The 127484-nt window shown below is 35.1% G+C and overlaps 2 protein-coding genes across 2 annotated transcripts in view; both read left to right on the forward strand.

Annotated features, from left to right (window-relative positions):
* Nucleotides 1-12419, forward strand: part of LOC136037101 (glycerophosphocholine phosphodiesterase GPCPD1-like) — a 93199-nt gene extending 80780 nt beyond the window's left edge. The window contains exons 10-13 of the mRNA XM_065719557.1: nt 1906-2036; nt 3211-3346; nt 7518-7678; nt 11701-12419. Of these exons, the coding sequence (XP_065575629.1) occupies nt 1906-2036; nt 3211-3346; nt 7518-7678; nt 11701-11755 (483 nt within the window). The 3' untranslated portion in view covers nt 11756-12419. The remainder of the gene's footprint in view (nt 1-1905; nt 2037-3210; nt 3347-7517; nt 7679-11700) is intronic.
* Nucleotides 12420-24695: 12276 nt separating this feature from the next.
* Nucleotides 24696-117754, forward strand: LOC136037102 (endoplasmic reticulum transmembrane helix translocase-like). Its single transcript, XM_065719558.1, has 21 exons — nt 24696-25023; nt 27562-27651; nt 34653-34840; nt 38064-38292; nt 41505-41661; nt 54475-54630; nt 58409-58591; nt 62377-62514; nt 66371-66494; nt 73939-74093; nt 77481-77656; nt 79452-79688; nt 81447-81656; nt 82289-82478; nt 87956-88143; nt 92191-92329; nt 98127-98323; nt 101722-101864; nt 107749-107860; nt 113504-113647; nt 117566-117754. Exons 1-21 carry the CDS (start codon nt 24781-24783, stop codon nt 117668-117670), a joined length of 3504 nt encoding a protein of 1167 aa, XP_065575630.1. The 5' UTR covers nt 24696-24780; the 3' UTR covers nt 117671-117754.
* The last annotated feature ends 9730 nt before the right edge of the window (nt 117755-127484 follow it).

Raw genomic sequence — 127484 nt, forward strand, 5'->3', positions numbered from 1 at the left:
AAACCTGGAGCACTTCGCCTATTGAGACGGTAAAATAGTTCCGTTGGCTCAAGAGGGACGCAAAAGCTCGTGAGAGCTCGCTATCACTTTCGGTTGTTAGTTGGGCATGTTTGATCCCAAAAACTTCACTATAGTGTTTTACCCACTGCTCCTCAGGTATGTTACTAGCAGGGTTTGTCACTGGTTTAGACTGTCTAAAAGACTTCCACATAGATACAGGATTATTTGCTGCTTCTTGGGAAGCAAGTTCGGCTTCGGCAGCTTTAAGATCACTTACAGACTTATTATAAGTTTTTTTCGTGTTGCGGAACTGCTCAAACACTACACCTGACCTAGGCCTCTCGCAATCGCGCCATAATCTCAGCCAAAACTTAGCACGAGCCTTGGCTTGCCTTACTTTAGGAGAGCGACTCCAGCCAGGCTTGCTGATTCCAGGTTTAAAACGGCGAGTGGGTACAGAAGCCTGCTCAGCCGTTTTCATTGCATGTATAATCTCAGTACAATAAATGTCTAGTGCTACCAAATCACTCGAGCCATGCATCAAGAGCTGAAAGGGAACTTTTATCTTTCCGAGAATCTCATCACATGTCTGTTTATACTGGTCGGCGTTTATTTTATTCCACTCAGTCTTGGTAGCATAAATTTGGGGCTTATTCGGCCTACACGGGAAGAAGTTAGCCTTAAAGCACAAGCCAAGGTGATCACTTACTGTGTCGCGCCGACGCAGGAACCTTAGTAGTCAAGAAGCGTCGTTAATTCGTAAATAAATAATAAATAATTTTTCAGCGAAAAGTAAAGAGCTACATTAAAACAAAGATGACAGAAATCAAGTTAAATACTTTTCAAGGGTAAAACTACCATAAATAACTACCTACACTATAACCTACACTATATACCTACTATAAATAAATAAAAAAATACTAACTACCATAAATAACCATCAATATATAAATGTAACCAAAACTAATAGAAATTACAATAAATAACCGGCCAAAAATAACATGAGTAGGGCTGATAACCCCCATACCAAACTCAAAAGGAGTAGAAACTAAGAGGAGTAGGGCTGACGCCTTCATCACTTCTAAAGACTCAAATAATTTGCAATTTACTAAAAACAAAATATATTTAAAATGTTATCTGGATTTAACAAATAAAAACATTGAGCTGGAAATAAGGATTGTTTTCAGTAAAGTGCAAAATACTTTTGAGTCTGTTCAAGGCAGGGGAGTGTCAGCACTACTCCTACCTTCTCCTCGTTTTGAGTTTGATTTGGTTATTCATTGTAATATATGTTCGTTTTGGGTTTCATTTATTTATTGATGGTGACTTATGGTATTTTTAGGCTTGAAATATTATTTGACTTTAATTCTCCTCATCTTTGGTTTAATATTGTTATTTACTTTTTGTTGAAAAATTTGTTTTGTGGGAAAACTTTTTTAAATTAATCTGTAAATAGACCGTGTGAAATTTGTTTAGTATAGAATCAACTTTTATGATTACTGGCTTGAAAACTTTTTCTGCAACAATCTTATCCAGAGTTTACGGTCGCTACACCCAAATATTTAGTACGTTTTTTCTTTGTTTTGTCTTGTTCTTATACTGTCTATTCCACTATCAAAGAGAGCTTATTTGACCAAAAAATGTTTGACCAAATTTGAACAAAGACAGTACTCTAACGATGGTGCTCTACGATATGTTCCTATTTAAGATTTCTTTACATGTTATTTCTTCTGCTGAATTACATCTTTAGTTTTTTGCATTTGTTCCGCTTTCCGAAACAAAGTTTTTGGTTCGACAGATTCATGGAGTCAAAACAGGTCTAGAGATCTTCCATATCTGCGCTTTCAGTTAATAAGAAAAAAATTTTTTTGTTTAACATTAACAGAAAAATTATTTAAATTTCAGGACGGAACATACGAATTAGAACATCCTTTTGATCCAAATCTTTACGTCGATCAAGTTGTCATGACTGTTCTTCGCCATGCCGGCAAAAGAAAAATTGTTTTCTCATGCTTTCATCCTGACATATGTGTCATGTAAGTTCGTATATGTAGATTAGTTATTGTTTCAAAAAATACGTCCTTATTTTTGCTTGGGGTTTGATTCAAAAACGAATTAAAGCTTTTACAGAAAGATTTTTTAATGGGAAATCCGGATGCACTGGCTCTAAATTATGTAATTTACTCATTACTCACATATATTCTAGTCGAAAAAATGGGCATGTTTGGTCTTGGTTGTTCGAACAGCTAGGAGCTCTTTAAAATCGCTCGCTAGGCCAAGACTCCCCAAATTTGCAAATTTATATTCTTTAAGTTGCCATTGGGGAAAGGAAGGTCAATGTGGGGCGGGTGGATTTCATTTTGTGTTTTGGCGTAAGGGACTAGACGATTTTTGTCAAAGTTCTGCCAAAATATATTTGTGCTATAAGCTTCGGTGGGACTTTTAATCTATACACGGTTAAGTAGCAAGGTAAATAAAAAAAGAATAAAAAAAAAAAGAATATGTGTTGTCAGAATATTGAAAATGACGCACTTGCTTCCTCTGGAACAGCTTGGGGTATAAAGCTAGAACTCTCAGGGACTCTTTGGAGGTAAGTGAAAGATGAAGGGCTTAGGGGAGGGGAGAGACAAATCAAAATACACTAGATAAATTTGGGTTATCAAAATACCATTTATACAACTTCTCTGGGAAAACTCGAGGGATTGAGTTGGAGCCTTCAGGTTATGTTGGAGAAGGAAGAGGGGGGGAGGGCAGGGAGCTTGATTTTCTAGGATTCAATTTTGTTGTTGGTGGAAGAGGCTACTAAATTTTGTCTGGTTAACATAAGCGTTTTTGCACTATTAGCTGTTATGAAACTGAAAACATATTCACGGCAAAGTAGCAAAGTAAATCGAAGGTGCGAATGTTTTGCCATATCGTTAAATTACCATATCTGAATTCTCTTGGGAACTGCACGGAATATGAAATTTTAACTTGAATGAGGGTACATAGACAAGGTAAATACGTTGTCTTTAATCTGCTTGAAAGTTTTAGTAATTTAGGTTCTACTGGGATTAAATGAAATGAAAACGGGGCTACTGAGTTTTATGGATGCAACGCAAATATTAACTAAAATTAACTTATATTAAAGGTTATCGAGCATTGTCTCTGATACCTTCACTTTTGCTTATTTTTTCGTCCTTTCACATTTTTATTTTCTCTGTCTTTCAGGCTGAGGACTAAGCAAAACAAGTATCCTGTCCTGTTTTTGACCATAGGTGTTAGCCAGAGAATGGAGCCATACAAAGATCCAAGAACTAATTGTATCCCTGTCTCTACATACTTTGCTTTGAGTTGTGACATACTGGTATGGTCAGAAAATATATCTAGAATTTATAAAGAAGCTGGGCCAGGGACGGGTGAAATTCCTTTTAAACTTGATAGAAACATTGTTTTCTTAATTTTTGAAAGGAAAATTTTAGACTTTTGATTCTTGGGTTTCTTCTGTATCGGTTGTCGACATTTGCAATAGAGTTGTTATATGAATTTTTTTTTTAAGTCCCTTTTTACTATCAATTTTCGGGCAACCTCTTCATTTTAAACACAAATTGCTTATAGTTTTTCTAAGTAATATGGTAATTCATAATGGTAACTCTGTTGACCACTATGTACAACTATATGCATCTGATGGTGGAAAATCCTGTTGGTGGTGCAATACTATATATGCTGCAATATCCTGTACGATCTACAAAATAAATTTTAATTACAAGCAGTCATTCCTCAGTTGATGGATTTCATTATTCTGTATTCACGGCTCACTTTTCGTGTTCATTTCCCTTGAGATATTGTTTTTCAACTGAAATGTTTGCTGTCGTACCTGAACAGTTTCTTGGGCACATTTGTCAAGGGTGATTTCTTGAATAAACTTTGAGCAATATTGCTTGGGCATAGCACAGCTAAAAGCTGTTGGTGGTAAAGATAAGTGGAAAATAAAGAATAGTTAGTTAATTTTCTACCTGAGCTCGATTAGTTCGATCTTTGTGTGAACTTTTAACAGCCTGTTTTATTTCTAATTATATTTTTCTCCTTTTTTTCTTTTGTTCTTTAGTAGTAATCTACCAAGATGCAATACGGTACTTTTAAGACTGGTAATGAAATCTTTTTTAATGAAATTGTGTTTGCAAATTAACAAACAAACAAAAGATTTGTTCAGCCCAGGGGCAAAGATCCTAAATTGTGTAAATAACCCTCTTTACGGATATGTTTTTATAATAGAAACAAGGCGCTTATGTTTGACCTTAGCTCTAAATGTGGTTGGAATTTTTAAGGATCGCTCCTTGGGTCAAAATCCTTTTGCTCCTGGTCGGTTTGAATTTGTATCCATAGGTCTGTGAGCCAAAGGAGCTTAATTTAAAAAAAAAAGGGATAAAAACTGATTTTATAGGATTGACTCGAAACTTATATCATAAAGTCTCTTGGTGAAGAGGGCCCTAATGCAAAAGAAAAAATAATATTACTTCCTCCAAAAAAAGGGCCCAAAAAGGCCCAGAAAAAAATAAAATGAATAATCAGATCCAGCTTAAAATGAGTTGATATTACCGAAAATGAAAATGTTCCTAGGTCAAAATATTAATTCAGTAAACTAAACAACATGGTCAGCTTGCTTCAAAAACTACCAATGCTCTTTTCAAAAGTTTTGCTCAGGCATTATTTTTATATATTTTTGAAATTCGGCTTTAGAAAATAAGTTTATGATAAATTAATGGTTTGATTATATATTTGATTTTTTGGCTACATATTTGGTTTGATTTTATAGCTGTCCTGGCTGAGTGGTTGGCGCGCTGGCGTGGGAATTCTGTGTCCAAGGGGCACGGGCTCAATCCCAGTTGTGACCAGTTATTTAGTTTGTGACGGGGGGTCAGTGGCGCGACTCTGTAAGCTCAGCCAGAGTCGACGCAGTTCTAAATGGGTACCTGGAGAAATCTGGGGCAGGTAAGCAGGAAGGGTGTGTGAAAGCACAGGATGGTTGGCCCCCAACCCCCCATTGCACTTCCTGGCTGGAGGGCCATGAAACGGAGATCAGCACCGCCGGTTTGGACCTTAAGGGTCTAGTGCCGTCTTACTTTACTTGGTTACATATTTGAATTTTTTTTATATTTAATTTTGATTAGATATTTTTGATGGTTGCAAACTCAACAACACATACGTTTTTATGGATACATTTTACACCCCAAGTGCGGCTCTTAAATGAATTTTTTACAGTCTTGAAAAGACTATAAGCCAATTGAACTAAAAAGGTTGCCGATCACTGAACTCAATTTTTTGCTCGTTGTTACTAAAAAGTGGAGAGATCATTTGAACGATACTGATCACCTATACTAAACGACACAGAACTGGAAGAAAACTAAGGAGAAAATATATATAGATTATAGACCTTACGCTAGCAGCAGGGGTAGAGATATTGACTAACAAAAACAAATGATGGTATTGCAAGCTTAAATTATTTGTTACGTATTTTACCTGCCAGATATCATAAAGATTGTTGTACAGAAATGAAAAATCGCTAGCTGAATATATAGCATGTTGATGTTCCTAACATTTAATATATTCCGCCTTCTAGTCGTCTTTCTTTGGTTAAATTGAGCTTCAGACAATAGGATTGATTAATACTATCGAAAATATTGCACAAAGTTAACAGTTCTGATTGAAAATGATAAGTTTTGTCCAGCAAAAGTGACCAAGCGAAGCTGATATTTGAATTGCAGGTGTTATGTCTGATTAAAAACGAAATTTTCTAAAGTACAGTTAGGAAAAAGAATACTTTATTGAATGAGTATCTGAAAAAGAATACTAACTGTACTGGTTTTCCGCAACTTTAAGCACAATTTTGTCGGCGTGGACAAAAAAAAATGAATTCTGATTTGAAGCAGAAGTAAACTAAAAATTTGTCCTCGTGAAGAATGACGCCAGTTCAAAGAATATGGAAAAGAGGAGGGTGGTTAAATTTTTTTTATAAAAAAACCATATATGTAAAAGTGTTTTCAAAATCTTGGGATGTATAATTTATTCGATTTTTTTTACGAAAATTTGAAATAAAAGCATTTTTTCAATTATATAGGAAGTGGAAGGGGTGTACTGTCCTCCTCAGTTGGTGGCCTTGAAAAAAAGCCACATTTTTTCGTTGGGTGACATTGCATGGGTTTGTGGCACTACAATTCAAGGTCTGTCAGAACTTAGCCCTACCCTCACTAGAGATAATAAACAAATGACCAAACTCTCATGTTGGTTAAGGATGAGCCAGAAGTAAGTCGAATTAAAGACTGTTAAAATCGTTAAAATGATTTTTTCTTTTTATATCAATTAAGAAAAAACAGTGGTTCCCATCATTTTGGTATATTTTAGGAGGCTTAGAAGTGTTATTTATCTTGACAAAATGATTCAAGTAGAATCTGAATAAGTATTATATTATTTTATGAATCATAAATTATGTGAAAATGAGCATAGAGAGAAAGGTGGCGCTTGTAAATACAAGAGGAGGAAAATTCTCATTGGGATGCTTGTGCTTTTTTCTGCAAGAATAACAGTTATATAATTTTTTGCGCTTAGTACTAGCCTTACAATTGTAAGTTATTGTGTGTTTTTTTGGAGGGGGTACAAGGGGGCTATGATTTTGTGCTTGGGAGAAGAGAGTAAACTACTTTTTCTGTGGTCCTTGACATACTGCACATATTCTTTTTTATATCCGTCCTCCGACAGGCACTTAGGCTAGTTAATTCACAATGGACTTCAGTCAGCATTTGTTATGGCGAGTTCTTTACACTTTCTTCTCAATGATGCCTGCAAAGGTTTCCTATGGTGTTTGAAGTAGGCGAAATCGCCTATTTAAGTCTGATTGTCTATTATTACCACTGATTGCCACTATTCTTGTCATATGTCTGGTGGCTGTTCTCAAGACAAAATGTCTCTCGTCTGAGTAAAGCTTAGGAGGACCCTAAGTAATAGAGATGAGCTTTGCTGATCGGGAAGAAAGTGCGAAGCACTTGGTAGGCGCTCATAATTTTGTAAATGCGTAAATTTTGAATGGCTTGTAGACTACTCTTATTCTAAGTAATGTAATTGAAAAAAAAATGGCTATTGGTTATGAACGGATTATTTGAAAGAGAAAAGCAGTAATGATTGTAACAGTAAGGTATCAGAAGGGATAAAATTACCGTACCTACAATTGGTCCGGATTGCTTTTAAGCAAGGCTTACAGAACAGGGGACTATTCCTTGAGAGTTTATGTGTTCTTTTGATAAACGCTTTAGTATCTAGCCTAATTCACGTGTTCATTTGTTTTTTCCTGTTATAAAATGCAGAAAATAAATTTAGTCGTGTGAAAAATCAAAGAATTATTTTTCAGTTACTTTTTTTCTTTTTTAACGGTAAAAGTGAAGTAATCTTACGTTCAGCTTTTCTTTTGTCTGTTGAATTGTTTTTTGCCAAACCCCACTTTAAGTATGTCAGTTTAACTTATCTTCCTTTTTTTTCCGCTTTAGGGTATAAATGTGCATGCGGAGGATATTCTTCGCGATCCTAGTCAAGTCCGATTTGTCAAGAATTTCGGACTTACTCTTTTCTGTTGGGGCGAAGACAACAACGACCAAGCCATTATTAGACAAATGAAAAAATTAGGTGTCGACGGAATTATTTATGATAAGTAAGCCCTTTTAAATTATGTTTCCCGTCATCATTTGTCTCTGCTAACGGTCAATTTTCTCATTGTTTTTTTTTTTTTCTTATTTTTTCTCCTCTGTATGCATACTCTTCCTTTCTCTGGTAACTCTTTCATTTCCGTATACCGGACAATTTAGTCCTCAGTTTTTTTTCTCCCTCTGTCCTGTCCCCCTCTCTTTCTCTCTTTCTCTCTCTCTCTCTCTCTCTCTCTCTCTCTCTCTCTCTCTCTCTCTCTCTCTCTCTCTCTCTCTCTCTCTCTCTCTCTTTCTCTCTCTCTCTGTTGTTCAGTTGTTCAGGATTGAGTGGCCCATGGTTTTCAAAATACGCAGTCAACAGCTTTTGCTGAATCTCTTCATTTTTTCAATATTTTTTTTCTTTTATTCTTTTTTATTTGTTCTGTATATGTTTGTTTTTTATTTCTCTTTCTGGGCTTTCTGGAAGTGCTACCTCTATAGATCGCCTTCACGAATAGACCACCGATCACCTTAGATCACTTGTTTATCACTGATGTGACATCTGATATGCCATAAAGCAATTTTTTCCCAAGCAGAAAGAAAGCTGACTCGAGCAGGATACACAAAAGTCTTATCAAAACTTACTCAGAGACTTAGTTTGCTAAAATGAAAATGAAAGGTGAAATGTGTCAAAATATAATTGAAAATAACTCCTGTCAGTATTTTAAGGAATATTCGTTCGCAATAGAATTTATTTTCAATGGATCAGTTTTCATCTATTTTAGTTCAGTTAACTTTTTACCTTTGATGTAAGAGTGTAGTTCTCTATATTTTCGTTTTTATGATCCTCGTGTTTACGTTTAAATTACTATTTAACTTTCTGGTATTTTTATCTATAGGTTTTTATGGAACTTGGTATTAACCAAGTGACATATAGCAATCGCAAATTCTGTCGGTGTGTCTGTCGATCCCGGTTTTGCTACTTTAGGCACTTCCAGGTAAGCTAGGACGATGAAATTTGGCAAGCGTATTAGGGACCGGACCAAATTAAATTGGAAATAGTCGTTTTCCCGATTTGACCATCTGGGGGGGGAGTGGGGGGCCGGTTAATTCGGAAAAAATAGAAAAAATGAAGTATTTTTAACTTATGAGCGGGTGATGGGATCTTAATGAAATTTGATATTTGGAATGATATTGTGTCTCAGAGCTCTTATTTTAAATCCCGACCAGATTTGATGATATTGGGGGGAGTTGGAAGGGGGAAACCTAAAACTTGGAAAACACTTAGAGTGGAGCGATCGGGATGAAACTTGATGGGAAAAATAAGCACAAGTTCCAGATACATGATTGACATAATCGGAACGGATCCGCCCTCTTTGGGGTAGTTGGGGGGGGGTAATTCTGGAAAATTAGAAAAAATGAGGTATTTTTAACTTACGAACGGGTGATCGGATCTCAATGAAATTTGATGTTTAGAAGGATATCGTGTCTTAGAGCTCTTATTTTAGATTCCGACCGGATCTGGTGACATTGGGGGGGGGGATTTGGGAGTGGTAAACCTAAACCTTGGAAAAAACTCAGAGTGGAGGGATCGGGATGAAACTTGGTGGGAAAAATAAACACAAGTCCTAGATACATGATTGACATAAACGGAACGGATCCGCTCTCTTTGGGGTAGTTGGGGGGGGGGTTATTTCTGAAAAATTAGAAAAAAGGAGGTATTTTTAACTTACGACGGGTGATCGGATCTCAATGAAGTTTGATATTTAGAAGGATATCGTGTCTCAGAGCTCTTATTTTAAATCCCGACCGGATCTGGTGACATTGGGGGGAGTTGGGAGGGGGAAACCTAAAACTTGGAAAACACTTAGAGTGGAGGGATCGGGATTAAACTTGGTGGGAAAAATAAGCACAAGTCCTAGATACATGATTGACATAACCGGAACGGATCCACTCTGTTTGAGGTAGTTGGGGGAGGGGTTAAGTCTGAAAAATTTGAAAAAAATGAGGTATTTCTAACTTACGAACGGGTGATCGGATCTCAATGAAATTTGATATTTAGAAGGATATCGTGTCTCAAAGCTCTTATTTTAAATCCTGACCGGATCTGGTGACATTGGGGGAAGTTTGAGGTGGGGGAACCTAAAATCATGGAAAACGCTTAGATTGGAGGGATCGGGATGAAACTTGGTGGGAAAAATAAGCAGAAGTCTTACATACGTGATTTACATAATTGTAACGGATCCGCTCTATTGGGGGGGGGGGGGTTAATTCTGAAAAATAAGAAAAATTACGTATTTCTAACTTACGAAGGATTGATCGGATCTTCATAAAACTTTATATTTAGAAGGACCTCGTAACTCAGATCTCTTATTTTAAATCTCAACCGGATCAAGCGTAATTGGGGGGGGGGGGGCAGTTGGGGGGACCGAAAATCTTAGAAAGTACTTAAAGCGGTGAGATCAGGATGAAACTGGATGGGTAGAATAGAAACCTGTCTAAGGTACGTGACTGACATAAAAGGACCGGATCTGCTCTCTTTGGTGGAATTGGGGGGGGGGGATAACTATGAAAATTGAGGTATTTGTAACTTACAAAAGGGTGACCAGATCTTAATAAAATTTGATATTTAGAAAGATCTTGTGCTTTAAAGTTCTAATTTTAAATTCCGACCAGATGGCATTGAGGGGAGTTGGAGGGGGAAACCAGAATTCTTGGAAAACGTGAAAATTGGGGTATTTTTATCTTACAAATAGATGATCGGATCTTAATGAAATTTGATTTTTAGAAGGAATTCATGTCCCAGAGCTCTTATTTCAAATCCCAACCAGATCTTTTGACATTGGGGGGAGTCTGAGGGGGAAATCTTGGAAAAACACTTGGAGTGGAGAAATCGGGATGAAGCTTGGTGGATAGAATAAACAAATGTCCTTGATACGTGATTGACGGACAGAATCGTACTGGATTCGCTCTCTTTGGAGGAGTTGGGGGAGGGGTTCAGTGATTTGGCGAGTTTGGTGCTTCTGGACGTGCTAGGACGATGAAAATTAGTAGGCGTGTCAGGGAGCTGCACAATTTGACTTGATAAAGTTGTTTTCCTAGATTCGACCATCTGGGGGGCTAAAGGGAGAGGAAAAATTAGGTATTTATAACTTACGAGTTGGTGATCGGATCTTAATGAATTTTGATATTTAGAAGGACATCGTGACTCAGAGCTCTTATTTTAAATCCTGACCGGCATTAAGCTTCTTATTTTCCTTTTTAAATCAATCTATTGATTCATAGAATTTTGTTAGATGTCATACCATATGATCTCTTGGCTCTTAGCTCTTCTCGCTTCGTCACAAGTGCCAAATGAGCTCTTAGCTCTTGTTTTTTCATTCAGCTGGATTTTTTATAGTAGTTTACAGGAGTCCCAACGACAGGGGGGGGGGGGGCTAGAGGAACGGGACAATGTTCCCTCCCCCATATCTTGCAAATGACTTTTTTAGATTTTTTTTTTATTCCGAAGAATTGTAAAAAATACCCCCCCCCCCTCTATTTGGCAGAAAAACGCTATCGTTCTATATTCATACAGAAAAATCTAAAAAAATACCACCAAAGCCACTCCCTATACAATATTTTTGATTGGTGGCCCTGGTGGTTTAATTTCCTTCATTTCTTACGACTATCATACCTTAGTTCTTTATTCCTCTTCTCTCTGTATCTTTTCAGATGAAGATAGCTTGACCTTGTTGGATATTTTTCATAGTGATATTCGTTCATTTTTGATTGCTGAAAAGTTTTCCTGGTTTATGTTCTCTTCGCTTTTGTTTCCTCTTTCTTTCTTTTTTAATGATGCAATGAAAAAAAAATGCAAAAGCACAGACTGTCCCTTGTTTAACAAAAACCTGCATCGTTGTTTCGTTTCTTGTGTAGAAATTGCGGTTGTTTATTATCGCTTGTCTATTTTTATTATAGGAATTTTATTGGGAAGAGAACATTAAATCTTGTTATAAAATATCAAAAGGATTTTAAAAAATCATATAATTTTAATTTTTTCTTCTTTTAGGATTTATGAATACCATGTTAAGGAAAAGGAAAATGAAACCACGTTCCTCGCCTAAGCAAAAATTAGAATTTTGGAAATGCTTTAAACCGCAAAGCCTTCAGTCTACATGAAATTATTATTTACTTGTAACTATGTTTTGTGTGTGGATGTCCCAACTTGAGAGTTTTCTCTAAAGTAGCTGGCAGATTTGCAGAGTATGATCGAAATGAATTTTAATTCGTTTCTTTTAAAGTCTTTTGTCTAAATCATGCGATTTTAGCTACGTGAGGCTCTTTTTAAATAACCAACAAAAGCTTGTTGAATATGACAAGTTTCTAAACATTTGAAGAGGCTCTTTTTTCAACCTGTACTTTTTTCTATAACTATGAATACGTCCAGTAAAAAAAAAGAACAACACTTTCATGTACGTAACAACAGGAAAAATGAAGAAAGTTATATACTCATTTTTTTTTTAATATGAATTTTTTTTTTATGGTGAATAAGGAACTGTTTGCTTTCTCAGGCCTGCTTAAAAAACTTGTCCCATCTTTTTGTCTTGTTTTGGTTAATCTTCTCCCCAGCCTTTCCCTTTTTTTTCGAATGGACTGCATTCGAAAGTGTCTATTTTGTGAAAATTTTTGTTTTGGTCATATTTTTCTGTTTAGCCTATAGTTTCTTTTAAGAAATTGTATTTGGGTGTTTTATTTAGTTGTTTTGTTTTATACAATGGTCTTGCTGTATTCTGTTTTTTGTCTTTTTTATGCCTAAAAAACTACAATTGAAAGCTTGTTTAGGTTTATCATCAACAATGATCATGATCAATTCTTAATGACCTGTTCATCCCACCAGTTTAACCCTCCCAGTTCAACCAGTTCTTCCAGACAACAACCAGTTCAACCCTTCAGATGATCATAAGAGGATAATATTCAATCTCCTCCTTTTTATTAAAGTGAGAAAGAATCCGTTCTTGTCTTTCCCCGGTTTTCTGAACGAAACTTGTAATAAATAATTAAGGATAATTGGCTTTGAGATTGCGCTCATTATTAACCATATTCGAATGAAGAGAAAACATAAAAATAGAAAAGGAATTTTAAATCTTTAACAGCCTACTTAGGCTACTTTTCCTATTTTTCTTTCTTGTTTTCTCTTCTTTTTTTTTTCTTGTCTTCATTTACGTCTATAACGGCAAAATTTTTAAATCTTGAGACCTGACTATAAAATATGGTCCTGTGGTGGCGCAGTGGATTTGACCTTAGCTTGGTAATACGGGACCCAGAGATCGAATCACGCTGCAGGAATGCACTGCAGGGCCGACGCAGGGACCATAGTAGTCAAGAAGCGTCGTTAATTCTTAAATAATAATAATAATAATTCTCAATATGTCCTCCTTTGGGAGGACACTATTCCTTGTCGTGGCCGAGTGGATAAAGCGGTGCCTGCAAATCGTGGGTGTTGCGGTTCGATTCTTGGCCGTGGCTAGGGAAATATGATGTAAAAGGTAAGCTCTTCAAATAACGTCTCATAACGATATGCAATTTTCAATACAAATATTTTTAGGGAGGCATTCGACTACACGCTTTTTCTAGTGTTATTGTCAAAGAGGTAAAAGAAATTGTATTTAGTCAATAATGTATGCATATATTTTTCAGAATTGAAGCCTCAACATGGCATGGAGGGCTCAGTAATAAAGAGAGGGAAAAAAGCGAATAAGTTATTCCCTTTTTCTTTTGAAACTTCCATGGATGGAAGGCTCAAAAGGACATGGAATAACTTTTTTTTTACTTATGAGACTTTTATATCATGCGTGGGAATAGGTACGTCAATTAGGGAAGGGTGCAATTCCCTCCCCTAGATTTTGAAAAGTACCTTCTTTTGTATTTTCATCGAAACAAATCCGTTTTTGGTATTTTACTTGGAAAAAACGATAAAACAACAAAATTCCCCCCTTGATTTTGAAGACACATTTTGCCTCCCCTATATTTTTGTGAATTGACGTCCCTGGAATAGAGAGGGGGAGCAAATAGTTTAAGATATACCTGACTGGTCCATATTTTTCGAAAAATTAAATTTTTTCCCTGTTGTTAGAGACCAATTATCTCTTGCCACAGCCGGAATTGAATCCGCAAAACTCTGATAAAGAGGCAAACTTTCACCCACCGTACTGTGAGAAGGTATTAAATAATCTGATTTTTCAACAAAACTGTGTATGTACGTTGATTACATGAAAGAGCGAACTATAGCCCATAGTAACTGAAGTATTATGCATTACTAGCAATCCAACTTACTTAGCTTCCTGATTCTCTGAGGTTCGTCTCTTACTTTTACTATTACTATTAAAACTAAGAAACATCCTTGGGATTTTTCCTGCCTGTAAATTGATGGGTCGCTGGCAACCTCGTAAGAGACGATCACATTTTATGTTAAGAAAAACAATAGCCTAAAACTCCTCAAATTGGCGTCAGATGGAATTTCGCAAAATTATAATAAAGAACGAACTCTTGCTTAGACTAAATTCTATTGGCAATTTAACTAATATAAGGCTTGTACAGTTATATTCAAAGTCAATATGTTAAAAATTCCCTCCAGCGGGGAATTGAGCCCCTCCCCCCGGTCACCCGCGTGACAAGTAGGTATTCTTATCATTGTACCATCAGATACCTATGAAAAAATAATTTACATATAAGACATGATAATAAATTCGCTAATACGCAAAAAAATTATGTTAAAGAACGAACTATAGCCTATAGTAATTGAACTACAGGCTTACCATTAGACTAATATCGTAAATTACAACCGTAATTAACGCAAAAACTACTATTTAATTATAGAAAAGAAGGAGCTCTATCGGATAGTAAAGTAAATACCGAACTCTAACCATCAGTATTGAAATGACGTCATGTACCAACTTAATTTTGAATTGAACTTAGCAGTATCTTAAAAATTTTCTTTTAAATATCCGGGTTGCAGTGGTAACTAGCAACCTTACATAAAGGATTGATTTAGTTCATCATATATGCTGATGTGAACTGTTACATTAATGTGAATAGTGCAGTTTTGGGGTGAATGGTAAAATGAAGATCCAAAATACCTATACAGGTCTTTCCAGATACGCTTAATTACCTACTTTGCCTATACCAGTTCGATTTAGACACAGCAAGTACAGGAAAATGGTAAAGTTTACTGTCAACAAATATTCACAAGCCTCTACTGTATTAAATCAAAGAGGAGAAGTCCTACTTCCCAAAACTCCGAGCCTGATGCTCTCCCAGAAATTACAGTGTCACTTGTAAATTGCTTATTTTTATGCAAGTAAGATAAGGACTAGAAACTTCAAAAACCAACTTGTATTATCTGTGAGTGCCAAGCAGTGAGTTTAGGTAATACACTATTTTTTCTTGATTTTAATGTATGGTATTGATTTTCTGGTGCTATTTCTACTATTTTTTTATCGTAGTACTACCTAGTTGGTGGGGGCGCTTCGCGCCCCCCAAGCCCCCCCGCGCGCGTAAGTCGTTACGCGCCATTGTAGTTGTGTCCCTGTGTCCCTCGTTATATATATATATATATATATATATATATATATATATATATATATATATATATATATATATATATATATATATATATGTTTTTAACTACCTAAAACTTGCGAATATACAACATTCTTCGCTGTCCCATTGTCTGTGCATATAAATAGATTGTCAGGTTTACCAACTCTTGAACATGCAACATAAAATTGTCCATGGGAAAAACAATCCGTATTCAGATCTATACCTCATTATTCTAATGATTGCCCTTGAGCTTTGTTGATGGTGATTGCTAATCGAACATTCCCTGTGTCCCGGTCGTCATTTATATTCCCAGTATCCTGGTCGTCATTTGTGTCCCAGTGTCCCAGTCTGTAATTTCTCTTTGAGCGTCCCGTTCGTCATTTATATTCCGTGTGTCCCGGTCGTCATTTGTGTCCCGGTGTCCCGGTCTGTAATTTATCTTTGAGTGTCCCGGTCGTCATTTATATCTCCCGGTCGTTATTTGTGTCCCAGTCTGTAATTTCTCTTTGAGTGTCCCAGTCGTCATTTATACTCCCTGTGTCCCGGCTTTTAGTTTTCTTTTTCTCCTTTTTTTTTCCTTTTTTTAGCTTTTTTTTCTTTTCCAGTTTTAGTTTTTTTATTAGTTTTTAGTTTTTTCTTTTTAGTTTTTTTGTAGTTTTTACCTTTTTTTGTTTTTTTTTAGTTTTTTAGCTTTTTTAGTTTTTTTAGTATTTTCTTTTTAGTTTTTTTGTAGTTTTTACCTTTTTTAGTTTTTTCTTCTTTTGTATTGATGCTAAAGCCAAGGTTCAAACCTGGAGCCTCTCGGGCCTAGAACCTGAAACATAACGCTTTACCAACTCAGCTACTTCGGCTTGAATACATTCGTTTTGAGCAGCTTCCTCGGGTGTTGCCATTGTAGGTTCTTCAGTCATTTTACAATTAGAAATTTCTCTTTCAACGATCTTCTTACAATTAAAAATTTGTCTTTGAACGATATTCTTAAATACCTGTGTCCTGGTCGTCATTTATATTCCCTGTGTCCCGGTCGTCATTTGTGTCCCGGTATCCCAGTCTGTAATTTCTCTTTGAGTGTCCCGGTCGTCATTTATATTCCCTCTGTCCCGGTCGTCATTTGTGTCCCGGTCTGTAATTTCTCTTTGAGTGTTTTTTCTTTTTAGTTTTTTACCTTTTTTCAGTTTTCTTTTTCTTCTTTATTTTTCAGCGCCACTATGAAATACATATCGCCGAACCTTTGTTTTTTTTTAACTAAAATCTGGTAGGCATTGATGACCTTATCCAAGTCAAAATCCCAAACCCAATCATCATCGCTATCATTTTCAGTTTTGATATGTTTTGACTCTCGCTGTCCAGGTGGATTTTCATCTAACTGCGCGGTTTTGCGTTCTTTAGCCGCAAGCCTGTTTTCTTGCTGCTCTTGTGATTCCTTGGCACGCTTTCTTTTCTTACTTTCTCTATCAGCCGCAAGTTTTTTGGCATAGACTCTTTGAGCAGCTTCCTCGGCTGTTGAAATTTAAAAATTAAACATTTTTCCGTCCACGATCTTCTTACAATTAAAAATTTGTCTTTGAACGATTTTCTTAAATACTTTTAATGACGTCATCGTCATAACAAACATGACGACAACTAACTTCATGACGACATGATGACATTACGTCACTCGACAGACCCACAGACAAACAACTTATTTTTATATCTATCTATATAAAAATAATCTATATATATAAAAATAAGTTGTCTGTGTGTGGATCTGTGGATCAGGTGACGTCATGTTTGTTCGCATATGACGTCTGAATTATTTCACACTAATACAAAAGAAGAAAAAAACTAAAAAAGGTAAAAACTACAAAAAAAAACTAAAAAGAAAAAAAAACTAAAAAACTAAAAAAAGGTAAAAATCTAATAACTAAAAAAAAACTAAAAAAAATAAAAAAAGGCAAAAACTACAAAAAAAATAAAAACTAATAAAAAAACTAAAAAAGCTAAAAAACTAAAAAAACTAAAAAAACTAAAAAAAGGTAAAAAACTAAAAAAAAAACTAAAAACTAAAAAAGAAAAAAACTAAAAAAAAGGAAAAAACTGAAAAATAAAAGAGAAAAAAAAATATGAATAAATATATATAAAAATAAGTTGTTTGTGGGTTATGTCTGTCTGTCTGTCTGTCGAGTGACGTCGTGTTTGTCCGCATATGACGTCTGAATTATTTCACACTAATACAAAAGAAGAAAAAAAACTAAAAAAGGTAAAAACTACAAAAAAAACTAAAAAGGCTAAAAAACTAAAAAAAACTAAAAAAGGTAAAAAACTAAAAAAAACTGAAAAAACTAAAAAAAGGCAAAAACTAAAAAAAAACTAAAAACTAATAAAAAAACTAAAAAAGCTAAAAAACTAAAAAAACTAAAAAAAGCTAAAAAACAAAAGAAAACTAAAAACTAAAAAAGAAAAAACTAAAAAAAAGGAAAAAACTGAAAAATAAGAGAAAAAGAAAACTAAAAAAATATTAATAAATATAAAAAATATAAATATAATATAAATTAGCAATCAACAAAGCACCGAGACACAAATGACGACCGGGACACAGGGAGTATAAATGACGACCAGGACATAAGTAAAAAAAAAACTAAAAAAATGGTAAAAACTACAAAAAAACTAAAAACTAATAAAAAAAACTAAAAAATCTAAATAAACTAAAAAAGAAAAAAAATAAAGGAGAAAAACAAAACTAAAAAACGAATGTATATACAGAACGGGACACCGGGATACAAATAACGACCGGGACACAGGGAATATAAATGACGACCGGGACACAGGGACACAACTACAATGGGGACGCCGGGGGGCACAGGGGGATATAAATGACGACCGGGACACAAGGAATATAAATGACGCCCGGGACACTCAAAGAGAAATCACAGACTGGAACACCGGGACACAAATGACGACCGGGACACAGGGAATATAAATGACGAAACCTGACAATCTATTTATATGCACAGACAATGGGACAGCAAAGAATGTTGTATATTCGCAAGTTTTACGTAGTTAAAAACATATATATATATATATATATACATATATATATATATATATATATATATATATATATATATATATATATATATATATATATATATATATATCTATATTCACAGGTGGGACATAGGGACACAACTACAATGGCGCGTAACTAATATGGCACGTAACGACTTACGCGCGCGGGGGAGCTTGGGGGGGGCGAAGCGCCCCCACCAACTAGGTGTTGGGGTGGCGCGAAGCGCCACCCCAACAGCTAGTATATATATAAAAATAAGTTGTCTGTGTGTGTGTCGAGTGACGTCTCTGTCCGCCTATGACGTCTGAATTATTTCTTCATATACCAATTCAACAACGAATGTATTCAAGCCGAAGTAGCTCAGTTGATAAAGCGTTATGTTCCAGGTTCTAGGTCCGAGAGGTTCCATGTTCGAACCATGGCTTTAGCAAAATAAAAAGAAAAAAAACTAATAACTAAAAACTGAACAAACTAAAAAAACTAAAAAAAAATATGTGTGTCTGTCGAGTGACGTCACTGTCCGCATATAACGTCTGAATTATTTAATCATATACCAATTCAAAAACGAATGTATTCAAGCGGAAGTAGCTCAGTTGGTAAAGCGTTATGTTCCAGGTTCTAGGTCCGAGAGGTTCCAGGTTCGAACCTTGGCTTTAGCAAAAATAAAGGAGAAAAAGAAAACTAAAAAAATTAAAAAAATAAAAAAGGTAAATGTATTCAAGCCGAAGTAGCTGAGTTGGTAAAGCGTTATGTTCCAGGTTCTAGGTCAGAGAGGTTCCAGGTTCGAACCTTGGCTTTAGCATTAATACAAACGAAGAAAAAAACTAAAAAAGAAAAAAAACAAAAAAAAAAGGTTAAAAAAAACTAAAATGAAAAAGAAAAAAAGGGAAAAACCAAAAAAAAAAAGCAAAAAAACAAAAAATTTAATAAAGGAGAAAAAGAAAACTGAAAAAATAAAAATAAAAAAGGTAAAAACTACAAAAAAAACTGAAAAGGAAAAAGAAAAAAAACTAAAGAAGCTAAAAAAAAAGGTAAAAACCAAAAAAAAAAAATTTAAATAAAAAAAGGAAAAAAACAAAAAAAATATTTCATCATAAACCAATTCAAAAACGAATGTATATACAGGCCGGGACACCGGGATACAAATGACGACCGGCACACAGGGAATATAATTGACGACCGGGAAAATCAAAGAGATATTACAGACTGGGTCACAAATGACGACCGGGACACAGGGAATATAATTTTTATAATGACGACCGGGACACGGAATATAAATGACGACCGGAACACTAAAAGAGAAATTACAGACTGGGACACAAATCACGACCGAGACACAGGGAATATAAATTACGACCGGGACACAACTACAATGGCGCGTAACTAATATGGCACATAACGACTTACGACACAGGGAATATAAATGACGACCGGGACACTCAAAGAGAAATTACAGACTGGGACACCAGGACACAAATCACGACCGAGACACAGGGAATATAAATGACGACCGGGACACAAGGACACAACTACAATGGCGCGTAACTAATATGGCGCATAACGACTTACGCGCGCGGGGGGGGCTTGGGGGGGGTGGTGAAGCGCCCCTACCAACTAGGTGTTGGGGTGGCGCGAAGCGCCACCCCAACAGCTAGTATATAGATAGATTTCTGAGTGTCTGTGAGATGCAGTAAATGAGTTTAGGCAATGCAATCTTTCGTCTTTATTTCAACGTATAGTCTTGATTTTTTGGTGTTATTCCTACTTGAATAAAAATGGTAAAACGCCTATTTGAGGTTAGGCTGAGTGTTAATGTTCAAGCTGGTTCTGAAATAATATAAAATTTAGGAACATGGACCTAGTGTGATTATGATATGATTTGCTTCCCTAAAATGAAACATGGGAAGGCAATTGATGATGATTTTACAACCTCTGTATGATCTAACTTAATAGTTTGTCTGTCTGTGGTTACTCAACTAATAGATGATAAAAGATGCTAATCAAGCTATGTAAATTCTAAAAGCATTGCTTCTGCAATAGAAGGGTATTAATGATTCTTCTCTACATTACAGATATATTCTCTAAAAAAAAACCGTCTAAGAAATCATGAGACAGTTTTGCTTGAAAACAACGATCTTTTTGGTGGTTCTGCAGTGGTAATGTCAGGAAGAAGCAAGTAGAGACCTGTTTTTCTACACCCAGTGTGCTGACGTCTGTTAGGCAGAAAGACATTGATGTAACCAATGCAGAAATCTGCTTGTCAGCATGGTTTGCTTCAGAAGACACCTTTCATTAAAGCCGATACACTTATCCTTGTTTTGAAAGTATGTATACCGGAATCTTCAGTGCTTAAGAGTGTCCAGATGAAATGGATGAAGATCATAGAGATCGTGAAGAATGTTCTTGCCTCATATGAACAGATCAGACTTTCTTGTAACTTTAGAAAAACCTTTTACTCTTTGGTCGTTGATGAAACAACAGATAGAGGAACTGTCAAATTTTTAGTGATTATTGTGAAGTACAAAAACCCCCGATGTAAGCAGTCAAAAAAGAATGTTTAGGTATTCTGGAGGTTGAAGATGCAAGCAACCCTGGACAGAAAACTTTAATCATGAACTATTTAGAAAAGCTTGGAATACCACTGAATCGGATGATCGGTATGGTCTTTGACAATTCTTTTGTCATCACGGGAGCTCGAGCTGGACTAAGGGCACTACTTAATGCTGGAAGTCCGGGGGGTGGTTTATGATGCTCTACCTGAGCTGTTTGTTCTTGGATGTACCAGTCATTCTCTTACCTAATTGCTAGTCATGCATGTAAGCGACTGCCAGAAGGTCTTGAGCCTATGCTGAGAGATTGGATCCACTATGTTCCTAACAGCCCCAAATGTATTATTGAGCTGATGGAAATTCAATAATTCGCAGAACTGAAGGTACAAATAGCAAATACTCGGTGGCTTTCGATGGAACAAGCAATTTCTCGTTTTCTTCAGCAATAGAATGCCCTTGTAATGTTTTTCACCAATCACGGTCTTTGAGATGCAGCTGGGGACAAGAGTTCACGAGATAAAGCTGCCAAAATCTTGTCTCACATGAAGGAGCCCTTGATTAAGGGATGTTTTCATTTCCTTGCATTTACGCTGAACAAGATGAATTGGTTGAATTTAGAGTTCCAGAGTACTGACACTCGTATTCAAAAACTCCTTTCCAGCTCAAGGGCAACCATGAAGTCTTTTGTCAAAACTGACATCTTAGAGAATGATGGTGCTTTTGTCATACTCATGATCTCAGGCTGTTTCAAGGAAATCTCCGAGATTTCTTGTGGTCCAAATACCAAAGTACACTTCATGATATACAAGGATGTGATACCCTCGAATGATCTTAAACAGTTTCGGTCGAACTGCCTGAACTTCCTTGTAGAAGTCATCACACAAACGAGGAAAAGAATCGATCATTCTGATCTGACTTTAAGAGCTCTGGCTTGTTTAGACTCAGTGACTGCTTTGAGCGGAAGAGTTGACACACTAGTAGTGGGACTGACTGGTCGGTTCAGCATATTACTTGGGAAACATAAAAGTGAAGTGGAAAGATCAAGGAATGTAATGGAGACTCAATGGATCTTGGTGAGCGAGCACAGGGACGACATTATCAGAGCCATGGGAACTGAAATGTCTCCTTCGGAGTTTTGGAAGACGTTATTGAATATGAAAGATGCTCAAGGCAAGCCACAGTTCGAAGAGCTGTCCTTTTTCATGCTAAATCTGTCTGCTCTCCTGCATTCCAGTGTAGCTGCAGAACGTTAATTTTCAGTTTTCAAACGAAACACAGGAACAGTCTACTTCTCGGCACGAATGACTCTCTGATGCATGCAAAGCAGCTGGTCTCTCGTACCTCAGGAACCGTGCATGACTTGGAAATCCCTTCCGATATACGGAAAAATTTTCTGACCTGGTATAAGGAGAAAGAAGAAGAGACAATGAGCCCCAGATATAACGAGGGTCGAACATAATTGAAGTTTTGGGAAGGGGGGTCTGTGTGTAAGAGGCTACCAAGTTGTTCAGTACTTATATATCTGATATTCATCTATTGTTTTTAGTACAAACTAGCTGTTGAGGTGGCGCTTCGCGCCATGCCCAACAACAGCCCCCCGCGCGCGTAAGTCGTTACGCGCCATATTAGTTACGCGCCATTGTAGTTGTGTCCCTGTGTCCCACCTGTGAATATAGATAGATATATAGATATATATGTTTTTAACTACGTAAAACTTGCGAATATACAGCATTCTTCGCTGTCCCATTGTCTGTCCATATAAATAGATTGTCAGGTTTACTGACTCTTGAACATGCAACATATAATTGTCCATGGGAAAAACAATCCGTATTCAGATCTATACCTCATTATTCTAATGATTGCCCTTGAGCTTTGTTGATGGTGATTGCTAATCGAACATTCCCTGTGTCCCCGTCGTCATTTATATATCCCCCCTGTGCCCCCCGGCGTCCCCGTTGTAGTTGTGTCCCGGTCGTCATTTATATTCCCTGTGTCCCGGTCGTTATTTGTGCTCTGGTGTCCCAGTCTATAATTTCTCTTTGAGTGTCCCGGTCGTCATTTATATTCCCTGTGTCCCGGAGTCCCGGCCGTCATTTGTGTCCCGGTTTCCCGGTCTGTAATTTCTCTTTGAGTGTCCCGGTCGTCATTTATATTCCCTGTGTCCTGGTCGTCATTTGTGCCCCGGTTGTCCATGGGAAAAACAATCCGTATTCTTATCTATACCTCATTATTCTAAAGATTGTCCTTGAGCTTTGTTGATGGTAATTGCTAATCGAACATTCCCTGTGTCTCGGTCGTCATTTATATATCCCCCGTGCCCCCCGGCGTCTCCGTTGTAGTTGTGTCCCTGTGTCCCGGTCATGATTTATATTCCCTGTGTCCCGGTCGTCATTTGTGTCCCTGTCTGTAATTTCGTCAGTCGACAAACAACTTCATGACGGCATGATGCTCAATTCTTATAATGATGTCAGTCGACAAACATGCATGACGTCAGTCAAAACACAAACAACTTATTTTTATATATATAGATGCGATCGATTTTGGTTTAGATCTTTCCTTTGCCTCTAGGTCCATTATCAGTACGATTGTAACCATTAAGACAGGAAGACGGCTCAGTAGTATAGTTGGTTCAAGCAAAGTTTCGATGAGGCACAGCTTAGATACCAATACAGCTATGAAAAACTCCTGTCTTGCCCATGAGAAGCTTCTGGCACAGAGCTCTGAAGTTTCATAACTGTATTGGTATCTAAGCTGTGCAATGAGGGTACAATGAACTCCGGACAAGATGCTTAGAACTGTTTTGTCTGGGAACTATGTTCCGATTTTTGAATCGGAAGTGACATACTGTACAAGAGAAGAAAAGTAGGCCTAAATCATGTTAAAACGAAAAGAAGCGTGTTCAGGCGTTATACTTCATTTTTACGAATTTCTTCTCGACTGAATCCAAGTTTCGAACAAGTCATTTACTCGCAAACGAAAAAGCTCAAATGAACCTACTGTGGTCTTGTATTTTTCCGTTTTTGAAGGTGTCAACTAAAGCTTAGCCGATTAAGTAAATTCATGACATCAAACGAGAAGTCTATTTTTAATTTACTGTGGGAATTGATTGTTCTTAAAACTTATATAAATGTAAACTTGTCTCATTGGCAACCCAGACACAAATTCAGAGTGTTTAACATTAATTTAATCGAGTGTTCCTATTTCTTGCATGACCTCATAAAAACATCACGATCCCAAGATAATAGGATAAGGTTAAGTTTACTCCTTTTTGAATGACAAATGACACTGATTTGTTTTATTAACAATTTTTGATAATATATCCATTCTTGAAATGGCTAGGCGTTGAAATGGCTTGGACACTTTCTGTGAATGAAAGGTGACAGATTGCCATGGATCGTCCTTGTCAGTAAACCATCTAGAACAAAACGAATAGCAGGTTGATGATGTCACAAGGAAAGATTCAAGGGAAGTGTAAACTTCATGGGAGAAGGATGGAGGAGGAGCTGTGTTGGCCTCAGGTAGCTTGGCAATGCAGTGAATTGTGAGAGTAGCTGTTGTATCCTTTCTCGTGAAGTTTTTTAGTTTCCTGCTTAAATATCTCATTATACTTTTAGCGCTTCAACCGTTCCAAGTAAATATTTTTGCGATTTTGCTGCATCCGTCATGCGTGACCCTTTTTCGTTAAAAAGAATTGCATCAGTGGGAGCCAAGGGTTAAAGGATTTCCTTTCACCCTTCAAAGGAAATCCTATCTTGTCTGGGCCTAGCATAAGGAAGGTAGGGGAAGGGGTTAGACGGCTTATTAATCCAGACTTGGTGATAGTTCAGGACCATTCAACAGTTCGATTTCTTTGAAAACGCACCCCTAGGTCCTATTGGCAAATTATTTGAATGATTCCTGTATTACAATATTTGGAAGTCGTGGAAGCTCAATTTAATAGTGAAATCGGCTTATGAAAATGGACTATTTAGTTAAATCTGCATCATTGTACACTCTTAGGCCTGTTAGTAATCAGCTGCACTTATGGGTCTTTGTTCTGGCCTATGGTGTCTTTTTTTACTCTTGGCTAATTAGTGGAGCCATTGATGATGAAGTTGGGCTCATTGGATCTTTCACTATTGGAATACTTCAGATCATAATCTCGCTATTTTGCTTTTGGTCTGTTGATATAAAATGCTTTTTAATGTGTAAGAAGGTAGGTTCTTTTGAAAATTGTTTTTTGGCTGACTGTAGAATCAGGTTAAATTGATTAGGTTAGTTATACCCTTATTCATCAATTTGACAGTCCAACCCAAATGGGATTATGTCTGGGTAGCAGAACATATGAGGGATGATTGGTGGCTTTCTGGACACCCTGGGTACCTCTGGTGGCACAGGAGGAACTAAGGTCTAAGGGTTAAGATATACTGTCATAGTAGGCTAGTAACTGTAACTTCAAACATATATCAGATTCATATATAGCATAGGCTAGCAGATATTTAGAAAGAAGCATCTTAATGAAAGAAGTTTGCTAGTAATTCTGTGACCCTTTTCAACATGATAGTTGTTATTCTAACAATAAACCCTAATCCACTCCTCTGATGTACTCATATATAGTCTTAATAATATATTTCTTTGCTGTGCTTTTTATGGTTTGATCCATTCTGTTATATGCTACACTTTAGAAAGTAAGAATATCATTTTTTTTTATGTAATAAATATCATATCATATTACTATTGATGAATTGTCATTAACACAACATTAACCATGAAAAAGCATAAAATTAGTAATCTAAAACTAATTCTCTTATTGTGTTAGCATGTCTTCTTCTGGACAACTGCTGCTCTACACCTTAGTACATTTTTTATTATTATTATTTTAATTTTTTTTTCACTTTGCTATGGATAATGAAAACATGCTACTCAATGTAGGCTACTTGCAGTGTTTATGAATCAATCAGTTTATTTACCCAGGCATCTGTTATAAAAGAGCATAATATAATAAGCATCATAACAAGAAAGCATCAAGCAACATAATAATCAACCATCATACCAAGCAAGCACAATATTACATCTTCTTTCATCCATTTTTGAATTCAGCAACATACACTATTTTTGGCATGTCATGGCTTTACAGCATTCCAACTTTTAACTAAAATACTATTATTCCTTAGCACATCTGTCAGAAGGTACTAAAACTTGCTTCTCTATAAGCTAAGGTACCCTATGTATTTGAGTACCTTGGCTTTGTTTCAATGGCTGTTCACTTCTTTCTGGAAGACAACTTCATTGCCTGTGTGGGGTATGTTGTGAGGCATATCATGTTTATTAAATTAGTATTTTTAACTTTTAAAAATGAGTTCTCCCAGACAAAAAAAAGAAAAACTTTATTTTTAAAAAGAACCATGAAAAATAATCATCACCTAATGTCTCTAAGCAATATACTTGCTAAGGTACCCTATGTATTTGAGTACCTTGGCTTTGTTTCAATGGCTGTTCACTTCTTTCTGGAAGACAACTTCATTGCCTGTGTGGGGTTTGTTGTGAGGCATATCATGCTTATTAAATTAGTATTTTAACTTTTAAAAATGAGTTCTCCCAGACAAAAAAAAAGAAAAACTTTATTTTTAAAAAGAACCATGAAAAATAATCATCACCTAATGTCTCTAAGCAATATACTTGCTAAGGTACCCTATGTATTTGAGTACCTTGGCTTTGTTTCAATGGCTGTTCACTTCTTTCTGGAAGACAACTTCATTGCCTGTGTGGGGTTTGTTGTGAGGCATATCATGTTTATTAAATTAGTATTTTTAACTTTTAAAAATGAGTTCTCCCAGACAAAAAAAAAGAAAAACTTTATTTTTAAAAAGAACCATGAAAAATAATCATCACCTAATGTCTCTAAGCAATATACTTATCATCTTCATAACTTGTATAACATTCTGATTCCTTTTATTCTAACTTGTAAGGCAAGATTTTATTCCTTTCACTACATATCATATTTTATTAGGCACCCTACTTTGTTAGCTTTAAAATACATGTCTGATGCAAAACTGTAAAAAAGATTCTGTGTGTGATATTTTTGCTATGCTAATCACATTGCTGTTTTATTGATATTTTTATTCAGTATAGTTGTTCTGAGTTTAAATTTAGATAGGTTTGTCACCCTGGTATAGTTCTCAGCCTTTAATTCTTCTCTTTTAGTTAGATGATATTTTTTTCTGATACTAGATGCTAGAGCAACATTGTTCTTTTCTTCCTCCCTTCTCTACTTTTATCTTTGTTCTTATGTAATCAGTTAATTCCAAGTTATATTTTTGGTGTTTACAGGCTTTTTAGCTTATAAGTAATGCTACAAATATGTATTTTGCTTGATTCATTGTTTATCAACGAGGGTACCAATTCATAAAAATTTAGGGGTAGAAAGCATGGATTTTTTCAATTTCTTTAAAATTCAGATATGAAAAAAGGATTTCAAAATATTGTGTGTGTGTGGGGGGGGGGCTAATTATTGTCTTATATTGCTTTTTTCAATGAAGGTACCAAAAAGGTTATTTTTCAAAATCTAAAGGTGGGCAATAGCTTCCTTTTCTTTCCCCTAAATCAGTACCCTTGCTTATACACAAACTACTTGATTATAAAACTGCAGCCAAAAGAAGGTATTGTTATTGTTGTATAGTCAATTGTATTTTCATATTGGGTGTACTATATATCTATGGTTTATCTCATTTTTGTCAATATTAATTTCTTCCAGGAAAAATCAGTTCTCGTGGCATCCCATGTGAAAGTAGTTCCCACTGCAAACAATGGCTCAAAAGAGCTTGTCAAGTTATACAAAGAAAAGGTATTTTTCATCTTTCCTTTACAGGGCTTAGAAATTTGGATGAAAGTTGAATATGCTGAAATTGCTCTGTTATATCATATGATGTGGCATCATATCTTTCTTTATATAAGCTACTAGCTGTTGGTGTGGCACTTTGCGCCACACTAACACCTAGTTGGTGGGGGAGCTTTGCCCCCCCAAGCCCCCCACGCGCGTAAGTAATTACGTGCCATATTAGTTACGCACTATTGTAGTTGTGTCCCTGTGTCCCACCTGTGCATATAGATAGATATATATATATATGTTTTTAACTACATAAAACTGGCAAATATACAATATTCTTTGCTGTCCCATTGTCTGTGCATATAAATAGATTGTCAGGTTTACCAACTCTTGAACATGCAACATATAATTGTCCATGGGAAAACAATCCGTATTCAGATCTATACTGCATTTTTCTAATGATTGCCCTTGGGCTTTGTTGATGGTGATTGCTAATCAAATATTCTCTGTGTCCCCATTGTCATTTATATATCCCCCATGTGCCCTTCCCGCATCCCCATTGTAGTTGTGTCCCTGTGTCCCAGTCGTCATTTACTTCCCTGTGTCCCAGTCATCATTTGTGTCCTGGTGTCTCAGTCTGTAATTTCTCTTTGAATGTCCCGGTCATCATTTATATTCCCTGTGTCCTGCTTGTCATTTGTGTCCAGTGTCCTGGTCTGTAATTTCTCTTTGAGTGTCCTGGTTGTCATTTATATTCCTTGTGTCCCAGTGTCCCAGTATGTAACATACAACAATATCTCAATTGTTTTGTAACTTTGTTCATGATCCCATTCTACACATGTAGAAATAGAAGCAGTACAATTAGGTGCAGGCATTCCCAAATGCTTGAGAAGTTTGTTTGCAATAGATAAGCACAAATCTTCAATCATTACTAAAGTGCAGTTATAAATTTCTGTTGTAAGGTCCAAGGTCATATCTGACCTTTCTACCCATATTTGGTGGAGTATATTCTCGGCCATTTGCAATTTGTATTTCTCCCATAACTCTGTAGGAGATGAAGGAGATCATTAATCTATAGGCATAATATTTCATTGTGCTGCATTTCTTATCCATTTCTTTGTTAGTGGCTGGATTTACCAATTTAATATTAAAGTGATAGCCATTGGCTCCATCCCAAAAAATGATAGAATATTTTAGGGCATCATAGCATTTATGAGTTTAAGCAATTTCTTGTCAACTGATTGTTTCACCTATAAAGAATATTATATCAAGGTAAGAACTGATCACCAACCATAACGATTGCCACTTCGTTGATAGTTACATATCAGTAGGCATCAATTCGTTTGCTGTTTTGAACAGAAGCACTAAATTATTATTTTTTTGGAAAAGATGTTGCAACTGGGAAACGATAGTCCTTTCAACGTCGTTTTTTTTTTATCATCGGTATCACTTTCAAGTTGTTTGGTTTGTTTTACCTTGGCTTGTCTTTTTTTCACTATGAAATACATATCGCCGAACCTTTGTTATTTTAACTAAAATCTGGTAGGCATTGATGACCTTATCCAAGTCAAAATCCCAAACCCAATTATCATTGCTATCATTTTCAGTTTTGACTCTTGCTGTCCAGGTTGATTTTCATCTAACTGCGTGGTTTTGCGTTCTTTAGCCACAAGCCTTTTGGCATTAACTCTTTGAGCAGCTTCCTTGGCTGTTTCTTCTGCCATTGTAGGATTTATACCAAAATTTCTCTTTGAATAAACTATTTGAGCAGCTTCCTTGGCTGTTTCTTCTGTCATTTTAAGATCTATACTAAATATTTCTCTTTGAAACGCCTTCTTATATATTTATAATGACGTCATATACAAAGCCTTTGACGTCATATACAAAGCCTTTGACATCATATCCAAACATACAAAATACATATATGACGTCATAATGCTCAATCCTTATAATGACGTCAGTAGACATACATGACGTCAGTCAACAAACAACTCATTTATATATATATAGATGTGATAATAAGATTCACATAGACATAGCTAATCTGAAAAGCATGACATGATCTATAGTGATCCTATGAAGTGGTTAGTTTTCCTAGAAAGCAAAGAACTGATTGTCAGGGCTGAGCATGCATCTTTGTTTTTCCCTAAAGGCAAGTGGGCATGTCTTATTATAGAGAGTGCATATTGTCAATGGATTTGATTAAAATGTAATGATGTTTGAAAGTAGTTCATTAAGTAATGTCTCACAGGTTGGGGATTAAGGTAGAACTTTCAGGAAGAATATTCTTTTTGGAAGTTAAAGGATATTCTTTCTCTGGTCGTGGCAGAACAGAAAATACTTTTTCTTCTTTTTTTCTTTCACCATATATGCTCTTTGGCTAAATAGAGGAGATGATTGTTAGTTGTTTTGTTTTTTGGGGGGAGGGGGTGCGGTATAAATACAAGGTTTTTGAGGGGAGGGAAAGTTTTCTCTAGATCCTTGCAAAAGAAAATATATGAAAGTGTTTTCAAGATGCTAAAACTATGAAGTTGTGTCCATAGGTTTAATTTAAAAGTAAAAAAAAAACAAAAAAAAACTGTATGTTCCTTGGTAAGCATGCCTTTTTTCGTGTCATGGCTCCAATTCTAAATTGCAGAAGAAGTTCAGGGCCGGATACAGGGTGATTGGGCTCAATCGCGCCCAGCGTTTGAAAGGGCACCGCGCTGCCATCAAAACGCTCACAATTCTTTTTGAAGTTGTGAAATATTCTTAACAATTCCTGTAAGCGTTGCTCCTGTAGAGAGATCATAATCTAGGCTAAAACCAATAAAAAAACTATCTGATATCAACAATGCATCAGGAATAGATTAAATAGTTCAGAATATATGCCGAATGACAGTGAAGACGCCAGGAAATAAAATTTTCAGACAGTTTTAAAAGAATCTACAGGACGAAACTTAGGCATATATATGTTCATGTATGTATATTCGCTGATGTAAATTTACATTCAATAATTTTTTTTAGTATTTTTTAATCAGAAACTAAATATTTATTTATGCATGAATGAATGTATGAATTATTTCTTGAAGACGGTTCCATAATTGCCTCGGAAAATCAGCATCCTTGTATTTTCTGGCTTGAAAAAAAAAACGATCTAGATAGGTCACAAGTTTGAGAAAATCCTTAAGAACCGTAATTGTGGAATAAAATTCATATGAGTAACGTCATATTTATGAGCACATTTCAAATGCACAAGTACGCCATTTCCGCCTCAGGAGGGGTTCTATCGTTTTTAGTATCTATGACGCATGTAAAAATACATGAGAAACGTAGCTAAGTATAAATCACCAAATGTGATGAGTCTATTTACAAAAGGCGTTTTCTGCAGTTTAATAATAACTAGAGGACAGAAACGTAAATTAAAATTAATGTCTGCTCAACTCCTGATTTAATACAAAACCAGCTGCTAAATTCATTTCCTACCTTAACCGCATCAGTACTATTCTTGTACATAGCACTAATCACTTTAATAAATTTTTCTGCTAAACCATATGAGGATAATACCTTTGCTAAGATCTTCTATCAACAGAATCGAACTCTTGCTCATAATCTATAAAACTGAGGACCAAATGTGTTTGACAACTAAGGCATTTCTCAATTATTTACCTAAGGGTGAAAATTTGGTCGACACGTCCTCAACTTTTCTAAAACTGCGCTGTTCTTTTCTTAAAACTTTGTCTATAGCATCTCTCAGTCTAAAAGTATCATATTACTGAGTAATTTGCTACCTACAGAGACCAGACTAATGCCTCGATAATTGTGACACTCACTCGTATCACCTTTCTTATGCAGTGTTTTAATTAAGGTTTTCCTAAAATCGTTAGGTACTTCCCCTTTTTGAAAAATCCAATTCATAATTTTCAGCTGCTTATCTATAACTTCAGAGCCAACATATTTAGGAAACTCATTTACCACAGTATCTGCATCTGGAGCCTTATTATGTTTTAATCCTTTTATTACTGTCGCTAATTCTTCTTCACAAAACAAATCTTCCTCTACATCTAAGGTATCACAAACTTTTTCATTTTCCTCTACATCTTTTCCTGCAGCTGTATCTTGTTTTAGCACATTCTCAAAGTTCTCCACCCTATTCTCTAAAACTGTTTCCTTATCACTAATTGTGGCCCCATTCCTATATTTAATTGGGACAAGTCTGGATTAACTACTCCCTCTCAATTTATTAACATGCCAGTACAATATTTTACTATTATGCCGTCTAGCTGCATCTTTCAGATCCTCAGCAATTTTATCCATGGCCTTCACTTCAGATCTCTTTACTTCGTATTTGTAATGCCTTATCCACTTTCTTTACATTCCTTTTGTTTTCATATGATCTATCACTCAGATAATTCTTGTACAAACCTCTTCTCCTCTCTATTAAATATAAACCTTTTTCACTAATATCCTAGCTCCAGTTTTAACTTTCTTCCCTAAGACACTATCAGTAACTTCACAAACTGTTCTTCTAAATTACTCCAACTATCTTCCACATTGTTAAATTCTAAACTCTCAAGTTTAGCATTCAACTGTTCCTTGAAAGTTTCTCTCAAACTTTCGTCTTGGAGTCTACCAACGTCGTAACCTCCTTGGAGGTAGTTACCCTTCCGAAATTTCAGCTTTAAATCAACCCTAGACACTACTAGACGGAGATCGTTACTTTTAACTTCAATAACAGCACTGCTATATACCGTAGTATCTTGTATTAATCCTGCCAGTCTTTGGTTTACTATAACATAATCAACAAGGTTTGCTGTCTTGCCATCACGTGAATACCATGTCAACATATGAGCCATTTATGACCAAAGACCATATTGGTTATAACTAGACTGTTATGCCTACAAAATCGCAAAGTCTGTAGCCATTACTGTTTTTTTTCCTACACCAAATTTAACTAGGCTAGGATACCTAGCGCTAGGCTAGGTTAAAATCTTCAATTAAAAATACCATATTTCTACCTGGGACCTTGTCTATTTGCTCCTGTAACTGTAAGTAAAATTTATCTGAGTCACTACTATCTCTGTTAGTCGGTTCAACAGGGGCTCAAAATGTCATTACGATAGTCATTCTTTAACGTCGTAACATTCCAAGTTTCCATTTTTGATGTCCTTTAAATTATTGAAATTATTTTGACCTCAGGAAAAGCAATGATCCCGGATTTTCATGCAGGACGGGGATCAACATATCTTCTCAAGTCTACACCCAAGTGCTTAAGCCGGCTTAGAACCGAACAGCTTGAAGTCCCTGGGACCTCCAGTATGAATGAATGCTTTGTGCAATCCTAGGTCTAACTTTGTCACAACATGGTTTTCAGCACTTGATGATGCTCTTCTATCAACAAGTGTCGGAATCCTATACACACAGTCCCGAGCCTTACCTTCGACGCATTATATATTCATGTCTGAAAATATTATGCTGCTACGGGGCCTCATAGTAGATAAATTAGCTAGGAAGAGGTTTTTCAGCCAGAAAACGTCCGTCAAAACAGACCAAACTCAGAAAAACTATCCGTTAATCAGAATCCTTTGCGAATGATGTATCGTCTACTAGGCTGTAATTTCCTCAAGGGGCACCACTGCTCAAGTTGGAGTAGAGTTGACCGCAAGGTCCCCTGTCTTGCAGGTACCCCGAAAGGGTAGAGGCAACCCTTTGCAGAGGCCGTTGTCCATAGATCTGGATCTGACGCCCTGCCGCAGTTGTTCTCCTGCAGAAGATCCTCCCACGATGGTGTTCTGCGTCACCATGTAATTTAACCCATTACTGGGAGAAGGTTTGTAACTTATGGGACGTGTGGACACGTCGGTGGTCCCGGTTGAGTGTACATTTGTGGGGTCCTCTTCTTCCTCCACCTGTATTTATGGCCCCGGGAGAGGCTGTCCCAGTTTCTATTATGGAGCATCAGGGACAAGGTCCCCCTTGGCCCGTGCCTCCTATGATACCCTGCATATATGTTGAGCGTTCCCCTGTCGCCACCTGGAGAGACGCTGAGTGGCCTCGGGGAGGCCCCTAAAGAGCAGTAGACTCATCAAGCTTTTTTTTAATATAACATTTTTTGAGGGTAAATATCTTAAATGATGTTTGGAAAAAGCTTATGTGATGAATTCCTTTACATTATGTGGTGGCAAAATTACATGTAAAAGAATGGGTTGTTAAAAATGACTGAAGTGATTTGACAAAAAACATACCCATAGAATGGGAACCTGACAAAATTATTACAATTTATTACAAAAGATACAGGTAATTAGATACCAATAAGCATTACATATTTGGGATATATTGAGTAATACATCGATATCAGACACGAATAAAAAATCATTAAGTACAACAAATTAACAACTGCTCAGCCTAAGCAAATTATGCTAAAATTTTACAATCTTTGAGGTTTTTCTACTAAAATCTCTTAAAATGGCTCTGTTTGCCTCTTGAAGCATTGTGTAAAGTCGTCTGTGCTAAAAAAAAAAAAAAAAAAAAAAAAACATTGGGAGTGAATTTGTGATTATGGTAATATTCTTTAGTATAATAGCTAATTCAACAAGACTATCTTTAAATTATAGGTTTTGCGGAATTATCTTTTTGACAAGGCGACTTTTATGATATTTATTAAATATGATGCTGCGCAGCCTTCTATCAGTCTAAGTGGACGACAGCTAATACTTCATAATAGCAATAGTGGTCCGTCGCTATTTTTCATGATATATGCATTAATTTGGGACCGTATATGCCAATAAATCTTACAAACCTTTCTCTATTTTAAAGAAAAAAGATAACTATCAGTATTGAGAACAAAATGCAGTTTAAACCTCTATTTGTTTAGTTTTAGAGGAAATAGAAGTAAACCGATGGCGTTTTTTTTTTTTTGTATTTCTTTCTTGGAAGAGAACACATTAAACCAGTTGTGACAATATATAAAAATATGTCTATTTTCGCCTTAAGAATTCAATAATCACGAGAAACCTTTTTTACTGCCATTTTTTTTCTAGGATGGTAACGATAGGATCAAAATTGCTTTTACGTTTCAAAAGAGTAGATACTGGTGGAATGAAGAGAAAGGAGAATTTGAGGCTGTCAAATATCCTGTGAACAGATCAGTTAGCTTTTATTCCTCCTCAAAAGGTTTTGGATCTAGTCAGGATTTAGCAACTGCAACTGAATATTTTGGCGCCAATTCGTAAGTTTTACAAGTTTATATTCTCTAACTGGCTTAACTACAATTTTTTTTCTCTTTAAGAAATGAATAATTCATCAATGTCAAGAAATATTTCACTTTTGGCTAGAGTTTTCAAAGGTTAAGTTTTATTAAAGTAGACATTGTCAATGAAATCAAAATTCTAGTTGAGACGGGGATAATGTCAGAGGCTTTGTTTGGGGCATATATCCCCCTCCCTCTATTAAAGTAGGGGGTACCAAATAAGTATTTCTAAGACATGGTTTTCGAAGTTCCGAAAAGTGGAGGAGGGGGAGAACTAAACTTGCCCCTTTCTCTGCTGTTCAACTACAGTGCTAATTACGTAGGCTATACTGTTCATAATTTGTCAAGTTGACTATTGTCAAACTTTTGATTGACCAATCAGGTTAAAGATTTAAGGTAAGATTTTCTTTTAAATTGGCGAAGGTGGAAGAATGGAACAACAGTTTTCTTATCTTTAAGATGAATCTGACAAAAATAAAGACAATATTTTTTAGTAGTATTGGGCCTAAATTAGTGTTGATATAAGTGTTGATATACTAAATTAGTATGATCAAACCAGTTTCTTCCCATTTCCATTATCTGCTTCCAGTACAAGTGTGGGGTTAAAACCAAGGGAAAACACGCATCATTTATAATTCAGTTTTTTTATCGAAAGGTGTAACTATGATGTCCCCTTTTCATCATTTATTAATGCATTCTAATGTTACCTTCCTGGTAAGGTAAGATTAAGATAAAAAACTACCTTCCAAACTAAAAAAACAAAACAAAAAAAAGCCATTGAATTATTTCAAAAGAACCTAAAAAACCTCATTCTTTGACTAGGAAAACCTGAACAACTTCTTTATGATGCCTATAGTTTTATTTTTGATGTTCACATCAAATATCTTCAGTTTCAACGTTCAATGAGGGAAAGGGTGGGCAAGAGCAAGGTGAGCAAGGGCTCTTTTTGAATTCAATTATAACATGCAACTAGAAAACAACAATTTCTTTGACTCAGAGATGCTATTTATTTTTACTAACTTTTGAGCTCTGAATTCAGAATTAAACGTAGGTTTTCTGTGTCATTTTGTCTCTTTTTTGTGTTTCTTTTTTTCTAGGAAATAACAGAACATGCATATAAAAAAAGAAAGGGGAAACCCAAATAGGTAAAGAGAGTAGTTTAACTGTGTCCACAGGAATAGTAAACTTTTTTTTTTACCAAACAGTAGGCCGATACATGCATGAAAAGATAAAAAGCTGCACTTACAGCTTCTTCTAGAATTTTCAGTGTGTGGACATTTTTGCTTGATAATGATTGAACAATAGTCTGCCGTCATATATCGGTCTTCCAGTGATTTATGTAAAAAGACTATCAACTTCACTCACGTTTATGACCCTCTGCAGCCTTTTTTCCATATTGATACTGGTTAATTAGTCCATGTTGTCTTTTGTTAGTTTGAATTTTTTTTTCTTCGCTGTTTATCGTTTTTGTTTTTGTTTATTTATAATACTCCGTACTTTGTGTTTTTTATACTTTTACGGGTAATAAAGTTCATTCATTCATTCATATAGGCTATATTCTATTTACCTTGATACTATCCCTCAAAATCTATGGATACAATCATCCTGGTCATCACTGTTTACATCAAGTTTTTCATGAAGTCGCAAGATGTACTAGACGTAGTTTGATGTACATGTTTCAACTAAGCATTTTGTAGCTGCTCCAGAGCTGGTGGATAATTTCGGTGTGATTTGGTCTTCCAATGAAATGTTCATCGTTAACAAGCTGATGAATCTACGGTCCATCAATCACCTTGGCCTTTATATTTTCACATGACAGGAAAGAGCAAAATAATGTACAGACAACAGTCTCCATCGAAAGAGTGACCTTCATAGATGAAGCTGACAAATTTATGATGTAGAATGTTCGATCACCTAGTTTTAGGTCAAACTTTGGTGGCCAATCAGACTACGTTGGCTGTGTCAACAGAGGCTAATATAGCGCTAGTCATTATCTTAAGTTCTATTGGATCTGCATTTGGTTTGAGTGAATTTGTTGTAAACCTCCCAAGTCTTATATTTGAAACGGTGACGGAGCAAAAAGCATAATTGAAAGAAAAAGAAAAAGAAAACACTCAAATATTGACTAATACTGCTACTAGTTCTAGCAACTCACTGCAACAACAAGCCGCGTAAGACAAACATAGTTGCTCATGCTTCTTCTTCATCCCAGTCTTTCTAATCCTCACTCTTTAAACCCTCCCATGAAGCTCCAACTTCGTTAAAATCTTTTCATATGACCTCTTCCCACTTCATTCGAGGACGACCAGTGTTTCGTTTGGTTCCAAATGGAAGCTCTAAAATCTTTGTCAATATGTCATCTTTTATCCATAAGATATAACCTACCCATCTTAATCTTTATTTCTATATAGTCCTAAAAGGTTGAATCAAACACCCGTTTTTGTCCCAGCTTAGGACAAGACAACTATAAAACAATAAACAACTAAATATAACAAGAGAAAAAACACCGTATTCACAACAGAAGGCAATTGCTTCACAAGTAATTTCTGGCACTTGTATCTGAATAGTAAACTGTTTGTAGTATTCGTTGTTTTTGTTAACCTCCACAAAACCAGTATAGATTGAGGATGATTAAAAATGGAAACTGCTTTCGTGTCAGAAAGTTGACCTATAACTTCAAAGGGGGAAGGCAAACAGTCTCAAATTCCCTGTCCCTGTCCCGCAGTTTCTGTTGGGAATTTTCGATTTATTTTTAGTTAAAAATCTCATAGGGTGTATTTCGCAGGAAAACGTGTACAATATTCACTACAACAAAATACAGTTATCTACTGAAGACGGTCACTCTATGCGTAGCTGAAATATTCAGAGATTTTGCTATTGTTTCACTCTCAAATAAAAAGATTTGTCCCTATTGAAGTGTTATTTGTGCGTCATGGAAAGGCAGCGTGGTCTTCGAAATTACTTACAGTTATAGACCGTACTTATCCTCGGTGAAATTTGTCGCCATGATTTTGCGACCCTAGGAATTATAGTTTGGATTTGAGTATAATTCTTATTAAACATTGTATTAGACCTTATATTTATTTTTTTAATTTTGTATAGTTCTAAATAGTTTTCAAAGAAACTTTGGCTTTTTATCAAAATCTAAATTTAAATGAATTTTCTTTGGTTTTGACTTTATACAAATATTCTTTTTTTCTAGCATGACTATGGATATTCCCGAGTTTAAGGAACTGTTTTTGGAGCGTGCTACCGCTCCTTTCTTTGTTTTTCAAGTTTTCTGTGTCCTGCTTTGGTGCTTAGATGCCTATTGGTACTATAGTGTTTTCACCTTGTTTATGTTGGTTGCATTTGAAGGTATTCTTGTCCAACAGCAACTGAGAAATATGTCTGAAGTAAGAAAGATGGGAAATAAACCGTATCCAATTCAGGTACTTTTTTCTTTGGTTTTATAGACGATATTCATTATTGCTTATTTTTCCCAAATGTGAATTAGAAACATATGCTTTTTTGGACTCCGATTCATAGTCGGTTTTGATGTTCCACTCTTGATCATATTCTGGGATACTGGATCTGCTATGCTTTTGTAGTCAAAATAATAATGAATAGGAAATTTGTAGTCGATGTAGACAATATAGACAATATATATATATATATATACATATATATATATATATATATATATATATATATATATATATATATATATATATATATATGTATATATATATATATATATAAATAAATATAAAATACATATAAAAATAATATATATATATATATATATATATATATATATATATATATATATATCTATATATATATATATTTATATATATTTATATATATATATATATATATATATATATATATATATATATATATATATATATATATATATATATATATATATATATATATATATATATATATATATATATATAGTACATGCTGTGAAAATATAAACAGTTGTTTCTGTGATTGCACTACATAATAATCTGTAACTAATTTTTGTTAATCATGGGGTTTCGTGTCTTTACTGCAATTAACAATGTTTCTGGAAATTACCTGCAAAGTATATACATGAATAGAATATGTAGAAAATTCCAGCAAAGGAATGCTGGCTCACAAAAATCCCTAAAAATCACCAAAAGAAGAAAAACCGCTAGAGAACCAAAAAAACAAACTAGGAATATGCGACTTGTCGGCTACTCTGATATGAAGTATATGAAAAAGAAAAGCTTTGAAATTTGGTCATTATTGTTGCGCTAGCTAGATTGTCCAATAAATTTATGCTCGTTTGAGTTCCACGTAGGCTTAGTGGCAACAATTGGCAAAAATCGAGGTTTATGTCTGGAAACTTTGAAAGCACTGTTGTGACTCTTAATGAAAAAAGAATGCGACTGTCTTTATGGAAAAAGGACCTTCCCTTATGTCTTGCTTCGTTAGCCCTGTTTTTTCTTGTCACTGTGATTTAATTCTTACATATTCGGCATTTCTTGAGATGTTTCCAAAAATCTTTGTATTTTATTCCTAACGTTGGGACCTTAGGGAATACTTCTCTAATCCTAGACATCTTGTATTTTTTTCATATTATGTATCATATAAGCAAAGCCTTATCAAGGGGGGGGGTAGGAAGTTTTAATACCCCCCCCCCTCCGAAGTGTGTCTGACTTGTAAAAATGTAACAAAAAATGAATATAAACAAATTCTTGATTCGTTTTTAAAATTATTTTCTTAAAAAAACGAAAAACTCATTTTTCAACCCCCTTTCCCCCATCCTCGGAGAAAAATCCTGGACACGGCCCTGTATATAAGTATAACTACACATTTTCCTGCTACTACTGAGAATAATCATCGGATATTTATTTGCTCTGAACACATTTTTATTTGTCATATGACATAACTTGTAAGAAATCCATTTCGTTATGTTCAACTCACCCGCTGCGTGTAAATTACCTGGTCTTCATTTGTCATCAACTTTGATTTGCTAATAAGATTCATTTGTGATGCTTTGCGAAGCAACAGATCATCAATTTGAGTATTTGTGGATTTGCTAGTTTGTTAGCTGATTTTAGCGAACATAAAACAATAGAAACAGAGCATCTTTAGGGCTTCACTGAAAGCGATTTGCGTTTCGAACTATGTGTTTTTTATCAGTCTCAGCAAAAACAAAATAATCTTTTTAGGCTAATCAAATTTTAAAATTATGAGCTTTAGTAAATAAGAGCAAGGGTATCCCTTCTCAAGGTTATATTTCCATGGAGGCTTATTGTGAAATTTTTCAAAGTAGATCGGAGACAATAATACTCTGTCCGATTCGCAAAAACGCAATAAAAATGCATAAAACAAAACACATTTTAATACGTTTTTACGAGTCGGACAAACATTACATAAGGAGAGGTATCCCTCTTCATGGCCTAGGTTCAAGGTTCACTTTACCTCCTGTCCTAATACCGAAAATTTCAACTTGATCCTTCAAGTAATTTGTAAGATATTGATCTGTCAACACTTGCTACTTTTTTTATTTACTTCCCTTCTTAAGCGTGAATATATAGACACAAGTCCTACGTGAGTTTATAGTGAAAAATTGTTCAGGTGCATGAAGGACAAGACATTTTTAGCCCTCACCCTCTTATCCCAAGTCGAAGTTTGAGGTCTAATTTGCCCTATTAGCACTCCTTAAAATTGCAACTTGATCCCCCTAGCGATTTACGACAGTTTGCAGATACCCGCTATTTTGATAATCAGGCAGCACATAATGTGTTTTAATTTACCTCAATACTTAGATGGGAATAGATTCAGTGTCCCGTAGGGGCTTGTAGTGGAAAAAGCTTTAGGTGGATCGGGGAGTTTGCTAGGTTTTATCACAACTGATAAGAAGAATAAGCTTAGTTTTGCATCGTTAGTAAATTCACATTGATGCAGCATCAACTTGCGCTATTTTTGCACCGATTTAGGGTTTTATAACTTCCATCTAAGCAAAGCTAACCTTAGGTATGCTTTATGAACAAGAAATGTTTGAACATGTATGCAATATACTATTTTGAATGGTGGATTACAGGAGTGACGCAGAAAAATATGGTGTCTATTTTCTGACGTCACGAATTGATGAAACTTGTTTTTTTCGTCTTCTATAAGGTTTTCTTGACCGTATCAAAATGTAACTTGAAGGTGGTTGGGAGAAACCTATCTGTTGTTTTCCGAATCTGCGTTCGAAAAAGAAAAGTATGTTGGCCCTTTCTAGGGCCCATTTGGCCCAATGCTTTTTTTACATTCGGTTCCTTTGTAAGTATAGAATGGATCAAGGACATCAAGTTCTCAGCTCATGTTTGAGTAGCCTAGCACCCCCAACAAAAATGTGCCGTTCCTACAGCACGATAATCCTTGAAAATTTCAAGCCATTTGGGAAAAGATATTTCTGGCCTTTTTTGGAAAGGGGTATAGACCCCAAACTAAAATTGTTCTTATACAGTAGTGTCCACTTGGCCGAGGGAATTAGGTTTTAAGTTTCAATCTGTATAGAAAACAAAGAGTTTGTTGCCCCTTTTCTGAACCCTGTTTTCAGGTGAAAAAAGTTTCAAAACAACCAAAACAATATAGTTTGGTTTAATCAAATCATCTAAATTTCAACTTCTTTCAGGTTTATCGTGAGAGCAAGTGGAAGTCAATAATATCGAATGAATTGGTAGCTGGGGACGTAGTATGTGTTGGAAGAGCAAAAGATGAGTTTCAACTAGTTCCTTGTGATATGTTGCTTCTGAAGGGTTCTTGTATTGTTGATGAAAGTATGCTGACAGGTAAAAAAAATTTAATTTCATTTTCCTTTTCAGAATTCTTAAACAAATGTGGTTGATTCATTATCTATAAGGGCTGCTTTAAATTTTGCTATAGAAGCGATTTTAAGCTGTTTAAAATGGAACGGAAGTTCATATTCATTTCGTAAGCGGCTGGGTTGTGGAGCATCACTTGTGCTCTCGTTGTTTAAATATTTTTTTTTTATTATTTGACTTCAGTTTGTTTTTGTTTTTTGTTTTTTTATAAGATAATGAAAACTTCCTTGCTGCAGGCGGGATCGAATCTTATACCTGATGTTTTACTGGTGTGGCCTTTTCCACTGCACTGATACTTCGGTAAGTTTGATAAGGTAGATAAGGAAATTTGGAAAAATTTTGTGGTTGGGGGATTGTGAAATGGAGAAGAAACGGTCCTATGAAGTTTGGGAAATTTCTTGCATTTATTTAAGAGTAAAATAAGATTAAAAATTATAGCCGAGTATATAGCCAAAACGAGAACCAAAAAGAAAATACTTTAACTTTGAAAATAAACTTCTTGTGCATCATTAAACATCTAGGTCGTTTAGATCATAAAATTACCCCTACGTGCCCTTTGATCGAGACTTTTGTACCTCTTCTAGATTTCTAAGACGTACTTCTGGAAAGCTCAATAGCGAAATCCTTAATTCTACGTTTTTGTCTGTTTATGCAATTTCTATTTTGATTATGCACATCAGGCTTAAGGCCAAAATTGAAACTGAAAGAATTATGAATCTGATCAAACTCATGGAGGAATTGGAAAGAGATTCTATTGGAGGTGTCACTCGGACATCAGCGAGAAGGGGTTGATATTTCTCCTCCAATCTGATATCAAGTAAAAGATGCCCCATTTGTACCTTTGGGCTCTCCGTACATAATCTGACCTCATCTAAAACCTGGATGCAGTGGATTTCCAGTTTTTTGTCATCAGCACATCTACTGGAAGGGGTTCTCGGATCCTGACCAAACCTGGAAAGCAAGAGCAAGAGTCTAACTACACTGTTTGGAGTTCCATAGCTGATCCACCCCTTGGGGCTTGGGAAGGAATCTGAATTCTTGTTATCAGAGCATCCAGCAAAATATATTATCCGAATTCAATTAAACTTTGTGGGAAGTAGTAGCAAGCGTCCCTGTTGGGTGTTTTGGGTGTAACATTTTTTGCAGGAAGAGAGAATGGGGAGGATACTCATTTTATTAGGACAAATTCCAGAACAGATGGTCGGATCTCAGCAAATTTTTTTTAGTAAAACTATATGTTGAAATTATTTCTTTTGGGTCCTTCATTAGATGAGACTTTTTTAGGGAAGATAGGAAAGAGTTTTAAATTCTTGTCAATCTAGGTGAAGCAGCTTTTGGATTTTCGACCAAACTTGGTTAGAATCAAGATTAAGTATGCTAGCTGTATATTTTAAGGGTCATTTCTCATTCTGGCCTTTCAACCGTCCTGTTATAGTAACACCGATTGGAGATGAAGACCCAATCCAGGATCTAATCAAATTCAAAACTCTATGGTGAGTGAAATCAGGGTCCGTAAATTTATGTCATGATAATTACTTGGGTTTGTCCGATCTGAATCAAACTTAGTCAGAAGTTACATTTGATGTGCTACTTCAGTCTTTTTTAGGTCAAATACCGATCTGCACATATGGGGAAGGAGGAGTAGCCACTGTATTATCTTGGGGTAATGCAAACGTTAAAAGGGTTCGTTTGATCTTGACCCAGCTCATCGGAAAGCAAGAGCTAGTGTCGTAACTGGGCTTTTCGAGAACTTTCTGCCTAGGTACGCGGAAAGTTTCAAATACCGATGTGTGCATATGAGGGAGGAGGAATAGTCACCGTATTTTCTTGGGGTAATGCAAACGTTAAAAGGGTTCGTTTGATCTCGACCCAGCTCATCGGAAAGTAAGAGCCAGTGATATAACTGGGCTTTTTGAGAACTTTCTACCCAGGTATACAAATAGTTTCAAAGCAGCCAATAGCAGAACTCAACAAAATTCCAAAATCTGCCGATAAATTTGGGGATAGTGGAAGCACTTATATTTCCTTGTAAAATCTGCCGATAAGTTTCACTAGGACATGAAAACTACCAAGTAGAATGACTACTATGCTACCCCACTTGTTAGCACTCCCGGCCGAGGGCACAGAATCAAGAGTTCGGTACCTGGACTGTGCGGGTTGTCTGCATGAAAACTAATTTTTAGTTCTAATCTTGATCTAGTTTTGTGTTTATCTGCTGTTAGCCTCTACTTTTTGATTTCAAGCTCCCCAAAATCTAGAAGGACTGGTGTGGAAAGGACTAAAGTTATGATGGCTAATTCAAGTGGTTTTCTCGAATCGGTTTTTTTCTGCTATAATTCCCTGTCATAATAATAATCTTTTATTACTATTATTATCTTCGGTTTTCAAGGTTCCAAATTTTCTGCAAAATTTTGAGTTTCCAGCTTTTAATAGCTTTGTTGTCTTGTTATACATACATTTATATATATCTATATATCTATATATATAAAAATAAGTTGTTTATCTGTTGACTGACGTCATGTTTGTGCATTCATATGCACAGACAATGGGACAGCGAAGAATGTTGTATATTCGCAAGTTTTACAAACATATATATATCTATCTATATTCACAGGTGGGACTCAGAGACACAACTACAATGGCGCGTAACTAATATGGGGCGAAAAAATCTAAAAAAAGAAAAAACCTAAAAAGAAAAAAACTTAAAAAAAAGGAAAAAAAATAAAAAATGTAAAAAACTAAAAGGAAAAAAAACACCGGGACACAAATGACGACCGGGACACAGGGAATATAAATGACGACCGGGACACAGGGACACAACTGCAACGGGGACGCCGGGGAGCACAGGGGGATATATAAATGACGACGGGGACACAGGGAATGTTCGATTAGCAATCACCATCAACAAAGCTCAAGGGCAATCATTAGAATAATGAGGTATAGATCTGAATACGGATTGTTTTTCCCATGGACAGTTATATATTGCATGTTCAAGAGTCGGTAAACCCGACAATCTATTTATATGCAGAGACAATGGGACAGCGAAGAATGTTGTATATTCGCAAGTTTTACGTAGTTAAAAACATATATCTATCTATCTATATTCACAGGTGGGACACAGGGACACAACTACAATGGCGCGTAACTAATATGGCGCGTAACGACCTACGCGCGCGGGTTGGCTGGGGGGGCGCGAAGCGCCCCCACCAACTAGGTGTTCGGCTGGCGCGAAGCGCCACCCCAACAGCTAGTATATATATATATATATATATATATACATATATATATATATACATATATATGTATATATATATACATATATATATATATATATATATATATATATATATATATATATATATATATATATATATATGTATATATATACTAGCTGTTGGGGTGGCGCTTCGCGCCACCCCAACACCTAGTTGGTGGGGGCACTTCGTGCCCCCCAAGCCCCCCCGCGCGCGTAAGTCGTTACGCGCCATTGTAGTTGTGTCCCTGTGTCCCACCTGTGAATATAGATATATATATAGATATATAGATATATATATATATATATGTTTTTAACTACGTAAAACTTGCGAATATACAACATTCTTCGCTGTCCCATTGTCTGTGCATATCAATAGATTGTCAGGTTTACCGACTCTTGAACATGCAACATATAATTGTCCATGGGAAAACAATCCGTATTCAGATCTATACCTCATGATTCTAATGATTGCCGTTGAGCTTTGTTGATGGTGATTGCTAATCGACCATTCCCTGTGTCGCCGTCGTCATTTATATATCCCCCTGTGCCCCCCGGCGTCCCCGTTGTAGTTGTGTCCCTGTGTCCCGGTCGTCATTTATACTCCCTGTGTCCCCGTCGTCATTTGTGTCCCGGTGTCCCAGTCTGTAATTTATCTTTGAGTGCCCCGGTCGTCATTTATATTCCTTGTGTCCCGGTCTGTATATACATTCGTTTTTGAATTGGTCTTTTTTTTTTAGTCTTTAGTTTTTTACCTTTCTTTTAGTTTTTTTTAGTTATACCTCATGATTCTAATGATTGCCCTTGAGTTTTGTTGATGGTGATTGCTAATCGAACACTCCCTGTGTCCCCGTCGTCATTTATATATCCTCCGAAAGTAAAACAGTTCAAAATAGGGATGATACCTTTTTATTGACAGTGAAATATAAAATTATTTAACTGGATATTTCGAACACATATACAGTGTTCATCATCAGCAGTAAAACTAAAAGACATGAATAAAAATAAACAGAATTTATACCTAATAAACTAATTACATATAGTTTATTGCTCTTATTTTTTTCAATGCAACAGCCGAGGCAAATCTCCTTGACCTTTTCGGTTCCGGTTCATTAGATTTAACTGACGTATTACGACGTAATACGTCAGTTAAATCTAATGAACCGGAACCGAAAAGGTCAAGGAGATTTGCCTCGGCTGTTGCATTGAAAAAAATAAGAGCAATAAACTATATGTATACTATATGTAACTATATGTAATATGTCCCAACCGGTGGTACGCGTACCCCAAGGGGTACGCGAAACCCTCGCAGGGGGTACGCGAAGGTCCCAAAATTAATTTAGTCTACATCTTTAAAACTTGTTTCTGACTCAGTTCCAACATTTCCCTCAAAATCAGATAACATAACCCATTGTACGTAATTTCAGACTCATTTTCAAAACTTTCGCTTTCAGTAACCCGCTAATTTTTCTCCATAGCCGTAAGGTCTCGATGCTAATTTTTCTCCATAGCCGTAAGGTCTCGATTTAAACTCAGCGAGTTCAGTATCTTGTCATCTGTTGAAACACGAAGTTCGTGAATTGTGGTTGCAAACAAAGATGGATAGATTCCTGATCAGGAATAACAAGAAGCCGAATGATGGTACCCAAAACTCTGAACCTGCACCTAAGAAGAAGAAATATGACGAATCATCGGTCAAAGTGCGTCGATATTTGTCAGAATACCTAGGGCTCGGATTTAGTGCGACAAAGTCTGATCCAGTGAATGCACAGTGCGTTCTTTGTGGTCAAGTCTTGGCCAACAGTTCCATGAAACCTGCGCATATGAACCGGCATCTCAGTACTGTGCACCCTTCTCATGTCGGTAAGCCCATAGAGTTTTTCAAGCGTAAACAAGAAGCATTCGCTAGTAACTGTTTGGAAATTGCAAAAGTGGCATCAGTTTCTTCAAAGGCTCTCCGGGCTTCGTATGCTGTTTCATATTTAGTTGCGAAACAGAAAAAACCGCACACCATCGCCGAATGTCTGATATTACCAGCACTAGTGAAAGTCAGTGAAATAATGTTTGACACGAAAACTGCTACTGCCCTTCAGTCTATACCTGTGTCGAACAATACCATTTCAAGAAGGATAGAAGACATTGCAAGCGATATTGTCATGCAGGTTATTGAGCAAATAAAGTTGACGAAGATGTTGGCGTTACAGCTTGACGAAAGCACGGATGTGTCAGGTGAAGCCCAGGTGATCGTCTTTGTTCGATATCAAGATTGTTCTGACATAAGAGAAAATATTCTGTTTTGTCAAAACCTACAGTCAAGAACAACAGGAGAAGAACTATTCAAGGTGATTGACAAATTCTTCGCAGAAGGGGGCATCTTGTGGGACTGGTGTCTATCAGTTTGCAGTGATGGAGCTGCCGCCCTAACAGGGAAGAATAATGGGCTCATGGCCTGGATAATTAAGAAAAATCCAAAGGTGAAGTGGTTGCACTGCATCATTCACAGGCAAGCTCTTGCATCGAAAAGGATGAACGCACATCTGCACGAGACCCTCAACGAGGCTGTAAAAGTGATCAACTTCATCAAAGCCCGACCACTGAACTCAAGAATGTTCAAGTTGCTGTGCCAAGAGATGGGTTCAGAACATCAACATTTACTTCTGCACACAGAAGTTCGCTGGTTGTCTCGTGGGAAGATTTTAAACAGACTTTTCGAGCTTCGACAAGAAGTTCATATGTTTCTTCTGGAGCAAAAATCTGCATTCAGTTCACTTTTTGAAAACCAGGACTGGGTCTGCAGGCTGGCCTATCTTGCGGATATTTTCGACAAACTGAATGACTTGAATCTGTCAATGCAAGGTTTCCGGACGGACGAACTCTCCCTGAATTCGAAGATGTGTGCTTTCATCAAGAAATTGGAGTTCTGGCTTAAAAAGGCTCAAAGAAACAGCGTTAGTGTCTTCCCGACCCTTGACAAGTTTGCGGACGATAGTGAAATTGATAACCTCAACACAATCTGTGATTGTATTCGGGAGCATCTGACAAAGTTGCGAGATGAACTTGTGTCATATTTCCCATCGATTATGAACCAAGATAGAACGCAGGATTGGATCCAAAATCCATTTGTTGAAGACGTGACCTCAAGCTCCGGTCTTAGTGACAAGCTTACAGAGAATCTCATCGAACTTGCCAGTGATCGCGCCTTAGAACTGAAATTCCAAAATGTAACTGTTTCCCAGTTTTGGCTGGAGGTGAAAGGAGAATACAAGGAACTAAGTGAAATCGCCATGTCTGCTTTGTTACCATTCGGATCCACTTACCTTTGTGAAGTGTCATTTTCGGCAATGTCATTGATCAAAACCAAACACAGAAACAGACTGAGTGTACAAAATGACCTTATAATTGCCGTTAGTGACATCGAGCCAAGATTTGATAATATTTTAGCAAAAAAGCAGCATCAAGTTTCTCATTGATTTTGTACGTACATTTAAGCACCGTCATATTGGACAATAAATCTCGTGTTTTTGAAAATCTGATTTTAGTTAAGAAAAAAGTAAAACAACGATTCTCAAGAAAGGGGTACGCAAACTTTTTGGGCCTTGACTAGGGGTACGCGGACCGAAAAAGGTTGGGAACCACTGTATTACGTGGACAGAGGTCATAGCTCTTAGGTGAAGTGATATTTACTTTATTTGACCTCAGTAAATTATCATAAATTGAGTTCAATCCAAATTCACCTGTATCTCTGTTTATGGAATTATTCTTGAATAGAATTTTTTTAATTTCGATTGTTTCCCTGAAAGTTTGCTTTAAACCTTGGTCCCTAGAAATCAAAGAAACATTTTCAAACAAAATAAAATGATTTGGAAAATTAAAGATATGCTCCGCGAGGGCCGACGTGAAATCTTCAGGTTTGGTATTTTGCTTTAAAGACGATGAAATGGAATTATGATGTTGTAGCAATCTCGTTCTTAAATTCTGGTTAGTATGTCCAACATTAGAGCTTCCACAAGTACATGGAATTTTATAAACCCCACTTTGTTGCTCTACGGAAGTCCGATCCTTTCCAGAATTTAAAAAACTTGCCAAAGTATTACTACCTCTTAAAGCTACCTTTAAACCATTATTTTGTAAAATTCTTTTAAGTTTTTCACTCAAACCTGGAACATATGGTAGAGAACAAAAGATATCTTTCTTTTCTGTTGTTTCCAGAATATCGTCAGAACATTCTAGAAATTTTTTACTTCTTTTCGAAAAAGTCTGGTCAACTAACCAACCCGGATAATGGTTACTTATTAAAATGTCTTTTAGCAATAATAATTCCTCCTCAATGAATTTTGGAGAACAAATTCTAAAAATGCGGTCAGTTAAAGATATGATTAAACCAATTTTTACTTGGCGGGCATCACCGGAGAAAAATGACAAAAATCTGTTATTGTTAGTAGGTTTTCTGTAAATCTTAAAATCCAGACTATTTTCATTTTTTAAAAGAAGGACATCCAGAAAAGGAAGTTTATTATCCTCTTCTAATTCTATTGTAAATTTTAAATCCCCTCCCCAAAAATTAAGATGTTCTAAAAAACTTTTTAATTCCTCCACCCCATAATTCCATACTGAAATTATGTCATCCATATATCTCCCCCAAAATTTATGTTTTAAAAAATATGAATCTAACGCTATTGTTTCAATATTTTCTACAAAACAATTTGCTAATAAAGGACTTAAAGGGGCCCCCATAGGTAAACCATTTACTTGTTCGAAAAAACCCCCTCTGAATTGAAAAAAATAAGAGAACATATTGCACAACCTAACTAAACTCATAATTACACCGACCTCCAAAACTGTTTCACCACCAATTAAGTCCAAATTTCTTAGTATCTTTCTCTCAAGAAGAATTTCCGCTGCTTTTACATCAATACTCGTATACATTGACACTATGTCGAAACTTGAAATTATAGAATTTGAAGAAATCTCAACTTCTTTTAGTTTTTTTACAAGTTCTGACGAATTCTTAATGTAATTTGTGTAGACATGAGTGGTTTACACAATGACACTAGCCACTTACTCAGAGCACTTGTTGGTGACTTGTTACTCGCAACAATTGGTCGTAATGGCAGATTTGGCTTATGTATCTTTGGAAGTCCATATAATTTAGGGCACAAAGAACCTCTTGGTAAGAAGATACCTCTTGGTATGTTTTCTTAAAACATAAATTTTGGGGGAGATATATGGATGACATAATTTCAGTATGGAATTATGGGGTGGAGGAATTAAAAAGTTTTTTAGAACATCTTAATTTTTGGGGAGGGGATTTAAAATTTACAATAGAATTAGAAGAGGATAATAAACTTCCTTTTCTGGATGTCCTTCTTGTAAAAAATGAAAATAGTCTGGATTTTAAGATTTACAGAAAACCTACTAACAATAACAGATTTTTGTCATTTTTCTCCGGTCATGCCCGCCAAGTAAAAATTGGTTTAATCATATCTTTAACTGACCGCATTTTTAGAATTTGTTCTCCAAAATTCATTGAAACATTATCCGGGTTAGTTAGTTGACCAGACTTTTTCGAAAAGAAGGAAAAAATTTCTAGAATGTTCTGACGATATTCTGGAAACAATAGAAAAGAAAGATATCTTTTGTTCTCTACCATATGTTCCAGGTTTGAGTGAAAAACTTAAAAGAATTTTACAAAATAATGGTTTAAAGGTAGCTTTAAGAGGTAGTAATACTTTGGCAAGTTTTTTAAATTCTGGAAAGGATCGGACTTCCGTAGAGCAACAAAGTGGGGTTTATAAAATTCCATGTACTTGTGGAAGCTCTTATGTGGGACGTACTAACCAGAATTTAAGAACGAGATTGCTACAACATCATAATTCCATTTCATCGTCTTTAAAGCAAAATACCAAACCTGAAGATTTCACGTCGGCCCTCGCGGAGCATATCTTTAATTTTCCAAATCATTTTATTTTGTTTGAAAATGTTTCTTTGATTTCTAGGGACCAAGGTTTAAAGCAAACTTTCAGGGAAACAATCGAAATTAAAAAAAAAAAATTCTATTCAAGAATAATTCCATAAACAGAGATACAGGTGAATTTGGATTGAACTCAATTTATGATAATTTACTGAGGTCAAATAAAGTAAATATCACTTCACCTAAGAGCTATGACCTCTGTCCACGTAATACGTCAGTTAAATCTAATGAACCGGAACCGAAAAGGTCAAGGAGATTTGCCTCGGCTGTTGCATTGAAAAATATAAGAGCAATAAACTATATGTAATTAGTTTATTAGGTATAAATTCTGTTTATTTTTATTCATGTCTTTTAGTTTTACTGCTGATGATGAACACTGTATATGTGTTCGAAATATCCAGTTAAATAATTTTATATTTCACTGTCAATAAAAAGGTATCATCCCCATTTTGAACTGTTTTACTTTCGTCATGGAAAGGCAGTGTGGTCTTCGAAGTTATCTATATATATATATATATATATATATCCCCCTGTGCCCCCCGACATCCCCGTTGTAGTTGTGTCCCTGTGTCCCGGTCGTCATTTATATTCCCTGTGTCCCGGTCGTCATTTGTGTCCCGGTGTCCCGGTCTGTATATACATTCGTTTTTGAATTGGTATATGATGAAATAAATTTTTCTGTTTTTCTCCTTTTTTCTTTTTAGTTTTTTTGGTTTTTACTTTTTTTTATTTTTGTTAGTTTTTTTCTTTTTTCTTTTTAGTTTTTTTTTGTAGTTTTTACCTTTTTAGTTTTTTTATTTTTATTTTTATTTTTTTAGTTTTGTTTTTCTCCTTTATTTTTCAGTTTTTTTCCTTTTTTTATTTTTCTTTCTTTTTTAGTTTTTTTAGCTTTTTTAGTTTTTTATTAATTTTTAGTTTTTTTTTTCTTTTTAGTTTTTTTTGTAGTTTTTACCTTTTTTTTTAGTTTTTTAGTTTTTTTTTACTTATGTCCTGGTCGTCATTTATATTCCCTATGTCCCGGTCGTCAGTTGTGTCCCGGTGCTTTGTTGATGGTGATTGCTAATCGAACATTCCTTGTGTCCCGGTCGCTTTCTCTTTGAGTGTCCCGGTCGTCATTTATATTCCCGGTGTCCCGGTCGTCATTTGTGTCCCGATGTCCCGGTCTGTAATTTTGTCAGTCGACACACAAACATGACGTCACTCGACACACACACACACACACAGACAACTTATTTTTATATATATAGATATATATATATATTTTTTCTGCTATAATTCCCTGTCATAATAATAATCTTTTATTACTATTATTATCTTCGGTTTTCAAGGTTCCAAATTTTCTGCAAAATTTTGAGTTTCCAGCTTTTAATAGCTTTGTTGTCTTGTTATACATACATCTATATATATCTATATATATAAAAATAAGTTTTTTGTCTGTTGACTGACGTCATGTTTGTGTATTCATATGCACAGACAATGGGACAGCGAAGAATGTTGTATATTCGCAAGTTTTACAAACATATATATATATCTATCTATATTCACAGGTGGGAGACAGAGACACAACTACAATGGCGCGTAACTAATATGGCGCAAAAAAAGCTAAAAAAAAGAAAAAACCTAAAAAGAAAAATTTAAAAAAAAGGAAAAAAAATAAAAAAAGGTAAAAAACTAAAAGGAAAAAAACACCGGGACACAGGGAATATAAATGACGACCGGAACACAGGGACATAACTACAACGGGGACGCCGGGGGGCATAGGAGGATATATAAATGACGACGGGGACACAGGGAATGTTCGATTAGCAATCACCATCAACAAAGCTCAAGGGCAATCATTAGAATAATGAGGTGTAGATCTGAATACGGATTGTTTTTCCCATGGACAATTATATATTGCATGTTCAAGAGTCGGTAAACCCGACAATCTATTTATATGCACAGACAATGGGACAGCGAAGAATGTTGTATATTCGCAAGTTTTACGTAGTTAAAAACATATATCTATCTATCTATATTCACAGGTGGGACACAGGGACACAACTACAATGGCGCGTAACTAATATGGCGCGTAACGACTTACGCGCGCGGGGGGGCTTGGGGGGGGGGGGGTGGCGAAGCGCCCCCACCAACTAGGTGTTGGGCTGGCGCGAAGCGCCACTCCAACAGCTAGTATATATATATGTATATATATATATATATATATATATATATATATATATATATATATATATATATATATATATATATATATATATATATATATATATATATATATATATGTATATATATATATATATATATATATATATATATATATATATATATATATATATATATATATATATATATATATATATATATATATATATATATATATATATATATATATATATATATATATGTATGTTCAGTAGCTCCGGCCTTCAGCCTTTGCAAGTAAACCTCACTTTGCTTGGGCTTTTTGCCATTGTTATTATTGGCCAGGAATTGCCAATGACGTCGCTACAGATAAGTGAATTGAACTCTAGTAGCTGAAGGCCATAATGGTTCCAAGAAATATATAAAAAGAATATACTCTTTTTGAATACAAACCATATAGTGCTTTACAGTTTGTGAACGAAGTGAGTTGACTCCACTCATGATGAAAGAGCAGCATAGACGGATTTGGTATATCGTATAAAGGAATAAAAACCGTATCCTTAGAATAAAGAATAAGAAAAGCTGAACGCCCCATGTTAGGCAGGACATAATAGAATGAAAACTAATAAAAAGCTTCAGGTATCTGGGGTAGAGCAACAGCAGGGTCGGATACAAAAATTTGATTAAGACCATATACTTAAATTTAAGATATAGAAAGGTTCTGGGCACAGTAGTAGGCTAGGACGAAATGGAGTAAAATATGGTGAAAATCTCTTTTTTTTTTTTTTTTTTTTTTTTTGAGGAAGTCATGCGTCTAAGGGAAAATGTTTGCCAGTGTACCCTGAAACCAAAGGTCAGAAAATAAATTTTTTCTTTCTTTGTGAGATTGATGACGGCGAAGTGAAACTTCGATAGTATAATTATGGGCTTTTCATGTTCAAAACTTATTAATTTGGGAAATAGAAACGAAATTTTCCTGGAATTTCATTCGTATTTACTTTTTATTTTGCTCATATTTATATTTACGTATTTGATGTTTTTCCCCATTAAAGTTAGCTCGATTTTTATATATCATGTAAATTCCGAAAAATATTTTTATAGTAATTTTTTTATTCCATTAATGATGACAAATATGTAGCTGTAAAGTTTCACTGGTCCATCATTTAGTTTTTCAAATAAATTAAACGGAAAAGGCTGGAAAAATTAATTGCCAATTTACTGAAAAATTGCAAATTGCTCCGTTTACATTATATTGTTTTTTAAAGACTGTTTGTTGTAATTAAAATATTTTATGTAACTTTTTTGATAAACATAAATCTAAAGCTTAAAGATTTTTATCCCGAGATTAAAAACAAACATCTTTTTCTTAGAATCCCGGTCTTTACAACAATCTTACGCAATTCCACTTCTATAGGTGAGTCCGTTCCTCAGATGAAAGAATCCCTAGAAACTGGGGAATATGATCCGGACAAAATAGTTGACATTGAAGCTGATGGGAAACTCCATGTACTGTTTGGCGGAACTAAGATTGTCCAGCATACTCAAGGCTCTAAAACATCCCAATTTAAAGGTATAAATTCATAAAATTGTCTTTCAGGTGAAAGTTAACTTGAAACTTCTAGTCAGCATTATTTACTCTGTATGTTAAGGGTACTTTTATCCCAGTCATCCCAAGTCATCAGGTACTGTGCAAAAGCTCGACCAGTCAAAAATGTTTCCTGTCAAGTGAGTGTAACTAAATGAATCCTATTTTTTTCCAAAGTTTATAGTAAAACGATAAAAAAAAAAAAATCCGCTTTGCGTTTCTTTTGTAGTGTTCATTGAAGCATTGATAAAAGATAAGGCATTTTCTTAAAGGCTGTACATGAGACTTTATATTCTATTGTATAACTTTATGTTTTTTGTATCTATTATATATTGTATAATTTCTATGTATAATATTTTGAATAATTCCTAAACAGAATAGTTTCTGCTCGCTTTAAGTTTTAACGTGACTCTTTACTCTCAAAATTATCACACATAAGAGTAGAGTCGTCACCTATCAAACATTCTAAAGGCTAAAGCATTTTACTGACAAAACTGATTTGACGCAGATGTTTTTCATTATTACATTGAGAATTAAAATTATTTCTTGTGCTTTGCAATAAAATGGAATCAAAAGAAAGGCTGTGACAAATCAGTGTCCTTTGAAAATAATAAAATGAAATTGCAAGTCGCAAATAAATTCGTTATAAGAATTGTTTTTTTTTTCGGTCAAAAATCATGATTAGTGTCATGACTTTCTATATATTGCCTGGCAAATAGAAAACATGCTGTGGAAAATACGTATCGTTTTCACTAAACAAAAGGACACTATTTGTAGTAGCTCTTTATGCAAATGACTAGCATTGTGATTTTCTTTTTTTTGAACACTATTTAGAATAAAAATAGTTTTAAGAAAAGGAAAATGATACCGTAGCCTTGGAGGACTGAAAGGGTAGTATTCCTAGTTTTTTTTTTTGTGGTAATTACTGTTTGTTTTGACTTGATTATTCATCCTAGGGCAAATAGAGGAGATTCATGTTGAGACACAGCAGTGATGAACAAAAATCATTTTGGGGTTTGCTCTTTTTCAGCTTTTTTTTTGCAAAATAATAATCAGAAATCTATGACTAGAAGGCAATCAGAATCTGCGTCAGTTCACTTTAAAAGTTTCTACATTTACTTGGATTTTTCTTGGGATCTTCGTAGAAGTCGCATGCAGTCTCCAATTTTTTCATTAGCTTTTCTTTCTCTGTTTCCCATCACTATTTGACTTCAAGTATTTGTTATGAACTTTCTGTCGAAACAGTTTTCTGCTTTGCTAGACATTCCCTTGTCCCGACTCGGAACCGGTCATAGGCCTCCTCCAAGACCTTAGGTGAGATCGACTCCCTCATTTATACTTTTGGACTGACACTAAAGCCAGTCATTCAAGTAAATCTAGTTTACCACAAGGTTTTATCTGTATCATCCCAAGAACTGTTAATGGTATTAAGTTGAAACTTGTAGGATGTTGAGCTAAATCAAAAGACTCTATGTGCATCCAGATTGTCAAAAGGATGTAGCTGCAATTTTTTAGAAACTGCTATGGGTGCTTGCTTGAAACTTTCAGGAGATGTCGAATTAAACCAAAACACAATATGTGTATCCAAGTTGTTGAAAGGGTGTATCCATAATGTGTCAGGACCAGCTGTGGGTGTGTCAGTATATGTGTCTGTCAAGTGGTCAAAAGTGCAAAACAAAAGCTAATGTTCTAGGAAACGATTAATGGTATTAGTTGGAACTTTTCTTAGAATGTTGAGGGGGGCGTTGAGCTAAATCAGAAGACAGTCTGTGCATCCAATTTGTAAAAATGCTGTGTCTTTAGCATCTCAGGAACGGCTTAGGGCCGTTCCTGAACTAAAAATTTAATATTCGCATCCAGAATTTTATAAGGGTGTATTTGCAACTTCAATATCTTGATTAGCTCTAAAGGCATGAATTAATGGCATAAGGAACCCCATTGAAATTTTTAGGTCGTATTGGACGAGATCGTCGAGTATGTTTCAAGTTTTTACTTTGGGGGACCTAGGTTAGCTTATCAGGGACAATAAATCTTGGAAGAAGAATCTGGTTGTATTGACTCATTTGGTCTTTTTTTTTATTATCAAGATCTGTTTAAAATTTTAGCCCTCGGAGTCATCTGAATTAAACTTTTAGAGCCAAGGAAATCCGCGCCGAAAACAAACCAGGTTGCATTTATTCAGGAAATCCAATTTTATTTTTACTTTTTATAGATCAAATGAGATTTTTTTTTTTATAAATCAGCTCAAAATGTATTTATTTGAGCAAACTGGAAGTTACAGGAAAATAAAACACAGTGACATTCTATATTGAGACTTAATAATTACCACTCCTGGATTTGCTCCAAATGGCGATTCTTTCTCGCTTGATGCTATTTTTTCAAAATACTTTGTTTGATTTTTGGCTACTACAGATTAGAGTTCGTTCTTTACTAGGTTCCGGTGGATACCGCAACCATGATCTATAGTCGCTTCATTCAATTTAGGAGTTGGCTTAGCAACGGCTGCTTTTGGTATAGACGGTGAGCTCTCGAATTTAGGGATTCGATCATGATAAATAAGAACATTGGTTTTATTAGTTGTATCTAATGATACAGCCACTTTTTCAATAATGGATCTACAGGGATAGGATGTTGTTACCGATCCCGTCAAGCTTGTCCTGGAATGAAGTTTCATGGCTGCAGCGCAACCTTCTTTTAAGGAGCCAAACGTGACTCATGGATAGATTTCGATACTTCTTGCACTTCAAGTGATGAAATAACCTCTGTATTGATCTTTCTAATATAAACTGGCTGTAGATGTTGTTAGGTGCTAATTTGTATAATTACAATGAGGAACAAACTTTAACTTCGTTTCTTTACTCAACGTCTAAAATACGAGTTTCATACCAAGGTATTTAAGCTTTTTGAAAATGGATTCTTAATCTTATGGTCGCCCGTATTATTTTGTCCAAATTATTTAGGAATATTTATGTAAGTTTCTTAGACAAACTTGTAAATGTAATTTCATTTTCTTTAGAGCGCACCAGTTTCTGTGTTCAAGTTTGTGTTGTATGAGACTCAAAATACTAGACGTAACAAAACGTATTTTTAATAGTGTGATTGTAAAAGTAATGTTTAGACGTGATTGTTTAAATAATAAAAAAATAAACATTAACATTAAATATTTGACAAAGATAGAAACTGTGACTCATAAGCTTAGAAAATAAATCCAATGTGATCATTAATGATCACAATGATCACAACATGAAATACTAGAAGATAAATGAAAATAATGGTCGACCTGTTATTATATAATATTGAGCAAAATATATTAAATTTTTATCAAAAAATACAGTCAAATTCTTAAAGAATTTATTTGTAAAAATGATTCTGTGATATTTGGTAGAATTTTGGCATTTAACAAAAAAACGTCCATGCTCGTTTTGAAAAATCTAAGGATGATTGAAAGTTGAAGGATGTTTAGTTCACCATAAATATGTTGGAGCATGAAAAATTTCCTAAACAAATAATCATTATTTTGCGTTAAGTTCAAAGGCCCTATCTTCTTGTTTTTTTCGTTTAGAAGTTTCATTTGAATTTACAAATTTAATCTTCAAAAGATTTGAAGAAAAAATAACACATAATTAGGGTAATTTCTGAATTTCTAAATACTTGTCATATTTTTTCTACATTTGTCACCGATGATAGTTTGTCTGGTCAACTGATTACTAGCAAATTGTCAGTGCTTATATATATATATTTTTTTATTTATATTTTTTTTCAGGCCATGAAAATGGCTGCTTAGCTTTTGTTCTACGCACTGGATTCGATACCTCCCAAGGAAAGCTTTTAAGAACTATCCTCTTTGGGGTCAAACGAGTTACTGCTAATAATCTAGAAACGTTCCTGTTTATCCTGTTCTTGTTGATTTTTGCCATTGCAGCCGCCGCTTACCTCTGGATCGAAGGTTTGATCATTATCTATGTAGGATTCTTTACAGTGCATATGTATATATTTGTGTCTTTTTTCTTTGTAGATGATCGGTTCAAACTTGGCAGAAGTTTTTATGGGTTGGAGTATCACGACTGATGCAGGCTCAGTAGGCCCAATAGAGACTTATAGACTTTGCCGAGTTACATACCTCTCTAGAAACTACAGGTCTTTTCCACTAAGAAATCGAATACAAAAATTGTAATCTGCATGGCAAATTTGTAATTCGGCTGGTAATCAAATTATGAAATTTCAGTTCCACTGACAATCAGAACTTTAAGTTCATAATCTAGATTGTGGATTCTGCTACTACGCTCAAAAGTGGATTTTTTATTTTGCTCAGTTGGGATTCAGGTTTATAAATTTATAGTTTTAGAGGCTGCAATACAGTTCTCAATCTTGTTTTAAGAAGCTGGTTAGTCAATAGAAAATGCCTCATTTTTAACCCAAAGTTCGGTTTCAGAAAGCTACCGGAAAGAAAGATGTGCTGATCTCTACCAATATTAAATTTAAAAAAAAGAGGTTTTTTTTAATAAGAGTGAAGAGTGAAACTATGTGCTGAGCAGAGCAAAAAAAACCTAAAATTATAATGAACAATGAACTAAAAGTTAAAAGAAACAGATTTTAGACTTAATAACAATGAAGTCAAGAGTTACCTTATGATGACCAAAATTAAAACTGACATTCCACTCAAACTTAAACGAACAGAAATTACTAGATATATAAACTAGGACGTCGTCCCGCTTGTACCACAATTATAGTTTAGAAAACAAATATTAAAGTTGAAAGAAACCGATAAAACAGAAACAAAATAAAAAGCGAAACCATTAATGAACTTATAGTACTTAAAAATAAAACTAACTTGTCAGATTCAAAACGAACAGTAATTACTAGATATATGAGTTGGGAAGTCGTCCTCCTTGCAGCCCAATTGTATCGCGAGTGTCATTCGTTTTGTCAAATAAAACTCAAGGCCCCGTCCCGAGTGAAGGGTTTACCGGGCTTCATCTCACCCCCAGCCTCCTCCCACCATCGCTCAAAGGTCAAATTCTTCTCGTAAAAAAGCTGCAAAATGCAAATACACAAATTTTGATGCGTTTTGTAAAGTTTTTTTTTGTAACCTCCCTCGAACAAAATATCCAAAACAAGCATCCAGAGCAGAGGGTGTTAACGGGGTTCCAGTCGAATGAGCCTCCTCCAAAATTCATACAACCGAACCCTCAACAAATCCGTCCAACATGTTAACAGTGGGCAACTTGTATAAATTACAGCCCTTGCCCCAGGGGCTGGGGGAAGTTGCAACCCCTGAATTATAGTTATTCGACTTTCGGAGCATTTTGAGCAAAACTGCTATCTCAAAATTTTGATCGCATGCATCGGAGAAAAAAGGCCATGCGAGGGGAGGGGCTGGCCACTCTTCGATCACTTTTGACTCTTAAAAAGGGCACTAGAACCCTCGATTTCCAATCGAATGAGCCCCCTCCAAAATTTGCACGACTACCCTTTCTATAAAAATGTTATATATTAACAATGGGCAGTAAGCACAATTTATAGCCCTTGCCTTGAGGGCTGGGGGAATGATCAAACTCGGAATCATTGTCATTTGATCTTTAGACTATTTTGAACGAAATGGCTCTCTCAAAATTTTGACCGAAAGCATTTGAGGGAAAAGAACGGGGGTGTTTGCCCTTCGATCACTTTGACTCTTAAAAAAGGAGCTAGAACTTTCGATTTGAAATCGAATGAGCCTCTTCCAAAGATTATACGACCACCTGTTCCATAAAGAACTTATATTTTAACAGTGCGCAACTTGCATAACTTACAGCCCTTTCCCTGGGGGCTGTGGTGTTTTGTCAATCCAGGAGGCATAGTTATTTGACCTTTGTACTATCATAAACAAAATGGTTATCTCAAAAATTTTATCGGATGCATCTGAGGCAAAGAGGGCATGGGGGGGGGCTAGTTGCCCTCTGGTCACTTTTGACTCTTAAAAAAGGCACTAGAACTTGAGCCCTCTCTGAAGTTTGTACGACCAACCATGTCATAAAAACATTAAATGCCCCTGGGTGTAGCTAACAATCTTTGCCTCCAGGCTCTTATGGGTTGTGACAATCCCGGAGGTCTTTTGATATGACCTTCGGACTATTTATAAAAAAATGACTGTCGCAACTTTTGACCCTTAAAAAGGGAACTGGGAGTTCCGATTTTTAATCGAGTGAGCTCCCTCCAAAGTTTAGACTACCATCCCTTCCATAAAAACCTTACATGGTAATAATAGGCAACTAGCAGTACTTATAGGCCTTGCCTAGAAGGCTGTGGGGGGTGGGGTTGACATCACCAAAGACATAGTTACTGGACCTATCAACTATGTTGAACAAAAGAGCTATCTCAAAATTTTGATTGGTTATGATTGGGGAAATGATGAGTGGGGGGGGTCTTGTTACCCTCCGATCACTTTTGACTCTTAACAAGAGCACTAGAGCTTTCTATTTCTGACCGAATGAGCTCATTCGAATTTTCTACGACAACTCCTTCTATGCGGGATGCCTTGGTCAGAAAAAAAGGATAAGTAATACATTGTACCCACTTTGCTCTTTAGTTAGGCAGCGCTATTGCGCTGCCTATGATACGAGACGAGCTTGATAGACATTGATGCGACCATTCTTGTTGATAACCAAGAATAAGCCCATGTTTTCTTTGATTTACTATCAAAGAAAGTGAACCAATGTGAACAATAATTCGACGTAACGTCTAAGTTCCTGATGTCATGTGCGGCCGAAAACGCTTGGTCGTGCTGCAGGGTCAAGAAGAAAATGATGATGAAAAATAGCTGAACGAATATGGTTCCCAGTTTCCTTTCAAGAGCCAAGGGCAGTGAAAATGAAATCTAATGGTTGGGATAGATTAAGTGGAAATTTACGCTAAAGTACTGAATTAATAAAAAAAAGTTCAATTTCTAGACAAAGATCTCCATGTGCAATTATGTAGTTTGGTTACTTGAAACAAAAGAAACGTGGGTTAAATATCAGTTAAAAAAAAAACTTGAAATTTATAGCAGCAAACACTTTAAGATTACGTAGCTTTCCTTTGAAGGCATAGTTGCCTTTGGAATCAGCAGATTTTAATGTTATAATTTTTACAGACAAAAATGTTTTCAAATTTAGCTAATTAATTTTGCTCATTTGTTTTTCCGGTTCAACCTACAATACTGACAAAACGTGATACTGGCCTAATAACTTCATGATTTCGAAAAAACCGCGAGAGAAATTTTAGAAAACTGTGGTTTCAAGATTTGAATAAACTTTATATTGGTCCAGGCGAAAAATATCTTTGTTTTTGATGTCTTTGGTACTTTAAAATTATAGGTGGCTAATCTTAAAATGATTTGAACACAATCTTACTGGTTGTAAAAGCAATTTTGTCAGCTCGGGTTCAAAACAGAAGCAATTAGATTCACTATCAAAATAAAGACAATTTCCGTAAGTCGACGCGAAGTTCGGCAGCCAAAACGAAATTCTACTACCGTTAGACCATTTCTTAGTTCTTTAGTGCATTATTTCCTTCGTCATACTCACAAGTGAATACATTTTACAATCTGTCTTATTTTTAATTCAATGTAGTGCTATTGGAGTTGCGTTTGTTGCTTTGCATTGTTATTTTTTTATTGACAAGGCTCGTTTGGCTTTTAGAAACTTTATCAAATAAGCGATGTCATCAATTAAACTTATTATAAATTACAAATGATCGTTTTTCTTTTTTTAGGATCAAGAAATCCAGAGCGAAATAGATACAAATTATTTTTAGAATGCACTCTTATCCTTACTTCAGTTGTGCCTCCTGAGCTACCGATTGAACTATCTTTAGCTGTGAACTCGTCTCTTGCTGCACTGGCGAAATTAAGTAAGTTGAATTACACCCTCCATTCATAATTGATCCTGTTTGAAAGGCTAAGGTAAAGGAGGAGCATAATGTTATTAGGTAATTCAAAAGTTGTTGTTGACCTTCTCAGTCAAATTAAGATTTAGAGGCCATCCCCTTAGCACAGATAAGCGAATTTGGAATAAGGAAAAAAAAGTTCAATTTGGCAATTTGAGGAAATGGGTTTGATGCAACAGAACAAGAATTAAAAGCTTTAAACTTAAATATCAAATCCGTATTAAGAACTATACAACTAGCCAAGCTTGAGCTCTCAATTTTAATCTTGAAGAGTTAAAACCCTCCAATCAAAACGCTTATTATGTGAACTTAATAGAGGAAATATTGCTTTATAAGATATAATAGTACATACACAACTAGTTTCTACAAAAGTAAAGAGCGATGATAAGACAATAGACGAATTAGAATTACTAGAAGGGTCGATACAATAGAAGGGTGTCATAGTGCTATGATGTCATAGTGTTATGATGTCATAGTGCTATGTCACAGTAGAAGGGTGTCATAGTGCTATGACAATCCTTGTCATAGCACTAAAGTTTTATCTGCGTCTAATTGAAAACCTCCAATTATAACCGTTATTATTGGTAGTAGCAGCTGAAATATTGTATTGATCTTTCATACGAGGATTCGTTGAACCATTTGCCTTCAGAAATAACCGTGCTTGACAAAATACGAAACAGTTGAAAGCGGCATATAGCCCTCTTTTAAAGGGGTTTTAATTCACCGAAAAATATGGAGCCAGCTCATAGACACTGCCAGGAAGTTTTTCAAAGAGGGAGAGTGCCCTGATTTGCCCTGGTTCGTGTTGGTGTTTTATGTGGTTATGCACCAGAAATAGTACGGTAAGCATACAACTAATGCGTTAATCCTACAAATACTGACACTGAAACATATTCTTGGTAAGTATTAACTGTAAATACAAGGCTGTTGCTTCAATGAGACAGACTGGAGACGACCAAAGTTTAATAATGTCACCGATTAATATACTAGATGTACAGTTTTCTGTTTTTAGGGTATGCTTTGAAAACGACAGAACTAAATACGTAATTAATTAGCCGTCATTTAATTAGCAATTATCTGAATCAACTGCAATATTTTTTCACAAACATTTCTACGAAAAAAAAACTGAATTAAATCTCATTAAACGAAGTGAACAGCTTTATCGTTTACTATAATAGTTGAACAATTTTTGCGGAAGATTTTGGTTTTCTCTTTTCTCTCTTTTTCTTTTTTTTTCTCTCTTTTTCATTTTTGTTCTCGTTTTTTGTTGTGTCCATTATTTACTGCATAAAATGGGTTTCGCTACAACTAATAAGAGTAATGGCAAGAGAGTGGGGTAGCGAAAGACTAAGAAAAATACAACTAAAGACATTACCGTCCAATATTTATCAGAATTCCCTCCACCTACCAATCAAAGGATTTTTTATTTCACAAAACAACTGCCAAAAAACAAAATGAAGGCAGTCAACGCCGTATTACGATAAGCAGAGGCCTAAATAGAATTATATTTTGGTAGTTTTCTACTTATTTTTGGTGGGTGGGACGGGTTTTTCTTTCTCTAATGTATCCAACAATCGAAAAGTTTCTAATAGTTAAAGTAATTGAAATTAAACAATAAAAAGAAACTCCTCAGCTTGTATTTTGTGTAACTTTTTCGTAATTAAACCCTTCGAAAATAAATCATTCATTTACCATTAACTTCGTTTTCACTGAAGTAGTGTTCTTTAGTAGCTTAAAAGGACACTCCCATCTAGAGTACCTTCATTAAATAATTTTCATTCAAGAATTTTCAAATCTTGCTTTATTTTGATAGGCAGTCAACACGACAATAAGAAGGAATGGATGTTAATAAGAAACGATGAATTATGGCTGCCATTAATTTAATTAGTTTTACAATGAATAGGTGTAATGGTAACAAATTAAAGCACTTTAAACGTGGTATACATTAAAATAAAAAAGATTTAGTCTTATGTCGAATGATAAAGAATAGTTGTGATTGTAGTGAATAGTTTTAGACTAGAAAGTGGAATGCTCTTTGTGAGTTCAATCCCTAAAAAAAAAAAAAAACTCGAGGATAAAGGAGAACTATTATACAGTCACCGAAGCTTAAAGTGATATTTTTCATTGTCCTCCTTCTCCCCTTACCCTCTCCTAGGGGACATTCCTCTCCACCCTCCGCGGTCCTGTTTGCGTACATTAGCTGATACCATGCGTTACTTACCATGCTCAAGCTCTGCACGTAAATTCATTAACCCTAGACAGTTGACCAGGGCCAATCCTAATACCGCTTCCCAGTTTTTTAATCAGTTTTGATCCTAAAATGGCTAGCTATATAAGCATCTTTTTTATTTGGACTTACAGAGTCTAGTGACAAAAGGATGACTTGGTTCGCCTCAATACTAAGCCCATAGAATAAGATAGGAGATAATATTTATGGGCTTACATTTTACATCAGAAATAAAATAGTAAGTTATAATACTGAAACTGAAAAAAAAGTGATAAGAGACGAAGGGGGAAAATATTAATATCTAGGCTAAAAAGTAGGCATTCATAGCAAAAAATTATCCGAAAATATTGAAAAGCAGTCAAATTGATACAATAAATAACTGGTCAAAACCAATAACTAAGTATGGGAAAGAAGAAAGGTGAGAGAAAAAACAAAATACAAGTTTAAAGGAAGTTTTTTTTAATTTAAATTGTGCGAATAAAAAGGGTAAGAAGTGAAACATAACTTAAAACGAAAAAGATTTCATTGTTTTAAAAGGCAGCTTAACCAGGAAAAAAGGGCATGATCAACTAATGAGTAGTTCAATAACATACGGTAACAAACTGTGTGGATGTCTTTCTGTGTGGATGTCTTTCTGTGTGGATACAGATTGATGAGTAAAAGGGACTTCCGAGGAAAGTCCCTACCTTTCTGTATCGGCATATACTTCGAATAAATAGGACTTTAGAGCTTTAGGATGGAAAATTCTATATGTCTATCAGTTTTGCTATACCAGCATTCTATGATAGTTTATTATTATTATTATTAATGCTGATGTAGATGCCCTCCAATTGAAATCCTTCATACTGTGGTTTTGTATAGGCAGCATTTTCTTATCTTGAAATAAAAGTAAAGAGTGACGTTAAAACTTAGTTCAAATTGAATTGACATCTGAGCTGTATGGGTATCCAGCCCTAGTCGCAGCACAAAAATTTTGTTTCCGCTATATTGTTGGCAACAAGTTCCAATTCTAGTTATAACTATTATTGTTTTTCATAATTTCTGAGACCTTCCTTTATTTACAGTAATCCTCGTTGGCTCCAAAATAGCATTGATTGAAAACATGCAGAACAGCTAACGATATCGTCTAAGGTGGTGGTATCTCTCGAAAGAATCTGGAGTGGGTGCCTTACAACACTTACCAGGCTTAAGCTCTACGCGCAAGATCGTCAACCTTTGTCGGGGCCCAACCCAATAATAGAACCCATCTTTCTTAATAACCTGAGTCCTGAATGGACTCATTCAAAAGTATGGACTCATTCATCTTATAAGTATATTCTTTATTTATGGACTCGAGAGTCTCGTGGCAAAACTAATTCATTCCCTTCATTCTGAATCAAAGGATTATACAAGCCTATAAACAAGTTTATAAAAAGTCATGAGTCTATTTGGAAAATTCTTAAAGTTTCATACTATGTGTCACAAGACTTGTAATGCAAAGTTATTTGGATCACTTTAAAGCTCAGCTCTTCAATATTTATAATCAAACAGAGGTAAAATCCTGCATGTCTATTTTGCTTTATTAGCATTCTTAATGATTTCTTTTGGTTTTAGTGGTGTGGTGCACAGAGCCATTCAGGATTCCTTTTGCGGGTAAAATTGATATATGTGCTTTCGATAAAACTGGAACACTGACCACGGATGCTTTGGTAGTTCAAGGGATTGCTGGTTTGGTACCGTAAGTCTATTTTCTATTTCGGCCTATGTATTTTATATGTATCTATTGAATGATTCTAATTGACCGAAATTGAAAACCTTAGCAGCCATTCTTTGCTTATTTAAGATGGCTTTTTGACTTTACTAACCCTTTCAACCCTTTGAGTGCGCCACGTTTTTTCAGATTTCGTGCCTTCTTTGCTCAATAATTTCAGTCTTGTGTATTTATACATGTAGAGCAGTTTGACGAATTTAGATGAGGCGAGTTTGTTCGTGTTTAGCAGTTAGCAATCATATTTTTAATTTTTAGATAAGAATATCTGCTAAGGGAGTGAAATGAAGAATATATTCCTCAAATGCAAAGAAAATTCATTTCAATTTGTTGCATGTGCAGTTTTAACTCTGCAGACGTAAATACTACCAGGCGAAATTAATCATATAGAGTAGTAAACGGTAGAAATATATAAGTACTGAATCTATTACACAGTGTTGACTTTACAGTCTGGAACACGTTCACAGATATTTAAATGTAAATAATACAAGGCGAAAATAGTCGTATTAAACAGTAAACTATATAAAAACAAGCCGCGAAAATACTCGTTCGGAGTGTGGGGGACATCAATTGTTTTAGCAAATATATATATGTACGGAGCAGTAAAAGGGTTAAGCTGTATTCAGTAATGACCAAAGTTTTTCATCACCTACGGTTTTACTCAACAAATTTGTTGCTGTTTCTTTTTTTATTGGAGGGGGGGTGGATTTTAGACTGCTTAAAAAACAAAACAGTTTAAAAATGCTAGTGTAAAGGACCAAAGACAAGTTTTAAGCGCAAACATCCTATGTTCGGAACGTTGTTTTACTTATAGCTGTAACTTCCGTTGCTAGCTTGTTTAATGGCACTAACTTATTTGACGTTGGAAACTAATTTCTAGCGAAAAATTAACGGGGCAAATGAGTCATGTAGCTAGTTTTATATTCATTTTTTGCTATCGCTTTCTTTGTTATTTTGCTTTAGAATAAAGATGAAGAATTTGAAAAGCTATTTCATGTGATAGAGAAGTTTGAATTTAATTAATGCCCTATTTTGTTAATATTTGAGCAATTTATGTGCTGTGTGTTACTCGAAACCAGGCTCTTTAACTAAAGGTCTGTTTTGTTAAGAAAGCCTTATTCCAGTTCATTCCTCACTAAATACGTTTTATTAAGGCCGTGATTAAGTGAACTTGAAAACATCGAGCTTCAGAATTGAAGTAAGGTTACCCTTCTGTCTTTTAATTCTCTAGAGATCGTCGATTGTCAAAACTTCAAATAGCACCAATTATCAAGTCTTGTCAAAGGTTTTGATTGACAGCTTCCTTTGGTGAGATGCTTCAGCCGAGAAATAATAATATATTTGACAGTGTCTTGCAAAGCTTGGTTACCGACCAAGGGAGATTAGAAAATGAGCAAAAGAGCACTATCATTCTCAAGTACAAAATGCCCATGTATATGCAACTGTGACGGCATGCATAGAATGCATTTTAAAATTTATTGTTTTTTCCACTTTATTTCCTAGGGATAGGCTATTTAAAATACCTCATTTCATTAATTCGAAACTAAACAGCGAACTTAGTTGAAAGCTTTCTTCGAGGATTCTTAGAAAACCAAAGTTTTCTTACAAATTAAATAAAAAAAAAAAAAAAACTGAAAGTAAGGAGTGACATTAAAACTTAAGACGAACAGAAATTACTTCGTATATGAAAGGGACTGCTTCCTCATGAACGCCCCGCTCTTTACGCTGAAGTTTTTTACTGTTTTAAAAAATAGAGTTAAGAGGAAGAGTCAGACTTTAGCGTGAAGACCGGGGCATTGATGAGGAGACAGCCGCTTTCATATATGAAGTAATTTCTGTTCGTTTTATGTTTTAATGTCACTCCTTACTTTCAGTTCAAAACACTTGTTTTTATTTAATTTAATTTCTTAACGTTTTTTAATCAATGCATGTTTTGATTTATGCTCTCCACAGATGAATAATTAAAACGAAATTTGGGTATATATTTTTTTGGCTAAATGGGTTTCTCATAGTTTTGACCAAACGATTTTGAGAAAAAAATAGGAGCGAGGAAGGAGGTATAGTTGCTCTTCGATTATTTGGTTACCTGAAAAGGCAACTAGAACTTTTAATTTCTTACGAATTTTTTTATTAGTAAAATTATTAGTAAAAATAAATTTTACTAGTTAAAGACATACGTAACTTACAAATTAGCTTACGTAAGGAACTTCTGTATTCTCACATTTTTATTACATATATGAGGGGGGCTCACCCCCTCAACAGTACCTCCCTCTTCACACTAGAGCTTAAATTTTGTCCCGATTTCTTAAGAATGACCCCTGAATTACAAAAGCCGTAGAATAAATAGTTGAAATTCTAAAAATACTTTTGCGTAGAGAGCGAGGTATTAGGAGGAGGTGAGCCCCTCATATGCGTAATAATTTCTGTTCGTTTTAAGTTTTAATGCTGCTCCTCACTTTCAGTTGAAAAAACTTTGTCATATTTATTTTTTCATTGTTTTTTTTTAATAATAGTAGGAAATCCTGCGCTCCCTTCATGGAAATTTTCTTCCTCCATGAAAAGTTTCCCCAGCATATCCCTCTCTTCTCAACCCTGCCCCAGACCAAATGAAAACGCCCCTGAAGACGTCTGTACACTGATAAGGATTTAGTTATAAGGATTTCCGACTACGCTGAATAAAATGGCTATCTCAGAATTTTGATCCGGTTACTTTGGAAAAATAATTAGCGTGGGACGGGGGCCTAGGTGCCCTCCGAGATTTTGGTCACTTAAAAAAGGCACTAGAACTTTTCATTTCCGTTAGAATGAGCCCTTTTGCAGCATTCTAGGGCCACTGGGTTGATACGATCACCCCTGAAAAAAAAAAACAAATAAACACGCATCTGTGATCTGCCTTCTGACAAAAAATACAAAATTCCACATTTTGCAGATAGGAGCTTGAAATTTCTACAGTAGTGTTCTATGACTTTTAGGCAGATCACGGATGCGTGTTTATTTGTTTTTTTTGTTTTGTTTTTTTTTCCAGGGGTGATCGTATCCACCAAATTGTCCTAGAATGTTGCGAGAGGGCTCATTCAAACGGAAATAAAAAGTTCTAGTGCCCTTTTAAGCGACGAAAAAAATTGGAGGGCACCTAGGCCCCCTCCCACGCTAATTATTTTCCCAAAGTCAACGGATCAAAATTCTGAGATAGCCATTTTATTCAACGTAGTTGAAAAACCTTATAACTATGTCTTTGGAGACGACTTACTCCTCCATAGTCTCCGTGGGAGGGGTTACAAGTTAAAAACTTTGACCAGTTCTTACATATAGTAATGGTTATTGGGAAGTGTACAGGTGTTTTCAGGAGAATTTTTTGGTCGGGGAGAGGGGTCGAAAAGAGGGGGATATACTGGGGGAACTTTCCATCGAGGACTTGGTCATGGGGGAAGAAAATTTCCATGAAGGGAGCGCAGGATTTACTAACATTATTAAAAAAAAAAATGAAAAAATATATATGAAAAAGTTTTTTTTCAGCTGGAAGTAAGGAGCAGCATCAAAACTTAAAACGAACAGAAATTATTACCCATATGAGGGGCTCACCTCCTCCTAATACCTCGCTCTTTACGCTAAAGTATTTTTAGTAATGTCAACTATTTATTCTACGGCTTTTGTGATTCAGGGGTCATTCTTAATTAATTGGGCCAAAATTTAAGATTTAGTGTAAAGAGAGAGGTACTGACGACGGGGTGAACCCTCTCATATGTGTAATAAAAATATGAGAATAAAAAATTCTTCACGTAAGCTAGTTTATAAGTTACGTATATCTTTTACTTATAAAACCATTCGTAATAAATTAAATTTCTAGTTGCCTTTTTTTATTAACCAAAAAATTGGAGGGCAACTAGGCTTCCTCCCCCGCTCTTTTTTCCCAAAATCTTTCGATCAAAATTATGAGTAAGCCATTCAGCAAAAAAAAAAAAAAAAAAAATTCAAATTTTGTTTCAATTATTACTCTGCGGAGAGCCAAAATCAAAACATGCATTTATTCAAAAACATTCAGAAATTAAATAAAAAAACAAGTTTTTTCAACTGAAAGTAAGGAGCGACATTAAAACTTAAAACGGACACAAATTACTTCGTATATAAAAGGGGCTGCTTCCTCATCAACGCCCCGCTCTTTACGCTAAAGTTTTTTACTGTTTTAAAAAGAAGAGTTGGGAGAAAGAGTCAAACTTTAGCGTAAAGAGCGGGGCGTTGATGAAGAAGCAGCTCCTTTTATATACGAAGTAATTTCTGTTCGTTTTAAGTTTTAATGTCGCTCCTTACTTTCAGTTGAAAAAACTTGTTTTTTTATTTAATATATTTAAAATCAGCATTAAAATGCGATTCTTTTGATGTAGCTATTGGTACCAAAATTCCATTTTTTAGAGTTTCGGTTACTATTGAGCCGGGTCGCTCTTTACTACAGTTCGTTACTACGAACTGTTTGATAAAGTTGGAGGACAAGCAATATAAACAAAGGTATTTTATTTCAAATGACAATACAATTAAGTATGTAACTACAAAGAAGGATAGAATGTAAGGAAAATGAATTTTCCTGTTACCGGTACTAGACGATTAATCTTATAAGTACGGCTCTTGTATTGGAACCCCCTGTGGAACTTTGGGATCAATGCATCAATGAAGAATCCTTTCAGCTTGGGAAAAATCTTTTCGGTCCAAAAGCCTGGATTGCGGTCTATCTTTTCAATGTAGAAGTCTTTCTGGGTAAAAATCATGAAAAAGCAAGTATATAGCTGAGCACATTCAAGCTGACTGATTGTACTTGGTAAAAGTAGTCGTGGCCTCGTTTGGGGTTGACCAGTCCATTCTTTCCAACTTCCATGCAATAGTCCGCTTTAGACTCTTTTCGGTTCTTTATCCACTAGCCTATCCCCAAATTTCTCGCAGTTTCGCAGTTCCATACCTCGCTTTGATTTAATTTTCCCCATGATTTCGGCTTTGTGTGCATAACTTTCCTGAAGGCTCCTGACTATTTCTCATTTCTATGTTTCTTCATTGCATTGAAATAATTTATGAAAATTTCACACTATTAACAAGCAGCTGATTATTCCAGCTTGTCATTTTCGTCTCTAGGGGTTATTATCGGCGATCTGAAACGATTCTTTATGGCAACCGACTTGTAAAAATTTCAGGTAGCTGAAAATATTCTAGGGGACTGTTAGAAAACAGGAAAATACATCAAAAAATGGTTCCAATCATCTTATAGGTTATTGTCTTCTGCACATGATAGTACCAATTTTGTTCCAAAAGCAATATCCTTCATAGAGTGCACTTGTGAAAAATCCCTAGACATTTTCTAAGATTTCTAAGCAATTAGAGGAAATAGAACAAAATCCTTTCAAACATTTTGTAGCATCTTCAAGAAGCTATGGCCTGATATTAAAAGCGGCATCTTCCGCCAATGAATACTTGAGTACTTTTTAAATATAAATTTTCAATTTAACATGGGATTTTCGAGTTCCATCAGTTCACTTAATCACCCCCTTAAGGACTGATGGTAACTTTAATCAATGAAAAATGAATTGGCAAGTTTTTCTTATTTGACTACGAAATGATTTCTTCCCTGTCTAACCAACTTAAGGATTGATAAAAACTTTCTGCTATTGCAAGTTCTTATCATTCCCTAACTTGGTTTGACAGGGAAGGACTCATTCCTTGTCATTCCTTAATAAAACAAGAAAAGTGCCTGTTCCACTGTAGTTAACTAAAGTTAAAATTGTTCGGTAATAAACATAGAAAGTAAAGAAAGAATTGAAATAACGCTCTTTTAATAATAATAGGCCTTATTTTGGCTTCTAGAAATAAATTTGACTACATTTTAAAAATGACGTGCAAAGCTGTGCGAGAAACATTTTGTATACGGTTATGACTTTTTTATTAGTCTAGGATTTTGAATTTTTCCCAAAAAAGGAACGAACTTAAAGAAATTAAAAAAGAAATATGTACGCGAAAATAATTCAAATTGGATTTAGTATTAAAATTAAACAGTATTTTAAGATTGTCATTAAATTTTAATTTATCATTAATATATCATGTGACAACATATCATATCAGGACAATACATTGATAAATGCTTATTTCACTAAAAAGTTAGTTAACAAAATATCATTAACACCTTTATGCTTTAAGGAGCTTTTGAATTCGAAACTGTATTTTCAATGCACGACCCAATCAGGAATGCTTACCTTTATCAGAAAAGAAAGAGAATATATAATGCAAAAATAATAGAAACGAGAATAAAAAGGGAGCACTCCGAAAGTTGAGTGAATAAAAGATAGTGGAGAAGGTTTGAGAGAAAAGCAGCCATACTATGTTAGCAGTCAAGGGCTGATAGGGGATGTCGTAACACAGCATTCGATTTAAAGAATAATTAAAGATCACCAGTTGTTTGCTGTCTGCAGGTAGTTTTTTATAAGAACTAGATAAATAATCATGGCTCAAACCCAAATCCTCAATGCTCTTCCTCCAAGATTAATCGTGGGCAAGGAGATAAGTCCTCTAACCGACGGCGATAACGTCATATTCCATTACGTCTCTGACGGCTATAGCATAAATAGGACTGCCAAGAGGGGGGAGATGATAAGCAGCTGGGGTTTGATGGGTGCTGTGGCTGAGACCTATTAAGCTTGTCTTTTTCAGATGGAAAGTTTTATGAACTTTTTTTTTGCATGATATATTAGTGAAAACTGTACCCAAATCGAAATTGGAAATATGCTTCGTTTAGTCGAAAAATTTAAAAATTCTAATCTTAGTTTTGCTCTAAGAAAAGTGCATATGATTAGAACAATTGGCACAGAAATGCTAGATATTTGACAAAATCAGCTAGAAGAGGCCATTGAATTCGGTATGCCCTCTTATTTTTGTGCCCTCTTATGAACGCTACACACTGTAATAAAAAAAAATCTTACTTTACTACATTAAGAAAATATCTATTTTTTGAATTTGAAGAGTTGCTCCAAGTTTAACTGCATCTCAACCCTTTAGTCCCTGGGCATGGCCCCAGGATTTATACAAAAGGATTCGCTAATTTTGTTGGTTTGTATTATTATCGGACGTATTTCCCAGCGACAGGCATTGGAAAAAGTCAGTGAAAGTCAGTGAACATTTGTATATAGCCTAGTAGCCGGGGGCTATATACATGCCTCAGGGTAAGGGGGCTCATATCCCGTTAAACTGGAACAGCTATATGCGGCCCTGACCAAAGCAAAAGTAGAAAAGGATTTAATAATATAGACAGCACTAATAGTTTTATTTGGGTTTAAACACTTAGCTTTATGATTTCCCTAGGTAATCCTGGATATTGTCCTTTTTTTCTTTTTATTTTTTCACCGTATTTAGTGTGCTCTATCAGTTTGATTCTCTTCAATAGGAACGGAGAAGTGACTGACGTAATTGATGCGCCTTATACTACGCAGCAAGTACTTGCATCATGTCATGCATTAGCTCTACTAGAGGACGGTTCTATCATTGGAGACCCTCTTGAAAAGGCAGCATTGCTGGCGATTGACTGGCACCTATCCAGAGGTATTTTTTTTCTTCGTATAGGGGACCCACCACCCTTTAGCCATTTACCAAAACTTTATTTAGACATCCGATTCGTTTGTGTATACCACAACGAAGTAGAACTCTTCAAAGTTCTCCTTTCAATTTTTGCATCCTTCACATGATATTGAATCCTGAACTCATTTGACTTTCCTGAGAGGAGGCTTGGCATTTTACATCGTCGCCTTAGTTAATCATTAAATTTCTGGCTATGATATAAAAAGAGGAAAATTACGCTAAGGCAGCACTGTTCTTGTACGAAACTTGACTAGACAGTGAACTGATAAGGATTATGGAAATTTCTGAATAATTCTAAGTAATAAACTAAATCCTAATTTGTCTTTCGCTTTTGTTTTTCCCAATAAGATCAATAATGACCAGGTTCTGCTTAGAATAAACGAACGAAAAATTTTGAAGATTGCTTGCTTACCCTTTCAGGATACGCTACCAGCACTTACCATTCTTCCTGTCTAGATACCCTGCTTGAAGAACTTCAAAATTCCTTTGTCAGCTTATTAACTAAGCACTAAAGCTCTGAATATTACTTTTTGGGAGAAGAAAAATGGATGTTGTTTGTATGGAGACAAGATAAAAAGCTAACTAACAGCCCTTTTTGCGCCTAATTGAACACAATGATATATAATCAGTGGTTTTCCATTGGATGGAATGTTCTAAAAAATTGTAAACTATGAGAACATTATGGTGTAGATCAAAGACAAACTCTAATTAAAATCAATCTTTGATGTTTTCTGGTGAAACACGTTTGTGTGTCCTGTGTTTTAAAAGTAGCATAAACTAGAAAATGATGATAAGATCAGATTTGAAATTTCACGCCCCTTATTCTGCACCCGGATCAAAGGAGCAGTTCCAAATAGTTAAGTATATAGCTTACGTGGTGTATCCTATACACATATTTTTTTTTTCTCCAGCGTGAAAGTGTTGTTGTTTATTTATTTATTTGTGGTTGGTAAAAATAAAAATCTGAGTTTGAAAATCATGAACAATTCCACAACCAGGGGGAGGGATGGATAATGGATTTTAACCGTCCTTAAGAGGCTATTGGAGATAGTTCTGTCCTTGAGAAAATTTTTCAATCTCTAATTTTTTTTTTCTAATATCAGATGCTAGCTAACATTTGAAGCCCTTGGTCCAAATGATTTTGTAATGACTTCAAAGTGATTTGGTATGTCATGCTTTTCGTCTTTAAATCAATAGAGATATAAGACAAAATGGAATTAACGGAATATCAAATGAATGATAACCGTGTCTATTTTATGCCAAAATAATGAGTACAGATAATTATAACCAACAGAAGAGTAAATAAATAGTCAGTAGCAAGTGTATATTTGGTATTAAACTGGATCAAACCCGGAAAAGACACCCGACTTAGGTACACTTAAGAATGTATTTCGGGTTGTGGGTATATTAAAAAAAACTTAAAGTATTTTTTTTAATAAAATGTAATAATGGGAAAGCAGAATAATATCAAGATTACCTTGAGAGTCGGGTCTGAAACCATCTCCCAACGGGGTAATCGCTTATTTCTCAATGAAGGATTTCAGTGCTCAGTGACTAAAAATTAATCTCCTACTTTCATTTATTTTATATATATATATATATATATATATATATATATATATATATATATATATATATATATATATATATATATATATATATATATATATATATATATATATATATATTATAGTTTTTGGGGGAGTGTTAAATAATTGTAGGACCGATTTGCTGTGGAAAGAATCGTAAATTCAAGCTGGCAACAAAAAACATAGCAAAACCAAGTCCATCTAGTTTACAATTGTTACGAAACGAAGTCAGAATTTTTAGAATATTTCATTAATCACTGTGATATTTTGGCCAAATTGGTTTTTTTTTTAAACTAATTTTTTAAAACAAAATTCTGTTAATTTAGATATTAATTAAATACTATTAATTTTTTTAAAAACAAAAAAAAACTAGACCTCCGTTGCCTGTGCAACGGGAAGTGTTGCAGCAACTGTGCCCTGTTCCTTAGGGCACAGTTGCGGAGCAACACGTGCAACTGTGCCCTACGGGACACAGTTGCTATTTCCGGGAAATCTGAAAGAGATACGGAAATAACGTCTTACAGTTTTCTGCTTAACTTTTGATGGTCTAAACTAGGAAAATATAAAACAAACCAAATTCACCAAAAAATTTAAATTGCCCCGAGGGCATGACAAAACTTCCAAATAGAAAAACCCAAAGAAGGAATTTTATTTCGGAGAAACTATTGTAAGCTCCAGTTGTTAGGAGATCGAGACCTGTCGAACCGCGTTGGAAAAAAAATTCTAGCTGGTCCAGAACAGAAGCTACCTCTAGAACGTCGAAACTTCGGAAATTATTTCTTAGAGAACGAAGCAACTTGGTATATAGAACACTTCACTTCTTCTTGCATACTTTTCATAGCACTACTCGATAAAAATATAAGAAACGTCAAAATCGAAAATTTGAGAAAATTCCAAAAAAAATCGGAACGAGATGGACTTTTCCGAAATTATTTCCGGGAAATCTGTAAGAGCTACGGAATTTTGTGCTCCGGTTCTCGAAGAGACAAATGAAAGTTCTACATGAGTTCAGCATAACTGTATTTCTAACAAGTTCATTTCCGAAGCTAGGGTCGTCTTAACTTGACGCCAAACATCGAACGCACAGTTTCTAAGAAAAAAACCGTTTTATTTTTTTTTATGGAAAACTGTTAGAAATTTTAGGAACTTCTCTGGAACTTTTTTACTCTGTTTCACGTTTCCCTTCCCTCTGAAAAATCTCAAATTTTTAACTCTTACCACTTCGGAGCTACAGGTCGCTGATCACGGTGAAAAAAAAAAAAAAAAAAAAACTACGAAAGCAGTAGTGTTGCTCCGCAACACAATTAGTTTTTTTTGGCCAAATTAGAAGCTATGTTTCAGACTCTGATCCAAGTGCTCATAAATGAACCATACTCCCTTGTTGCGATAACTTCGTTGTCGACTTTAACAATTTCAGTTACTTGTTTACAATTAGTTATAATTTAGTTATAATTGATGGAATATTTGGAGATTTATTGAAGATCATGGCTATTTCCTTTTGAACAAGAGTACTAGTGATGAAAGAGGAGTGACAATTCAATTGAAAAGTTGATCTTAGCTTTAAAAATGTGGAACCGTATAGAAAAACAAAAGGAACTAAACTGCTCATTGATCTAATCGACAAATATTGCCGAATGTAGCCAACGTTTTACTGCGTTAACTTATCATGCAAAAGATCAATAAATAAATAAAAATCGGACTTTGGGTTGCTTTAATAATGAACTCCCGTATACATTACGTAATTTATAAATTTATTTTGTAGGTGACTCTGTCGTGTCTAAAAAGGCAAAAGTTCCTGGTGTAAAGATTCATTACAGATATCACTTTCAGTCCGCTTTGAAACGTATGACGGTGATTGCTGGGTACGTACCACAAGGAACCAATGAAAGCGTTTGCTTTGTTGCAGTAAAAGGAGCCCCAGAAACCTTAAGACCAATGGTAAGTTTTATCTTTAGAAACCTCAGTAAACTTATCCTACAGATATTCGCAATGTCTTCAGGTTGAAGAAAAATTTATTGGAATGTAAAAATTCTAAGATAATGAAGAGTATCTAAAGATTGTATCTAATAAATTGTGAAGGTGTCCATGTCTAAATGTTAAATAAAAAATCACAGCAAAAGTCAATCTATTTACGCGAAAATATCTTTTAATTTTATGTTTGCTAAATTCAATGCCCATATCGTGGCTGGTATCTTGCAACAGTGACATCAAACTTGGGCTAGAATTGCAAAGTTGGGTTACAATATCTGAAAATGATTGTTTTTGATTAAGGAAAAATAAAGGTAATTAAAACAACCTTTTTTACTGTTTTTTTTTTTTATTTGTTTATTTATACCATTTTCTGCTATTCCGGCTGCCTAGTTTTCACTATACCATTTTAGTATTGAAGAGTTACACTGAATGCTAGATCACTTTTGGGCTTGATTCTTCTGTTCACATTTTTTAGAGTGGCTTGTCTCGGAACTTCAAATTTCTTTGAGACAGTTGTAAGGTGGACAGAAGCGAAGATATACATGATGAAATTCACTAAAGACAAAACCTTTTCATACTAAAAAATGTGTCCAATACAAAGAAATACAATAGCCCATAATTCCTAAAAATATTGTCAGATCAAAACAAGAAGTACACTGTTAGAACTGCCTTGTCCGAAACCCCTATGTAGGAAATTTAACCTCCCTTTGCATGAATAACGAGAAAAATCTAACCTCTTGGAAAACCGTTGACTATAACCGAGTTGCAGCATTAGTTGGATTTGATTATTAGTGAACTGTCATGTTGAGTCGGCCTTAAAAGAGGGAATTTTCCTTTGTTGAATTAGAAAAAAACGCCAAATCGAACGTCTAAACAAAAAGAAAAGATTACAACAGAAGTATGAATATAAACAACGAAATGGCCCAACGGAGAATGAAAAAAAAAGAATAGAAAAGAATGAAAAATTTGAATTAAGCTTATTTATCTGTTTTGTATTGCTGTGGTGAATGCTTTTTTTGGATTTAGAGATTGGGTGATAAAGACCGCATAAAAGGGACATGACTTATGACGCTAGACTGGGCAGTTAAGGTCTAAAGCGAAAATAATTACTGGGAAATACATTTTCTGTACGGCTGTTTTTCTGTGCGTTTTTGTATCTTGACCGAACGCAGGTGTGCTCGAGCTTATCTCAAACAGCTTTCCTGATGCTTTTGCAAGGAAGAAGGCAAGTTTGCCTAGTAGCCCCTAGAAGTTTATACTATATGCCATGTAAACAAAAGGAAAGAATATTCAAATTCCAGCAATTTTTTTCCAATATATTTTTTGTTAGAAAATAGGGTATCAGTTTAGTACTCCCTCTCTTCGTAAGGAAACACTGTAAAATTCTAGAAGCTACTTTAAAACATTCTAAAATGCTTGCTTATATCATTCCTTGTAGTGGACCATTAAACTTTACTCCCCAGTTCCTCCCCCTAATGGGTAAATATATAGCCTAAATTGTATATTCTCAATTGATTTCAATAGCGTGACTCTTTTCTTTCTGCCGCTGGCTTACTACTTGTTGTTAGGTCAATAAGAAAGAAAGAGTCGCTTTATTGAGAATTTATTGAGTGTATATAATTTGGGCTATATGTTCTTCCATTAGAGCAAGGGGCGGTAAAGTTTTGGGGTCTGTATCTAGGAATGATATAAGCCTGTAATTTGTTAGACTAGTTTCCAGAATTTGTAGAATTCGTTGTTGTTCTGATCTCTCTTTTTTCAGTTTGCGAAACTCCCAGAAGACTATGATTCAACTTATTTGAACTTATCTCGAAGTGGTGCTCGTGTCTTGGCACTTGGAAGAAGGGAAATTGGCCCAGTAACCCCAGGAAGTTTACGAGATGTATCACGTGAAGAACTAGAAAGTCGATTAGAATTTGTTGGTTTCGTAGTAATCTCTTGTCCCCTAAAAAAGGATTCTAAGAGAGTTATTTCAGAAATTTTACAATCCTCCCATAGTGTAAGTAAATCTCTCCTGTTGTCGTAAGTAATTTATGTAAAGAAACGAAATATTAAGTGGTAGCCAAGATTCAATAAAGAAGATACATAGTAGAAAATAGAAATGGGGATTCATGGGGTAGTATCGAACTAATTCTATCTCTTTGGCAAAGTATATAGTCAACTTTGGTAATTTCATTGTTCGAATTGTTAAAATGGTCATCTCCATAGAATGTTATGCTGTTGTATTTGCTAAATTTTGCTTTATGCTATTTTATATTATTATATAATATAATTCTAAATCTAGTCATATTTAATATAAAACTTGAAAAAGAACTAAGTTTTTTCAGTTTAGTAAGGCTCTATTTCAGTAAGGCTCTATTGCAATTGCTTGATGGGAATTTTCTGCTTCTTCTTGAAGATTGTTGTCAGTTGAAATTAAAAATTGGTGCTATAGTGGGGACGGTCTAGTTTTAGTTAACTCAGAAAATTATGTGAATGCGATTTTCGGCAATTTATCTCCAGCCATAAGTTGGGCCCATGAGGTCTTTTCTGCTCCTCTTGTTATCGTCCCTCAAAATTTTTGCAACTGAATTCTTGCGTTTGAATTTTATATTTTACAATATAAAACCTCCTTGAATTCGGTTCATGGGAATTTATGCAGAATCTTTGGTATACAGATAGATGAAAATGACCAGCCTGGGAAGGTATCAAAGGATACGGCATTAGACTTTACAGTCCCTACCGGCGGTGCTGATCTCCGTTTCTTGGCCCTCCAGCCAGGAAGTGCAATGGGGGGTTGGGGGCCAACCATCCTGTGCTTTCGCACACCCTTCCTGTTTACCTTCCCCAGATTTCCCCAGGTACCCATTTAGAGCTGGGTCGACTCAGGCTAAGCTTACAGAGTCACGCCACTGACCCCGTCCCAAACTGAACAATTAGGTACACTGGGATCCGAACCCGCGTCCTTTCAGACAAAGGATTCCAAATATAGCGCACCAACCGACACGGCTAGGACGGGAAGGTATCAAAGCAGACCTTTAATGATGACCTGGTAAGGCATTGGAATGGTAAAGTGTTTTAATTTACCACCTTCTCTTCTTCCCTGTTTATAAGGCTTGAAAGATTCCGTTAGGGTATGTCTGCATCTATTTTAACTTCAGAAAGGAAATTCAAAATTAGCTTAGAGTATGCTTTATCAAGGTAGCTCCCAGGATTCGTGGGTTCTAATCCAACTTTAATTTTAGTCTTGTAATGTTTTTTGTGTAAAATCTTTCACACCTTACATGCCTGTGAGCTGTTGTGATAAGATCTTAGGAACACTTGTCCTGGCTCATAGTTTAGAGTTAAGACCCATGTCTTATTTGCTGATCCCCAGACTCTATTTAAGTTCATAAAATTCTGAGGAGAGGAGTGTGCCTTAGAGCCATTTATTATAGTTTTGTTCACCTTGTTCAGCATATCTCCAAGTTCCTAACAATCTTTTTCTAGGCGATTGAATATTATTTGCAGAATGCTATTTGCTTGAAATTATTTTTGCAGTTTAAGTAAGAGAAAAAACTAATTTAAAAACTTTGATTGTTTGCATTATTGTTCCAGTATTGTCTGTTGAGATTGTTACGATGTTTGTCTCAAGTTCATACAAACAATGTAACTCATGATTTATCTTTAATATAAATATTCAAGTTAATTATTTTTGTTTTTCCTTGGATATGGTTTTTGTGCTTTGGATGTTTTTTTCCTTTTTTTTATGAATTTGACTCTTTGTATTTTGTATTAGGTTACCATGATTACTGGTGATAATCCACTCACAGCTTGTCATGTTGCCCGAGAATTAAAATTCACCCGTCAAAAAACAACCTTAATTTTGACCGAAGATAAACAAAGCTGGTACTGGGAAAGCGTTCACCAGGACATTCAAATTGAAGAACTATCAGAAGATAGTAGCAAATCCCTCATCGAAAAGTACGATATATGCTTAACTGGAGAGGTATGTTCCCGTCGTATTTATTTCTAATTATTAATCCCACAGGAAATAAATGCCCAAGAGATACAAAATGACGACAAAAATCTATGCATTGATATTTTACCGATACCCGATATTTTATCCATTCTATTGATGGATTTTTATTGATAGTGTTTATTCAAACTGACCCTAGATGTGATCATGGCCGCTCACAGATTAGTTGGACTAGTTCGCCTGTTTTCTCAACCTTATTAACAAGTGTAAATCCTTTAGACTATAATTATATGTTTACGGTAGATAAAGAGAAAAGTTTCTTTTTCTTCTCGGAAGAACTTTTTTGTGGGTGTGTATTTTTTATTTTCTCAACTAAATTTATGAAATTGAGTTGTCCATCTTGTTCAAAAACCATATTTTTAGCTTGAGGTCAGCCCCACAATTTGAATTCCTTTACCTTTTTTTCCTTGTGAATTTTTTTCACAATTTTGACGTACATTAAAAAAAAAATAAGGAAGAGTCAATTTTTTCAAAGTCCAATACATCTCAACCGGGCAATCATCAAACAAGGGATGTGAATCGGGAGATCCCATTGGCGAATAATTTTTTTTTCTTACTTAGAATAGAAATGCCTTTATTCTTCATAACTTTTATTGTTTCAGGGTTTTTCATATCTGGTTACCAATCACCCAAAGTTTCTACGTAAGATCATTCCTCACGTCGGCATTTTTGCTCGAGTAACGCCGAAACAGAAAGAAGCAGTAATTCTCATGCTCAAAGAAATGGGTTACGTTACCCTTATGTGTGGTGATGGAACGAATGATGTTGGTGCTCTGAAACATGCCCATGCAGGTAATATTTTCTAACCGAAACCTAATTTTAGAACGCTCATGTTTCTAATTCAAGATAATGTATTAGTGTAATTATCAAGATTAATAAATAGTTAGTATTTTGTTCCGTTCGGCTTAAAGTTGCTCAGTCCACTGTTTCGGATTTTAAAGCGAAAATAGAGTATTTGGATATTTTGTGGGGATTTTTAAAGGACTTGATCAAAAGAAATTTGCAAAAATTACGTTGTATAGCTGAATTTTATGGTTTCATTTTGGTATGTATGAGATAAAATTGTGTCAAGATATGAGTAAAAAATGATTCGAGGGCAACCAGGCCCCCTGCCATGGCCATCAATTCTCTAAACACATCCAATCAAAATTTTGAGATAGCCATTTTGTTCCGCATAGTCGAAAAATCCAGTAACTATGACTCTAGGGATGTCAACTCCCTTATAGCCCTTAGGGCAAGGACTTTAAGTTATGTAATTAGCCCACTGTCTACATATAGTGTTTGCTATTGGGAGAGGCGGGCATGTTTGACCTTTAGTGTCCAAAAAGACGAAGAGTATTCAGGTGAACCTTTCAGAGAATGTTGAGGGAAGTGTTGAAGTCATTCAAAGTACATTGTGTGCGTACGAGTGTTCAAATGGTGTAACTCAAGAATGATTAAGTGTATTAATTTGGATTTTTCTGGAAGCGATGAGGGAGATGATTAATTTACCAAAAAGGCAGTATTTGCACGCTACTACTACTACTACTTCTGTAGCGAGTACTATGAAGACTATGGATATTGAAGTGAAATTTTGAGGAAATGTTGAGGAGAAAGTTGAACTAAACTAAAACATACGATGTTGAAACAGAGTGTCAAAAAGTTGTCAGATTGTTAAAAGGGTATATCAGCAATATCTTTAGAGCGGCTTACCGTATCAATAATAAAACTTCCGGGGCATCATGAGGGGTATGGTCAACTGAACAAAAGGCAACATGTGCATACTACTACTGGTATTAATACTGCTGCTACTACTCCTCTTAATACTACTATGTTACTAGTACTATTAACGCCAAGGGTATAAAGGTGAAAATGTTGAGGGAAAATTGGAACTACACCGAACACCCTGTGTATGTGCAGACCTTCAAAGGGTTTATCTCAGGAATGGATTAAGGTATTAAGTTGGAACTTTCAGGGAATGCTTCAAGGGGAAGTTAAATTGACCAAAAGGCAATATGTGCACGATACTACTAATACTATGGCCACTGCTACTGCTTTTACTACTAAAACTGCTTCTATTGCAATTATTACTAAAGCTAAGATTAATAAGATGAAAATTTCAATAAGTGTTGAGGAGGAAGTTGAACTAAACTATAACACACTTTGAACACAAAGGTTATCAAAGGAGCATATGGCCAACATCATAGCAACAGCTAATTGTATTAGATTGAAACTTCCAGGGCTTGATGAGGGGGATGTTTAACTGAACAAAAGGCAATTTGTTAAAACTATCCGTGCTACTAGTACCAGTGCTATTACTGTCACTACTAGTTTTACAACTAGTACTACGGTGACTCATATTACAACTATCGCTAATGGTATGAAGGTAAAATTTTCAGAGAATACTTAGGAGGGAAGTTGAACTGAATCACAAAACATCGTCTGCATGCAAGTTGTCAAAAGGGCATAACAGCGATATCTTAGGAAGGATTTGGTGCGTGAAGTTGAGACTTACAGGGCTTGTCTTGGGGGGTTTTGCATCCTACTGCTACTACTATTATTACAGCTGCTATTGCTACTACTATTACTGCTGTTACTGCTACTAAAGCTTAGGATATTTAGGCAAACATTTTGGGGAATGTTGGAAAAGTGTTTAAATAAAGGAATGTTTATGTGGATGTTGAACTAAATCAAAATAAACTAGGAGCATGTAGATTGTCAGAAAGGTGTAGCAGCAATATCTGAGGAACGGCTTACGTATTATTAAATTGGAACTTTCAACCATGTTGTGGCAAATTTGAACTAACACAAAAGTACTGTGTGTATGCTACTAATTCTATTACTATGATTGCTGTGCCTTGAGATTCTAAGGACATTAACGTGAAACTTTTAGTGAACGAAACTTAAATAGCCCCCCCCCCCATCCCCAATCCATTAATTATCTAAACACATCCAATCAATATTTTAAGGTAGCCATCTGGTTCTTCATAGTTGAAAGGTCCAGTAACTATGTCGCTAGAGATTTTGGGGTCATCAGCCCTCAGAAAGGGCTCTAAGTTATGTAATTTGGCCATTGTTTACGTGTAGTATTTGTTAGTCAGAAAGTTGGCATGTTTGACCTTTGATGTTCAAAAAGACCAAATGTATTCTTCTTTTTTTATAATGGAGATCTTTATTACATAGCTAATATATATAGAAAAAGCTCTGTGCTTGTATGGCTACTCCTAGAATACTCTACATTGCACATATGCATCGGGTTACCACACCTTCCATCTATCAACATACCACCACAATATTATAATCCTGCTCGAGAGAGAAAAAAAAATAAATAAAAACTCATACTCATACCGGCAATGACGTCTCAACTGGTAACTGAAATCAGTCCTATCCAACTCATTTTTCAGCAAAGAATGCAACCCATTCCTCATCGCTGGACAAGCATGGTGATTGGAGAATGCCGACCTTGTCGATAGCTTCAGTGGTCTCCTATACTGGCTGACCTGTCTAGTTCCGTAACTGTGAAGAATTACGTATTCGTAACAGCAGACAACATATTCCGAAAGCAAGCCGGTACATTGTGGTTAATAATATCAAACATAGACAAAATCCTATAAAACTTACTTAATCTAGAGAACGGTTGTATTTGGAAACCAGAATAGATGGATCCTACTGAATTTCGGCCCTCAACCGCATGTATCGCTCTCATCGCTTGGTTTTGTAATGACCGCAACTACTTAAGATGGAACGAAAAGGTATTTGACCATATCGAACGACAATACAATAGATATGGATGGATTAGTGAAACATAAAGCAGCCGTAACACTTTTTGAGAAAACTAGTATTTCAGTTCTCTTAAAAACCCTACATTTCTCGCAATCTTCGAGGATATGCACTGAATGTGTTCTGAAAAACGTATTGTTTCATCAGTCAGAGCGCCTAAATATTTCACAACGTTTCTTCGTGATATGACCGATTCACCGGTATCAAGTTCTTTCAGCCACGGGTAGTTTACCGATCTCCCAAAAACAATAAAGACAGACTTGTTGTAATTAATTTCGAGCTTGTTAAGTCTCATCCATCTTTCTATGCAGATCGTATCTTCCTTCATTAAGGACAAAAGTTGACTCTCAGTAAGTACCATAACTGAATGGTTGGTGTCGTCGGCAAAAATAACAAGTCATTTTCTTGGTTTCGAATTTGCAGTCTCTCCGCTCAGATCGGTCTATAGTTGTTGAAATCACTTCGATCTTTATGCAAAAGTGCAACTCTGGCTTTCTTGAGATGATCAGGGAATTCCCCTTCTTTGAGACAACCATTTATTAATGACACAAAATCTCGAAGAATCACAGGTAATATAGGACTTGTTACTTTTAATGATGGGAAATCTGATCCCGCTGCTCCATTCCGTGTGTCAGTAGCTATTTGATTCACCTGATGCATAGAACTCGGCCGAAGGTGAAGACTGTTATCACTTGGCTGGGGTAGGTGCTGCTTCAAAGTTCCATCACTCGGTTATTTCCTAAGGACGATTTCAACCTCTCGCCTACTACCGAAAAATGTTGCGCCAAATCGTTTGCTAAATTTGTTGCTTCGCGATTTCCATTGCCTGTGGGGGGAACAACTTTTATCTTCTTCAATAGCTGACCTTATCGTGTCCCAAGTTTCCTTGATTTTCTTGCAGCTTATCTTTGAAATACTCTCTTTTTTTTCCGCAGCAACTTATTTTTTGTGACAGTGTACTTTTTATAGATTTTTCGAAGTATTTCACGGTCACTGAGAACACCGACCATATAGAGGCTGGGCATTTTTGTCAAATATTTCAGAAGTGCTTTTGTCATCCAAGATTTTCTAGGGGTGTTAGTTTTATTTTGCACAGAAGACATTTTTACATACGTCCTATTGAGTAAAAAACATCTACTCATACCATTACCTCATTTTTTCACTATAAGATTTACACTCTTCTAGGAAACTCCAATCTATTTTCTCCATTCATTCTTAAACTTAAAAAAAAACCGTTGATTAAAGTGAAGCTATCATCCAAGTGAAGCTTTCAGAAAATGTTGAGGGGAGTGCAACCTGTCAAAAGGGGGAAACTCGGCAATGACTGAAGGTATTAATTTGGAAATTTGAGGGAATGATGAGGAGGATGATCAATTAACCAAGGGTAATGGTAGGGGGAGATGTTGAGGTAATCCAAGAGCACTATATGACTAGTGCTTCTACTAAGGGTAGGGATATTAGGCGAAACTTTCAGGGGACATTTAGGGGGTGTTGAAGTAAGTCAAAACACACTGTTTGCATTCAGATTGCCAAAAGGATGTATGAAAGATTTCGCACGAATAGCTTACACAATTAAGTTGAAACTTTCAGGCCGTGTTGAGAGGGTGGTAAACAAACCAAAAGTTTCTCTGTGCTACCTTGCTATTATTGCTACAACTACTGCTACTGAGGCTAAGGGTATTAAAACTGTCAGGGAACTTGAAATGTAACCAAAATACATTTCAGTAAAAGATCCCGCCTCCAAAAGCCACTTGCCTCAAACTATGTGACGTTATCGCTAGTCCTGTGTTGAACAGTCGGGTATAATAAATCTTGCTAATTGGATGAATAGTTTAAGCAGGGTGAAGTATATTGTCAGATACATTAGTTTACTTGGATAATCGCATGAGTAATGGATGATAATTTTTCTTTTACTGGTAACGCTGGAGCCGGTCAGTTATAATGTATCTAAATCTTAAACTGCTTCTATTTCTTATGTGATTTCATCTTCTGACTCTAAATCGGGAAAAGGGTGACAGTGGCTCACAGAATTTAGGTAGGATCACTCATCATTACTTAACTGAACAGAGCTATAATTTTTTTTGCCCAGTTGTGAAGGTACAGAGCGTAAGATTCAGTCGACTCTTCTTTTTGACTATCAACATCAGTCTCTGTAAAATCTTGAGGTTAGACTTGTAGACAGGGCATATAGACATAAAATGCTTCAAAATATACAAATTGTACTGATAAGAAAAAAAGGCCAACGGTGATATCATTTTTCATGTCGTCTGAGGGTCTTAACTTATATCTCCCTCCCCCCTTTTATTCATGCTTCTCCCACTTATAGTAGGACTAAAGTAAATTTAAACAAAAAAAAATAGTTTGAGGAATTTTTTTTTTATCTACTGCCTTACTAAAACTATGCTGAAACAAATTCAAACTTTCAATTTGAAGAGATAAAAATCTGTTTCGACCCTTAGCAACGATATTAATGGTATATTTTCAACTTTAAACTGCTCTCATATTTGCAGGAGTGGCTATTATCAGTGGAGCTCCTGAATCACCCAAATTGCAGACTAAAAGAGACAAAGAAGTTCAAAATGGGACTACGCCAGTCAAAACTTCTGGAAAATCCACTAGAAAACCTGCTGCAGCCTCTGCAAAAGCAGCCATAAAACTGCCAGCTGAGAGGCCCAGCCCCCCTATGGATCCTAGAGAAGTAATTTTTTCTTTTTTCTCTCTTTTGAGAGTGAATTTTCTATATATTTAAGTAACTGACCATATTCTAGGTCAGTACCGCCGTGCTGATGCATTTATGCATCAGCACGGCTTCTTCACATTTATTATTGCATGTTTTGTGGTAAATTACAATATTATATTTAAAAAGGCTTTGCACTTTCTTGCGATGTTTAGGAAGTGAGAAAATATTAATGATATCACTAGTACCGCTGATATTGTTTATGACCAACGGCTGGAGCTGCCATCGGAGTTTGGTGCCCAATAACTAAATATTTTTTTTGGCCACAGTTCTTGAACAGTTTTGCTACCTATTATGGGGCTCAGTAAAGCTATAAAATCAACTTAAAAGTAATCTCATTTAAGGACATTATACGAGATTAAATTAAAATGTTATTTGAGTCAGGGTGAAAGTATACAAACAAGTATTTTCCGATCGTTCAAATAAACAGCCACAAATACAGTCTCACAAATAATTGTACCCCAGGGGATTCAGTTTATTTCTAGATAAAATTTCTTTAAGGTTTAAAGTAAGTTAGGGGATTCAGTTTATTTCTAGATAAAATTTCTTTAAGGTTTAAAGTAAGTTAGGGGATTCTGTTTATTTCTAGATAAAATTTCTTTAAGGTTTAAAGTAAGTTAGGGGATTCTGTTTATTTCTAGATGAAATTTCTTTAAGGTTTAAAGTAAGTTAGGGGATTCTGTTTATTTCTAGATGAAATTTCTTTAAGGTTTAGGGTAAGTTAGGGGATTCAGTTTATTTCTAGATAAAATTTCTTTAAGGTTTAAAGTAAGTTATCTGGGATAGCTGATTGAAATTGAGTCCTAAAACTTTTATTTACCCTGCTCTATTCTCAAAAATTTAAAGAATGTTTGTTTAGAAAATGATTAGGGTAGAAGCTTAGACACGTAAACTTTCACTTATTTCCTTAACATTTAAAATCTAAAAGTATAAAAAGGTCGTCATATTTTCTACTAGAATTGACACATTAGCACAGATAGATAGCCCATTGTTATAACATAGTTCTTAATTTTAAAGACTTCAAACAGGTAGTAGAATTAATATAAATAGATTAAATAATCGGTTTAAATCGAATTAGTTTATTTTAATCTGATTAAAATTTGAATAGATAAGTCATAAATATATTGTTACCTTAACCGAAACACCTGTCACAAAAGGGCAATACTGTCTTTTTTTTACAAGGTATAAAAATACGGAAAGTTTATTCGTATAAAAGAGGAATTTTTTTTTTTTTTTTTTACATTTTTTTTTTACATCTAACGTTTTTGATACCCAGCCTTTTGACATTTTGTTTGGCATTAGTATATTACATTCTTGAAGGAAATTATGAGTATTTTAACTGTAATCTCAATGTTTAGAAACTGACATTTCCTTGTAGAATTGACTTCATGAATTAATGATTCATGTGATTAAAGAATTGGTAATTTAAAGACAGATAGGTGGAATCACATTTACTCTGTTAAATACTTATCCTCTAATAAGGATTGATGGCCCTTATTTTGAAACCGTCACTCAACTATCTTACCTTGGGCTTGTATGCTTAGTAGATTTTGCTTAGTCACTTTTGGGCTTCAATTGGTTTTTCGGCAGTAATTTACTCACCATTATAATATAAAGCAATGTATTGAGTGATGTGTCATAAAAAAGCGTTTGCTTTTCAGTTTATAGTCGCTTAACCATCTATTCTGTAATCGTAAATGTTCAATACTTAGCCCCAAGGAAATTTTTTGTATTTTTTGAACAGGAAACTTAGATTTAATTTTAAATTTAAATATTTTTGAACTGACCCTTATCGTTGTGCTAGGGACAACAAATTGTCCAAATATATATTTTTTTTAATCTTCTAAAAGGATTGAGAGGAGGGGTTCTACCCAGAGGCGCCATTTGGTCCAAATCTTGGGGTGGGCATGAACTCCATCTTGACCCCTCCCCCGACTCACTTCGTGACGCGTAAGAAAAATGTTGGTATTCGCAGCACACCGACCAAATATTCTAAGTAAAAACGCATTGTCAGCACCCGTGTGTTGCTTGGAAATGTACTGTAACCGAATGTGGAACTCAGCCACACTGACATCTAAGATTAATGATAACATCGAAGATCACAATCAACGAGGTTAAGTGATTGAACTGAAAGTGGAAAATTCAACCAGACTGCTGGCTGGCCTTCCTCAGCGAGAAACTTTCTTATTTAAGTAAACAATACGTCGGTGAAAGTAATCTTCATTAACATGCTGAGGGTTGTAACTAAAATCTCCGTTTTCCTTCAGCCGAAATCTTTCAGATCAAATATTTTTACAAAAAGGAAAAACATAACAAGAGAAAAAAATATTACAACACTCAAGGTAACAAGGGGAACCGCCGAGGTTTCATCTTTGCAAAATCATCAACAAGCTGGACGTGGTCCAATTTTTTAGTAAATCCTTCTTTGCAAACAACCAAAAGAAGGTGACTGAGACAATCGTCTCCTGTTGTATACCGCAAGTAGTTATCACTTTTTCTAGGCTAGAAAACAAACGCTCATTGCTCGCTGTTGTCACAGGAAGTGTGGTAGCAATACAAAGTACTTTAATTACTTCTGAGTATGCCAGTTGTAATGCCTGAAGATGGTCGACAATGTCTAGGAAGTTTTTTCCTCATCGAGCAAGAAACGCTTGGCAATACCAGCTTGAGATTCGAGAAGAATGTCGTCGACATCCAGCTCGCCGTAAAGAGCAGAGAAACGCTTGAGCAACTCTGTGTCCATAAACTTGGTCGAGCTTGGATCCAAGGCTTCGAGTGTGCTCAGCACTGGCAAGTTATCTGTGAACCTTCTGTCAAACTCGGCTAGACGGTCGAAAGTCTCTGAGTACTCTCGCTTCATTTCATCCGCCAAAGTAGTAGCCTGATTTCCAGATTGAATGAAGTTCTTTCCTAGCGTCGAAGTTGTCACAAATTGTTTCAGATACTTGGTGATCTTTTGAGTTCTAATGCTAATGGCTATTAATACCTTTATATTTACCTAACTAAAAAGTTAATAGGCTTAATGATGTAAAGTCTTCTACTTTTCTCTGTGCTCTCGTCTTTAGAGTCTTATGGTAGCGTTGGCCTACAATCTGGGGTTCGACCAGTAGAGGATGTCAAGCGTCTCTAACTTTCATAAGATTTATGTGTCGAGCATAAAAATGTTTATTTACACATATTATACAGTAAATGTACATAAAAGGAGGACAGAAACAGAATAAGAACTGACTCGATTAATCTAAAACGGTAGCTTATATTCACTAAAACAAGGAAATAAACATCGAAACATTTGACAGGAACTGACCTATGTTAATCTATCAACTTAGAGGAATTACTGCAAATATTCAGAATTTATAATACTTTCAAAGTTTACAATGACTTATAGCAAATAGCGTAATTACCCCAAGGGTCGTCAGGTAATTACGCTCTTTGGTTAATAGGCGTACAATTATTTCAAATCAATTGTACAGAATGGATTGTGTTAGACATAATGGCTTATTATGGCTGGCAAAGGGTCCTTTGCGGTGGAAGCTTGGGCTCTCCTGGAAAATCTGGGGTGGTTATTTGCTCACCCCTGACCCCCCCCCCCTCCCCAAATGGTGCTTCTGGCTTCTACCGTGGTTAGTTATGCCTATATCCTTTTCTCAATAATCCGTCCCTAAGCTGCAGAACAGATTCAAGTATAATAGCCTTTAACGAACGACGACGTATGTTATTACAGATACTGTCTAATTTGTCAATATCTGTCATACAAACCTATTCGTAAGGAGAAGAAAGCCTTAAAAGAAATTTCGTAAAAAAAAGGAAAACGGGTTTAACTCTGTAACAAGTTTTTAGCAGAAGCTGCTTCTGAAAGTTATTTTTAGGAATTTTTGAAAAAAAAACATTTAGGTTCTAACCCTTCTTCTCTTTGGTGCAAATCTTCATGCAGCTAATAAACTATGTCAAATGCCATAACAATACGTTATACGTCACAATAATCAGTATGTCATATATTATTGGTTTCAGGTTCGAAGACTTAAAGCCGAAGAAATGCGTCAGAGGTTGATGAAAGAACTAGAAGAATTGGAGGAGGCAAGTGTCGTACGCTTGGGAGATGCCAGTATTGCAGCCCCGTTTACCTCCAAGTTATCCTCAGTTGAATGTGGTAAGTATTAGTTTTATGCGAGCCTGAACATCGATCAATTGCTATTGGTGCGGCAGTAGTCAGCTCACTTTCCAGACCAAATTTAATCATCAAGCCATTAAGACTGTGTTGGAGGGGGGGGGGAATTTGTATTATATAACCCAAATATTGTTTGACATCTTTTTTTCATAGGAAAAGGAAGGGAGCCAAGAGTTTGTCCGGGGGGGGGGTACCGAGTTTTAACAGCTTCCTATGAATACCTGAGTCCTAAAGAAGTGACGAAATGCATAAAAATAAATTTTAAATGCGTTTTGTAAAGTTTTTTGAACCCCCTTCCCCACCCCCGAAAAAAAAAATATTGGATACGCCCTTGAAGGGAGTTATAAATTTTAGTTAATCCAAGGTTCATTACCGTTGTGAAGATTGCATCTCCTCTAGGTCTGTTTCCCGTCCCTCGTCAACAACTGCACAATTTTGGGAACGAAATTTTGTTGTTATCAGCAGGTGAGGTTGTTCTTATGTTGTTTTGTTTTGGTTATCGTCCCTAATGGGTGTAATCTTCTCTGGATTGATATGTAACCTTCTGAGGAAAGGTCGTATTGGATTACAATCCTTTAAACTTTTATATGATTTTCTTCAGTTTTATTTAACTCTTTTTCGTTGTTACGACAACTTCTGTTTCCTGGAAGCGGATCTTGTGGGGGTAGAAAAGTGATCTGATTCCAAAACAAAGGAGCTATCAATCCCTCAATAGAAGTTTGATTGTTCGGTTTTCAAAATCTATGCCTGGAATTTTAACTTTGGCTTCGTTGATCTACAATAAGAATTATGTAATGAATGGGTATGTTAAGAAAAAATATAATTGATAAGATCCTACGTTTGACAGTGCTGATGTCAGTCTAATGACATTAGATGGCTTAGTGATGGCAGTGCTGATGGCAGTCGAACTACGTGCTTCATAATATTTTTCGGTCAAAACTGCTATACCGAACTGCTAATTTAGCTGCCGAGTGCTATATTTTTCTAATTCTTTAATTTAAGAACCACTTGATTTCCACCCTTCAAAAATGTAGCGAATTGGTAACAGCTCTCTCTTAAAATGTTATTAAGAACGTTGTTCTGTCTCTGGAATTTCTAGGATAAGCACAATACTTTTCACAAATACAACACCTAGCTACTTGTAGATAACAAATTTGAATGAATTTATATTTCCTTGTAAAACACGTCTCATGTTCCCTGCTGTAAGATAGGTCCAAGTGCCTGCTATATGTCTCCGAGTACAGAGATTAGAAATTCTGGAATAATTTGGTTCAAAGAAGGTGAAACACCTCTGTGCTCCGCAATGAGAGGGCCTCAAACAAGCGATCAGAGGTTTAAACAAGTTGCAGGTTGGAGGGACCTCCCGTCTGCTTTGTACTGTAAATAATACAGATCAATGATATTTCCGTCAATGCTGTATTTCATAAAAGAATGTTCAAACGGAAATTGATGTCGTATATTTTTTATAACGTCTGCAATGATTATTGATGAGCGTTAAATAAGATCGTATACCCCTTGTCGTGTTTATTTCTTTATAGTTGGCAGACATTGTATATCCCTACTAGGATAGGAGCAGGGGTGAGCTCTAACTGAATAGGAAGGAGGGAAATATTATGTTCTTATATAATATACTAGCTGTTGGGGTGGCGCTTCGCGCCACCCCAACACCTAGTTGGTGGGGGCGCTTCGCGCCCCCCCAAGCCCCCCCGCGCGCGTAAGTCGTTATGTTCTTATATAATATACTAGCTGTTGGGGTGGCGCTTCGCGCCACCCCAACACCTAGTTGGTGGGGGCGCTTCGCGCCCCCCCAAGCCCCCCCGCGCGCGTAAGTCGTTACGCGCCATATTAGTTACGCGCCATTGTAGTTGTGTCCCTATGTCCCACCTGTGAATATAGATAGATATATATATATATATATATATATATATATATATATATATATATATATATATATATATATATATATATATATATATATATATATATATATATATATATATATATGTTTTTAACTACGTAAAACTTGCGAATATACAACATTCTTTGCTGTCCCATTGTCTGTGCATATAAATAGATTGTCAGGTTTACCGACTCTTGAACATGCAACATATAATGGTCCATGGGAAAACAATCCGTATTCAGATCTATACCTCATGATTCTAATGATTGCCCTTGAGCTTTGTTGATGGTGATTGCTAATCGACCATTCCCTGAGTCGCCATCGTCATTTATATATCCCCCTGTGCACCCCGGCGTCCCCTTTGTAGTTATGTCCCTGTGTCCCGGTCGTCATTTATATTCCCTGTGTCCCGGTCGTCATTTGTGTCCCGGTGTTCCAGTCTGTGATTTCTCTTTGAGTGTCCCGGGCGTCATTTATATTCCTTGTGTCCCGGTGTCCCGGTCGTCATTTATATCCCCCTGTGCCCCCCGGCGTCCCCATTGTAGTTGTGTCCCTGTGTTCCGGTCGTCATTTATATTCCCCGTGTCCCGGTCGTCATTTGTATCCCGGTGTCCCGGTCTGTATATACATTCGTTTTTTAGTTTTGTTTTTCTCCTTTATTTTTTTCCTTTTTTTCTTTTTTTTTTCTTTTTTAGTTTATTTAGATTTTTAGATTTTTTAGTTTTTTTATTAGTTTTTAGTTTTTTTGTAGTTTTTACCATTTTTTTAGTTTTTTTAGTTTTTTTTTTTTACTTATGTCCTGGTCGTCATTTATACTCCCTGTGTCCCGGTCGTCATTTGTGTCTCGGTGCTTTGTTGATTGCTAATATATATTATATTTATATTTATATTTTTTATATTTATTAATATTTTTTTAGTTTTCTTTTTCTCTTATTTTTCAGTTTTTTCCTTTTTTTTAGTTTTTTCTTTTTTAGTTTTTAGTTTTTTTTTTGTTTTTTACCTTTTTTTAGTTTTTTTAGTTTTTTTAGTTTTTTAGCTTTTTTAGTTTTTTTATTAGTTTTTAGTTTTTTTTTAGTTTTTGCCTTTTTTTAGTTTTTTCAGTTTTTTTTAGTTTTTAGTTTTTTACCTTTTTTTTAGTTTTTTTAGTTTTTTAGCTTTTTTAGTTTTTTTTCTTTTTAGTTTTTTTTTGTAGTTTTTACCTTTTTTAGTTTTTTTTCTTCTTTTGTATTAGTGTGAAATAATTCAGACGTCATATGCGGACAAACACGACGTCACTCGACAGACAGACAGACAGACATAACCCACAAACAACTTATTTTTATATATATTTATTCATATTTTTTTAGTTTTCTTTTTCTCTTTTATTTTTCAGTTTTTTCCTTTTTTTTAGTTTTTTTCTTTTTTAGTTTTTATTTTTTTTTAGTTTTTTACCTTTTTTTAGTTTTTTTTAGTTTTTTTAGTTTTTTAGCTTTTTTAGTTTTTTTATTAGTTTTTATTTTTTTTGTAGTTTTTGCCTTTTTTTATTTTTTTCAGTTTTTTTTTTAGTTATTAGATTTTTACCTTTTTTAGTTTTTTTTAGTTTTTTAGCTTTTTTAGTTTTTTTTTCTTTTTAGTTTTTTTTGTAGTTTTTACCTTTTTTAGTTTTTTTCTTCTTTTGTATTAGTGTGAAATAATTCAGACGTCATATGCGAACAAACATGACGTCACCTGATCCATCCACAGATCCACACACAGACAACTTATTTTTATATATATAGATATGTTCTTATAAATATATGTTCTTATATAAATATATGGATATGGTAATAAAGATATGGTGTCATCCTTCTGCCTCAGTCCTCAACACAGAAAAGGAAACAAAAGATTCGTCAGAATGGATCACAAAAGTAGATGACAATGCCTTCAACATGATGGAAAAACACTCCCTTCTGGATTTCTAAATTCTCAAATGCAAATGTGTCTAAAACCTGCACTTAAGATACATATTTTGAATAAATTGTTTATGATTTGACTTCAACCTCTTTAGAGGGAAAAAACATTAGCTAATTATAATTAAGTACGTGTAAACATTAAAAAATTGTGTATTTGGTAGTTTGACAGTACTGTAGATCAACGCTTATTTCTTGAGCTTTTGAAAAGTTTCGAAACATCAGTGCGTTTTATGAATGGTCACGTATCTTTTTTGTGATTATGTAACATGGACATGTAATCTATATATATGTAAAATCAAACATAACAGGTTGGCTTAGCGCCATGCTGTGTCTTTTAAGAAGTTGCAATGTTGAGCATTAAACGTGCGTAAAAAAAAATTGGAATAGCAAATCCTTTGAAACAGGATGGAATGCATCACTCATTGAGACCAACAACATTTTATTGGAGTTTTTTCAGGTACCTAAAATAGCTTTTCTGACGTTCAGAAATTGTTAAATTTTTGTTACTGACATCTTTAAACCTAGTTTTATCAGTTGATCATACTATGGGATGATTGCGCTAATCAATAATGCCAGTCAAGAGCATTAAAATATGACATCCCCCTCTCCCTGGACCCATCTTAGGTAAATTCATACATTGAAATTTAATTTTCAAAGGTTTTTCTTTTAATTGTTTGAAAATTTTTAAGTTTCTAGTTCAGTGCCATGTTTTCGTCAGTGTTGAAAAGTTGAACCGTGGAAATAAATAAGAAAAGTAAATGGTTAAAATTGACAATTATTTTCTTCCGCGAAAATTTGAATATTGGCTATCTGCGTATTACCAAAGACAATTGTGCCTTAAGCTCTTCGTTGTCCTTTGTTTTTTTGTTTTGTTTTTTTACTGATTTTTCACTAACGTTTCTCTTCTATTTTTTTTGTACTCACTGCATCGGCAGAATGTGTCTTGAATATCTGAACCTTTCTTTGGTCATAGCCCTAGAAAACAGGTTAGAACCACATTTTCCTTACAGTCTACTATTTGAAATAGGGTTTGCTAGACGGGTAGTCAAATGAATCCTTAGACAATTCATCTGGAAAACGCCTAACAAATCCTCCATTTTTTCAAGCGCCCCTGTTTCAAAACCATGCTTGATCACTATCATCTCTCCAGCTTCCAATATTCTAATCTTGGATCGAAGACTTATCTTTCTATTCCTCTAAACCTATTTCAATTATAAACAAACATCCTGGACCTTCGCTATTATACTTTTAACATATTGAATACATTCACCATCTTTACTAAACAATGCTATCCAGGTAAGTCAAGCTATCCACTTGATCGTTCGTGTCGTTAACCAATATCATATATTCCCATTATTTATTCCCGGTCTAAGTGACTTAGTCTTCTTAACATCAATTTTCAAGCCTATTCTTGCACCAGGAATTCTTGAAATTTTCAAAAATTCTTTATTTCTGTTAATATTTTCTGCTGGCCAATTCAAACAATCAGATTTTGCTGCCATGTCATTGGTGTTATGGAGAGACTTGGACTCGGCGTAGAAATGAAAATCAGCCTGTGTAAGTATCACGAATTGAAAACCGTGCCTCCTGAAAAACCTTTATTCGAGACTTTTTATGGCGCCATCTGTGATGCCAGCCTGTTAAAAGCTTAGGGGTTGGTATGCTACCATTTAACTTTTATGTGAGTGTTTTTCTTTGAATTGGGTAATAGACGGCTAGAAACTAACAAATCTATTTTAAAATCAAAAGAACAGGAAGTTTCTAATTTAAGCTAATCTCGGTATGCTGTAACTGGGTTGTAGGCGTATGATGTGCCGAAACTCTAGTTTTGCCACTTGTTTCTCGCTAAGTTACTGGAATAAAAATTTGAAGAGAAAGGTAATATACAAAGAAAAACAGAAAGGCTATTTACTAATAATTTTTTTTTATTGATGCGTGTTTTTTTCAGTGTGTCAAATTATTAAGCAAGGAAGATGTACATTGGTGACAACCTTGCAAATGTTCAAAATTTTGGCTTTAAATGCCTTGATCATGGCCTACAGTCAGTCTGTTCTTTACTTGGAGGGAGTCAAATTTTCAGATGGACAGGCAACTTTGCAAGGACTTCTATTAGCTGGATGTTTTCTATTTATTTCAAGGTCTAAGGTAATTATAGTTCAAGCCCACAGAATACAAGGTTTGTCGATTTGAGGGCCTTTTTTTCATGTCCAAGTCATTCATCCGATAATTAACATGAGTTGTCTTTGGTCTTCTAGTCTCGATAAACTCATAAACGATTACAATGATCACTACCATTAATATGAAGCGATTCCTAGGATCATTTACATTTTAAAAGTATGAACTGAACAGGGCTATCAAAGATGACAGACTTCACGTTGTTTTCGATTGGCTACTGTCCTCCCCTAATTTAAATGTCTATTTCAGTTTCAGGATGCGTGAATAATTTTGGTATTCCTGTCAACCTATAGCTTAGATGTGGCGTGGTAAAGATTAAAACATTTAAAGAAAACAATAATTTCATTTAAGGGAGCATGAAGGGAAACTCTGGACATAGTGATATTGTTGCAAAAACCATCAAATTATTGAAAGCACCAAGAGCATCAAAATGAAAAAAATTTGGTCCTCTGGCTCCATCTTATTTCTATTCGTATCTGAAAACCGGAATTTTGTTCTGTTTTCGTGTTGGTCGTTACAAAAGTATAAAGATTTTATGTCATGCATAAATTTTCACCCTTGTTGCCACGCCAAACCGTGAAAAAAAAACAATAAGCGGCAGCTAATTTGCCAGAAACTCATTCGTAATAGTTTAAAGATACGGCAGAAACCTGGAAATAACCATTTAAGATAGATAGATAGATAAGATTTTATTTTCACCAAAATTTTCATGGCACTGCCAAATTTCTTTTGTATAGTCACATTAAAAAGCCACGCAAAAGAAAAAAAAAAACAAAGAAAACAAAACACTTATCAATCCTCCTGATATTCGTTATATATTTTTTCCAAAACTAGGTATAAAACTCTTCGCTAACCGCTGGTGGGCACAGCGTACCGGCTGAAGTTTGTCAACAGGCACTGCAACCCTGCGCGGGAGTCCTTTGTTGAGGATTGAAGGGGGAAAAGGGTTTGTGGATTGGGTGGATCAAAGATTTTCGTCCGAAATCCATGCAGAGTTTCTCTATTCTTTTTTCCAGAGTTTGTATTTTAAACTTTGTCAGCAGCTCTTCATAGAACATGTCTGCCTGCTTCGAAACTATTAGAGCTCTTTTCTGAACTTTAAAAAAGACATGTCTTTAAAAATGGCCTAAGTTCATCCTCATTCAGTGTTTTCTGTGTGTACAATATACGCTAGTCTTCACTGACTCATGAAAAAACTTTAAAGCAATCTTCAAAAAGAATTTTTTTTTCATACATGCTTTAAACCGCTTAATGGGTTTAAACCTCTAACACTGTATATAGTAGGTCAATATGGACTGATTTTAATGAATTGGATAAACTTTACTATGATGTTACCATATATTTTTATTGTTACATATTCATTCATGTTTTGAATACTTACCTAAATAAGCAGTTTTTACAACAGTAGTGTTTAATGTTTTGAGCCGTCCTGGCCGAGTGGGTTGGTGCGCTGGATTCGGAATCCCTTGTCTGAGAGGACGCGGGTTCGAATCCCAGTGTACCCAATTCTTCAGTTTGGGACGGGGGTCAGTGGCGTGACTCTGTAAGCTTAGCCAGAGTCGACCCAGCTCTAAATGGGTACCTGGGGAAATCTGGGGAAGGTAAACAGGAAGGGTGTGCGAAAGCAAAGGATGGCTGGCCCCCAACCCCCCATTGCACTTCCTGGCTGAAGGGCCAAGAAACGGAGATCAGCACCGCCGGTACGGACTGTAAAGTCTAATGCCGTATCCTTTACCTTTATCCTTTACCTTTTTAGTGTTTTGTAAATCTTGAATGTCACTTTTCAATATTTTGGAATAGGTGATCTCTAATAAAGTACTGATTATTGGTAACAATTGTTTATTAGTCAAAATTTGCATTTTCACATAAAATTTATTGGGCAGAGTAAAGGTAAAGCTCCAGTCTCATTTTATATTTTTGTAATGCTTTCTTATGTGAAGCTTATCAAATACCAATGTGAGGAGCCAAACAGGGTGATTAAGGCAACTGGTTTATGTTTCAATAGGCTAGGGGTTTTTATGATATTTCATATCGGAGCTTTTTTTCTTGGCATCTGGAGCAAAAAATTAAATTTAATATTTGTGCTTTACACGGTAAAAGTTAAGCAATATTAGTGATATATACGGAATCAAAAGAAAGTAAGAGTTTTACTGATTCTTGAAAAAAGTTGAAATACAGCTAAATAGGATAATCGGTCAACGATTTTCTTAAAGTTAAGTCAATTGATTAATAATTTGATGTTTTAATCTTGAATAGTTTTCATAATAAACATACTAGTACATAGATTAGATTTCAATGATATTTATATATATATATATATATATATATATATATATATATATATATATATATATATATATATATATTTCTTTTCAATTCCTATTTGTTTGTTTTTGTGCAGTTTATTGCTAATTAATGGCAGTGTTTGTCTTTTCCTACAGCAACCAGGAAAGTTGCACTCCCAGGAGGTTGATCACGATTTATTTTTTCCGCTCATTTTCTGCGAATTTGCCTTACACGTTTCTTATTTTCAAACTAGGTGCCTGCAAAGTATTAAAACTGCATATGGAGGTATTCTTCATTAAGAATTTGTCAACAGGTCAACACAAAAGTTTTAAAGACGCGTGTGATAATACAATTTTCCACTAGAACAATTTGAAAAATCATATTTATTTTTACTGTCCTTGGTACACATGTTGGATAGCTCTTCAACGTTTTTTTCAGTGGTCAAAATATTGAAAAATCGTTTGCTGGTTTTATTTTACCTCAGCAAGACCAGTTTCAAGGGTAAGCCGAGGTGTCAATTAACTTCTAGTAAAAGGAATATTAATTTCCCTTTTAATTCGTGTCATTGTATTAAGTCAACCAATCTTGAATTCTTATAGCTCAATTTCAGTTTTCACTTCTTAGTTACTGATAGCTTTTCGATGATATACCCTTTTTAGGAATTTTGAAAGATAATACGTGGTATCTCTTATCCACAGTTTAGATATCTGGAAAGCTTCTAAAAGAAAGTCTTTTCGTTTTAATTCAGTATACGGGTTTAGTGGTCCGTCCTTTCTTTATAGCTTTACTTTTAAATAGACTATACACTTAAATAGTTTGTAGTCTTTTATCCTATGGAGAATTCCGACCATATCTATTGAATTCAAATCGACAATGTACAGCTCAAAGGCTGGCGTACAAGAAGCTAATAAAAAAAAACTTAACGAAAATAAAACTGGATCCTTTTCTTTTTTGATTATTCCGAGATCTGAAAAAAAATCGCAACTAGGCTAATTTAAATACTTTTACTTAAGGAGTATCTACCTGTAAAATAAATTATGAGCCAACAGTCTAATATCTTTGATGCCATGTCCTTTTTTCAGCCATTGAAAACACTGTCGTCCCAAAGACCTTTGCCAAATATATTCAACTTGTACACTATTTCTACAGTTATTCTTCAATTTGCAGTGCACTTCTCTTGTCTAATCTTTTTGGTTCGTCAAGCTATTGCAGCATCGCCACCTAGGTAAGTGAAAGTGAAACTATTTATTTTTATTGCTGTCAGTAATATTAACACTTGCCTATAGGGTTTATTTATTTTAAAGTAGGTAAAGAATTGGAGCTTTCGACTTAATTTCTTGCTTAAACTCAATTCCTCTTACACAGACTGGTAAATAAAGCGACAACGGTGCCTTTTCGCGATGGCTTCTGTGGAGCTATTAGCTTAGGATCTTCCAAAAATGCTCAAGTCAATGTAGCATCGACCAAGCTTCGCCTTCTTTTGTCCATGCCTTGTAACGCAAAAGGCAACAAAACACCATATTTTGTGAAAGACTCTGTCGTTGTTCATGCAGACTATGTGTAAAGGCCCACATCCGCGAAATTCCCAAAGTGAACCCGCCCAAGTCGTGTGATGATTTAAGACCAATCTCCTTGACGCCAAACCTAGGAAAAGTGATAGAATCGTTAATCTTGCGGCGACTACTAGAGCAAGTAAGTGAGAATATCGACAAACACCAATATGGCGGACTCCCAAAATTTGAGACGTCTATATACCTAGTCAGAATGTACGGTCAGATCCTGAAGTGGCTTGAAAAGCAAGGCTGTTTTTTTTAGGTTTTCCTAGCAGCCATCGACTTTCGCAAAGCTTTTGATCTCCTATCACGCGTAATGACCTGTCAAAATCTGAAAAAAAAAATGGGTGCTAAAAGCCAAACGCTAGCCATTGTGATCGATTTTCTGTCTGAAAGATAGCAAAAAGTATTTGCTTTACACGAAGAGGACTGTGACTCAGAGTGGAGTAAAGTAACCTGCGGTGCCCCGCAAGGGACGAAACTGGTAGGAATAACGTTCCTTGCCTTCATCAACTACTTGCTTATAGAACATAACGATAAATACAAATTTGTCGACGATTTGTTCCTCTTACTCGCCTATCTTCTTCACTGCAATGTCCCCACTAAGCAATTCCCCGAAATAACTTTTGATCTACTAAGTTCACAGTGCTCTAATTCGAAATTGAATATTAACTCTGCTAAGTCAAAAATACCTGAACTGAACCCGCTAAAAGAGAGACTTTGTCCCCTCTGAAGTTCCTTTCCCTGTTGTGAATGAGGTGAAAATACTAGGTGTTATTTTCTCACATGATTGCTCATTTACTTCCCATATTGATCGTGTGACCGTGAAATCTAATGCATCTCTGGAAACCTTTTCAAATATGAGTCGCCTCGGGTACAACGCCCACAGTCTTCTTCGGGGTTTACCTGTGCTACGGATGCCCCATACTTGAATACGCCTGTCTAGTCTGGGGCCCGTTAGCATTAGTAACCGCCTATCTAATTCAGGACCTGGAGTCAGTCCAAAAACGGGCAACCAAGATCATCCTGAGTAATAGAGACGTTGCCCACCACGATGCCCCTGCAACCCTTGAACTCAAGTTTGGAATTCTGTTTGAGTGACCCTATTTTGAGGTTTGGCAAAGTGCTGCCGTCTAACCCTGCCCATCGTGACATTTTACCCCCAGAAGCCCGGACAGTCAGCCATATGACACAGAAGCTAAAACTTGTGCCTGTGCGTGCTCGGACAAACCGCTACCAGAACTCTTTCCTACCTTTTTTTTACGTCACTATAATGTTGCATAATAACATGTTTTGTATTTCAACATCAAATTAGTAATTTGAGCTACGATTGTTGTTATAAATAAACCTTTCTCTCTTTTATTTCAGAATTTAAAACCTCCCCCTTTCCTGCTGTCCCACATCACCCCAAAAAGGCACTGATCCTTAAAGATGAAGCTCCAGATATGACTCATAAGTTTGTGAAGTCAGTATCTTCGTTGATAGGTTTTCTTTAAGTGGTCTGTTTGGTCACCAATCAGACTCTTGTAAAATCAAAAAAGAGATTTTGTTACTCTCTTCTACAACTGGCTTGTATTTGTAATGCCTAAATGCAAATCCTGGCTTAATCCTGCTTAAAATGTTTTTTTTTTTTTTTTACATATTCTAATTTTTTATTCTCCTGTCTGAATATTTATTCTTGGAGCTATTATCTTTTTGCTGTCCAAAGCTTGCACGATCTTGCAAGATTAGGCCTGTCATACTTCTTGAGCCGAGTGAAAAAGATTTTAAGGCTTCCTTTTTCTTTGGGGGGGGAATGCAATTGTTGCCAGAACTTCCTATTAGGCAAAGACTCTCGACAGAAGTGTATAAATAATGTCAAATGGAAGCAACCAAGGGATTTTATATAAAAAGACTCATAAATAAATCTTGAAAGAAAGGTAGGATGACTTTAGAATTCTTTTCTAGATCTTATTGATATTATGGTCGAGAGAATTCTTGTGTGTTATTTTTAAGCAATTTCAGGGTAAAAACGCCGACTTATACAGGTAAATAAATTCCCGAAATCCTCACATAACGAACCCTAACATTTTGACCAAGTGAAAACATCCAAAATAATCATGAAATCACAAAATCTTGAGTTCAACCCTCACATTCTGAACAAGTGAAAACGTGAGCCGGCATTTCCCCCGCAGAAAATCCCCCCGCCCCCATTTGGAACATGTGTCTATTCTAAAAATCGAGCAGCCACAGAAGAAGAACAAAATATATACCTCAAAATGTCGATCAGATTGTCTAAAGGGGTAACAAAAGAACCAGATATCAAAAATAGTCTTAGGACAGGACTGGTTGGTCTCTAATCACTTTCGACTTAAAAAAAAACTTCCGATCGAATGAGTATCCTCCGAAGTTTCTACGACTACGTGGGGGAAGTTGGGGATGATGAAGGGTTAGCTCTCCTCCAATATGGAATAAATTCTGGTAATCTTGGGATTTAATGTGACTTTTACTTTCATAATCATAACGTGGGTCAGAAATGTCCCAGAAATCAAGGGGGATTGAATATCAGTGTCTATATTAAATATCAATATCAATATCAACTAACAATACATTGAATTATTATAGCTCTTCACTATAGGCAGCGCTATAGTATTGTCTTTGACTTAAATAGGTAAGTAGAACTTTCAATTTCCCTCCTAATGAACATCTACCATTATTCGGGGGAAAATGGGGAAAATTTCAGCGGGGTGGGGGGATTTTCCGGGGGGACGCCTCGACTCACTGAAAACTACCAACATAATCCCAAAATTTCGAGTTCAGCCCTCACATTTTGACCAAGTGAAAACATCCAACATAATCACAAAATCAAAAAATTACGATTTCAACCCTCATATTTTTGACCAAGTGAAAACATCCAACATAATTAAAACATCACAAAATTTCGAGTTCAGCTCTCACATTTTGACCAAGTGAAAACATCCAACATAATCACAAAATCAAAAAATTACAATTTCAACCCTCATATTTTGACCAAGTGAAAACATCCAACATAATTAGCTGCAGGAACTAATGATAAATGTGTCCAACCAAAACTGAAATTCTTTGAAGTCTTAGTATAAAATTTCTCGACTTTTCATTATAAGCTCTTGAAATATTTCAGCTTATATAGGGAAAATCCAACCAAAATTTTTCAGTTTTCTCCGAGGAATGGATATTGACCTACTAATTGCACTCAAATGGTAACACATAGCTTGGCATAGTTAGTAACTTGTAGTGGTAGATGTAACTAGGTTTTTCTCCAAATATTCGGTTTGATGTTTTTCTTTGTAGTTCATTTGGTGGAATCCAACTGTATTTAAAAGTGTAATTTATCGCAAATCTTGTTTCTTAAAAATGTTTCTTAAAGGAAATTATCTTTCTTGGGCCTAGGTTTGCCGCAAACTGTAGTATATGAGAATTTAGACGAACATGAGAACGAAGTTGTTGACCATCCTTAGAAACATAGTAAAACAAATTTTGCTCTCAGGGGACGACATATCTTCGAATCTTTTAAATCGTTAAATGCTCTGAATATCTTCTACATAGGTTTTCTTTTAATGAAGTGGGAGTAGGTCACAAATCAGTATTTAAAATTTCACAGTAGTGAAGCTCTGAATAGATTAGACTGAAGTAGAAATTGGCGCTACTGTGGTCGCTTTGGGTGGTCTGGTCCTGTGGTGAGTCGTTGGTAGTACTAATGGTATTTAATAGAAGATTGTCAAAACGGGTTAGCTTATTTTGAATCTGAACTTCGATATTCACATTAAATTAATATGATCCTCCACCTCAAAGAGTATAGGTAAGTTATGAGAAGGGGAATAGAAACTGGTGCGAGTTGAAGAACAAAATCATCGATATCTTCTACCATTCGGTATTTTTTGGCGTTTTTTAGTGTAATAATTAGGCAAAATTAGCGTAATTAGTAAAATTTAAATAACAATAAGTTTCTAATGTTAGTTTCTAAAAAAAAAAAAAACGCCGAGATATGCCAAATATTAGACGGAACTAGTAATTTTTTTTACTCTAGCGCCAGTTGCCACTTATAAATTACCCTTACTCTTTGCTCCATCCCCCACGACAACTCTGGAAAATTGTTTATTAATTTATGCTTCACAAGCGTACAGTACCCACATACAAACTTTTCCTTGGTGGGACCCACCACTCTCCTTGAAATATTGTGGATCTTTTAATATTGTGGATCGACAGGGAATGCCAGGTATTTTTTGCTTAAATAATTCTGGAAATATAAAGTTGCGTCCTATCAACTCGTATTCAAGGAACTGATCATTTTTTCAATACCTAGAAATGATGTGGCATTATGTAAGACCTTTGTACCAAAGGATTCATTAATATTTATTTATTTTTCGCTCGCGTGTCTTTATTGTGTCAACCACTTTTGTTCCATTTGCTGTTATTGAGATTGGGAAAAACATATTGAGAGTAGATTCGGGAATGGGTTTTTTTTTAGAGAGAGAGATAATTTTTAATTAAAAAAAAAAAATCTTTAAAAAAAAATTAGCCTAACACACAAGTGGCCTTTGTGGCTATTTGATCAATACACTCAAATAAATTATGATGAGTTATATTTCAATATTGACTCGTCAATTAAAATTAAGCAAACTGAATGGCACTGAGCTAAACGCCACTTAAAAGAACTAACGCGGTTCAGAACTCTTAGATAAAGGAAAAAAGATCTGGGTAGTACCCTATCAGCAGGTCAGTGAAAGTACCCTGGGGAGTGATCCCAAAATATTGGTAAGTATTTCATAACTAGAGCAGGATCTTGCTGATATTTTAATTGCATGTTTAAATAGTACTGAGTTCCTAATTTGACGTGCATCTTACTCTAACATACCGTCGAATTAAAAGAAAAAAGACAACACTGGTAAGAGAATGTAATATAAATGTGCTTGTTAACCGCTAATTGTTGGCATGGGTAGCAGCTTAATATTATCCAAGGCGCATGGGAGGGATAAGGTTTTATAAAAAGCTATTTTTTCTGTAAAAGTAACAGACTTTTTTTTACTTTAGTTGCTTTTATTACAGAATTTTTACTTTTTTGAAGTGTTTAGTATCTCCCTCCCTTGCCTTTCCATCTTTGGATGACCATGGTTTGCCTTAACAAAAATAGCTGAAGGGTTTTTTAATTCTGTTAGCATTATTCGAGTGAACCATATTCGGATAAGTAACTTTCGAGATTTAGCCCTCTCAAGCGAAGTTTCTGTGATTGTCTCTTTGATTTGGTATTCATTTCCACTGGCTAGTCTTTTCGGTAAAACTTTAGATCAAATAAAGCAAAGCTAAGTTTAATTGGTTCATTGTTGTTCTGAAAGGCGACTATGTATTTTCAGAGCGCTTAAGCAATTGATGAAATATCGTACCAATAAACTAGGAAGAAATTTTGGGAATAAAAAGGCTCTTTTTTTCTTTTTCTTTTTTATGCACTGTCTAATAATGTTAATATGAACAAAGGCTGACTTTGAATCACTTTAGTTTATACCCAAAACCACTGCTTCTATATTGCTTCTTTTATTTTAGGGAATCTGAATTTGCTGATGTGGAGAAAGAATTTGAGCCCAATATTTTAAACAGTACTGTCTATTTAATTTCAATGGCACTACAAGTTGCGACTATAGCTGTTAATTATAGAGTGAGTAAATAGAGTCATTGCTTTCTTGATTTTACACCTCATAATGTGGCCCACATATGTATACATTTTTTATCGAATTTTTTGTTCAACCTTGTATGTTTGATACAATGCTGAATATATGAGGGCCATAAGTAAAGGCTGCCTTTAAATTTTGACTTTGAAGTATTCAACCTGACTAAGAACTATTTTTAAAGATATCAGGCAATTTTTCTTTTTTAACCATGTTATTAATGAGAGTTGTTACAGCTAACCGTTGACCTTTGGATCTTGTCTAAAATTTTTCAAGTAAGAATTAGATATCGTTGTTTCTAGAATAAGTAATTTTGCAGACAGCAATCTCTTCTCATTTATACTTAAATAAATTCAAAATGTGAAAAGGGTAAAACTTTTAATGGAGACATTGAACTTTGAAAAAAAAATACAAATGTTAATAAATACGAGGTTGAAATATTTGAATTTTTATTAAATATTTTTGTATACAATTTTTTTTTCAGTGCTTCCAAGAATAAAAGATCCTTGACCGCAATTTCTTTTGGTAATCGCTACGGTGTGTCATGAAGCACAGTTTTCGACAATTTATCATCCTTCATCATTAAAACGTGACCTTTCTTTCATTATAATCCAGAAAGAGGAATCAGATTGAATTTTTTAAGGTTGTTGTTTAATATACGGTCATTCAAATAAATATCTATAATCATTCTTAGATAATGTTCTTAGAAATAATCTTCAATTCTCCGACATTTTGAAGGGCCCACTTTTCATTGTCATATTTGAATGTTGTAAGCATTGTAATATTCTAATCGTGGTTCAAACGCTATTCCATATCTTTATACATTGAAGGCCTTTTCTTACGATATTGTTGATCAAGACTCAGTTTCTGGCAAAACAGTGTTAACTAGACCTCCGTTGCCTGTGCAACGGGAAGTGTTGCAGCAACTGTACCCTGTTCCTTAGGGCACAGTTGCGGAGCAACACGTGCAACTGTGCCCTACGGGACACAGTTGCGGAGCAACAGTCTCCATTATGTCCTTCAGAGGACATTTTTCTAATGCGGCTTCGATTGTTATCTTGAAGCATCTTTGATATGGTTTTATTTCGAGCTCCTACTAAACTGAGTTTGGTAAAATGTTTAGCTGGTCCAGAAATAAACGAGAATAACACAATAACACAGTTGACAATTCTGAATATTTATAGGATGGATAATTACATTTCAAGATAAACCAGAATTTCTTTAAATAATTGAAACTAGAAATCAAATTTAACTTTTAGAATTTGTCCTGTACAACAGAATAATACGATACAAATTAAACCACAGTTTGCACTACATGAATAATGACAACCAAGAAACTAAAATAAGAAAAAGTTCAAATATCAAATACAGCAAAACTTAAATTGTGGTAACTGAAATATGTGACTGCAACACCACACTTAGACACATCGCTATCCGTATACACATGGTCGATGATTGTTCCATTTAACTTTTCAAAAGTTACCTTTTCCTAACTATTCAAAAGTTACCTCTAGAACGTCGAAACTTCGGAAATTATTTCTAAGAGAACGAAGCAACTTGGTATAAAGAACACTTCACTTCTTCTTGCATAACTTTCATAGCACTACTCGATAAAAATAAAATAGACATCAAAATCGAAAATTTAAGAAAATTTCAAAAAATCGGAACGAGATTGACTTTTCCGGAATTATTTCCGGGAAATCTGTAAGAGCTACGGAATTTCATGCTTCAGTTCTCAAAAACATCAATAAAAGTTCTATATGAGTTCATAATTATTTTATCTCTAAAACGTTTACTTCCGAAACTAGGGCCGTCTTAACTTGACGCCAATTCGAAGTATTATGTTTCGAGACGCACATTTCGGGAATTATTTCCAGGAAATCTGAAAGAGATACGGAAATAACGTCTTATAGTTTTCTGCTTAACTTTTGATGGTCTAAACCAGGAAAATATAAAACAAACCAAATTCACCAAAAAATTTAAATTGCCCCGAGGGCATGACAAAACTTCCAAATAGAAAAACCCAAAGAAGGAATTTTATTTCGGAGAAATTATTGTAAGCTCCAGTTGTTAGGAGATCGAGACCTGTCGAACCCCGTTGGAAAAAAAATTCTAGCTGGTCCAGAACAGAAGTTACCTCTAGAACGTCGAAACTTCGGAAATTATTTCTTAGAGAACGAAGCAACTTGGTATATAGAACACTTCACTTCTTCTTGCATACTTTTCATAGCACTACTCGATAAAAATATAAGAAACATCAAAATCGAAAATTTTAGAAAATTCCCCAAAAAAATCGGAACGAGATGGACTTTTCCGGAATTATTTCCGGGAAATCTGTAAGAGCTACGGAATTTTGTGCTCCGGTTCTCGAAGAGACAAATGAAAGTTCTACATGAGTTCAGTATAACTGTATTTCTAACAAGTTTATTTCCGAAGCTAGGGTCGTCTTAACTTGACGCCAAACATCGAACGCAGAGTTTCTAAGAAAAAAACAGTTTTTATTTTTTTTTTTATGGAAAACTGTTAGAAATTTTAGGAACTTCTCTGGAACTTTTTTGCTCTGTTTTACGTTTCCCTTCCCTCTGAAAAATCTCAAATTTTTAACTCTTACCACTTCGGAGCTACAGATCGCTGATCACGGTGAAAAAAAAAAAAAAAAAAAAAAAAACTACGAAAGCAGTAGTGTTGCTCCGCAACACAAAAAAAAAACAAAAAAAAAACTACGAAAGCAGTAGTGTTGCTCCGCAACACAATGAACAATCGTGTTCCATTGACCAACTATGGTTTTGTTGGTCGATATTGTGAATGAAAACAACCCATAATTGAAGTCGTTGTTTTCAAACTTCTTGGTCAAATTTAAGCGAGTAATTTCAAGAATAAATATTATGAGGGGAATTTGTTCTTACAATTTTAAAAGAAAAAACATCTAAATTTGATATAAATGTTGTTATGTTTATTACTAGCTTGATCTCTTACTTAAAATAAAATATGTGAATGTAGTTTCTTTTAAATTGCCCACCCCTTTCCCCTCAGAAGGATACTGAAAAAAATTATGTTGTATTTAACTGAAACTTTCAGAATTTGATCAGATAGTGAAAAAGTGTATAAACAGCCAAAATTACATTAGTGAATACGAGTTTAATTGAAAATAGTGAAATGGGGTTTCAATGATGTGAAAATATCGTTGTTTTGTTTCCCAAAAATAATTAAAATTTGTGTTCTCGTGAAACTTATTGTTCATTCGCAATTGTTGATAAACAAATCTGTTCTTGCGACTGTTGATCAACGTTGCTGACCTACAATTTTTTCGGCAGAAAATAACTCTGTGATACATCCACCATTATTACTAATAATGCTAACTAAATGATTGACACTTTCTACTCGCTCAGTTTTCCCATTAACAAGCACCGTCTCTTTATCTTTAGTTATTCTTAATTTGAGCAACTTATTTTTCTTAGCTTCACTTTAAAAGTTATCCTCGTACCCTGAACTCTGAAAAGCAAAAAAAAATTATCAGTTTCGCTATTACTTTTCTTTTATTAATCTAAGGTGTTCAAATGGTCTACATAATCAAAGTTTAGGAGAGTCTTACTCTCGAAATTAATGCTATGTTCCCCCATAGCTTTGGTTGTCTTTCGATAAATAAAAGTTCGAATAGGGATAAATCTTTTTTATTAGACTGTGATAATTCACAAAAAATACTGGATATTTCGGTCACATGTGCATTGCACGTCATCAGCAGAAATATCTGGTATTTTTTTGTGAAGTTTCACTTTCTAATAAAAGGATGTATCCCGATTCGAATTTTTATTTATCGTCATGGGAAGGCAGTATGGTTCTCGAAATTATTCTACGTTGTCTTTCTTGGGACAACAAATCGAGACTCAATCTTAGCCTGATTGTCCTGCCTATTTATCCATAAACTCAATAAACCCTTTTCTTTTTTGTTATTTCATTGGCTTAACTATGGCTGTATACCAGCAGGTATTCCTAATATTACCACTGGAAATTAATGGTTCTGAATAATCGATACTTCTGGATTTTTTTCTACTTTATAATTAAAATAAAAGTATATAATGTCTTACTCTTAATTTTAAAAACTGTGCCAAAAACCCAGGGACCATATTTAGAAAAGAATTCCACTTAAAGTTTTTCAACAAGTAGAAAATTTAGATTTTAATTAAACAATAAGAAAAACCAAGAATTCAATTTTGATGAAAAATGTGTTCAATTTTTAATTCAGTTTTTTACACTCGCTGGTGCCAAGTCTAAAATATAAAGAATGTATGTGAAAAATCGGTGAAAAGAATATATCATTGTGCAGCTTTAGAAATTGTAACTTTTTCGTGTAGCAGAAGGAAAAAACAACAATTACTTGGTAGTAAACTGGCTAAATATCCAGGAATTAGATGAGTAAAACTAAATAAAATATAGGCTAATCCTAACTTCTTGCTTGCAAATAGGAATTGGAAAGAAATGCATGTATCATGGAAAAGCTAAAACTGTAAGCTAGGTATTAATGTGCCTATCACTAAAATTATTTGACGATTCAAGTTGTTAGCTGTTGACTTGGCTGTAAGTGTATCTTTTTGGGAAGACCAATTATCCTATTTTTCTATATTTATCCTTTCCAAATATTTATACCAGATGGGCCACTTTTAATACTTAACTTATATAATATAAAGTGCAAATATCAAATCAGTTCTTTAGCTTCAGAAATCAGGAATGAAGTATAGACATGACACATCCAAGGCTAACTGCTTGGCTCAGCACACGATGAGGAACTAGGCCAGCCCATTTAGGATTAAAAATGGAAATATTGCGCAATGAAAAACTGAAGGCTTGTCTTCCTTGACTGATTATTTACAGTCGTCTGCAATATCTTTGAATTTTTAAGTATGAAGAATGTTATCGAATTTACCGAATTTCTTTCTGCATATTGTTTTTCACGGTTTGGTTTGCAAATACTGCGAAACTTTGCGCAGGAATTCTGACCTTTAATATTTTTTAACAACTAAAAGAAAAATTGTAGAAAATCTAACATGAGTCAAATGGCAAAAGTGTTTTCATTCTGATGTTTTTGGTACTGGTCTAAAGTATTTTTGACTAGTCAAAATATCCGTTCTGTATTGCTGTTCGAAATAACGACATTGAAACTTTTACTGAATTAGAAAACATCCTCAAATGGTTCTCATGGTTCGAAAAGTACTTTGGTTCGAACTAGTTCTTTAATTGTATTTTGATAAAGTTATACAATTTTAGCATCATAGAAGTTGTAAACTTTTCTCTCTAATACAAAGCATTAACGCGTATGTAAATCTTTTACAATTTTTGTGGTTTAGTATCCATACTCTTTTTATCGTTCTTTTATGAAATCACTTGTTTGAATCAAAATAGAACTTTTGTTCAAGTTCTGTGGCCGAATCACTGAACATCTCTCACTCGGAAGGGCAACTTTTTCGATGGAGTCAAAGTTCTCTTTTCTTAGGGGTCCAGTAAGCACTGTAAATACGTGATCGGAAAATTTTGATTTTGCCGAAATAGCTACATCCATGTGGCGTCCATATACTTATAATTTTAATGATTTTATTCGTACTAGGTATAGGTATTTTCTACTAAGTGTTTCTTCGTAGGGTCATCCTTTTATGGAATCACTGACTGAGAATAGACCACTATTATACGCATTGTTTGGTTCATTAGCGTTCATTTTTTCCTTGGGACTGGGAATTATTCCAGACGTAGCTCAGGAATTCAGCATTGTGGATTTTGAACCAGAGGTAAGATGAAAAAGCTTTACACAAATAAAAACATGTTTAATATGCTCTTCGCTAGTATTTATTGTGTTTTTACGTGTAGTTGACTAATGGGCTTCTATTCCCAATGGAATCTTAAAGGGCTCGAGGTCGCAATTATACAGGTATTTCTTCTATCCAGCACGTTTTTACGTAAGAAATAGAATTATTTTGTTGATACTGGTTGTTGCACTAAGAATAAATTCCAACCGTGCTCTTAGTTGTGAAATGAAATAAAAAGCAAATAGGCTTCTGGACTGGCTCTTATTAAACACTGACGTATAATAAGGCACGAATGAATTTGACAAGCGTTTTGCGTACACGATAGGGTGTTTCAATCTCTATAGGTTTTTTTAACTTGAAATCTTTTGTCTATGAGGTCAAGGATTTGATTCCTAGTATCGCTGTTTGTTTGGTTTGGAACGGGGGTCACTCGCGTGAATGTGTATGTTCAACCAGAGCCGATCCAGCTTCGTAAGGATACCTGAAGGAATCTGGGGAAGGTAGACAGGAAGATTGTGTGAAAGTATTGGATGGCTGACGCCCAACTCCCATTGCACTGCTTTGCTGGAGGGCCATGAAACATAGATAGGCAGTGCCACTTGGGACTGTAAAATTCAGTGCCGTATTTTTTTCTGTTAACTTTACCTTTCATGGTTTTTGATCTTTCTTTTACTTTATCCATCATAAATGGCGGTAATATGTTTTTTTATCTATCAGTGCTGAGAAGAAATGGTCCGAATTTGCAAATAAAAGTAGCCTGACGCCGTAAAGGGATGGTACTTGTAAAAAAGATATTACTGGTTCATAACCCGTATAATTGCTCCGTGGAACTACTTTGATAGCTTGTTTCTGTAATAAATCAAGTTGTTCATTTAAGTAACTTGTGCCGTGGATGTTCCGTGCATATGGGACAGCCGTCTCTAAAATTGATCTGATACATATGTGGTTGTGGCACTGAAAAAAACCGAATTGACGCATTAAGATAAAATTACAGACAATTTGCCTTTTTAATGATTATCTAAACACGGGCACTCAACGAGCAATTAAAGGTTAATGACACCGAGAATTTCGGCTGAAGATGCGCATAGGCATGGTGAAGAAGGATACATAATATCTTCTTTTTTTTAAGGAATAAAGCCAAATATTTGTTTTTTTTTCTGTTAATTTGGAGACATTGGTGTTACAGTTGTTGATTGTGGCACCTCTAAAATGGGAAACTAACTTAGAATTTTTTATTAAATAATTTCAAAAGAATTGTTAAGGCATCTACGAGGTTAAGTATCTTTTCAAACCCAGAAAGAATGAAGTTTAACGCTGTTAAAAATGACAACGCTTCAAGTCTAGTACCCTGAAGAGTGGCAGAATAAGGCTCAGTCCATTCCGCCCATTTACTGAGAAACGGCTATCACATTGTTATGGGTTTCGCAACAAATCAATCACTAAAAGGGAAAGTTCTATGTCCACTCATAGTGTGTAAGTTAATGGCCGCTATGGAGTTACCAATTATGTCAAAGGCCTTTCCTCAGTGGACTTGGAGAAGATCGGTAATCATACTTCCTTGACTAAGCCACTCGGTAATGAAGTGCCTTTCAGATTCGAAGTGACAAGAGTACCTCGCCGTTGCCTTACTTTCGCTAATTGTTTTCACCTTAAGGCTAATAGGAAGTAACATTTATCAACAAGCTTTATTCAGCCATCCTTTCGCACACGGAATGTATGACCTGATCTCTCGCTGATAATCTTTTTTTTTTAGATTTTAATTTGATTATTGGCTATGCAGTATTAAAACATGAGAGGCATACTAATGATTGAACTATGCCAATGCCTAATATCAAGCAGGTTTATGGTCAATGTTGAATAACACTATGCAAGAATGATTTATTGATTTGGGTTAATTTACATAAAATTCAGTTTTTAAATAATGAATTTTACCACCGTGATAGAATAATTCAGAATTCCAGAGAAGTACTTTTATTAAATTTTACTAAGGTCCTAATCTTTTAAAATTATTCTGCTAGTGTGGTTTGCATTTAAACTGTTACAAATAAGAGCCAATTAATTAAAAAATGTAAGCCAGTATCTTAGATTTTTAAAGTAGCAGGACCAGCTTTGAAGGTAATATACCTTCCTGCATAAGAAGAAGAAGATTATATGCAGGAATGCGGCATATCACAGTGTGTTTTTTTTTGCAGATTTTCGTGGGGTTGGCAACTTTGGTATTTTCTAATATATTTTGTCTATACTCTCCAGTTGCGAGGCTTCGGTCCCATATGCTAGTGACAAAGTCATAATGAGTTGAGAGAGAAAAAGTATTGCGTTTTACAGTATTGTACATTACAGTATTGTTACAGTAGTGTTTCAGCATTTGATGTAGGCTATTGACGTAGATAAAATGAGGAGTAATGTCGATAAGACAAACTACCCTTAAAGTGGAAAACTCAAAGCTACTTGATAGAACATATTTGACAGCAGGGCTGGAATAAGACTTTTGGGGAACTTGGGCCAATGAATGTTAATGGCATTTTTACATAGCTTCTTGTTTTTTAAAGCTAGTTGTCGAAACTGAAGTCCCATATTGAAATTAATACTCTAGTTCAGTGGATCCCAAAGTTTACTTGGTTTCGACCCATCTAACGAAAATTTCCAATCTTGGGATCCATCTTTTTGCTGTCTTAGAAAAAAGAGTAGTAAATATTATATTCAACAACTAAATGAGTCTAAAGAAGTGCATGAGACATCTTGTTCTGAAAAGCCAATGAGTCGTGGAACTGCTAAGAAAATTTTTAATACAATTGTTTCCCACAATAAGAAAAAGCTATAAATTGGAGGAACTGTGTCAGTATATGCAGTGACGGTGGGCGGGCTATGTGTGAGAAAAATAGCAGTGTGGTTACGAGAGCTCTTGAACTAAGTACATGTGCTCTGTGAACACACTGTAGCCTTCATAGAGAAGTAAAATGTGTGAAGGAATGAGTACCCACAATACATCTCCTTTTCCCTAAACGAACTCAATTTGTATTTGCAAGGTTCAAACGGATCAGTCATTTTTGCAGTTCACGATAAACTTCAAACGCTCGTGAAAAGGCTTATACTGTGGAAAAGTTCCATTTACAATGACAAGTATGATTGTTTTGAAACACAAGAAACTTTTATTATTGAAAACCATGTGCAGCCTAAGATGAATGCACTGTCTGAAATTTCCAGGCATTTTTCACTGTTAAAAAATAATTTTGATGAGTATTTTGGGGAAGACATGAAAAAGTTTGATTCGTTGAGTTGGATATGTAACCCATATCAAGACGACTTACCAACTAGTATGTCAACAAAGGTTAGTGAAGAATTCATTGATTCATCAGAAGATTCGTCGCTGAAAAATAGTTTTAATCGTAAAGAGATATAGAAATTCTGGCTCTCAGTTGATGATAACTATCCTTGCATGTTTGATGAAGCTATGAAATTCTTCCTCCTCTGTATTTGCTCATATCTATGGGAAACCGGATTTTCGGTTATAGTTTACTTTAAAACTAAGCTCAGAAATAAATTATATGTCAAACTCACTCCGATTAAAAGTAAATAAAGTTAAAGTTGATATTGTAACTGTAACGAAGAAAAGTCGGGAACAGATACATCTTTCCCATTGAAATAAAAAATATTAAGTCGTGTTTCAAATTACACTTTGGAATTTGAGCATTATCAATATTAATGTTCACGACCCCGACCCAGTCAATATTCTACCTTTCAGAAAATGTACTTTATTTTATGACTCTAAAATTTTCAAAAGAATTTATGGTTATTGGAAGTCCGTTCAGCCTCTTACCCACTGCTCGTCAGCATTACAAATCGGTACCTGTGAGGTTTCTTTTTTGGACAAAAAGTGTTGATTTATCTTTTCTTTTTCAGTTCCGTTCTATTCTAGTGAGGACACTTGCTGCTGATGTCATTTTATCCTTTTTAATAGACCGTATATGTCTCGCTCTCTGTGGAGAGGGTAGACCGAAACTTTAGTTGATGATCTCCGTGTGGAAGCTGGTTTAGCTTGTCATTGTTTCAATCAGTATTTTTTTGACTTGAATAAATTTCTGCTATTTATGTGTTTGATTCTTGTCAGTCTTTTATTTGATGTTAGCCCTTAAAGGTAGTAAAGTCAGTTTAATATAGAATCACTGTACATAAGTATAAACATTTTATGGGTGCTCCTGGCTTCCTATCAAAAATATTGAAAAATCCAAAGCATAAAATAAAACTTTGTTTTTAGGAAATGATTATAGAATGTTTTTATGTTTGATAGTTTTATTTTATTCTTGTTGCTGAAGTTGCAACTACTATTTCAAATTTTTGCTGGTTTTTTAAGGTTGTATTTTGAAACAAATAGTAAATTTTATAACCCAGTAAAACTGCTGTTAATACATGCTGCAACAATTTGGGTCGGGGGAAACATTCCTATAGCGACTATTGGCTCTACATTTTAACTTTTTCTATAATAAGTAGTGGTATCTTATTCATACTCTGGGAATATACTCCAGTCGAGTACATAGTACATAATTTGCACTCGCGTACAGTTTCCGACATCAAGTTTGAGCTCCAGATTTGGTATTCGAAAACCATTGCTTGTATGAACAAATATAATCGTTTATCACTAGTGAAACTGTACTCGGCCTGCTGCAACCGCTTCGTTTTATTTTTACCGTTTTAGTTTTGCAGAATTTGAATGCTTTAGATGTAACAGTAAAACTGGTCTTGTTGCACAAGGACTTGTCTGAGTCTGCTATTTCAAAGTTTCTACCATTTCATGGTCTTATCCGATGTTTCTATTCTAGTTTATTGTTGTTGTTTTTGTCTCTTTTCTTTTTTTGTCACCACTTTGCTTATGTCTTGTTGTTTATAGTGGGTTAAAAATAAATTATTATTACTATAGTACTCCATTTCTGGCCGCATGTTTGGAAAGTAGATTTGAAATTAATATAAAATGATGCGAATTATCAATGGGGACATATTGACCTTACTTAGTACTAAATGAAAAACCAAGTATTTTTAACTGAAAGTAAGGAGCAACATTAAAACTTAAAACGAACAGAAATTATTCCGTATGTGAAAGGGGCTGTTCCCTCCTCAACGCCCTGCTCTTTGCGCTAAAGTTTGAAACTCTTGCTCTCAAATCTACTTTTTAAAATAACTCCTTACTGTCGCTGTTTTTTTAAAACTCCTTACTGTCGCTTGTCTCCCAATCGAAGATTTCAATACGTCATTTTCACTCGTGATTCGTTGTCATGCTTGTCGTTGCGTGTCTTGTAACAGCAGTTTTCTTTGTGGTTCATTTTTGTTTATCAGGATTTTTAAATTAATGTATATTCAGGAGCAAAGTGTTGATAAGTTCTTCGTATATATATATATATATATATATATATATATATATATATATATATATATATATATATATATATAAGAGTGTGTTGGAAAATATGGGGAAACACCCCCTAAAAGTCATTTAACGAAAATCACACAATCACATTCAGCGTATCAGAGAACCCTACTGTAGAATTTTCAAGCTCCTATCTACAAAAATGTGGAATTTCGTATTTTTTACCAGAAGACCAATCACGGGTGCTTGTTTATTTGTTTGTTTTTTTCCCAGGGGTGATCTTATCGATCCAGTGGTCCTAGAATGTTGCGAGAGGGCTCATTCTAACGGAAATTAAAAGTTCTAGTGCCCTTTTTAAGTGACTAAAAAATTGGAGGGCACCTAGACCCCCTCCTACATACTAAGTTATGATATCACTTAGTTATGATATTACTAAAGTCGGGGCACATCCTAGAAGACTCGTGATAGGAAGAAGAATATGAGACGGGCTACAATCGCGCCATCTACATAACAAGAGGTTTAGAAAATCACCATCATCAGCTTCGTTGTGTATGACAACATTGGGATTTTCCACCATATTTGTCAATAAATTGCTGAGTAATTATTTGTAAATTTAACAAAGGATTTCTTGAGTTTGGTAAGGCTTTCATTTTTGAGTTTCTTTACATATCAGTGAAGTATTTCTTGTGACATTTTGAATTTATTTTAGTAGCCTACTGTAGGCCTAGGCTATCCTGAATCATTGGATCGAATTTCATAGAACCCCTGGCTAATGCAGGATGTATAGGTTTTCACACAGCTAAAACAACTACTTAAACCAGAAAAAATTCCCACTTCGTAGTATTAACTGAATCTATAGCACTGTGTATAACCCAATAGGCTATCTGATATAGCGTACAATAGATATGAAATAGCTTTGAATAGAAATCACTAACAAAGAAAACTAATTATCAACCAAAGCAAAACAATAAAGATAGGCTATTTAGGATATTAATCAGGGCTGTAGCCTGCTTAGGACAAATGAAGAGTGGTTGCATAGTGGGTAAATAATAATATATATAGCCTATATATAAATAATAATAATAGTGGGTAGTAATAAATAATAAGTGGGTAAATATATAAGACCTACAATTCTATTACTGACTTGGGGCAAGGTAGACTGACTATGTGATGATTTATGATGACTTTCCAAGTATAATAATCATTATGATGCCTTTTTATGCTCTTTCCAAATATATTCTCAAATGCCTAAATGTGTATAACAAAGATTTTAACCTTAATCATCTTAATTTGTACTTTGTAGCTAAATAAGGTCTAATGCTATAAACTCAGCCAGAGTTGACCCAGCTCTGAATGGGTACCTAGAGAAATCTAGGTAAGGTAAACAGGAAGGGTGCACAAAAGCACAGGATGGTTGGTTCCTACCCCCCCCCCCCCTTCTATTGCACCTCCTTGCTGAAGAGTCAAGAAATAGAGGTCAGGACCACTGGTAGAGACTATAAAGTCCTATGCTGTATTCTTTAACTTTTCTAAGTTATGTGTAGAACTGGTAAAGCTCTAGTTTAGCTACTTTTCAATATCTTGGAAAGGGATGGGGTTAGAAAATAAAACTTTCAGGGATGGGTCTGCAGACTAAAGTATGTTCTGGGAATGTATTTTGAACTACCCACCTCACCTCCTTTTCTCTCTAAAGGGCAGTGACTTTTAATGACTTTAAGATCTTTATGTTTCAAAAGTGAAACCTTACAAAACAAATCTTCTACATAAATGAAGTAATATAGACCTTTTTTCCATTTCACAACTTTGGTCAATCCCAATTTATGTGGTTTTGAAGATATGGAAATACATTTCTTAGATTTAGACAAAACAATTTTGATATAGCTTAAAATTTTGCTCAAATAACAGGAATTACATTTTCAGAACTAAAACCAGAGGAAAAAGAAACTGATAAATAAAAATTGATAGCAAAAAGTAGCTGGACTAGAATTTTACAGTAGGACCATCAAGAGAGAGTGCATTTGTAAGTAAAATGGGCTGATTATCATATTTTGAAAGAATATCGAAAAGGCATAAGATAGTGTTAGCACCTTGTCTCTATATCATCAAGTATCCAACAAGCAACATGGCTTTCTCACAGGAAAACTTGTAGAAACCCAGCCTCTAAATATTTAAAAAAGGATTACCTAACTACTAGAAAAAGGCCTTCCTGTTGATTTGATTCCATTAGGCCTAAACCAGTGGTTCTCAACCAGGGTCCACATGGACCCTAGGGGTGCATGTAATATTTCCAGGGGGTCCACAGCAAAACACAACAAATTGGGGGTCAACAATGATATTTTTGGGATCCATGAAGAAAACCAACTCAGAACACTCTTTATTTTTAAGAATTCAATTTCTACTGTAATTTACATTATTTTGAATTGGTTTAGTGACCTACTTGGAATGGATATACTGATTTTGGTTTCAATTCCTTTCAAAGTTAATGTTGCCAAAATAGAATTATATTTGCAAGAGCCCCTCATCAAATTACAGTGATGAAATAATGCATGCGAAATTCAAAGACAGAAAGTACAATATATGGAAAACAAATGATGTTGCTACAAAGTACCCTTTACTCTGGGATAAAGTGCAGTTTTACATTATTGCTTTTCCTACATCTTATCTTGTTAAAGCAGGATTTAGTCATGTTTCTAAAATTTTATCAAAAGCTTGCAATAGACTTGACATTGTGAAAGGGGGTGGTCTTTGACTATCATTAACATCCATTGAACCAAATATAAAGAAACTTGTCAAGTAGCATCAACCAATCTCATTGAATAAACATGCTTTTTCCTTTTTTTAATCACACACTTAATTTCAACTGCTTTTTTTATCCAGTTTATATAAATAATGTTGCAGTGAATTAAACAGCCTGAGGAGCTCTACTCTCCATGAGCTTTAGTTGCTTGCCAATAGAAGAAACTTGTAGAAAATTGTAATATTGTAGTTACTATCACAATAATAGTAATAATAATTATTATTATATTAGAATATTTTATTTGTATTAAATTAGTTTTCATTTAAAAATAAAGCTTAATTGTATGCTATTTGTTTGATAATTAAAACCTTAAAATATATATTAGTGAAGAATAAAAAATTGTTCTTATGTCCAATAGCTATGAAGGGGTCCACCAAGATAAAAAGAAGGGAAAAGGGATCCATGGGGAAAAAAAGGTTAAGAACCACTGGCCTAGACAAAGCATTTGACAAGGTCCCATGCAGTTGGCTTTGTTCTACAGGAACCAAATAAGAATTAGTAGATTGGGTACTGAACTTCCTGGCTGATAGATCTCAGACAGTTCAGCTCTTCACAACAGATGGTGAATATACTTGCTTGTAACCTTGCAAAGTCCTAAGTGGCTTTCCCCAAGGAATTGTTCTTGGACCTACAGTGTTTCTTCTTTATATTAATGACATGGTATTCAAAGTCATCAACCACCTAGTGTTCTAATCTGATGATTCAAAACTATTGTGTGTATCAAATGAATCATCAATCAGACCTTGATTGCATACATACATTGGCAGACAGGTGGCTCCTCTCTTAATATATCCAAATGTGTCACCATTTATTTCAGTCACAATATAATCCTCTACATCTATACACTATGATAAATAACCTAGATATCATCCCTTTTCTATATGCAATTTGTACCAGCAGTTAAGACAGTTGTCTCATCTATTGCTGTCATTTCTTTGGTGATTTCATTTTATTTTCTCCAGTTCAGACAGTCATTAATTAATTTTCATGTCTTTCTTTGCAACCCTTCCATCTCCAGGAATGCTTCTTTGTAAAAGTTCTGCTTCAATGCTCAAATTAATTTTGTTAATGTATTTTTATGATTCTTAAAATTTTGCTCATTTTCTTCAGTCAAATTTGTAAGTTTTTTCCAATACAGCTTATTCTTTACATTTATAGACTAGAGTATACCTGATGTAATCCAAGGTTTAATAGGCTGTTTAAGTCTTCTATTTGTAATATAATGGCAATGGCGTGCCTGGTCAAGGGCATTATTAAAGATTTCCAAAAAACCTTACAGCCTCATCCTGGTCTTTGGACTTGTAAAAGGGTAAAGAATCACAATTCCACAGTAATTTCTTTAATTTAATGGTGTCATAATTCTTACTTTTCACTGTTGCATGGTAACAGCTGGCATAGCACTGATAATTAGATCACACACCACATAAAATGAATAATGTGCTGTCTATGATGACCTTACATGTTCTAACTTAAATATATGTACAAATTTTTGTCAATAAGATACTGGAAAGTTTTGGTAACTCTAGTTGGTATATGACATGGAGGGAGACATCTAGCAGTTAAAAAAGTAGACAGTATTTCCAATGCTATGTCATAAGTGTGTAAATTACTCATGCAATGGTTACACAGTAGAGATACAACAATATTAAAATTGTCCATAATAACAGATTTATGGTATTAACCAACAATATATCAAGACATTCCTCTAAAATTTCAGTATACCTTTTTGTGCTTCCACTCGGAGGAAGATAATGATCATAACAAACTATTGGCTCTTGGTCAACCTAAGTTTCTACTGCCAATATCAGCTATGGTCAGAACCCCAGAAAAATTGTGTACCTTATTTGCATAATCTATGTTACATTCAACCTGAGAATTGTTTGTGCCCTTGAATGATTGAACAAAAAAAGTGTTTTTTTTTTACTGAGAGTAAGGATCAACAGTAAAACTTAAACAAATAGAAATTATTATGAGATGGGGAGGATACTGCCTCCACAATACCTCAGTCTACATGCTAGCATTATTTAAAACATTCCAAAAGCTATTTTATTCAAATTTAACAAACATTGTATTGCATCTTTTTGTTTGTAAAGGATTGGGATACAAAATCATACTTTAGTATAAAGAGCAAAGTATTTGAGAAGAGGCATCCCACCACAGGAAATTTGCCTCCTGAAAAATAATTTGTTTACTTCCCAATAACAAATGCTATGTGTAAGCAATAGGCAATAGGCTTTTCTTTTTGAATTAAATGAAAAAACAAATTTTTTAACTGAAATTGAAATTCCTCTTTACTCTAAAGCTGTTAACGCTCTTAAAAAAGCTTCTTATTCTAATTATTCTATTTATATCTAAAAAGCCCCTGTTTTTCAGTGAATGCTCTAAAAAAAATTAGTAAAAATAGTTAAACTTTGCATAAAGAGCAAAGTATTAAGGGGTAGGACACTTTTCATGTATGGAGGAAATCTCCTTTGGTGAAACCACAATACTTTGGAGGTGACACTGATGTTTTCCATAATTTAAAATTTGTTATTAAAGTATTTATAATATTCAATGTCACTAATACTACTACTACTAACAATTCTTCACAACACCTATGACTGTCTGAGGCCATTGGCAAATTTGGGCTATATATTTGCATATTAGAGGGGGGGGGGTAAATTATAGTCATACTAATGTTATCTAGAGTTTTCAAGAAACTTCTTATTCTAATTCAATGAGCCTTGTGTATCACTTGTTGGTTTAAAAGGATTGGGATATAAAGTTGTTATGAAAATATTTTTAATATTCAATACAGTAGCATTTTTATGAAATTCATGAGAAAAGACATTTTTTTAGCTAAAAGTAAGCACCCATATTAAAACTTTAAATAAATAAAATTTGTCCATATATGAAGAGGCTTCGCCTTCCCAAGCCCCTCTTTCTTTACACTAAATTTTGACTTTTTTCTCAATTCTTTAAGAAAGACTGTTTTGTAAAAGCAATAGAGACTTTAGTTTAAAGAGCAAGGGATTTAGAAGGTTGTACCTATACCAAAAGATATGCAATAGTCTTTGTCCCATTTTAAGTTTTGATGTTGCTCCTTAGCCTACTTTCAGTTTAAAAAAATGATTTCTAATCATTCTCAAATAATACTAGGAAATCCGGCTCTCCTCCATGGGAAATTCTTTCTTCTGTGAAAAAATTCCACCATGGAAAGCTCTTTTCATACCCCCCCCCCCCTCCAGGGAAATTTTTCCTAGACAATTCCATTCTAGCTGAAAATTTTACCCCAGAAACTGTCTTGATGACAATCTCAGATGAAAAATGTTTCTTGCACACTTACATTCAAAAAAGACTTTAATTTCTGATTGTTTTTAAAATCATACCAGTAATCCCAACAAAAAGCCAGCAAAAAGTGTTTTCCAATAAAGTTTTTATTCTTTTTTTTTGGGGGGGGGGGGTATAAAAGAAAATTTAAAAACCTATCAAAATGTGAAATTGATATCTACTCCCTTGTGATTTCTGGGTATATTTCTGGTGTTTGCTGTTATTATGTAGAAAGTAAAAAAAGCTGTTGTTATTGTAGAAAGTAAAAAATAACATAAAACCCCAAAATGAGCACAATTTATTCTGTACTGGGGGGGGGGGGGTATTTTCTGTGTACAAGGAAAAAAGGACTGCTAATACCTTTAGATGTGTCAAATGCTGGACTCTTATTACATTTGGTTTTCTTTTTTGTGTGGGAGGGAGAGGGGGATAAATTGTTTCTGGCTTTCTTAAAAATATATTGTTTCTAGTTTTCTTATCTCTTTTTTCACTGTTCATGTTGTTCCATTCCTGCAATTTGTTTTGCTTTTGTTTTTGTTCTTTTGTTGTACTAAAATAAATGAATAAATAAATCTTAAAACAAGCTCAGCTAAAAACTGAATATGCAAATCAAGCTTACAACAAACAAAAATATGAAATAGAATCAAAAGTATATAGAATTATATAAAAGGGGTCTCTACTCAAGAGGGATCCACTTAACATGTCTGAGGATGCCATCCTACCCAAAATCTGGACAAAATCTTTATGGTTTTCCAAAACAAATTGGCATAAATAATATTTTACTATTGCAGCATACATGAAAGAGTAACCAAACAGAAACTAAATAAACAGTCATAGAAAACAAACATGCAACATTTACTAACAAATGAATAAATAAGCCTTAAAACAAATAGATGTTTAACTAAATATGCAAATCAAGATTGAAACTGACAATCAAGATTGAAACTGACAATCAAGATTGAAACTGACAAATCAATTCAAAAGAGAGTATGGGTACTGTCTCCTTCCCTAACTGTGAAGGCCTACTACAATTGTTTTAGTAGTATTCCTGACAATTTCATCTCTTAACTTACTCATTGTTCTATTGATAATGGTGGACTTGGGTTTTAGTGTTCTAGAAGCTTCATTTTGCACTACCTGTGCATAACTTCTATATGCCACTGTGACTCTACTATATCCCATCTGATACTTTTCTACTACCATTAATATTTCCCTGTTTTCCCTTCTAACAGGACATGCTGAGGATTTAGTTGAATGTCCTCCCTTGCAATTAGCACAACAGTACTGCCTTGCTGGATCATTAATTTCTTTGTCTTTCAATGAGCATTCTTTTGAAAAATGATTGCCTGAGCATCTCAGGCAGGTAAATTCTTTTGCTCTGCAGTCTTTCTGTAAGTGTCCATAACGTTGGCATTTATAGCATTGCAACACCCTTCAATTGTATATAAAAACTTTTTTTTCTTCCTGAACACCACACATTTGGGGGAAGAAATGGGCTCTCAAATTCCACCAATATAGAATAACTGTTCTCCAGCTTTTTATCTTCACGATTATATCTTTTTTGGTGCAACACTTCAATTATTGGGAATGGTGAGTCAATGCTCTCTTTAATTTGTTCATCAGTCAGGTATAAAAGAATTCCTTTGATGATGCGCCTGCATGTTTTTGGCTTTCTTGCTGCCCTAACAGATACATTTGCAACTCTATCTATCTGCATACATTCCTTGGCATCTTCATCATTTTGTAGGAACATAATCATTTTTGTTCTATCATGATTTACCTCAAATTCAAATTTTTTGATCTTTGTCTTTTCCTTCAGAAACTTGGAAATCTCAAAATCGCTGCTAAATTTTTCATTGACATTGTTCACTTAAAGCATGACTTGATTGTTAAAGATTTCATGTTCTGGAATTTCCACCTGTGCTTTAGTATGAGCTCTGATCTCTTGCTTTTTAGACTGTCTTTCATCTGAAATACCTGGTGATGCATTACACCGCTTTCATTTTTGTGTGTGGCTTGAAATGTCCATAAGGCCCTCAGCCTCAGCTGGATTTATAACTTCATTAAGGTCACTTTTGCATTCATTCAGTGGATCCTCATCTTGAGGAAGAACCTCAAATTTGTTATGAGTTGGTATATTTGCATATACATTAGGAAGTTGTGGCATTTGCTTTGGGACTTTTAGTATGGTTATTGTTTGATTGTCCTGTTGGTTAATATTTTGCAGGTTGGGAATCATTCTAAGCATCTGTCCCTGGTTTGTAGTACTTGTTGCATATTGAATGCTTGTTCTTGGGGCAGCTTGATTACTCGTTGACTGATTAGTCATATAAACTGAAAAGGATAAACTGGGA

The sequence above is a fragment of the Artemia franciscana genome, chromosome 16 (genome assembly GCF_032884065.1).
Source record: "Artemia franciscana chromosome 16, ASM3288406v1, whole genome shotgun sequence".
Classification (NCBI taxonomy): domain Eukaryota; kingdom Metazoa; phylum Arthropoda; class Branchiopoda; order Anostraca; family Artemiidae; genus Artemia; species Artemia franciscana.

Excerpts from the sequence above, each read along its gene's own strand:
- LOC136037102 (XM_065719558.1), top strand. The coding sequence starts at position 24,781 with ATGAAAATGGACTATTTAGTTAAATCTGCATCATTGTACACTCTTAGG. Across the intron at positions 27,652-34,652 it reads TCAAGTTATACAAAGAAAAG|GATGGTAACGATAGGATCAA; the intron begins GTATTTTTCATC and ends TTTTTTTTCTAG. Across the intron at positions 113,648-117,565 it reads TTGTGGATTTTGAACCAGAG|TTCCGTTCTATTCTAGTGAG; the intron begins GTAAGATGAAAA and ends TTTCTTTTTCAG.